Genomic DNA, 143,848 nt, shown 5'->3' on the forward strand with positions numbered 1-143,848 from the left:
CATGAATCTCGGTAATGCGAGCACTGAGCCTCATAACTCAGATTGATTGTGGTTCTATTAGACCTGATGCATATAAATCTAAACAAAACACACGTGGATGGAGCTAATTCGAACGAACCAGTTTAGATACCATTACAGAAATAAGAGAAGGCTCTTTTTCTTCATTAGTATTGAAAAATGCTATAGCCATAGAAATGCTTATGTCTCTTTCTGCCAGGTTCATAGCTCTGCTGCTGCTCTAAAGCATTAGTCTGATTTGAAAATGTCTTTCGTCAATCAGCATTTCCCTCTAGATATTAATAATCTCAACACTATTTTCCATTTTTGCAAGTGGTTCCTTTCATACTCAAAAATAAGAAGTCTTACATCAGTGACTTGAGAACACCCACAAACCTACAGCTTTATTTGTAGGTGAGAGGACTGAAATTTTTATGTATCTAAAACCCCCATAAAGTGTACACAATTTTGAATCTGACCTGTGTAATACTTGGAGCTCTAAATACCACACATATTTATTGTAAAAACATCAGCACAAAAAAATATATCCAAATACCTTCACAACAAACTCAAAATAAAAAATCGACTTCTCCTCACTGGTACACTATGTTCACAAGTTATAAATACACCAGAGTTTGCATTAATTGATACACTCTTAAATGATGAATTACCACATTAAAGCTATTTTCACAGCACTTATAAACTGGGCAAGTATCTTGTATTTTTAGCATCACTGTAACAAGTCGTCCAAAGCCAAAGCCTTTCTGCTACCTTTGATCATCCTTCGAGGCACAGCCAAAGATTTCTGACCAGAGTCCTGACTCAGCTTGGTGTAAATCCCACTCCCAAGGCCCAGCAGCCACTGGGCAGCACTCACCTGTGCAGAGCCAGAGCTCTGGGCTCGTGGGGAGCTCTATCAGCCTTCCAGGTGCTTCCTTCTTTTATCCAGCCATCCTGTCTGTGCCGTGATTATCCATCACGACCCAGCTCCTGCCCCACTGGGGTCTGGCCTGGTGGCTGAAGGTCACTGCTCACAGGTCGGGGCCCATGCAGCTCCTCCGTGGGCATCAGATGAAACTGAGTCTTTGAATGGGGCAAAAAAACCCCAAGCAGCTGTGGTGCAACACCTAAGAGAAGTTCCAAAAATGCCCTCTTTGTAATCCTGCCACAGAGCAGCCCTGGGATCCCCAGGGTGCTGCCCAGCCAGAGGAGCATTGCCAAGTCACACATGAGGGATGGGCTGGGGACAGTGTGGGAATCTGGGAATACAAAGGAAGGGAGGCACAGCCATGGTGGGCTGCTCTGCTGAACACCTCGGCTTGCTTCGGGAAGGAGAAGCCATGCAGAGCCCAGTGAGGAGACGAGCAGCCATGGAGTGCTCCTCTGCCTGTGGTAATTTGTGGTACAGGACTGCTCCTGTCCTGCCCTCTCTGACCTACATGCACGAGACAAGGATTGTCTGTGACCTCCACACACCCATCTGTCACTAATCAAATAATTCAATACTAAATAAACTATTTGTGCTGGCCCTGCAGTAGGATCCAGTGGCTGAAGCTGAGATTGGAGCCTTATCAATGCCTGATATCGACAGAAAGTTAGGAAGCAGCATCCCAAACTAATAGAATATTTCCTCCCAGCTACAGTTTAATTTAAACACTCTGCAAAATTAAACCTCTTCTCCATGTGCTGGAATCTGCAAAGAGCCAAGAACAGCCACAGCTGAAACAGCCCTTTTTACCTGCTCCCTCCCAATAGCTTTGTGGGGCTTTTTTATCTCCAGGTGCAAAGAGCCACCAGGTTGTGACATTTAATTCTTTAACAAGTTCACAGAAACAGCTGTCCTTCGCTTAAGCAGCATGTAAAGAAATTTTCTTCCGTGCCCTTTTGCTAAATCTTATCCATTTTGGTGTCAGGAGGGATAAAAATATCCCTAACACGAGCCACTCTTTTCTGTAACCATCTTTGGCACAGGCAGGAAGGTTCGGGTTGGGAGCTGGCCCTGCCCACAATCAACACCAACACCCCCCTCCTGTGAGCCCGAGCTCGGAGGAGGCTGAGCAGCCCCTCTGCCCCTCTGAGCCCGTGCTCAGGTAGGAGTAAGGTGTCCCCTCCACCGTGACACAGTGCTGAGACCCCAGGCACGCTCCGCAGCCCCTTCCCATCGCCCCAGCCAGGCACCAGTCACACCACGGCCCCGGGAGGCACCACAACATCTCTGGGAGGGGCTGGTCCTGCCCCGGGCGTGTACATCTGCCACAGACTCTTCCAGCTTTTCCTTCTGATTCTGTGTTGATGACGGCTGTCACATTCCCTGGCCAATCCCTCACCGCTGCTGCTGTACAAACAGCCAGAGCCCCGACAGGACCGCAATGGGCACGCAGGGAATCCCTCGCGTGTCCACCTCTCCGCAGCCGTCCCCGTACTCGCTGCCTGCTGGCACAGGCGACACCCAGCAACTTCTCTTTGAGTTGTAGGTCAATAATGACTTGCAGCGTTCCTCCTGCAGTCCGCACACTCGGGCTCCCGGAGGCTGCTCCGGGATGGGTCTGTGGAGCAGAGTGCAGGGCGGCGATCAGAATTTCTCCCAGCACGCCGAGCTTGCTGCTGGGGAAAGCGACGGGCAAGGATAATTAAAAAGATGAGCCGATACAGAGTAATAGTGTGTTTGTAAGAAAATTAAAGATTTGCTCTTCAGCTGTTCCAGGCTGGAGTTAGCAGACAGCTGGCAAATGGGAACGATTGGAAATGATGGAATAGATCAAATTATTTAAATGAGAAAAAAAAGAAATTCGCCCTAGCCAGGCCCAGCACGTTGACACAGCAGCTCCGGGTCCGCGGCATGGGCAGCCCTTTGTCTCTGTCACCGAGGTCATTAAACTCCCGGCTGCGGAGCGCGGGCCGGGCCCCCGCCGCGGTACCGCTGCTGCAGCGGCCCCGGCCCCGGCCCCGGCCCCGGCCCCGCCCGTCCCCGGGGCTCCGGGCTCGACCCCAGCCCAGATCCCCCCGCCCTGCCTCTCCCGGGGACACCGGGGCACCCGGGGGCATAAGGGACCCCCCCAGAGCTTGGGGGACCTCGGGCACCCCTCCATCTGCGGGACAGAGGTCCGTCAGGGGCAGAAGGGACAGAAACACCCCGGGACCCCTGTGCCATCTCCCCCCGTCCCGCGGTGCCCGCCGAGGGTGCCCTTGGCCCCGCGCCCGCCGCCGGCGCTGCCCTCGCCCCGGGGGAGCGGGCGGGTGCCGGTGCGTGCCGGGCCGTGTGTCGGGGTGTCAGCGGCGTGTCAGTGTGTCGGGGTGTGTGTCGGGGGTGTGTGTCAGGGGGTGTGAGTGTGTCGGTGTGTGCACGCTCCACTCCGGGGCTTTGCGCGAGCCGCGCATCAGCGGTAGGAGGGGACAGAGCCGTTCCTGGGGCGCACCGGCAGCCCCGGCTCCGCAGGTGCCGCCCGACCGGCACCGGCACCGCACGGCTCGGCCCGGAGCGGAACGGCCCGGCTCGGCTCGGCACGGCTCGGAAGGGAGCGGCCGGAGCTGTGGCTGCCGCGGGACGGGCCGGCTCGGCCGCTCTAAGATGTGCCATGAGCCGCCCGGCCCCGGCGCCGAGCGGCCGCTCCGCCTGAGCCCCGGGCAGCAGCCGCCCGCGTCCCCGCTGCCCCTGGGGCCGTAGGGCCGCGCCGGCCCGCGCCCTCCCCAACGATGCCCCATCTCTGGCCGGCGCTTCGCCGCGTCCTCTGGGAATACTGGGCAGCGCTCCTGGTCGGCGGCTTCTGGGGACAGAGCTCGCACGGGATGCCGCATGTCATCCGGATCGGTAAGGGCCGGCGGCGGGAGAACTTCGGGGTCGGGGCGGAGAACGCGCTGCCCGGGGCCGCGGCAGGGGATGCGGTACCCGGGGCTGCGGGATGCGCTGTCCGGTGCCGGGACGGAGGTTCCCCCGGCGAAGGGTGCGCTGGCCGGGGCTGGGGACGCGCTGCCTGTGCCGGGGCGGAAGGTGCCGGCGGCGCGGCGAGGCGGGGGCTGTGTCCCAGAACGGAGCGAGCAGCGCTCTGGGTGCGAGCAGCAGCCCCGGGCGAGGTGCGGTGGAGGTGCTCGGCACCTTGCGAAGAGGAGAGGAGAATGCTGTCCTCTGGAGAGCGGGGTGCTGATTCCCCGGAGTACGGGAACGCTTTGCTCTCCGAGAGGACGAACGCTTTGCCTCTGGAGAGGGAGGATGCTGAGCCTCCAAAGACGGGGGATACCGAGCACCCAGAGAGGGGGGATGTTGATTCCCTGGAGAAGGAGGATTTTTGCTCACAGAGATGGGGAATGCCGAGCTCCCGGAGAGAGGGGATGCTGTGCTTGTGACGAGGAGGGCTGCGGTACCCGGTGCGAGGAGAGCTGTTGAGCCTGCGGCAATAGGGTGCTGTGCAGAGGTGCTTTGACCCAGGGCTGGTTTTGCCCAGCACAAGGGACAGACAGCCCGGAGGGGGCCAGCGGCACCGAGTCCCGCTGCCTGGAGGATGCCAGTGGGCTGGCTCCGCTGCAGCTGCTGCTAAGGACCAGGCGGGTTTCATTAAATTGCTGAGGTTCTGGGGAAAATTAATTTTTAATAATGTTACATAAAGTAATTGCACAGATAACATCCTGGGAATGAGTCTGCGATCTTTCTTTTTCTAATTAAACGAGATAGTTGTTTTAATCATGTCATGTAAAGAACGGCGCTGATTTCTGTTACATCCCATGCACTTTGCCATTGGTACACATTCCTAGGGATTTGTTGTCTGTCCACTAAAAATTACAAGGACGGAGTTACCTGCCTTTTGAGGGTTCAAATTTTAATTCAGAGAAACCAATGAAAACTGAATAGATTTGTAAATAATTTTTACTGGGAAAAAAAAGGGATTTTACTTATGCCAGTGCAACTGCACAGCAGCGATGTGAAAGCCAGAAAGAGAAAAATGCTGGTCCTGAGGGACAGGTGCTTTTTGAAGAGAAACACTGTCACCTCCAACACAGCTTGGAGTGGCTGCATGGCTCAGATCGTCTCATGGACAAGGACTTGATTCCTGCAGGGTGAGCATCTGGTCTCCCCCAGACTTCTGTGAATGGAGACGCTCTAGGCAGATGTTATCCCGTGCACATTGTAGTGCCAGAAATATTGGTGGAAAAGGTTAATGAATCTGCCTTCGAGGCCCGGGGCCCTGGCGGCTGCTGAACTTTCACCAGAGCCAAGCTGCTTAGTATGCTCAGCCTCCGCCTGGAACAGCTGGAAATGTTTTGTGCCACACAAACCCACTCGCAGGAAAGGCTCCGCTGCTGCTGACAGGGCGCGCTGGGCATCGCCAGTCCCACTGCAGGAGCGGGGAGGAGGCGTCCTGCTCTCAGGGCCCCCCCCCCGATCTGTCACCAGCCTGTCCCCACCAAGAGCACCGCAGTGCTGTGCCGGAATTCCCTCCCCGACAGGTCCCGGGGCTCAGATCCGCTTTGGGACCGTGAGCCGAGTGCGGGGGAGCTGTCGCAGCTGGGCTGCCGCGCTGCCACCTCCTCCTGCTTTCGGCTTGGCAGCAGCGGGCCCGGTTCTTGGTGACCAGAGCCACCAGAGCCACCAGAGCCACCAGAGCCGGCTGGTGCCAGGCTGTGGCTCCGAGGAGGCGGGCAGGGGCAGCTGCAGATGTGGCAGATGCTCGCAGGGGAACGCTGGGGCTGGCGGGTGCTGAGACTCCAGGGAATACTCGCCTGGCTCATGGGGAATATTCAGGCTCAGGAGTATCCCTGGGGGCTCAGGGGAAATGTTTAGTCTCGACTCTCAGTGCCTCAGTTGTCCTGAAAATAGATTTTCTAGGCTCAAAGCAATTGCACGAAAGGACAGAGGAGATTTCAGTGCAGACACCGCTGCCAGCCCTCCACGAAAGCTCTTGGGTCTGCTGCAGCTCTGCTTCCCTTCAGCGGGCAGGAGGGTGGGCAGCCAGGAAGGCAGGGAGGGAGGCAGGGATGGAGAGATGGAGGGAGGCAGGCAGGAAGGGAGGGATGGAGACAAGCAGGGAGGGAGGGAGGGAGGGAGGGATGGAGGGAGGCAGGCAGGAAGGGAGGAAGGCAGGGAGGCAAGAAGGGATGGAGGGAGGCAGGAAGGGAGGGATGGAGACAGGCAGGGAGGGATGGAGGCAGGGAGGGATGGAGACAGGCAGGGAGGGATGGAGGGAGGCAGGGATGGAGGGAGGCAAGCAGGGAGGGATGGAGGCAGGGAGGGAGGGATGGAGGCAGGAAGGGAGGGATGGAGGGAGGCAGTAGAGCAGGAAGGGAGGAAGATTGCCCGCTGCAGGAGCACAGCTGTGCCACTGCCAGCACTCCAAGGCAGGTCTCGCTTTACCTGCTGAGAAATCCCACAACAGTCAGCCCCTCATCGAGCCACCTTCTTGATCAGTAAAATAAGAAACTTAAAAGATCAGAAAAAGGCTTTAATCGGGGCTGCAGGGAGAGCTGTGTTTACCTTCTCTCTCAGCTAAAACTGGCATCATTTTGTGACCTCTTTTTCAGCCCACTGGAAAACTGCAGCTTCTTGCCCTGCATTAATTTGTGCAAAGCTGCCCTGGCTTTCAAGTAATTATTTTAATTATTAGGTTATGCCAAGAAGTGAAGAACGCTTAAGTAACTATTGGTTTAGCACGGAAAATCAAACCTGAGAGAGAGAGAGCAGGTAACTTCTCAAAGCTCTCTTTTCCCCTGTGAAGCTGACTATTGAAAGAAATACAGGGAGAGATATTTAAGAAAAGGAAGGAAAAGCCAAAAGCGCTCTTTCTCCCATCAGTAAAATATAAATATTTAATCTACACATCTAAACATAATCTATACATGCACCCGTACAAAGAAAATCTGTGCCTTGTTACTGGATGGGCTTTTTTAAGCAGGAGTTTGTATCTGAATCTTATTCAACAGCTGCTCGGTTATTACGCAATCTGTTAAATATTTGAAAATGCCGTATCAGAAAACACCACCCGGAGCTCCAAGTGCTCAATTCAGCTCCGAGTGACTCTGGAATAGAGGCAGGGAAGGGAGGCGGTGTGAGGAGCTGCCCCGTGTTCCCCCCGGTGAGGGATCCTGCGCTGCTGCCAGCTCTCACTGCGGCTGAGCTCCGGGAGATCACACCTGGTGGGAAGGGCTGAGTATTTGCAATATCGCGCCCCTCGTAGCTAAAAGGAGTGAGAGCGAGGTGGTTACGGCACCGCAGAGAGCCCATTTGTCTAACCTTTCACTTGGATTAAAAAGCGGTAGTTTTTAGTAGCACCCTTCAAGGCGACAGACGAGAGCTTGATGCCATTTTGTAGAGCTGATGGCACCATCCCTAACAAAGCAGGGCGGGATGACTGGCATGGGTGGCGCAGGTAGAGCAGGGCTGGTGGCTCCAGCAGACCCATTCCAGCCTCTTGCTTTGCTGAAGCATCATCAGAAATGGCTCTGCGGTTATTTTGAGGGATTTTGAGTGATTCTTTTGAGGGACAGTGAGACACGTGCGGATCAGATACCCATGGGCTGAGATCAGGAAATTGTAAAGAACAGACCCTGGGCAGGCAGCGGGAGCTGGATTTGGGGGTTCCTGGGTGGGTTTGCACTCAGGTGCTGCTGAGAAGGTGACGCTGTAACCACGCTGCCCTGCTGCCATCACTGCCCTTGGCCACCCCTCTCCTGCCAGGAGTGCAGCTGATGTGGCACCTGCCCCCCTCTGTGGGCAAGGGGACAGGCAGGGTCCCAGCCCACCCTGCCCTCGGCTCACCCCAACCCCAGCTGTGTGCCCCTCTGCAGGAGGAGTGTGCTGGGCCAGGGAATTGGGTTCATTTTCCTTGCTACATTTTAAAAGGCATCACCTCCATGTCTGAATCCTCATTTTTGTGCCAGGTTTTTCACTGAGGTTCTATTCCTGCAAATATTTGTGGCAGTAATCCCACCTCAAGCATGTCTGACAGTCCTGCTCCTGTATCTCTGAAGTCGCTGTGAGCAGGATCAGTCTCCAGCAAAGCTTTTAAACAAACAACCCTGCATGAGGAATTTATCGGATTTTATTTCTTGTAGTGTCTTTCTAAGCTGTGTTTGCATAGACAAGGGGTCAGGGCATTGATTGTTTGTATGATTTGCAAGTAACACAGAAAATGCAATCAAAGTGGAGTCTGTGTGAGAAAAATATCATTGATTATTTTATACAAATACATAGAAAACAAATTCTGTGGATAATTATCCTGCTCTGTGTGATTGGCTTTTCTGAGGCTTATTATGCCTGTCAAGAACTTTATTTTGAAACCACCTTCCCACACTCTGCAAATGAAGTTGTATTTTTAAAAATAAAGGCAGAAACAGGCTTTTCCAGGCTGAAAAGGCAGAGCTCAAGGGCTGGGAGCTTCACAGCCATGGGGGACATGAATGCTGGAGTGGGAGTCCTCAGAAAGGCAGCTTGAGGGTTTTTCTGCTCAGCTTGTGCCTGGTGACCAGAGTGGCCAGTGTTCTGCGGGGAGGCTGGCAGGGGATGGCACCAGGGTGTTTTTAAATCCCTACTGTTGCCTTTGTAGCTTCTCCTGCATTCCTTTTGGCATTTCTGTGACCGTGCACCCACTGCTCAAGCATTTAATGGATGATAAAGTTATTTCAGGTCATGAGACGCTTTGTGTGTCAGATAACACATTCTGATAATTTCGGCAGGATAGGAGGGCTGCAGTGTAAATTGTTTGGTGGTAAATTACTTCTGAATACATTTGAATAACAATGTTAACTCTTTATCGAAGAATAGTCTAATTATTTGATCTTGGCATTCTCTTGAGAACTTCATACAGGAAATTAAGATCAAACCACATAGCAGAAAAGAATAGACTCTCATTTATCACGAGGCAGGAGAGACACCAAAGCAGACAGCTCAGTGCTGGGCTGCTGCCTCGGGGCACTTGGCCAGCGCTCGGGCTGGAGGCAGCAGGGGCTGGGCACAGCTTGGGGGTGAAGGAGCCTGGCTGGGCACTGGGAGAGGAGGATGCAAATAACCTGACACGGGGACACAGTGACACAGCTCGGGACACACTGACACACACCGGGACACAGTGACACACACCGGAGGCACTGACAAACACTGGGACACACTGACACATCCCAGGACACACTGACACATCCCGGGACACACTAGGACACTCCGGGAGGTGCTGACACACACTGGGACATACTGACATGCCCCAGCACACATTGACACAACCTGGGACACATTGACACACACACAGGGACACCATGACACACTGGGTGACACCTTGGGACACACACTGGGACGCACTGTCACACGCAGGGACACAATGACACACACCGGGACACACTGACACACACTGACAAGCCCGAGGACACCCTGACACACACGGGGACACACCGACACGCTCCAGGACACACTGACACACACGGGGACACACTGACACACACCAGGACACGCAGACACACCCTGGGACACATTGACACGCCCCGGGACACACTGACACACGCGCCTGTGGCATGGCAGCCGCCTCTCGTGCTGCAGTGTCACACCTGGCTTTATCACCCGCAGGTGCAAATCTGCCTCTGTGAATTTAATCTCTCCGTCTCTGATGTTTTTATTAACGGAACCAAGCAGAGGCTGATTTGTGAACAGGTTCCTGTGAAGCCTGCACGGTAGGAGCAGCGCTCAAGTCACTCTGTCTCCGGCAGAGCCGGGTCCCTTTCTCCCGGGATGTGGGAGCGCTCCTTGGGTCCAGAGCAGCAGCTCCAGTGAATTAGCGCTCCTGAAGGAAATCCAGCCTCCCTGGCTGGCTCCCAGCCGGGCCCCGCATCGGCAGAGGGCACTGCCCCGCCGCGGCTCCCGCACCTCCTCCGGACCAGCCTCCGCACGGATTCCCCAGCTTTGCTCCGAGCCGCTGTGCCGGGAGAGCTGCGATGCTGGAGGCTCTGGTGGAGGAGACGCGGTATCAAAGCCGCCCGGAGCGGTGTTCATAGCCAGCACTAAGCCTCCTAATCCAATGCTGTGTGCCAGAAATGTCCACCGGTTTCGCCATCTCCTTCCTCTGCTCTTGGCTGCAGCTTTAAGGCGGTGCTGCCTGCGCGGCTTTTCCCTTCGCACAGCAGAGGACGGGCGTGGAAGTCTCTGGGAAAGGCAGATAGAGGAGTTGAAAGCACCAAAGCCATGGACGAGGGGGGAATAGAGGCAAATGTTGAAAGGAACCGAGGGCTGAACGAGAGGATAAGAACTGCTCTACAGCAGCGCTGCTGGAGGGAATAGATGTGGAACTCAAGTGCTGTGCCCCTTAGAGAATCCAGCTTGGTTTGCCAGGCAGGGATTGTCGCAGTGTGGGCCGATGCAGAGGGGATTCAAATGGGATGGGGGTTCATGCATTGATACATTGATTTGTGTAATTAACAGTAAAAACAGGGATGATGTGCTGCTATTTCCCACTTGTAATAAAGACTAAAATAGATGCAGGTCCTTAGCACAAGCGAGAGCTCTGGTGGAGGGCTCAACTCATTGTTTTGTCTTTGCTCCTGCACCAGCTTTTCTTTGTGGTTGTATTTGTTAACCCCCTTGCAGTGCTGCCCCAGGGGAACCCACAACTTCCCTGCTCAGGTTTGCACTGTGAAACTCTCACCATGCCAGCATTACCTGTCTCCTTGTGCTTTAAATCTGCAGTGAGACACTGAGCAGGAATATACAAATATGGATGTGACTGCTCTGTTATTTCTGGCAGGGAGGATCATCAGGAAAGCGTGGTTCAGCTGCAAACGGCTGAGGAGAGCGTGGGGTACCCCTGCGTCAGAGGCAACCCCAGTGCTGCTCTGAGCTTCCCCCACACTGCTCAGCTCTGCAGCACTGCCAGGAAGAGAGGGAAGCAGACACCAGCCTTGGCCACCACACAGTGTCTGTATTATTTAATACTTTAGTCCAGTCCTCATTAAACTTCAGCTTTTTTTGCTGTGCCTCAGCCAACAAGCAGCATCCCCCTGTGTGGGGTCAGATTCAGAGAATAAAAATCAGAATTGGGAGCTAGTAAGGGAACAACTGGCACATTCTGTATCAGCTTGTTGTGCCTGGGACATTCAGCACAGCAGTGTGACCTGGAAAGCAGCAGGCAGGACTGGGCTTCCAAAAGCATGGCTGGTACATTTGGAGAAGTTTTTAAGGAGACAGATAAACCAGCTAATATCAAAGGCACAAAACAAAGACTTAAAATTATATAAGTGTTCAGATAAATTCTTGCACTTTGCTCATCACTCTGGAAACTGGGGGTCCCTTCTAAGGAGTTCCCAGCTCCCCTGGGACTGGAGCACTCAGTGCTACACAGGCTTTTGAGACAGATTCCAATTCCATCCTTGCATGAAAGCACCTGCAAGCAGCAGCTTCAGGAGCATCAGTGGTGCCCCTGCAGCAGCCGGGTGGAAATGATGGTTCCTGCCTCCAGTAAGAACTGGGATGAGGAGGCCACTGGCTGCTCTGACAGAGGCCACTGGGCCTCTTTAGCTGGTAGTGACATCTGATGGCTGTGGCACGTCCTTTGCTCACACTGGGGACTTGGAGGTGAACAGAGCTCTGAACTCACCAGCTCCCAGGTGAGTAGGAATGTACAGCATTCCTAAAATAACAGAGCTGGTACTGCAGGTTCCAAAACTCGATTAGAGACGTGGAAGTGTACGGGCAGAGAACCAGCATTGCCGTGGGCGGCTTCCCCCCACTCTAATGAATAGACGGCTGTCAGCTCGCACTTTTCTCCCAGGATGAAGCAGTAAATAAAATCTGGTATAACCCACAAATTTAGCTGAGTTACGGCTGTCTATTGGGACTGAAGTGTTAGACTCGTTGGTTAGTTTTGCAGGGAATTCAAAGCTCTCTGAGGGAAGTCACCGCAGTGATTTTAAATTCCACCCCCTGTGAGACACCGTGCCTGCCCGGGCACACGGGCTGAGGGGGATTTTTCCTGGCTGCAGCAGAAGTTTTGTGTTGGGAACAGGGTGGGTTTTGTTCTGAATGGAACAAACATCCACAGCACCTGCTCAGCAGAGGATACAAGGCTGGATGTCATAGAATCCCAGAATGGTTTGGTTGGAGGGGGCATCAAAGCTCATCTCATTCCAAGGGCACAGACACCTTCCACTACCCCAGGTTTCTCCAAGCCCTGTCCAAGCTGGCCTTGGACACTTCCAGGGCTGGGGCTGATGTCACTCCAGGGCTCTGTCAGATCACCCTGCCCACTGCTGGCACACAGGAACAGCCCCTGAGCCACACAAGGGCCGTTCCCTTCCTAGAGAGCCTTGGGACAGACACCAATCCTTTAGCACTGCAGAACTCCAAAATGATATTTTTTAATCGGGTGTGCAGCAAAAGGTACATCATGATTAACCTTAAAAGCTTAAGCTTTTCCTTTGCCTGTACGAGACAGATTTATAATATTTTCTCTTTCTTTTTTAACACAGGATTCTTAGTGCAGGCAGTGATTTATTGAATAATCAATTTCCTTATCTACATAACACATTCAGGTGATCCATCAATGCCGGATAATCAATCCAGTTCAGGATTTTAAGTGTATATATGTATACTTGTATATATATTTTCCTGCTGTACTGTTGTCAGGCCAAGTAATGTCTCCCTTTCTTTGCTCCTTTCCCAGTGACTTTTGTTTATGATGTGTAAAAGAAACCCCCGACGTTATATTACACCTTGTAAGTTTTACGGTACTTGAGAGGTTTATGTGCTATGAATGTAAAGGGCAATGCAATAACGCAAAGGGCAGTGAGACATTTTTAAGCGCAGAAGGATATACACGGAGCTGAGGAGATAAATCTGGGTGGATAATCGTCCCACTGTGTCTCTCCTATTTATGAGAGGAAAAGACATTCACTGCAAATCATGCTTCAGGTCACTTGTGCCCTGGTCTCTGCTGTGTGCTGCATTATTGGCTGCTTTAACTGCCCTTAATCTGCTTTGGGATCTCTGCCCTGCTTTGGAGCCGTGTCCTGGCCCAGCAGAGGGGGCTCAGCCCAGCTGGGATGTGATTCCCCATCGCTGGAGTGGTACTTTGGTCTTGTGCAGCTCAAGGACTGAGGTATGTGGAAGATGATGTGCCTGTCCTCCTTGAGCTGGGAACGAACCGTAGGAGGAAATAAGAGGAGTCACAGTTGCCAAATCTGGAGCTTATGGGTGGTTTAGCTGGGAAAGAGGAGTCTGGGTTCAGCCTCCCACAGTCTGGGTGTCTGCTGCTGGAGTTTGGGCTGGGTAGGAAACTGTTTGCAGAATAGGTCTGGGAACTTCAGCAAACGCTCTTCCTATGAGGAGAGGAACTCCTCAGGGGCATTCAGATTTCTGAAACAATCATGCCATGAATCTCTCTCAAACGTGGATATTCAGAATTCAGCATTTGCAATTAACACTAAATTGGAGACAAAATGCCATTACTTTCAGAAGTCGAGATAAGTTGTATACAAAGGTCACTGTTCCATGTGCTTCATTCCAAATCCAATTTGTTTTGTGGGCTTACGATGGCAGAAACGCTGATGATTTTGCTATTGCCACACGTTAGGTACTTTCCGTGCAGGAAAATATTTTGACTTTATTACTTTCAGTTTTAACTGTCTGGCACAGAGAAAGGATTTTCCTGATTTGAACCATCTCATGAAAAGTTGAGAACTTAGCTCAGCTTAGCTTTGCTTAGAACTTTTCAGTTGAGAGTGAAAACTTCATGATGTGGCAGAGCTCCGTGGAGTTCCCAGGAATAGGAGCTGATGGGCAATGTCCCACTTCCCATCGTGACAGCAGCTCTCCAGAATGTCCCTGGGATGGGAGGAGGGGAGAAGAAGCTGCAGGAGAATCCTCTGAATCCCTCCCATCCAAAGAGTTCTGCAGAGCCCAGCAGCTCCTGCAGCAACATCACTGGTGATGTTTGTTTCAGCAGTAATGCCATTACCATTTTAAGCTGAACCAGGGACTTGTAAAAAGGAGGTTCTTGGTTTAAATCTCTGGTCTATAAAATCTTAAGGACCTGCTCTTTCTTTATAGGGAAAGAAAACCATTTTCTTCCTCATTTTATGCACTTTTCTTCTTGCGAATTTTTATTTCTGCAAAAGCAGTTTTTGCCATCTTTGCTTAGACAAAATTCAAAATGAGACCCCGGATGTTTTGCTTCAGGGTGGTGTCTTAGCTTGGCTCATAATATTTGAATGGAAATGGGATCTGTAGCTTTCTTTCTTATTCATCTACATCACAGTGAAAGAGGTGTCCAGAATGGGTGTTGCAGGATCTTAGATGAAGCCAATAACGATTTTTTAAATGTAGGGCTTGTCCCTGCACAGTTTAACAAATTACCTTTAGGTTAAAGTTACAAATGAAGTGTTGAATACAAGAAATTCTCAGTTCTTTGAGCAGCTACCTTCTGTCCTGTGGTGTATTCCAATAGCCAGAACTGACTTTGCAACTGACTTTGCCCATCTATTTATAAAGGATCAGTAAATAAAATAGTTAGAGCCGTCTTTATTTTCTTAGACATTAATGCGGTGGTTTCTATTTGAGTGATTTTCTTTTCTGCAGTGTAACTTCATCTATGAAATGTGGCAATTTCAGTTGCTGGATCCATTTCCTCCAGCTGAAGGGAGAGCAATGGCACACAGCACCCAGAATCCAGCCTGAGCTGCAGATCCCCCTCTTTACACTTTGGATTTGCATTTACTTTTAAGATTTTTCACTCCCTTTCTTTCCCTCTCTTAGTCCAGTGATCACACACTTGGTGTGAAGAAACAACTCATCCTTAAGGATGAGCCACCACCAAACCCTGCGATTCTTCCTCAGGACTGAACCTGGCAGGTGTGACCTGCCCTGGGCTCCCACCTGGGCTAACCACCAGCCCTGGGGCACAGCCACTCCCTCTGTGACTTTCATCTCAGCTGCTAAACTCCTCTCCTCATCCCTAGGCCTCCAAAGTGGAGGGAAGAGATGAACACAGTTGAAATCCTGAACAAGCTGTACTTCCTGGTATTTTAAGAAAATGCTGAATTTTAAGAAAATGCAGAGTTTCCTCAGCAGCTGGATGGGATTTTTGCTTATCCCCAGTGCTTGGGAACAGAACCCTCAGAATGTTCTCAGCTTCCTGAAGATCCTGAGAGGTGCCACCAGCCTGGGTGACAGCACTGGTGACACTCTGAGCACCCACACTGACCTCACCACCACATGCACATGAGTTAAATGGAAATTTCCCCCAAGCCTGGTGTCCATCAATATTTAGTGCTGGCCCAGGCACCTGGTCTCTGTATTTTGTGTTATTATGGTCATTCGATGTGGTTACACAACTCTTTGTGCCTTGTGAGGGTTTGTGGGGAAATTCATTTCCATATGAATTATGAAAGTTGATACCAACAGGGCTGTAATTCGTAAATTGTTCTGACAGCAACATTTTGTAACAGAACACAGAGAAACCGGGGTAATAAAAACCTGCCATTAAGGGAGTGGACTTGTGAGTCCTAGAAAGAAATCTTGTCCAAGGATTATTTATGATCATTACACACCAGAATGTGTTTTTGCATTTTTATTGCTGGTAAATTACTTGTAAACCCACGAGGGAGCTAATGATTTTTCCTCTGAGGCCATGCAACTTCGTTTTGGTTTATATATATATCCATTTCTGTGACCAGTTAAGCTGTCACTTTTGATTTATAGTAACAATAATTATTTCAAAATAACCCGGGTGTTAAAGGGTTAACTGTCCTTTGACTCCAGCTGACAAAACCTACAGGACAGTAATTCCAAAGGAGAAAGGTGGTGCCTGGGCAGGTTTTCCCTGGATCACTGTAATGGTGCTAACTACCTCTAATGGGGAGCACGGATTATTTATGTTCTTCTGCAGCTTCTCATTAATTTTTCAGCGCTCTTGCTTTGAAGAGTTCCGACTCCTCGGTTCCTTCATTAGCGTTACCTTTTCACCAGTGCGGAGCAGTGGAGGTGACACTTGAGAAAGGAGCATTTCAGTTCAGGCTGCTTTACAGGGGGAGGACAGGAGCAGGAAGCTGTGGGCAAGAAGGTGGGAGGAGGGGCGAGATTTTAGTCTTTTTTAGTCTTTTTAGATTTTTAATCTCCTCAGAGGGGCTGGCTGGTGCAGGGGCTCAGTGGCCCGAGCCTGCCCCGTGGCTTCCATCACCCAGGGCTGGTTGCCCACCCTGCACACCCTGCAGGGCAGTGCACTGTCCCAGCTCCTGGTGGCTTTTCCAGCATCGCTGAGGGGTCCCTGTGCCCAGAGCCTCTGGTGCTCCTGCTCCCACCCTGTCAGCCGGGCTGAATTCGGCTGTGCCCCCCGTTATGTCCTGTCCCCCTCTGTGCCACCGTACACCACAGCAGCTTTTACCCACTCGCTCCTGGGGATGCTCCAGTCATTCCCAGCAGGGACCCCCGGCAGCAGGGAGCAGCAGGGAGCTCAAGATCAGCCTTACAAAGGTTAAGGGAGCGCTAAATTATTCCCTGTCGTGGATTCCAGGGAGATGACACCTCTTTTTCTTCGTGATGTGCAACCTTGGACAGACTTTCCTGGTGCAACAGATGCAAGAGCTGCCTCCAGGGATGGCTCAGTGGTGCCCATCCACTGCTGTCAGCCCAGCTGGCATTCCCTGGGCACAAGTAGCAAATGGATGGAGATGTTTGTTAGGTTTTGGGGGTCGTGAGACATTTGTACATTCATTAACAAAGCCGGTAATGGCTAATTGCATTTTTGATCGTAACAGAGCATTTTGCTGGAGCCACATTTCCTTCATGGATTTTCAAAGCTTTATTTTTAGAGAAATATTTTTTGATCTGTTGTTGGCTCCTCTTCTGCTCTATTACAGACTCCCTGCATGGCTTTGAACAAATGACTTTGCTCTTCTGTGCCTTAATTCTGTACTTGCAAAATAGGCTGAGCACACTACCAGCTCCTCTGGGCTGTGGAAATGGGAAGAGTTTAAAGCCTGCAGATTCAGTAGCCGAGCTCGCCACACCCAGCAGGATCTTTGAGGCAAAATAAACAGATATGAGCAGGCACAACCCTATTACCAGTGAAATACTGAGATTATAACCCTGGACTCTCTGACTGGAGCAATTCTGGTGAAAAAAGAGTATCCTAAATACGCTCAACTGCTTATTTAATGTGGATTTTAAAAGTTATTTATCAAAATTTAGCAACTGTTTACTCAATCTGAGACTGGAAAGGCTTTAAAACATACTCTTAATAATCCTTTCGTATTTAACTAATGTACAATAGTGTGTGCTATTACATCGCAATTACATCCTATTTGAGACACTTAATTAAAAGGGAGGCTGTAATAAGCTCCCAATTGTTTGGCTCCTCAGCCAGACCCACATGATGGAGGATTCTGCCAGTCAGCAGGTGCCAAGCAAATTCTGGAATGACACAGGGGCAGCGTGGAGCTGCTCCATGTGGGGCTGGTCCATGAGGATCTGGGTCCATGTGGGGCTGGGTCTGTGTTAGGTTGGGTCTGTGAGGGGCTGGTTCATATGGGGCTCCTCCATGTGGGGCTGGGTCTGTGTGGGGCTGGGTCTGTGTTAGGCTGGGTCTGTGTGGGGCTGGGGCTGTGTTAGGCTGGGTCTATGTGGGGCTGGGTCTGTGTTAGGCTGGGTCTGTGTGGGGCTGGGTCTGTGTGGGGCTGGCATGGACCATGGATCCTTTATGCTTTTTTATGGGGCTGGGGCTGTGTGAGGCTGGTTCTGTGTTAGGCTGGGTCTGTATGGGGCTGGTTCTGTGTTAGGCTGGGTCTGTGTGGGGCTGGGTCTCTGTTAGGCTGGGTCTGTGTGGGGCTGAGTCTGTGTTAGGCTGGGTCTACCTGGGGTTGGGTCTGTGTTAAGCTGGGTCCATGTGGGGTTGGTTCTGTGTAGGGCTGGGTCTGTGTTAGGCTGAGTCTGTGTAGGCCTGGATCAGCAGGTGTTGCCCCTGAGTTTTCACCTTCTGATGTTGAGACATTCTTTTATATTTCCTCACACTCTCTTTCTGATAACCAATGGATTGTTTGCATTCCTCTCTGGAGGAAGAAAGGATGGATGGACATTGTGGTGAGCCAATGGAGTCAGAAGGGTTCTTGCATCACTGTCCAATCCATGGTCACTGTTAGATGTCTATAAATAGACATCTCATGTAAATAAAGCTCCCTTTCCCTGTTCATCCAACTTAGAGTCAGGTGTGTGTCTGTTCTCTGTGTGTGTGTGTGTCACAACAGACCACAAGCAGAGTCCCCACAGCACTCTCAGGCCTTGGGGATCATTCCCACTCCATATGGGATGGCTTCAGTCCCGGGATGCTCTGGGAGAGAGGTTGGACCATGGATCCTTCGTGCTTCTGCATTCCAGAGCTCCCCAGGGCTGGAATGTCCCAGGTGAGGGCTGCTCTCCAGCAGCAGCTGCCCATCCGTGCCATGGCAATCAGCACCAGGCCCTTCTCTGCAGGAGCCACCTCCAGCTTTGGGCAGTTCTGTTCCAGTTTTGGGAGTTCTGATGTGGAAGAGCAGCCTTGGCAGGTGCACCAAGGCCAAAATGCTGCATGATGCTCATGGGAGCCTCGTGAAATCTGCTCTGCCCTGGCCTCTCCCACAGCTGGAAATCATAAATCTGGCACCCAGTGCCATGCTGGTGTGGTGATCCTGCCCCGTGCCAGGCAGGCTCTGTGGAAGAGCTCTCACACATCTGTCTGCAGCCAGCTGTTTGTCATCCCACCAAGTGACTGCTCTGCTTCTCTTAAATAAAAAATAATAATCCAAGCCCCCTTTAATTCAAGCCTGCTTGAAATCAGAAGTGACAACAGCTTTGTGCTTGCTCCATGGTGGGATGTGAAGTTAATTTGTATAAGTGATTCTTTTGCTTTTAGTTTATCAGCCTGAGATTCAAATTGAGGAACACAGGGACCCCACGATGCATGCCTGAATCTTTCAGGAGTGGAGCTTGTTTATTCAAGTGCTTAAATATAGCTCTTAATTGTGTGGCTGATCTTACAGTAGAATGCAAGGAAGGCAGCATAAGAGCTCCTTCTGCTCCCTGGGTCACTGTCCAGGCCCTCACCGTGGTGCCTGTGCAGCCCCTCAGGGGTCAAGAATCCCAGGGTGAACCAAACCCTTCTACAGAGAACTGATAAAACAAGTGCAGAGGGATCTGTGTGGCAGCTCTTTGGGTTTTGCAGGGGATTTCAAGGCCAGCCCGGGTTTATGAGCTGCCCATGAACCCAGTGCACAGTGTCTCATAAAAACCCCATTTTCCCCTCTCAGCTCTTCAATTGTATTTTGTTTGCAGTCTAAATCTAATAGGAGATCAACAGAGGTGTTGGCAGGTGACTGTCCCAGTCCTGAGAGTGGTGACTGGTGCAGACCCATCAGAAATTCAGGACAGCAGCCCTTCCCTCCCAGGAATGGCCTAGAGGAGGCTGTTCCCTGGGGTTTTGGTTAGGAAAGGAAAGATGCTTCAAAGTGAAAGGGAAACAGAAACCTCCAGGTGTTTTTTGCTGTTCCAAGTGCTTTAAAATGATGTTTAGTTTTCGTGTATCAGTAATTACATACACTTGGGTGGTATTTAATGCCAGCCACTGATGGATGCTCTATAATCCTATAGAGAGAGAACACGTTTGTTTTCTGAGGCTAACTGCACACAATCTGTTATTGTGTGATGTTGAATACTTTGAGGGTTGGTGCCTTTCAGTGCTGAGCATAAAAGCCAGGCCTCCCTGACAATAACCTCCATTAATCAGGCTTCCCCCATCCCCAAACCTCGGAGACCACGACGTCTTCTTTGTACGCCAGAGCTTGCCAGGATTCCACAGTGAAAAACCTCCCACCGATCTCCTGCTCTTTCATTTTTTCTTTATTTGGTTTAAACGGGAAAATAGCCTCCCAGTACAGTTCCCACTGCTTTAGCTGCATCTCCACACATTTCTTTTAAACCAACCGGCAGCTTATGGTGGGAAGGAGAAGCAGCTGCAACTTGCTGGGAGCGGGGGAACTTCACTTCCAGAGGATTCAGCTCCTTTTGTTTTCCACAAGAGCTGTTGAGTGCTCAGAGCTTTAAAAAATACGGCCACTCATTCAGGCTCCTGAAACACGGATTCAGGGAGAGGTGCTCTGCAGGCTCCCCAGAGAGCTGGCAGCAGGAGTGAAGATCCCTCAGAGCCCCACCGGCTGCTGTGCTTGGCCACACTTCCACAAACTCCCATGGAAAATGAAATTTTGGTGCTTCAGCTCAAGTTTCCATCACTGTTGGAGTCCTCGGATGTGCTGTTTGATATGCCCCAAACTCCCCAGCTCCTCTGGGTGGATGGGAATGACAGAAGGAGAGGACATAGTCTTACAAGGGAACTTTAGGTTAGATGTTGGAAAAAATTCTTCACTGAAAGAGTGATTGGGCAATGGAATTGTCCAATTCCATTTGGACAATTGGAGGGGGTGGTGTCACCATACCTGGAAGTGTTTAAAAAGAGACTAGACATGGCACTCAGTGCCAGGGTTTAGCTGATGAGGAGGTGTTAGGTCATAGGTTGGAGCAGGTGATCCTAAAGGTCTTTTCCTGGTTCATTCTGTGATTCTGTGATTCTGTGATTCTGTGACTCTGTGATGCAGGACCACTCCAAAGTGAGCCTGCTTTTATTAAGGTGCTGAAGTATTCCAGGGCTTTCAGCCCCTGTCCTGTGTGGAATCACTGCAGGGGCAGGGCTGGGCTGGGGCAGCAGGGAAGGGAATGGGAATTCTGGGGCTGGGGAAAGGAGTGTCAGTCACCTGGCTGAGGACGGGGGTTTGAGGAGAGAAGAGAATATTTCAGGGTGGCTCATCCTTTTCCTCCTGGGCAGCTCCAGTGGGGATGATCCAGCTGGCCAGATCCCCTCAGGGCAGGAGAGGCCACGGGTTTGTGCTGCTCCTTGGGGAGAAGGGCCCTCCACAAGGATTTAAAGCACTTTGGAAAAAGCCAAAACGTGCAAGAAAAGCCAACCAGACCTGGAGTGCAGCTGGACACTTCGGACTTGAGCAGTGTGTAACCTTGACCTCACCCAAGCTGTATTTTCCCTCCGAAGTCAGTCCCTGCCTGTCCTTGATGGGCAGTTTATCAGTGGAGAAAAGACTCTTATGAGCTGCCAGCCAAAATAAACCTAATTGTTGCATTGTGTCTGAGCAACTCTGAAAGTTGCCAGTAACAGCTATCTCAGACCATCACAATCAACATAATTTTAGCCTTAATTGCTAAGTATTGCTGTAGAAAGACTGGTTGTCTTTCTGCTCCAAGTCCTTGCAGTTGCTCTCCCAGGTTTCAAGATGCAGCGAAAGTTTTTGGGTTGGTTTTTTTTTTTTTTCACACTACGTTTCAAATGCTTCATTGTCAAACTGGTTAAAAGCCCTTATTTATAAAACGTGTGCGTCTCTTTCAGCTTAACTGAAAAGGCATTAAAATAACTGCAGCTGTGGAAAGAATAATTACAGCGAGATTTTGTCAAGGACTCTCTTGTCTGATGTTGCCATCTGTGACATGGTGAATGCAAAGATCATTTGAAACATAGGCGGTTAATGTAGAGAATAATTTCAGAGCTTTCGATATTTATGGTAAATTATTTAACTTTATTGTTTGGTTTTATGGCCTCATTATTCTGTGTCGTAAGGATCTCTGCTTTTTGTGTTGTTCTGCACTTCGATTTCCACTTTGTGAAGAAAAGAACCCTGCAGTAAAAGTAACACTTCACACATTTCAGAAATGTTTCAAGGAGACATCATACTAATCAGATTACTTTCATGCACCTCAATATCATCCTTGATACCTTTTAAAAAAATCTGCAGAGAAAGATCTTCTATTGACCAGGTGTTAATAGTCAGTCCTTCAGGCATGGGCAGTGACAGGGGCTGGTAAACATTACAGAGTTGCATTAATTTTCTCTTGTCTCTTAGAATATTGTTTCTGAGACTCCCTTTGAGAGGACATTGCTGCATTATTTCCTTCAACAACCCCTGACTGGCCAAATTAGGAACAGACTGTCGCACTGGAAATGAGTAATTGGCTGCCAGAGACACAGAAAAGGGGACTTGGCTTCCCCCAGACTGGCTGCTCTGTACACGGGGCTCACGCTAGAGCCAAGTTCGTGTGCTCGTTAATTAAATGAGGGCATGGCCAGGCTGGGGGGTGGCTCCTGTGTGGGCACTGCTGGGCTCCCCGTGCTCCTCTGGCTCTGGCTGGGTGTGTCCCATGGCTCCTGCATGTCCTGCCCCACAGCAGGATGGGGAAAGCACCCCTGGGAATGTTCCCTTCATACGGCCAGGGTGCAGCTCCTCCACTCGGCTCGGAGAAAGGTGGGAGCAGTTCTCTCCGGGGAGGGTGATTGTGATGGGGTGAGGGTTGATGCCTTTCTGGGACGATCTAAAAACAGAGGCCAGACAAAATTAAGGGAATAAAAAGCAGCTCTATTTATTGAAGTGCCTTCAGGTGCATTTTGGGCAGACAAAGCCCCCACCCCCCCCCCAAAAAAAAAATGGATGACAAATCACAGGTTTTCATGCTTTTATAATTTGTGCCTTTTGCATATTGGGGGTTAATCTTCCAGTTACAGCTTCAGGTAATTAAGTAATTTACCCCAAGTTTGCTCCTCCCAACTCACTTTTGTTTACATTTCCTGGGGCTTGAGGCAGTGAGGTGTCCCAGCCTGGAGAGGAATTGTTGTGTCTGACCAAAATGGGAAAGCAGCAGCTCACACTCACTGGATATTGAGTTTAGAGTTATACACTAAAGAATTACAGGATTACAAATATATGAAAAATATAAAATCTAAAATCCTAAGGCATCAGTGACACCCTGGGTACAGCACACAGTGTGCCTGTTCCTCGCTGTGGCTGCTGACTACAAACCACCCCACACCCTTACAGTGTAGTCCTGGGGATGGTGCTTCTCACAGAGCATGAGCTTTGCTCCTTCTGGGGAATTTAATGTGGCTCCATCTGAAAAGCATCCATCAGCACTTTCCCTGGAGGTGCTGCACAGCACGTCCTCAAGAGCACATCAAGCACCTCCAGCAGCCTTCCCTGCTCCTGCAGTGCTCCCACAAGCCCAGGGAGAGCTGAGACAGCCCAGCAGAAGTATTTTGTCTGATGTGAACTTTTCAGTGGAATTGGGATCGTCTTTGTGACAGCTGAGGGCTGCAGCTCCATGGTGTGGTGGCAATCCTGGGCAGCTGCTTTGGAGAACATGGAACAGAGCTTGGGAAGGATTAGGAGCCACGTGTGTGCCCCTGCAGAAGAGTGTCTTCCCACCAGCCTGCCTTCTGCAGTGGCTGTGCGTGCCCTCTGCAGCTGCTCAACATCTGGATCTCTGTCTGGCTCTGTTCATGCTGAGGAGGCAATGGCACCACAATCTGAACACCCAGAACAGCTCCATCTTCTCCATGGATCCCTGGGAACCTGAACACCCAGAACAGCTCCATCTTCTCCATGGATCACTGGGAACCTGAACACCCAGAACAGCTCCATCTTCTCCATGGATCACTGGGGGTCTGAATACTCAGGACAGCTCCATCTTCTCCATGGATCACTGGGAACCTGAACACCCAGAACAGCTCCATCTTCTCCGTGGATCCCTGGGAAAGGGCAGAGCTGCTCCAGCCAGGAATTCTGTCCTGCAGATACACGTTTGTCTCCAGGAGATGGTTGTGGGCAGATCTGGAAACCATCTGAGGGAGCTGAAATGCTGCAGGAGGTGGGAGGGGAAGGTCAGGAGCCTGCAGTGCACAGATGTGCAGCAGCAAGTGTGCAGAAACCTGGGTTTAGTGCAGCCAGCAGGGCAGAGGTGGCAAATCCAGTTGCTGTGGGCTTACAACGAGGGGATTTAAACTGGGAACGTATGTGTGGGTCAGGGACTAGTGGAGAAGAATCCAGGAAACATTTATTTTCCTCTCTATAATACAGCCCTGGGGCAATTCCCTGTTTGCCCTCAGCCATCCAGGGGCACAGGAATCCCTCAGGAGGTTCTCCTGAGCCTCGCTTCCCACCTCAGGCTGTACAAGAGGCTTTGCCACATTTAGCTCAGTCTTTCACATTTCTGTACCTAAAATTAGACACCGTGCTCCATCCTTGCACTCCTGGAGTTCCCAGCTCTAGGGAGGTCAATGTGCAAATGTCTGCAAGCACATGAAGAAATATTTAAAGAACAACATTTGCAAACCCTTGGATGCCAGATACTGCCAGGTGCTCCTTTATTTAGAGGAAAAGTAAGTTTTATGTACGCAGGTGGTTTATGCTATTTAGTAAATTTTGGTAATTTGTCTATCCCTGGTAACTTACTTTGCAAAACAATGCAGCTCGTTTTGGAAACAAATGAAGCAAATGGATTCAGAACTGTGCAGCTGATGAAACATAGGCAGTAGTCAGGATAAAACAATTCCCTAATAGTGATTTTTCCTCCCCTCTGAGCAGTGATGGTTTCTAAGCAGTAGCATGGCAGAGAGTGAGAGCTCCCTGTCCAGCTCAGCCCTAGGTGGGGAAGGAACCTGGTCCTGCAGGGCTCAGGTCTAACCAGGCTGGGGATAGGAGCCAAAAACACCAGTGGGAGCAGGAAAACACTGGAGCTCCAAGACAGCCTCAGGTATTGACAGCAGGAAAATCATCTTAGGGTTTCCTGATTCCTCAAAGTCTGACTGTTTTAGTGATGGGAATGTAAAGGCCCCAGAAATCTCTCCATGCAGTGACCTCCTTATCCAATTTGTATTTCTCTTGCTCTGCATTGTTCAGGACATGTGAGGTGAAAGCCTTTTCCCTTTGCAAGCAGTTCTTTGGACAGATGGACACAGAAGCCAGGAGCCAGCCATGGTTCCTCACCCTGAAAGGTTCTTTCCTGCAGTTTCCTCCTAGTTTGTGTGTATAAGAAAACCCCTGTGCAGCATTTGCTTCGGCTCTGAGGACGTGGAGCAGGGGGACAATGGTGAATGCAGCAGGTGAAGCTCATGGTCACAAGGGCCGAGCTGGCTCTGTCCAACTCCTGCACAAAGGACACAAGGTCAGAAAGTTTCCTACACCCTCACTTTGCACCCTGAGCTGAGGTTTGTTCACAGCCACTCTCTCAATCCGTGTCTGGTTTTGACACGATGCTGTTGAAAGCTCAGAGAGGCAAAGCATTTCTCCAGGGATCCCGGAGCCTGGCCCGGGGGGCTCTGCCAGCAGCATCGACTCCCTTTGTCCATACCTTTGTTTCCATAAAGGCACAGGTGGCCAAGTCCTGGACACAGGCACAGGTTTGTGGGGGCACACGTGCCCTGGCTGTGTGTGTGAATGCACACTTGTCTGAGCTGCTCCCACTGCAGCAGGAGCTGCCCAGAGTGCCACACCTGGTGCTGACCCACGGGGAGTTTTTCTGCACAGCTCAGCACAGCTGCAGTGGAAATTGTGTGCAGAAATCTCCGTGTTTGTAGCCAATACTTATCTCACTCACAGAGACCCTTGGACCTGAGGGACAGACAGGAGTCCCTGCTCTGCCATTCCTGGCTGTGGCTACACAAGGCCTGCTGACAACACTGCTGAAAGAAGTTAAAAATTTCAGCTACTTCTGCTCTCTCTGGGTGTGATGCTGTAGCTCAACACAATGGGAGCTGGTAGGACAATGGGCTCAGACAGTCAGAAACAGCCCTGAAACACCAGCTGGCTAAAGTGAGCTCGACACCACATCCGTGTGCAGCAGGACAGTGGAACAGGGAGGTGCAGGAGGACATTTGTGCCACTCACGGGCTCATGCCGTGCCCAAGGACATTTACAGCAAGAGCACAGGGGATGAGAGGGGCAGTGCTGCCAAAACATGATATGGACACGGGACTGTCAGAAGCCTGTGCCACCTCTGCCCCCCTGCCCCAGCCGTGGACAGAGTTCCCAATGCTACACCACAGTCAGGGAATCCATGCCAGCAGAAACTGGGGGCTGCTGGCCCAGTTACCACCAAAAACAGGCAGGAAAAGCCCTGCCCTCACTTGTAAGCAAAGAGTCCTCATGCTCTTTGGTTTCTTTTCCTCTGGCTCTCATACTTGTTAAGTCAAATTAACATTCATAATGCAGAAGCCATTGGAACATGCCTTCCAGACTCACAGACATTCCTGTTATGGTCAGGATTAATCACAAGGGATAATTAGAGTATTAAATGAAATAATTATAACATTATGACTCTAATAACCAAATTCATGGATATTAGCTTCTGAGAAAAGACAAATAGAGGAACCAGAGAAGTTTTGATGGATGCCTCTAGCTGCATTTTTTTTTACTTTGCATTTTTTTACTTTGCATTTTTGATTTAAAATTCCCAAACATCTCCTACACTGAGACAACTCCCCATAATCAGAAAGGGCAAGGTAGGGTTGGAATGATGGGGCTGGTGGCAGGAGGGGCTCCTGCAGAATGTCCACAATGCTTGCAGCTGCAGAAAGGGGAGTGCTGAGGACCCTGATTGCCCCTGCACCAAAACCCCCATGGCTGGGGAGACAGAGCTGCTGGAATGGTGCAGCTGGTACCTACAGAGTGATTTGTGTGCCAGTGCCAGTGCTCCTGCTCTGCTCTCTGGATCCACCACCTCCAGATCCACCTACCAGCTGGGAAATGCCTGGCAGGTCCAGCTGGAGGCCAGGTTTGAGCTCAGCCAGCTCAGCTTTGTGGGACACCAGGCTGTGGCAACATCACCTGGCCCCAGGCACTACCTCCTCTGAGAAAATGGAGATTTTCTCTGCCTCGAGGATGTGATTATTGTATCTGACAGACCCCTGAGTGCAGCCAGGCTTAGCTTGTCCTACAGCACAGCTGCTGTTCTCCAGGGATCCAAACCCTGGTGGTCAGGGCTCCTCGTAGCCCAGGAGGTTTCTGTGGCACTAATGTATGCTCAGCCTCTCTCCTGTATTCTGTGCCATGCTACAGAGGAATAAATGAATTCATTAAAGAATTATGCAATTGCAAATGTTCAAAAATACCAAGTACATACATTTCTGGGAGCCTAGACAGCACAGCCCTGTGAGGGGCTGGATGGGGATTGGCACATGTTCTCAGGGAAGGGAATGCAAAGAGTGCTGCTGGGAAGGCAAACTCGGGTGCTCAGTGCTCTGCACACACAGCACAGGCAGGGCACTAAAAATGCAATGAAATCTAAAATACACAGACTAAGCAATTTCATCTTTCCAACAAGCAATATTAATTCTAGATAATAAATTGGGATTTTTATCATATGATCCCTGGATGATTTAGAGTACAGCCAGATTTATATTAATATTGAATAGTTCCTCTCTCAGGCAACAAAAAAGAGACTTCCTTGTGGTAGCTGGAAGCAGCTCCCATGATCTGGGGAAGGAATAATCTCAGTGTGAACTACTAAGATGCCATATATACTCCATATATAACCTGGTATGTGCCCTTGCAGTCTACATGTGCTAGTCAAAGCTTTAGGATCACTCAGTTCCAAAAGGAGACAAGACTTGGGGAGCAGTTACACATCAGAGCATGCTGGGCTCCCATGGGCCACACACCCCATGTCCCTGCACACCCCTGCAGCAGCCTCAGCCTTGCACTGATGTGCCATTCTCCAGTCCCCTGCCTGGAGAATACATTACACCACTTTCATTCCAGAATTTCTTCGTAATATTAAATGATAAGAATTTTTTTGCGGAGTTCTGACAAAGCAGTCAAAATCCAGTTGCAAATGCTCTGCTGTTTATTGATAGCTCCATAATACAGGCGAGGTAGGATGCCAGACAGCTGCATTTCCTGGCATTTAAAAAGAATTCACTGTAATGTATTGTAATGCATTAGCATAATAATTGGTAAGCATTCGCAGATGAATAGTTTACTGACTGATAGATTTTGTACAGAAACTGTGAAGGTTACATGGAGGGTGAAAACATTTCACTGTGTCAATGAACATACTTAATTTTTCTGGAAGTGCTATTTAAATTGTGCGGCGCTGGGACATTAGCATAACAAAGACACAAGGAGCGAGTTTGTGCCGCGATAGGGAACACTGCCCTGCCGGGCTCCGGCAGGTGACCCGTCACAGATGGGGCTCGGAGTCCTCCCAGCCTGGCCACCGACACGGGCAGAGGCGCGCCTGGAACTGCGTCTCCTCCTGTCCCTGCCCTTCTCCCTCCTGTCCCTGCTCTTCTCCTCCTGTCCCTGCCCTTCTCCTCCTATCCCTCCTCTTCTTCCTCCTGTCCCTGCCCTTCTCCTTTTTATCCCTGCCCTTCTCCTCCTGTCCCTGCCCTTCTTCCTCCTGTCCCTGCCCTTCTCCTCCTATCCCTCCTCTTCTTCCTCCTGTCCCTGCCCTTCTCCTTTTTATCCCTGCCCTTCTCCTCCTGTCCCTGCCCTTCTTCCTCCTGTCCCTGCTCTTCTCCTGTCCCTGCCCTTCTCCCTCCTGTCCCTGCCCTTCTTCCTCCTCTCCCTGCCCTTCTCCTCCTGTCCCTGCCCTTCTCCTGTCCCTGCCCTTCTCCTCCTGTCCCTGCTCCTCTTCCTCCTGTCCCTGCCCTTATCCCTCCTGTCTCTGCTCCTCTTCCTCCTGTCCCTTCATTTCTCCCTCCCCTCCCTGCCCTTCTCCTTCCTTCCCTGCTCCTCTCCCTGCTGTCCTTGCACTTCTCTCTCTTCCCTGCCCTTGTCCCTCCTGTCCCAGCCCTTCTCCCGTTTGTCTCTTCCCCTCTGCCTCCTGTCTCTGCCCTTCTCCCTCCTGTCCCTTTCCCTCTCCCTCCTGTCCCTGCTCGGTTCCTCTCCTCGCAGCCCGGGTCAGCTCCCCCTGCTTGCTGTGCTCTCCAGGGTGACAGGGTTTGGATCCTCTGGTTTGCTCCAAGTCTGATGAGCAGCGCCTGAGGGAGCTGGGAGGGCTCAGCCTGGAGAAAAAGAGGTTCAGGGGGGACCTTCTGGCTCTCAAAAACTCCCTGGCAGGAGGGGACAGGCAGGTGGGCATCAGCCTCTTCTCCCTGGGGACAAGGGACAGGCCAAGTGGAAACGGCCTCAAGCTGCTCCAGGGGAGGCTCAGGTTGGACATCAGGAAGAATTTCTTCATGGAAAGGATGATCAAGCATTGAAAGGCACTTCCCAGGGAGGTTTGGAGTCCCCATCCCTGGAGGTGTCCAAGAAATGACAGGACATGGCACTCAGTGCTCTGGGCTGGGTGACAAAGTGGGCATAGGGCACAGGTTGGACTCGAGGCTCTTGGAGAGCTTTTCCAACCTCCGTGATTCTGGAATTCTGTAGTGGCACGTGGCACTGGGCTGGGCAGTGTTCTGTGCTTGGTGGCAACCCCTGGTCCTGAGCCTGTGGGTCACCACAGCTCCTGTCCCGTGTCCCCAGAGCCACCAACACTTTGCAGGGCTGAGCTGTGGAGCCCTAGAGCACACCTGTGGGCAGGTGCAGGACCAAGCTGAGCAGGGCAAGGTGAGCAGCACCAGGAGGGTTTGAGCTCAGGGGAATAGAAAGAAGATTTTAAACACACATGAAGTGCTGTGTGAGTGTGACAGGGCACAGGGACCTGCTAATGGACAAAATGTCATCTCAGACTGGGAGATCTTGAAAAGCTTGCACTAACTCCCAAGTTTTCTCTGGGTCTTCTGAGGTCTTGGGCATGAACAGACATCACCTGGATCCCCTGGAGGAATGCACATTTCTGAATAATTCACAGCCTTTGGCTGCTGCCTCACTCTCCTCCCTGTTGTACCACAGACTATCACAGTGACAACTCTGCAATCAACTCAGAAAAAACCAAAAAGCTAATTGGAAAGGACAGAGTTGGATTTTTTGGACAGAAAGTTTATGGAAAACATTTAAAATCAGATTTTCACTTGCCATTGTATATGTTAATCCCACTGTCATCTAGAATAAATTGGGGAAAACAGATGTGAGGAGGAATGAGATATTCCAGCATGGGAGAAGACAAAGATTTCATCTCCACTGGCACCAGGTGCTGGGATATCAGACACAAGTGCAGACCTTGCCTGCTGGGGGATCCCAAACTCTTTTTGAACATTAACACAGTTAATGTTCATCTCCAGAGCAGGAATATGGGATTTTCTTAAAATCAAAGGCGCTTTTTGTCCAGGTGATAAACCCAAAAAATCTTCTTCATCATAGCCATCTGACCTGTAGTTTCTACCAGAAACAGATTTTTAGTGTTTTAGGATTTCATCTGAAAGCCTCGTGGACAGGTAGAGTTGTACAGGTACCACAGCTCATGCACCACAGTTCAGTTTATTTCTTCCAGAAATGATGGAAGGATGAATCAAAACTTATTTATAGGGATCTTTTATCTTAACATTTGTGGCTTTTATTTTTCATTCCTGGGAAGTTCCTGTGGCATAAGGGAGGAAGCTGCAAACAGGATTTGTACTTAAATTCAACATTTGTCATCAAAAAATGTAGATTTTTTAAAACCACTTTAAAACACGAAACACATGGGATATAAATAATGGATTAAGAAAATCTTCCTAGAGCTAAGAATATATAATTTCTAGAAGACATGCCTTATTTAAGAACAGGGATATTTAGGATTTGGGGGAAAGAAAGCCCCTGATGAGGAGTCTATGGACAGACAGACAGACAGACAGCTGCATCCCAACCAGATCCTTCCATGTCTTCACTTGAAACAGCCATAGTAAACAATTAAACAACTCTTCCTCCTGGTATTTTAACTGTGAATCTTCTTCTTGATGAGCTGTACACAAACATGACCCGTTCAACTACCTGAGTCTAACTGGAAATAAGGAAATGGAAATGCAGTTTATAGTAACAGATTTATTCTGACTTTACAGCTGCAATGTGTTTCATTAACACTTCTGCAGCAATTTGCACTATTAGGGACGCATTTGCTTCCAGGAAGATGAGAGACAATGCACCAGTGTGGAGTGTAAGGATGGAGTCAGCAGGCACTGAGTCCATGGATTGAGGGCTCCTGGCACTCACTGTGGTCCCTCTGATGCTTTGATATTTTCCATCTATTTGTAACCCTGCAATTCTTTAGTGTGTAACTCCAAACTCCACACCCAGTGTGAGCTGCTGCTCTCCCATTTTATTCAGACACAACAATTCCTCTCCAGGCTGGCAATCAAGGACACCTCACTGCCTCAGGCCTGAGAGATGGAAACAAAAGTGAGTTGGGGGAGCAAACCTGGGGTAAATGACTTCATTACCTGGAGCTGGAATTGGAAGATTAACCCCCAATATGCAAATGGACCAAACTTATAAAAGTGTGAAAACCTGTGACCATTGTCCATTTTGGGTGTAACCCCTGGGGGGCTTTGTCTGCCCTAAATGCACCTCAAGGCCCTTCAGTAAATAGAACCCCTTCTTATTCTCTTAATTTTGTCTGGCCTCTGTTTTTAGATAACCCAAATAAAGCATCACCTCAGCATCACCAAACAGGGCAAGAACCCCACAAAACAGGTTTGACACATCCAGGCCTGGTGTGGGATGGAGGTGACAGTGGGACACAGGCACACACCTCAGCACAGAGTTATTTTTGGACAACATTCCTAGAGGCATGTCAAAAATTACTCTGAGGAGAAATAACCCTTTTTTTCCTTCTTTCTTCCACGTTTTCTGCATCTGTAGTATAACATTGTCATCCCTTCATGTTTCTTAATAATTTCACTCCATTTTTGATGTGAGGGAAGGATAGAAAACACCTTCCTCAGAGCATTCCAGAGGAGCATTGCTCTGAATCACATCTCTCACAAGACCCAACTCTGTTGTGCTCTACCTGAGGAATTTCAGGCTCCTTGTGCTCAGTAAAGATTTCCAAGGAGTTCAAAATCCAGTAGGAGCAGGGCCAGGATCTTTTGGGCTGTTTGGTGCTGCTGCCTCGGCCCTGGCCCTGCCTGCACCATTAAGTGATGCAATACAAATAATTATACTTAAAGCTGCAGGTCACATTTTAAAAGAAATAATATTATGAGATGATTTGTAACAGAAACACTCCCTTATTCCTGGATATAGCTTCCAGTGCATGAAATTCACTCACCAGGAAGGGAAATGTTGGAAGCAACTGGAGCCTTTTCCAGTCTGGGTTTGCTCTGGGGGGAACTGGGGCATTCCCAAGGGGCAGGAGATACAGTTTGCTTGAGAATAGCTATAAAATGGCATTTTTTAAACTGAGGAGTGGCTTTGGAAAAGGGTTTGATGGCAAATGGCAAAGGAACAAAAGCACGTGGCCAAAGGGAGTCTCAGTGCTGGGCAGGAGTTCAGGATGGCTCAGGGTGTGTTAAGAGACTGCAGCTCCAGAGGGAGAAACACATCCTGACACCAAACGCTCATTAAATTTTACTTCTGCTTCTTTAAAGGAAATCTATTATTTATTTCTGTTCAGATCTATTTAATAATTAGCTGAAGAGAAAGCTAGCAGCAGATGGAGACATTCCTGGGGACAATTTCAGTGCTGAATGTTTCATGATGTACAAATGTAACTCGCAGCCCTTTGCTTCAGACAGAAGGGGGGTTTGCAGAAAATGTGGGAGGTGGCAATATATATATATTTTTTTTACATGCTGTTTGTTTAGCAAATAAATTGTACTTTATTAAAACCACAAATTTTTAAGTCGTCCTGAGGAGCATGTTAAAATCCATGTTAACATCTTCGTGATTTACACCAGATGAAAGCAGATCATTCCCGGGAATGAAAATGATTCTAATCCCTGGATAATGCAGACAAAATCCTGAGTGCAGCTGTGAGTGGGTTTGCCTATGACAGCAGCACTTCCTTCTCGCAGGAAATCCCTCCAATTTCAGGAGACTTGGCACTTCTTCTAATTTTAAACACAAAGCTCATGATATTTTGCATTCAGATGAAGACCCCTGGTGGGATGGTCTTTGCTCCAGGCTGGGCTCATCTGAACAGAAAATATGATTCCAAGAATTTTTTATTAGAGGAGGGTGGACCTTGCACAATCAAGCCTCAGTAAAGATGTATGGATGGTCCCCAAACCTAGAAAAAACTCAGTTTTCAGTCCATTGCTGAAAGTTACTGGAGAATGGTACGAAGAGGGAGCTCAGCCTACTGCTATCTTCCCTTAGCAGTTTTTCATGAAAATACATGCTTCCTCTCTCAAAATTTAACAGACTTTCCTCCTTTCCCTGTAGCATTAAAAATCCCCTCAGTTTTGAATTTTTAAAGTTTGAATTCTGTCAATGTTGTAGACATAATTTGCCAAAGCCACTGGTGGTCTGTAACTGCAGAGGGTACAAACACTCCAGGATCTCTGAGCCCTCCCAGAAGTGCCACAGCTGGGAGAGGAGAGCAGGTCTGGGGATCCTGGGCATTCCAGTCTGGTGCTGGGAGCAGGGTCTCTGTTCCCTGGCTGCAGAAAGACTCCCTGGGTGGCTCTGGTGCCTTAAGAATTTAGCTTTTATATTTTTCAAGTCCTGTACTGCATTAGTGCATAGCTCTAAACCCATATAATGTGTAGTTAACTGACTTCACATTTTGGTTAGATAAAATAATCCTGAGATCCAAGGACACCCTATACCCTCAGGCCCCAAAAAGTATATAAAAAAAAAAAATGAATTGTGAAGGAGCTGGGGGTATCTGACTTCACTACCTGAAGCTGTAATTGGAGGATTAACTCCTGATAAATAAATCAAAATCAAAACCTATATCTGTCTGAAAAACTCTTGACCACCATCCATCATGGGATTTTTGTCTGCCCTCAAAGTTCCTGAAGGCCCTTCATTAAATATATCTGCTTTTATCTTTAACTTTGACCCCTGTTTGTAGGGAAGCCCCTAAAAGTCATCAGCCCCATCCTTACCCCAGCAGCCTTGGCAGACCTGCCCAGGGCACCCATTGCCACTTGCCACACTGGCTGGGGATGAGTTAGTGCCCTCAGCACTGAGAACATCCTAGAAAAGCAGAGTGTGGACTCTGGGAAGTCGTTTTAACACTTGGCTGCCCCCATATATAGTGGTTAATAAATGCCCCCTTGGTAGGACGAGACGGTATTTCATTGCAAAAGTAAAAAATAATAACGAGGGAAACTGCTATCTCAGCTTGCTGCATAAACAGCTCAAATAAGCAATATGCAGGCGTATCATTTGGAACCCAGATTAATAATTTCTGTTCTGAGTGGTGGTAGCTGGCCTGATTTATTGTGGTGATGGTGTTACGGCCTCAGACTTTATTGTCCTTTAAATTATACTGCAGTCTATACAGGAGGCAGACAGGGACCTAAATCAAGTGTTATTGCCTGTAAATTTGGAAACAAATAGTAGTTTTCCCCCCTTTAAATCACCGAGTTTGTGTGTTTTATAAGGTGAACGTTATGACTTTTTATGGGACCGAAGTTTTTGTTTCCCCACCTCTCTCTCCCAGAGCACAGAGCCCATCCCCAGCCCTGGGGGAATCTCAGCCACTGTGACTCTGCCTCATCTCCACTCCCCTGCACGGCTCTCAGAGGGGCTGAGCTCTGCACTTTGGGGTTTCTGAGAGGGGCTGAGCTCTGCACTTTGGGGTTTCTGCTCAAGGAGGTGCTTTTCCCCCAGCTCAAAGCCACACTCCTACTCTGGGGTGGCCAGTCGGGTGCTCACCGTGGTTCTCCTCCTGAGGGTGGTAGGGAACCAACCTCAGCACCCACATACATTAATATTAACATCGATTTTGCATAAAGCAAACCCACCGTGGGTGCCTGCTGGCAGGATGGGCTCCAGGTGCTTGGGGATGGAGCAGCCCAGTGAGGAGGTAACTGGGAAGCTGGAGGGTGAAGCCGTGTCCCCCCCAAGCCATCCGAGCACAATTCACTCTCAGGCACTGCTGGCTGCCTGTGATTTCACCACCTCACACCTGGCTGGCAGATCAGACTCCGTTTCTGCCATGCCTCTTGGTGCTGCTCAGTGCATTCAGTGTCCCTGTCTGTTTGCTCCCTGGGACAAACTCTGCATGGACCAGAGGCCAGGGGAAAGACAGGGACCACCCGTGGCAGAGCCACCACAGGGACAGTCCCTACTCCAGCACAGGGACACGGATAGAGCCAGGCTCTGACAGCAAAAGCCCTGTCACAGAGGGGCTCTCCAAAGCCAGGCAAAAAGCTCTGAACAGCTTCTGGGGCTGTAAATAGCTGAGAGCAAGAAAGGAGGGACAGGGAAGGAGAGGGAGGGTGGGAGCCTTGTGATGCAGATGGAGGGAAGAGGGGCTGGAGTGTGGTTACCAAGGGACAGCATATGGCACGTTACAAATCCCTCCTTCTCCAGGCTTCCCAAAGCACAGCATTCCAGCTCTCGGTTCAGCACAGAGGGGACTGGGCAGATCCCTCCTCACTCACCCAGGGGCTGAGGGCCCTCTGCTCTGTCCTGCGTGGCAGGAGCCTTGGACAGCTACAGGGAAAAGACAGGGCAGGGACGCTCAGAGTCCCCGGGCTGTGTTTGGAGCCATGGGCAGAGGATTCAGAGCATTTTCACACATCAGTTATGGCTCTGATGCTGCTTGCAGACCTGGGGATGATGTATTGGCCTGCCCTCCTCTCAGGCAAGAAGAAAAATAGGGTAGGCAAAATGTTTCTGTATCTGTAGGCTTGGAACAAATCACTTTTATGTTACCGGAGCAGCTGTAACCATTAGGGAATCCTGGTGGCCTGAAAGAGCTGCTGAAGAAAACCTTCCCGAGCTCCTGTGACACCTGGGTGGAGGTGCTGGGTGTGACCATGGGCCAGCTGGGGTTTTGGGGACCCTGTGACCATCCTGTGAGGTCACTGCCAGGCACTGGCACTGCTGGGGCAGGGAACGAGGGGAGAATTCTCCCTTCCCCAGTGCACTGGTTCCATTAACAAACAGATTTGTAGTGATGCCTCTCCTGTTCAGCACAGCACAAGCCTTAATATAAATAAACATGAGAAAAGACCTTCCTGTCACATCTGCATATTTTAGTTGAGCAAAGGTCTGAGTTACATACAGAATGAAATTGCATTAAACTGCAAAATCCTGCTCAGTGACCCTCCCTGATCTCTTCAGTGCCCTCATGGAAGAGAAACAGCTGTACCTGAACATGTAAAGTTCCTGGGACTTCTCCTGGTGTTCATTGCTCCTGCCATACTTTCAGGCAATTCAGCAGCTTCTCACCCGTGCTGTGCTTTAGCTGAGAAGCAGCTCCAGAGAGCTGAGCCACACGCAGAGGCAGCACAGGCAGCTGGCCTACAGTTGTCTGTGTTCTGAAGTAGAGATCTGTGCTCAAGAGCTGTAAAAAAGGTGTAAGATTCCACCGTTCCAAGGTGTCAGTGTCCTACGATGTCCTTACACGGGTAAAAACAACACTAAGAGGCCCCAGCCTTGGATGTGGCTGCCTGTGCCTCACCTCCCCTCATCTGCCTCTTTGTTCAGGCTCTCAGAACGATGACACAGACATTATCAAGGCTGAACTTGAGATGACAGCCAAGTTTGGAGCCCCTGCTTTTTGAGTGGGCTCATAAATTCAGCATCTCATGATTTACTTTTTTCCTTTTGAGATCTATAAAAAGCAGAGTGCACCGTGCCCCAGCGGGGCACTGGCACCAGAATGGTGCCTTTGTGAGAGCAATGTCCCCTGGCTCCTATTTTTAAACAACCTCCTGGAGTCCCTCTGCCCACGTTCTGGTGAAAGCACTACACAGCTTAACAGGTTTGACATTTTCATTTCTGTTTTCCTTGAAATCCTTAACATCATCTGATTGAGCATTACAGCTTGTTTGCATCCTGTTGCCTGCGAATATCTATCCCAAGCCCTCACACTGGAAGCACGAGGCGTGAGGCAGTGACAGAGATGTCCTGATGAAGTGAATGATGGCAGATGAGCTGCTGCACCCCCCTCTCCTGTCTGTGCTCTCCTCACAGACCATTCTGTAGATCATTTGCTCTCTGGCTAATGGCTCCTGGCAGGTAGCACAAGAGCCTGTTTTTATTTCATGAGCGCTCCGAGGCTGCTGCCAGGGCTCCTGGGCTCTGTTCTGCCAGGAACACAACTTTGCACTTTTCTTCCATCAGCTGCTGCTGCAAGGGCATTACAGAGCCTGTGCTGCTGTGTGTTACCCCTCAGCATCTCCTTCGTGGGTACAAGCAGTCGGGAAGGGAAATGCAGCCCCGGCCGAGTCATCACTGCAGTGTCAGGAGATGGAGCCTGTGCCAGGCTGCTGGGAGCTCCCGACTGCAGAGCTGCTCTTCTGTCATTAATACCCCACACATCTACATATGCAGGCATTAGCAACCTGCTCCTCACTGCTCTTCTCAGGTCTTGTCCCACAGCTCTGAAACACCCTGTTCCACAGGAGTCTGCAGATGTGACAGACCCAGCTGTGGCTTCGTGCCACCAGACACCCACGAGGCAGCCACAGCTCCCCAGCCCAACACCTGCCCACAGGGATTGCCAGGATGGGGCCAACACTGTCCCCAGGTGCCTTCAGAGCTGCACCTCGTACCCCAGTCCTTGTCTCCCCCATAAATCCTATTCTGCTCCCCCTCTGCCCTCGGTTTCAGCAAATCCATCCCAGACAAAGCCAGAGTCCCTGGCAAGCAAGGAGCTTTTCCAAGCCCCATTATGTGTTCAAAGGCGCTGGACATCAGAAGGACTGCGTGTCCCTTCATTGCATAGCAACTAATCCTGACAAAATTATGATGATGATTGCCTCAATTTCAGAGCTGTGGGAGTTTCCCCTGGAACAGCAGCACAGCAGAGGAGCAAACAGACCAGACTGTGTCACCAAGGACAGGTCAGTGCTCCCTTCATGGGATGCCTGGGGTGTGTGCCGACACATCTGAGGGATCCATTCACCTTTGATCTGTGTTTTAACTTCTCATCTTGTGAGCAGAGATTCAGATCTGGGTGCTGTGCCAGCCTTTGCCTCGGTGACAATCTGTGCCCTCAGGGTAGGGGTTTGTACCTGGGCAGCCCCAGCAGGGATGGCACCTCAATGGCTGCACTCCCTTTTTCTTCCATTTACTTGGGGGTCCAAAGCCTGGAGGGTTCAAAGGACCCCCAGTGTCATAGCAGCACGCTATCATCTCTGGAAGCATGATTATAGCCAGGACTGAAAATTGCACAAAATACCTCCCCAATGATGAAGATTGCAGGGAGGCTGGAAAATTACCTTTTTCATTATGTCTTAAAAACACTGCAATCTCAGCCTGTGTCTGAGATTCCAGGAACTGGTGTGTTGTTCAGAACAGCTCTGCCAGAGTTTGCTTGCAGAGAGGAAAGCAAATGGAGCCTCCTCTCAGCCAGCTACATCAGGACCCCTGTGACCACTGGTTTTAAATCCCAATACTCTGAATTTTCCATGGCTGTTGAAAGCTTTCTGCAGCCCCCACTTAACGACAGGAAATGCTGGAGGAGGTCTAAAAGAGGAGAAATTGGACCCCAGCAGATGTTTTTGCAGGCTCTCAGAGGTGCTCCACTGCTCTGGGCTAACCCTGGGGCTGGATAGCAGCCAGGAGAAAGGAATCCATTGGAGAAAGCACAGGGAAGAGTCTCACAGCTGGTGGCTCCTTGCTGGGTCCGTGTCCCCTCCAGGGTGCAGAGCATTGGGAATCATGCAGAGTGGTGGGATCGTGCAGCAGTGCAGATGAAAGGACTCACCCTTCCCTTGGCAAAAACCAAGTGGCAAGAGGACAAACCCCGAGGTGGGAGCACTGTGCTGCCAGCCCAAGGGTTTCGTGCACTGCCCCTGCTCACCTGAGCCAGGATGTGGCAGCAGCTCTGCCAGCTGCCTCCTCTCCAGCCACTGGTTGGTGCCTTAGGATTTTAGCTTTTTCATTTTTCGTATATTTGTAACCCTGCAATTCTTTACTCCGTACACTGTGTTAGCTGCTGCTTTTCCATACAACAATTCCAAGGGGTGATGTCTCTGCTTGTTTTTAGAGTGGGAAGAAAGTGCCAGCACGAACCATGGCTTTGGACACCAGAACAAGAAACTGTATTCTGGCAGAAAAGGCCCTCAAGGGCTGTTTTTCTTCACTTTATGTGATTTAATCATTCTTCCCCCCACCCCAACCGTTCCCATCACTGGGAAGTAACACATCCTAGCCCTCCCTGCACCAAGAACTCCAAACAATGAACAGTCTTTAGTGGACTGTGAACAAAACAGGAGCAGCACATTTGTGAGGCACTTACTGGTGCTGCTATAAAAAGCACTTCCCATGAAGTGTGCTAGTGTGGCACAGCTGCTCGGGTCACCACTGGTGCTCCAGACACACTTCCTCTGCCTGAATCAATTTTTTGTGTCATTTTTAGCATGCAGTGAATCTTATTTCTTGCAAGAGTATAACAGTAGGGCACTAAATAATCACATTAGGGGAGGTGAGAACAGATGCATCTTGTTTTTGAAAACATTATTTCCAATTGAATCAGCCCAGTGAATTCATGTTCAGATATTCTGTGCTGTGGGGACACTTAATAATAAAAGTTCCTTTCACTTGCTTTTCCAGGGCACTAATCTAATACATGACTCTCAAACTCTGGTCACTATTGAATTTACACTGGCTTTTGTCCTGGCTATCAAAAGCAACAAAGTGGCCCAACTTGAGTGATTTGTGGCTGTTCTGAGGAGCTGGAGTTCCCCTCTCAGCCAGGCACAGCCACGCACATCTGCACACAATTTAGAAGGCTTCAATTTGGTTTATAGGAGTCAAACTCTTTCAGGCCAAGGGCAAGAACCCAGGAGATGGATGCTGCCAGACCTCCCGAGGGATGAGGGTCCTGGCTGGGGGCAGGAATGATCAGAGCTGGCTCTGGGCTGGGCAGCACCGAGCAGGACCTGGCTCTGCTCACCAGGCAGCTGCTGCTGACTGGGACCAGTCTCAGTCCCTGCAGGGCAAAGTGGTTTTTCCTTCTGTCAGAATGAAGTAAATACCACCCCCCTGGCTGAAGGCACAAGTGGAAAGTCTCAGACTAACATGCATAAAAAGCTTTTTCTAGCTGGGTTTCTGAAGATGGTGGCATTTGAAGTCGGCGTCTCCGATCAGTCCCGTGGCAGCTGAGCACCTGTGATTGCGTGCTTTCATTAGATTTTTGTGTTAATTGAAAATGATTTTGAAAGGCACGGAGTGTTGTTGTGGCACAGCCTCAGTGACCTCAGCGAGGTCTGAAAAAAGGAGCTTTTTCCTTTGAAGCACTCAGGGAAGAGAAGTCTGGCGCCAAGATGCTCAGAAAATTTGTTCTATTATTATTTTCGAAGCAGAACAAACAGATTTGGCACCAGTAGCAGAGAGCCTGGCCTAGGTCAGTGTTTCTTTTTCCATTCCCACAGGATCCTGCACAGGCATCTCCCAGCACTGCCAAATGCTGAGGGGCTCCAGGTACCCAGAGAGGCACTGCAGCTGCCTCAGTTCAGGACAAGTTCTGACTGGAACTGAAAAGACTTTAGAAAGATTTCCTCCCTCATTTTCCCTGGCTGGAGAGCTGCAGTGAGTCAAGCTTGCTGAGAGTGATTCAAGCCTGGGTTTTACCCTTTCAAACACCTGCATTTCTTACTTATTTAGCAGGATACATCCAAAAAGAACTCAGCAAAGACGTGGGGTTTCATGCAGAAATCAAGTAAAAGCTATCATACAATTTTGCTCTGATGGGAGGCAAATACAGAGTAATTTGAGCTGAATTTTCCTTTAAGTTTCTTCGGAAATGAAACCTGAAATGGCAAGGAGCATGAGGGAAATTGCTCCTCTGTATCCCTGGGAGCTGAAATTGCTGAGCACTGCAGAGCTTCACCAAATCCCCTTATTCAGGACACACTCTTGCAGCATAGATGGGACAGGGCTGAGATTTGAGAATGTCACAAGCAGCACCATGAGCAGACAGGGGCTCTTTTCTATCCACCATGTGCATAACAACCCCGCTAGGCACAACATTTTCAAATATTCTCAATGTAAAACTCTTTTTTTTTTTAAATTAATCTGCTTACCATGTATATGTTGTGCAGATAGATAAGGGATAATGTGTTCAGCAGAAGATAATTCTTCATCATGTGAACTCCTATATCCACAGACAACCTGCAGCTGAGTAAATTAAGTCTATGCAGGCCCCAGAAATACCTATTTGGTCATTGAGTTGAGCAGAGAACATGCACTGGGCAACTTCTGAAGAGTTCAGCCCTCTGTATGCCATGAGATGACACGGTCAGGGGTTGGTGACCATTCCTCCAGCACATTTGCACACTGCTGAGCACAAAACTGACTCTGAGTCAGCACAACAAAGCTCCCCCTCCCTTAAGATGAGCGTGGGAAGGCTGTGGTTGATACCCCCAAGCTTTCTCCAGGTCAAGGCTGGGGTGGGATCTGTGTCTCTGACTGGGCAGAACTCTCCTGGCCTTTGGTCACAGCTGACTGCACTGTCCTGGGGCACAAGGGCACTCAAACACAGCACACACAGTCTGCACCTGCAGGGCGTTTGAAAGAATGCACTTTAAAAATTAAGGCACGAAAGTGCCTGCAAATCTAAGATAACCCACACCACGTACGTGTCAGTGGAGTCTGAGAGCAGGCTCGACAAATAATGGAGCATCTGTTTGCAAAAAGCAGACAAAGGGAATAATCAGGCCTGTGCTTATTTTTATATCATAATTCACTGCTGGAGTGTGAGTGTCTGTGGCTGGACTCCTGATAAGCAGCAGACAGGCAGGACGTGGTGACCAGCTGGTGCTGCTGGCACGGCTGCCTGCACTGCAGCAGGATGGAGCAGGACAGGAGGGGAAAGCACAGTTCTGGGGGAGAACAAAATTCTGTGGGAGAGGAGGGAAAGGCAGGAACCGGGTGACACTGGAACACTGGAACTGGGTGTCACTGTGACACTCCATGGGTGGTGCTGGACCCCACAGTGCTGATCATGATGCCATGACCATTTTTTGCCTTTTCTTTGATGAGATCTCAGTGCCCCTAGCATGCATACTTGTAATTCCTTAAGTCTAATAACTTAACACAGTCTTAATACTCTGTTAGGCCAGAAGACCAAACACCCTAAAGGCCTTGCAGTTGGAGACTGGAAAGCCCTATGCTATCCTGAAAAATCAAGGTCCCCTCTAAAATACAACCTATAAATTAGGCCCATCAAGGGAGGAATACTTCAAAATAGGAGGCTATCACACTATTCATCCAAGCCTCTCATTGGGGCATCTTTGTGAGATATGCAAATTTACAAGCTCCATAAAATTCTATTCACGATCTATCATGTGTGTGCATTTCAGTCTACTCCACCTTGATGAAGTGTTTCACCATAAAGATCCTTATTAAATACCAAGATAAAAACCCTTTATCCTTTAACCACGCCTGGCTTTTAATTTTAGGGCCAAGGAAAAGGCAGCACCCACCCTGCTGTACCCCACACTGAGCCCTGCCAAGGCTCACGGCCCCTCCACACTGAGGGCACACAGGAAACTAAAGAGACAGAAAAGCAAAGTACTGCCAGAGAGAAGAAAAACGACCCAAATGTAAGTGACAAGTGTTGTTTGAATAGGAAACAGTGTCTCACTGAACTCTGCGCATAAAATGAGTGGAGAGAGTGGGAAATGTCTGAAGCAATTTGCAGGAGTTTATTGAATCCCCACAGGGAGCTCCAGATGGTTTGTGCGGCCAGTGTGGCTTTTGTTGCTCATGCAAAAGCTGCCCTGAGTTTTCAGGAGCGTTTGTGATGGCAGCAGTGTTTGCTTTCCTCTCTCCCTCCCTGCTCCTCTTCCCACTGGATCCCTACAGGGTCCCTCTGTCCTCCCCTTGTCCTCCCCAGCATTGACAAGGGGGATGTGTTGTCCCTGTGCAGCACATTGGTGTTCCTCCCCCTTTTCCGTGTTCTTTGGGAGTCCTCAGACCTGCACTTCTGTTTTTTATGATGCTTAAAGATGTTTTTGTGGCTCTGTAATGGGACAATCTGTTGTCATCAGGCTGTTCCAGCAGGTTTGTGGGCTCTGGCACAGCGTTTCCCCGAGGGGGATGAGATCCATAGGGCAGCTCCTGACTCCTGTCACAGCTTCCTGTGACAACACCACTTCAGGCACAAGCCTCTTGTACCCCAGCTGAATCTCCCACCAGTTTAAAAGCACCAGGTTTAAACCTACAAGGTTCCCACTGAGTCCTGCCAGGTACAGTACAGCCATTCCCTGCAAACCCTTCCCTATTTCCACGGTCTCTTGACCTCAGGTTGGAGCACCAGAGCCAGACATTGCTGGTGGAGAGCAAATGGCTTTCAAGGCTGGGGGAGGCAGCAGCTCTGAGGCAGCCTGTGACCCTGCAAACCATCTCTGAGGCAGAGGGAAGTGCTGGATCAATTATACATCCAAGTATTCTTTCCTTCCAGTTTCTGATCAGCTCCCACCATATGCTGTGCTCTCACTGCATTCTACCTAAAGTAGGAAGAAAAGTATTTGAGGTTTGGGGTTTTTTTCAGTCGTGCATTTTTAATTGGGCTATAAATTCCACTTTGTTGTGTTCTAGAATGTTATTTTTATTTTCCAATAGAACTGTCTCTTCTTTGATGAGGGCAGAGATTTATTACCCAATTTCCAGCTTTATGTCTCCCTTTTGGTCTGTTCTTTTAGCTGTTTCCTAGTTAGACAGACAATCCCTTTTCCCCGTCTTTTTATAGTTGAATTTCCTCAAGTCCTTGTTTCTGCACTACTCATTAATACCCACTTCTTTTACTCAATCTCCTCAGGATTCATCCTAGATCCATCCACAGTCCTACATTCCCATTTCATATCTTCTTGAGGATGTCTCCAAGCTTTCCATAATTAGACAAGATACTGTCATTGAGCAGTATGATGTTACAGTGATTTTATGGCTGTGTTTATGCTCTGTCCCCATGCCCAAACCTTGCACAGAATTACTGACAGGCCATTGCATGTGTTTATTTTTATACATCCATGGAGAATGTCACAACACAACCTTCAGCCCAGCCTCTGGTTGTTGGTAGGTGAAGCCACAGCCTCTTGCCCAGGACCCTGTGAGGAGCTGCACCAGTGCCTGGTGTTTTAACTCAGTTTGTGAAACGGAAGGGAAACGGAGCCAAAGTTAATTTAAGCACAAATACCCTGTAACCTGCTAATTAAACCAACTCCCTGGTGCTCTGCCCTAAAATACCTCCTCATTAATAGGCACAGGCAGCACGGCAGCAGGGACACAAGTAGGACACAGCTGTGCCTTGGCAGAGGTGTCTCCTGCCTTGGGCACTCCCAGCCCAGCGTGGGGTGGGCACGGAGACCTTGGGTACCTGCCCTGCACACCTGGAGAGCTGAACTGCCCAGGCACCATGGGCACGGCTCTGCCTGGTCCTGAGAGCCACAGCAAAACCCAAAGAGCAGCAAAACCCAACCAGCAGCAAAACCCAACCAGCACCAAACCCAACCAGCAGCAAAACCCAACCAGGAGCAAAACCCAACCGGCAGCAAAACCCAAACATCAGCAAAGCCCAAACATCAGCAAAGCCCAGCAGATGCTGAGTGTTGACCACACTGCAGCCAAAATACAGCCCAGGGTTGGTCTGCTGTGGTGACTCCAAGGGAAAATTCAGGTTTTAATTCCAGCCCCTGCATTGGCTACAGGGCTCAGTTTCTGACCTTTCAGCACGGGATTGCTGTGTTTATCTAAGCAAAGCCTTTTTTGCTTCTAAACTAAAGAACCAAGCCACATCCTTCACTATTATTTCAGTCTATTTATACAAAGTGTAGCTCTGTGCAGACTTGAAAGGTCACAGGAAAACCCGGGGAGTGAATTGGCCCCATCGGTTCTAATACTGCTTTGACATTGGGAAGATTCCTTGTACTAAGCCAGGAAAAGGCACAGTTATTACTGTCTGATTCCACTTTAAAAATGAAAATTTGCAGAAAGATTCAGAAGAGAGAAAAGTCTCCCACCTTCCTCTGGAAAAGTGTTTCCAGTGGGGGCGGGTGAGCAGCAAGAGGAGGAGGAAGGTTCAGAAAGGCATTTGTGTTTATCCCTTTAGCTCCACAGACAAGCCCCATGTTCCTCTGTGACCTTTCACTTGCACTCATCCTGCAGAGCCAGACCTTTGTGTATCTTTGTTTCAGCATTTCAAAGCAGGGATTATTGGAAGAACACCCAAGGAAAAAATAAGTTTCTAATATTCATGCAACATACCCTGTAAGAATATGTTTCAAAATATACTTAAGCGAGAGGAACAATCCCTGCTTGGATGAGTTCTGAGAGCGAGTGAAAGCTAAAAATAAAATTATTAACAGTAAAATCTGTGAAGGACACAGCAACACCCCAGTACACTCATGGCTGTGTAGAGGAGAGCATCCTCAGCAGCCAAAGCCACGTGTGTGACACAGGAGCTGTGGCACCCTTGGCAGCCAAAGCCACCTGTCCCCAAACCCCCAGGGTGCCAGGATGAGCTGTGGGTGCTGCCAGCCATCCCTTCCCTGAGGGACAAGGGAATGAGGGTGAGGTCATCTCTGACCAACTCCAATATTCACACTGCCAGTGGATTCTGTAGACCAGCTGCAGTTCCAAAGAGATTATTGCCCCTGGGATTTGTGTCTGGATTACTCTACTGCAGGAAATAAAGAGTTGTGGGTTTCCTTAGGTGAGGGGAGAAGACAAAGACAAAACTCAGTCTGAAACCCATCCAGTTGTTTTAGCAGCACATTAATGAATGGAGTTCAGAGCAGCTCCTGTGGGCAAAGGAAGCCCAGTTGGAATAAACTCTTCCACATCCTAATCCAGCCAGGGTTTCTGTCTTCATCTCCAAGGGGACTTCAGGATCATTACTGCATTAAGGCTCAGCTAAACAAAGCTGGAGGAACCTGGGGGGTTTTTGGTTTCATCAAGCTTGCCATCTCTGAGATAACACATCATTTTCATCTCAATTTGAAAGTATTAATAAAAAATTGTAAGTTCAGCATGAACGCTTTGGGAAGAACCTCCCAAATCCACAAAACTGAACAAAGAGCTTGAATGCACTGAAATTAACTCCTGTTTATTGGGATATAAGCATTTTATTACTGCAAGATGGGAAAGGATCACACCTGGAGCTCCAGCCAGCACTGGCTCCCTCATACTGATGCCTTATGTTTTAGCTTTCATATTTTTAGATTCTGCATTGCCTTAATGTGTAACTCTGAACTTCATATAGAGTGTTAGCAAGTTCTCTTCACAGTTTAGTCAGACAAAATAATCCTTTTCCAGCCTGAGAAAGCCAAGGACACCATTGCAGCTTCATGCCCAAAAAGCATAATGGATGGGACTTCATAACCTGGAGCTGTAATTGGACAATTAACCCCAATATATAAATGGATCGAAATTTATAAAAGTGTGAAGACTCATGTCTGGGATCCATCTTGGGTGTAGCCCCAGCCAGGCTCTTCTATTGCCCAAGGTTTATCCTTTAAAGGCCTTTCAGTAAATCCCTACTTTATTCCTTTAGCATTGTCTAGCCCCTGTTCCAGGTCAGCCTCTCCCAGGCATCAAGACCTGCCAGGAGGGAGAGGATCCACACTGAGCCAGGTACCCAAGATCACTGCTGGTCTTGAGCAGAGAATCATCTTCTGGGCCCTAATCCTATTGCCTGCAAGCTCCAAAAGTCACATCCCTTCTCCCCTTGCCTTCCAGCTGGTGTCTGGCTTTTCTCTTTGCTGGAGAAAGCAAAAAAAAAAAAAAAAGAAAAAAAAAGCTGGAGGATTCTCTTTTTACTACAAAGCCAAGTGAAGCACTGAGTGGGTTGGGTTATCCCAGCTCATTGTCTGGTGAGATGTGACCTAGGTCAGGCCTTGAAGTATTTCCATAAACAGTGTTTAAGAAGTTAAATAATTCACACTGCATTTCTTGCAAGTATTTGCCCGAGAGGGACCTGAGCAAAGCCTGGAGATCCACAGTGCTCCCTGCTCTGGGGAAGGCAGGGTCACCTCCACGGCTGGGGCACCCCTGGAGCTGCTGCTCCAAGGGCAAGGGCAGCAGTGAGGGCTGCAAGGACAGACCCCATCTCACTTCATGGTTTAGGTTCAGATCTTTTCTGCATTCTTGCTGCACTTCAGCAGCAAGGGCCACCACAGGAGCAGGAGCACCACCACTGATTCCCAGTGCTGCCTCATATATCCTCGTTATTACTGCTGCAATCTTTGGGCTTAGCTAAAAACAGAGGCAGACAGAATTAAGAGAATAAAAGCAGATATATTTAATTAAGGACCTTCTGGTACATTGAGGGCAGACAAAGCCCTCCCCCGGGGCTACACCCAAAATGGAAAATGGTCATGAGTTTTTCAGACAGTTATAAGTTTGGTCCATTTACATATCAAGGGTTAATCCTCCAATTACAGCTTCAGGTAATTAGGTCATTTACCCTCAGTTTGCTCCTCCCTATTTCACTTTTATTTATACTTTTCCGGACCTGAGGCTGTAGGGTCCTTGGATGTCAGGCCTAGAAGGATTGTTTTGTCTGACCAAAATGTGAAGACAGTAACTAACACTCTTTATGGAGTTTACAGTTACACACTAATGCAGGACAGGATTTGAAAAATAGAAAAGCTAAAATCTTAGAGCATCATTACAGCCCCAAGATCTTACTGGTGGATTTTAGCTGAGGGAATCCCACAAAGCCTTGGCAGAGTATCCAAGGTCAATAGCAGCTGTAGGAGAGCACAGATCAGGGCAAGAGGATGCAACTTGAAAGCCCTGTGCCCCCTGCCCACCCTCCTTGCTGGGATTTTGCTGGGACTCACGTGTTTGCAGCAGCTTAATTCAGGATATTGCAGAGGACAAGTGGCAGTGACCCGACACTTCATCTAATCAGATTCACGTGCTGCTGCCCAGCACAGCCCCACTTATTGCTGGGCCAGAAGATGCCAGGAGCATCTTTTGCAAATAGCCTTTAAATATATTACACGCCTCAAGAAGAAAGTGCTGCATGAACCAGTGGCTTGGCACTGCAGCACGGGGTGTCTGCAGCATCCTCTCCACATTTGCTTTCACATGGACAGCTCTACTTATTAATCTTGGTTTCTGTCACTTAACTCTGAAACTGAAGATATTACTCAAGTTCTACAGCAGTTACCTGAGAGGAAATTCAGGGATGCTGGTCCTGATTCCAATCCATGGTCCAGGCATGGAGCAGTGACCCCCACGGAGATGTTTCCTGGCTGCTCATCCCACACACAGGACGAAGAGGAGGAGGATTGTTTTGTCCAATTTCATACGGTTTCCCCCCAGACAATCTGCTTACTGTACAGTCCTTGTGAGAGGAGGATGCCAGCTCGTGTTCACTGATTTATAAATAGTGTGGGAAATAGGAGCCCTTCACTCCTCAGTTTTCCTGTCAGAAATCTCTCCCTTCAATATGCTTTTTCATTAAAGTCAAATTCAGCTCAACTGCATGCTCAGCTCCTTTTGAGGCTCCCACTCACCAGTATCCCTTTTTCTCAAGCTTCTTCAAACCATTTTCCCATTGAATTCATGCTACTCCCATTTTACAGCTCCCAGTTTAAACCATTACAAAGGAAATACTGACATACCTAAAATGTAAGAAATGGCAGAAAAAACACACTGTTCCAGGAAAAAAAAACCTGTGTTTCATTTCAATCAGTAGATCCATTAACCCTTCCAGAGACCTGCCTGCTCCCTGGAGCAGTTTGCTCATTGGTGCTAACGAGGCATGAGTTATTGCTCATGTTTATTATAGGTAGATGTATCCCATTAATTAGCTCTGCATGAATCAATGGAAGCCACTGAATACATAATCCTCAATAATTTGTAACACTGGAGCAGAAGAAACAGTGTCCTCAGCATTAAGTGAACAGTGATCATGATGATGAATCTTAGAATTCCACAAAACCATCAGGGCCCCGGGGTTGGTGTGAGCAGTCACAGGGTCAGGTCAGTGCTGAGCTGCCAGTGGCACAGTGACATCCACGGTCACAAGTCACAAAGGGCTGTGTGAAGCACTGCACAATGACTAACACTCAGTTTTAGCTGCATTTGGATGCCTTAATAAAGCTTTCCTCTTCCACCTCCTCCAGAATTTGAGTGTTTTTCTAATTCCCCCTTTTCTGATCTACCAACTAATAATTTATCCATTTTAATTTGTGATTCACTGTGTTTAGTCATAATAATGAATATTCAGCTTCATTAGCAGATACTTGGTTCAGCTCCTGCTGAGACATTCAGCTCTGCCAGGGTGGCAGTGGGATCATTGGCAGCAGATCCCGAGCAGTGGGGTCACTGGGAGTGGATCCCTCTGGCAGTGGGGTCACTGGATCCCCTTGGCAGTGGGGTCACTGGGAGTGGATCCCTCTGGCAGTGGGGTCACTGGGAGTGGATCCCTCTGGCAGTGGGGTCACTGGATCCCCTTGGCAGTGGATTCCTTTGGCAGTGGGATCTCTGGCAATGGGGTCACTGGCAGTGGATCCCTCTGGCTGTGGATCCCTCTGGCAGTGGGGTCACTGGATCCCTTTGGCAATGGATCTCTCTGGCAATGGGGTCACTGGCAGTGGATCCCTTTGGCAGTCAATCCCTCTGGAAGTGGATCCTTCTGGCAGTGGGATCACTGGCAGTGGGATTTCTCTGGCAGTGGGGTCACTGGATCCCTTTGGCAGTGGAATCATTGGCAATGGATTTCTCTGGCAGTGGATCTCTCTGGCAGTGGGATCTCCCTTTGGAGCCATGGCCCCAGTCCTGTGCAGGGACACTCTGCCCGTGGCACTGATGTGGTGCCAGTGGCACTTGGTGCCCCTCACCCCTCTGGAGCAGGGTGCCCACACCGGGGTCCTGCCCTCCCCAGAGCTCAGCACGGAGCCCCTGGGGCTGTTTGGGTCCCGTTCCCTCCCATGGCACAATTCAAGTGCCAAGGCCTGACCCTGGGCAGGATAAACCCACGGCCAGGGCAGGCTGGGAGCAGGCAGGGCACCCACCACGGGCACGGGGACCCCTGGGCAGCGATGGCACCAGCACAGCCCCGCGCCAGCCACTCCTCCATGGGCACCTGCTCCTCTGTGAAGAAGAATAGGTTTTTAAAAGCTGGTTTTGATCATTTAGGGAATGTGGAATTCCTTTGGAGCCGAGCTGCCAGGCAGGTCCAGCATGTCCCTTTGCATCCCCTGTTCTGTGCGTGGCTGTTTGTAAACCAAGAGTACAGATGACAGGAAAATAATGAAAGCATTTTTCAGAGCAGATCCTTTTGTCATTTCCTTTTTTTTTTTTCTTTCTTTCATTCCCTGGAATAAAGTGCTGCTTTTAAGCCAGCAAATCTTTCAGCTGTAATTACCCTGGGCATTCAGAATTGAAAATTAAGAAACTGGGGGGGGGGGGGGGGGAGGTGTTTAAAACAAAGTGTGGGAAAATAACCATTCATAAAATATATTGAAGATTGTAGGTTTCAAAAATGCCCTCCCCAGACAGACCTTTCCCACCATAAAAGATTTCATTCAAGGAAGGAATTTGTAAAAAAATGTGAGCTTTTATTCTCACAGGTCCCACTGTGGGCCCCTGTGCTGTCCCCCACCTCCTGTGCCCAGCAAGTGCCACATCCTGGCAAAGCCTGGATTTTCCCTCTGCTTAACAACACTAAAACATTCAAATAGGAGGAGGAAAAGGCAAAATCAGTCTCAGAATCTCCCAATTACACCTTTGGCTTCCCCAAAGGGGCAGGTCAGTCCTGCAGAGCCCCACGCTCCTCTGCCTCCTGCACTTCCTGGAGACCTGTGGAAATCTATTACAGACCTTTGATCTCTTCCTACAAAAAGGATTTTCTGAGGACAGGAGATGGGATTAAGCAGAAAAAAATTTCCCAGGGCACTCTGTGGGTTTTTTTTTTTTTCTTCTCTGCTTTCTTTTAAACAGAAGAAGCCAACAGCAAAGATCTTCACAAGGCTTTGGGACTGTCAGCTCCTGAATGGAATCTTTACCATCAGTCAAATTTAGCATTTATCAGGAGCAAATACTCAGCATGTGGCACAAAAATCTTGTAAAATGGAACTGTTAAATATTTCGGGCAGATGACAAACAATATGTCATAATATTTGCAGAACTGCTTTTGCCATTCAATGCCTCATCTTTGTCAAGGTCCCAATTTTTGGAAGCATCAATGCAAGAGTGAGAAACAAGTTGACTGTCAGTGTTTGACTACACTGGGGATGGAAAACAGGATTTCATGTAGGTTTCTTAAGTCTAGTATATGCTACATGCCAGGTGGGTATTAACATTTATTAGCTGCATCTTAACAATGAATATTGGAGAAGAATTTAATTAATATGCAATAATTGGCATTTTAATTTAGCTTGGCAGGTCTGTGTGTGGCCAATGGGCTCTCCCAGTGCAGAGCACTAAGATTTGCAAAATCCAGTTTACCTGGGAAGACTTTTTTTTTTTTCCATAAAGAAGCAAGTTTGGTTTCCAACACCCTGTATCAAGATTACAGTGAATTTTCACAAATGAACCAGTTGGACCCAGTTTGCACTTGGATAAATGGGAAGAGCAGTCACCTGATGGTGGGAGCTCTGCTGGGGAGTGTGTGCAGGGGACACAGGGCCAGCCCTCAGTCTCCAGCACACACTAAAGAGAAATTCAGAGTATTTTATCACCCTACAGGCTTTGTGTGGTCTGTCCTGGCACCATTTGGGATTTATGTTTCAGTGTGGCCTCACCCCCTGCTCTGTACCCCAATGAACACCCCAGACCCCTCCACAGGGCAGTAAAACACCACAGAAAATACAGAAAATATAGAAAATTCACTTCCAGCTGCCCCACCTCAACCCTGCATTACACATCTGCAATAATTTGAACCTTTCTAACCCTCTTGTTTCCCCCATATATTACAGTGTCACACGTGCTCCCAGCCCAAAGCACTGCCATAAAAGTGACATTTGAGTGTGCCTGATTTACCCAGCCACCAGTGACCCCCAGGACACACCTGCTGAGCTTGGACTGTTTCAGTGAGGTTTTGGGGAGGGGGGTCCATAGCTCGGAGCAGGAGGGCAGGGGGGCACTGGTGGCACAGCCCAGTCCAGCTGCCCCTCCCTGGCAGTGGGGTGGCAGAGAGTGGAGGCTGGAAGTGACACCGTGGTTTAATTCTGGGCAGTTCACACACAAATCTGAACTGGTGAATAATCCCAGATATCTGGTGAGGTGTCCCATAGCAAGAACAAGTAGCCCAAAGCTGCCAGATCTCCCTTTTGCAGAGCAATAAGCCACTGGGAGCCTGTGGGAGCCTTTCCCAGAGGACAGTGATGGGACTGGGTGTCACTGGGACATCAGCCCCTAGGGGATGCAACTCCACAGTCACTTTGGGAGATTTGCATTTGGTCACTGCGGGAGATTTGCATTTCCTGTGAGCTGAATATTGGGTAAATTAAAAGTTTCGTGGCATTTTCCTTGCCTTTATCTTGATGGTAATCTGTCCCTCTGAGATTAAGATGCTGCTTTCTTTTTTTTTAATTAATTGAGCCTGCTTGGGGAAAGAAAAAAGAAAAAAAGCCCATTTTATTTTAATCATGTATTATGCAAATTAGAAATTTAAATATCATTAAGAAATCTGTTGCTAACTTAATTTATTTCTGCTGTAGCACCACGGAAGGCTTTTGATCTCAGATTAGCGCTTTGATCCTCTCCCTTGGTCGGGGTTACGCTCTTCCTCAGATGTCAAACGTGCAACACCACAACAGCTTGTTCAGAGCACGGCAGAGGAAACGCTGCCAATTAGGCCAAACGAGGAGGGTTTGCAATGAGGAGAAGTTTGTTTCCAGGAGGCACAGCCTGTTCTGCCGTGTGCTGGCCCGTGGGGATGAGCAGTGCCAGCGTCCAGCCGAGGATGCAACAGGTCATCCCCAGGAGCAGTGACAAACCTTTCCAGACCTTCCCTATCTGCTGTTCATTAAAAACACAACCTGCCATGTTCCATTAATTCCTCATTTAGTGTGAGTAAAGTGCTGATACATACATTTTAGCTCCAGTGGTTTTAATCAGTTAATTTAACCAGAAGCATTAATAATGTATTGCTTTGCCACTTGACTGCTCATCTGTTAAGCAGCTTATACATAGAAGAATGTCACCCCCTGTGACATGAAGTGCCTAATTCAGAGCAAATGAAATAGGATTTTGCATATTCAATACCAAAATAAGAAAAGAAGGAGACACCGTCTCCTGGGAATGGATCAACCTGCTGTGATGGGATTTCTGTCCTGGCAGGCGGGAAATCCCTCCTTGTGGGACACACTCCTACTTTGTGCATCTGATTTTCTGCTTGAATTCATTTCCTTGGCATTACTCAGCAAGTACCTGGCTCTGCCTCCTGCTGCACCATGTGGTGGAACCACAGGCACTGGGAATGTCTCTCTGTCCATCAGCTCCTCCACCAGCCACCGTGGGGTCCCAGGGACACCCCCAGGGTGACCAGTGTGGGGGGCTGTGGCAGGGAGGTGACAGCAGGACTGTTCCCACTCAGGTTTGGCTCCGTGATGCAGGGTCACAGCAGCTGGAATAGAAACGTTCCTGGTCACTTTTGAGGGTATTTGGGGACAGCGAGCTCCTGGGCATGGGGGATCTTCCACCCCGCTGTGCCTGTCTCTCCTCTGGGCTCACAGGGGATGCAAGCTCCATGTCCTGCCTCTTCCCAAGGATGTCAGGCAGCAAATCCAGTCAGGTGTGCTGGGGAACACCCAAACCCAAGCTCAGAGGGGCTGCGCTCAGCCCCTGCCTGGCTCCATTTCTCTGTAGGGCATCGTGGACACAGGAAAAGCTCCTGGGTGGGCAGGTGTGTCATGGGCTTCACCTGCCCCATGAAACCGGGGTCCTCAGCGAAAGCAGGTGGAAATGCCTTGGACCTGAGAGCCAGGGAAGCTGCCAGGGTGGGAGCAGCTCAGGCACAGGCTGGTGCCTTTTTAATTCGCACAAAAGAAACGCGCAGGGAGCGCAGGCAGCGTGTGAGCGTAAGCGATGCAGACACAGCGGCTCCGAGGTTAATCCTCTCCCCGCGTTCCAGGCAGATCCTGCTCCTGGGCTTTTAGCAATCAGCATCCAGAGCGAGGAGCTCCCGTGGGCAGGGCCAGCTCAGCCCCGAGCCCCCAAGCCCTGCGCTGGGGCTCTCTTGCGCCGTGCGTGTTGATGAAGCCTGAAATTGCTTTGGATCCGTGGCTGTGCTGCATCACATCAGGCAGCGGCACGCTGAAGTGACAGGGCCAGTGCGCGATCAGCAGCACTTGGAGGGGGTCAGGGACAGCCACTCGGATCCTGCCGCTCTGTCAAACCCAAGAACCCTCTGACAGACCGCGGGAATTATTTCCAGCTCCTTCCCAGAAGGTTTGTTTCCATCAGTTCGCCAGTTGCGCTGGCTGCCTTGGCGCGGAGCGGCTCCGCCGCAGGATGGACATCCCGGGATGCTGCCACACAGGGCTGGATGGGGCAGGGGCAGGGACAGGGACAGGGGCAGGGGCAGGGCAGGGACAGGGGCAGGGCAGGGGCATCCACTGCACCTCTCCGGCAGCGAGGGATTCCCGGGAGAAGCAAGGCTGGGAGCCCCCAGCGCTCCCGGCACTGCTCTCCTCACTCATCAGTTCACAGGGTGGGTTTGTTTCTGTTGGGGACCATCAAACAACATCAACACCAGACCTGGGGGCTCTGCTCCATGCCGGGCTGAGCACAGGACCAGCTCCTTGGAGCACACTCGTGGAGAATTTCACGGTAGCAGCTCCTCGGGGGAAGGTGCAAGGAGAGATTTCTTGTGAATAAATCTGTCGTTGCTTTCTCTTTTTGTTTTGCTGATAATTATTACCTTCTGGGTTTCCCTGCTCTCTCTGCAGCCTTATTATTGCACCTGAGACTGCCACGGTCCCCCAGGATGGGCAGGCTCTGGGAGTTGAAGCCCCATTCCCAGCCACAACCTCGTGATCCAGGGAACTTTCTTTCACTTCCCAGCAGTGTTATCTCATTTCTCTATACAATGCTGCTGTATAAACAGCAGCTCTCAGGGGACCTGGGCCACGACACAGAGATTTTCCCCACTGGATTTGTCAGCCAAACAGCAGTGTCAGGTTCTCCAAGCCTTCCCAGGGAGGCAGCTCTGTGAGGAAGACTCTCCACAGACTCTCCATTCTCTGCCTCAGGAACCTGTGGAGCAGCATCCTGCAGGAAAAGGCACTAAATTCTGTTTACCTGTCCTCATCGGCCCATTTGCTAATACTGTCCCCAAAACATTGATTTGTCCTCGGAAGAGGGCAAATCCCATGCCTCAGAAGGCAACAGCAAAAACATTTTATAACCTCAGAGAAAAAAAAAAAAAAAACCACAAAAAACACAGCTCTGGGCACGGAAGGGCTGAGAGGGAACAGGAGCTCCCGTGTCCCTGAGGAGCTCTGCTGGCTCCATCCTCAGTAAGAGCTATCTCAAACCAGGTATTTCTTCCCGGATGTCACATGGAAAGAGGCTGTCAGAGCTGTCTGAATGTGTGAACAACACTGTCAGCGGGGGAGAGAAAAGTGTTATCAGAAATAGTTGTTCTTCAAAGCTAAATAACTCCGTGATTTATAAGGAGTAGAAGATAAGAGATCACACCACACGCTGAGGGCTGCTGGAATTTTCTTTCTGAGAATGAAGCTGTTTGTTTCGGTAAAAAGCAAAAGAGGGGAGAAATGAAAACCTAAAATACTTTGACTTTCTTGACTTAGCTCTTAACAAAGCTAAAAATAACTGCACTGGCACTGAGCCCATGCAGCCATGTCCCAGGATCACTGGAGTAGTGGAGGAAGGTTCCCAGCCCATTGTCCAAGTGTTTTTCCAGCTCCATCCTGGGGCATTCCCAAGCTCTTCCAGCACCATTCCTGAGGACAGAAGAAAGCAGTGCTGTTCTGCTGGATGCAGACAGACCTGGGCCTGTTCTGATTGCCATCAATGGGATTTTAGGTGTTCTGTGGGATCCAGGTTTTACCCTGAAGAGAGGCCTAAGTTCTGCTACTCCAAGTGAAGCCCTCTGTGGTTTTCAGCCAAACTTCCCCTTGTGCCAGGCCAGGCTCCTTCTGCCTGCCCAGCCCCACTATTGCTCTTCTGGTCTAGACTCAAAGGGAGTTTCAGGCATTTTGAAAACTCCTCACCTTTGTAGCAATGTCGAGGTCATAAAATAAAATAACATAAAACAGTCAGACATGAGGTTGATTGTAATTAGTGTGTTTTCTCATACACTGGCTGACATTCTCCAGAGAGCAATTAGTCTGCTTTAAGAGTAAAAGACAACTGAATAATTATTTAACCTGCCTGGGATTGATTTTAAAATCCAAGAAGTCAGATATAATAATGGATGACTTCATAAAAAAATATGTAAAATTAGTGGTAAGGGTTGAAAGCCTTCATCAAGAGTTGATGTAAGGCATCTTCTACAAGGCTGATCCCAGTCCCAGATCCCACTGCACCAAAGGCCCCCCAAACATGGCATAAAAAGAAGGTCCTCAGGGGAAAATATCTATGCAAACAAAGTCAACCTGAAGTGATGAACTTCAGGGTGTGTTGAACAGCACGAGGTGCTGCAGAGGGGACTGCTCGGGCTCTATTGACTGGTCAAGGAGCAGCACACACAAATCAGGCAGCAAATCTTCCCACAAACCTCAGGAGGATGTCACAAAGCACGACAGACCTCGTCATGGCCATCTTTTACCTCTCTGCCAAGCCACGGGAGAGGAAGAAAGAAGGAATGAGAAGCTGAGACCCGCCCAGACAGGAAAGCAGCACAGAGCACCCAGTGATCTCCAAGACATTGGAACTGGCTTTCAAAACAGGGCACAGGTTTGGAGAGGGACAGCAACACCAAGGAAGCTTTAATTGTACTCTCTTGGGTGGGATTTCTCAGTGTGTTGTGGATAAAAGTGGAGACTGATTTGTTGTGGATTTTTCACACTCATTGACTCTCGTTTGTGAGTGAAGCCAGTGGAGGTTTCTGCCCCAGGCCCGTGTGGGATCACTTGCAGGGGAGCTGCCTACAATTGTCCAGCCCTCAGCAGCAGATTGCCCAGCCCTGTCCCTTCGTGTCCCCTGCTGAGGCTCCCGGGGGTCCCCTGGGGTCCCCCAGCCCAGCCATCACCCAGCTGATGTCACCTCCCTCGTGCTCTCAATGCCACGAGCTCAGCGTCCCCATTTGGCTCAAATGGAAGAACTTCAACAATTATTTTCATAATTAGCTGGCTTTGCAAATTAATGCCAGTTATGCTGTGTAATCATGATGAAGATTATGCATTAATCAGCTGTTTCAAGCCAGTTATTAGGCTCTTTAAATAATGATGGGAATGAACATCTCTGAAGGAGCGGCGGAGAGCCAAGAGGGATGTGAGGATCCAACGGGATGTGCTGTGAATCCTGCACCGGTCTGACATCAGGTGCTCCCAGTCTCCCCAGTTTCTAAGCAAAGACCAGGCTGGGGCGTGTGGTGGCTCCTCAGCGACTGTGGGAGATTCCCAATGTCCCAGAGTGTTCCTGGTGTGCTCCCAGCAATGGGAAATACATGGAATCACATCCCTGCTGCCTGCCAGCTCTCTCATTGCCTGACCCTGAACTCGAGGTGGCTGCACTGAAAATTCTTTCCAGTCAAAAAACCTATGATATCCAGTTGGATGTCTTGAATGGGAATTTATTTAGGATCAAACACCAATAATCCACATATCCAGCCCTTCTATATTCTCTTATATCAAGACATGCTCCAAGGCAACCCTGAAAGTGCTGGTCTTGGAGAAAGCCTAATGCCAGCTAGGACAAACAATGTAACATTAACCAATGACCACTGCAGGACCATGCTAGAAAACAAAAAAATCCCTGGCTAAACAGTCTGGACAGTGAAGATTTGAACAGAAAGATGGGGTGAATCTCACACTCACTTTAGTTTTGTTTATTGTGCCTGATGTGATATTGTAGATGAACTTTCTTCTGCCCTAAGAAACTTATATTGAGCTGCCAGCATATGCAAACTTTGATGTGGATGAATAATTTTCTTTGCACCAGTCAAAACGCAAATGTTTTGGCATAATCCAGTGAGAATGAAGCATGTGGACAATTCTGCTACACTCCTGCCTACGCTGCTCAGCATTCTGGATTGCAAACCTGCCCGTGAGTGACTGGCTGAAAATCACGTGAGACTGAAACTATGCTCCAGAATGAGCATTCAGCCTCTTTTTTCTTTATTCTTCTGCCTATTACCAAAATTAGCAATGAGTTCAATGTTCTTTTTCTAGCAGAGACATGCAGGGAACAGCTCAAACTTTTTTCATGTCTGTGAATGTAAATTAATTCCCACACTCACTTCACAACTGGGGACATGGATGCACAAAGACTGCAGAGGAAGAGGAGGAAAGGGACTTGTCACAATCAAGGGGAGAAAAAAGTCAGAGGCCTTTTGAAAATCCTTCTGCTTGCTTGCTGAGAACATCTCCAACCATCACTCCTGTGCTTCACCCAGGCCATGGCTCTGGTCACATTCCCAGGAGGACACAGAGCATGGCCATCAGCCAAGTTGTCAGCTTGGCTCTGGCCAAACTGGAACTCCTGGCTAACACCAAACTGCCACAAAATTATAGAAAATGTGCTCTGGCTGCTGGAGAATTCATGGCATTGCCTGAAAGCCAGGAGGGCTGCGCAGACATCTGTTGTCTACAACAAAATATTTGAGGACTATCTTAAATTGAAGAGGAAGATTTTCCTTCTGCTAATGAACCCCGAGACCATCTGTTACCAATTGTACTTGCTTATTTCGCTCATCCATTAATTATTTTGGTTTTCTTTTGAATAAGATAGAGCAAGGTTTGTGTCTTTCTGTGGTTCTGTGAGGGGTGCAGGGTGGCTCCTGCATCTCGGGGACAAGGACACATGAATGATTACATAAGCCATGCCTGCTCCAAGTCACTCCAATTAGAGTGGCTGTCAGTGGGAACTGAGGACAAGACTCACAGACACGGAGCCAAGGAACGCAGGGATGCTGTGACATGAGCTTGTTGCCCTTGGGGAGGTGTAATGGCATTAACAACTTTTGAACACAGGAAAGCTTCATCCGACATGTGCATTACTGAGCAGAGGAGCTGTAGGGTAGGCAAATCCAGAAGTCTCTGCTGGTCTGAATTAAAAACTTGGAGAACTAAACATGAGGAACAATAAAAAAGGAGAAGGGTACTGAAAATGGCACTGGAAATTGCCAGCAGCAGCACTGCCCTGCCTGTCTCCCATGTGGGGACCAGAAGGGGGTGATGAGGCAGGAGGATTTCAAGAGGAGGGCAGTGCCAGTTTTGTACCCAGTAACTCCTCAGAGCACAGACCTGCAGATGGGCAATAAGCCTGTCCACTTCCCTTGGTCTGGTCCTAAAGTTTTATGGGGAGCCATTTATCTGGCTCGTAAAAATATGCCAAGACTCTAAACCACCTCTTATTGCCCCACAAAGCTGCCACCCTGAACATTCTCATAGACCAGGGTATAAGAAAAACCCAAGTCTTCATGTCTTCATTTCAGTGCAGGACAGGTCCTCAAGCAAGCCCTGCTCCATCTGCAAACATTCCAGGAGTTTTCTCATCCTTGCTGCGTAAGTTTGTGAAAAAAAAAAAACGTGGCTCAAAGGTGGAATTTTTTTGTCTTGCAGGAGGAATTTTTGAGTATGCAGATGGCCCCAACACGCAGGTGATGAGTGCCGAGGAACAAGCCTTCCGATTCTCTGCCAACATCATTAACAGGAACAGAACTTTGCTGCCCAACACAACCCTAACCTATGACATCCAGAGGATACACTTCCACGACAGCTTTGAAGCAACTAAGAAAGGTAAGAGCAGAGCAAACTTCTGAGCAGCTTTGTGGACATTTATTCAGTGTAAGAAAGGTCTGGTTTCAAGACCAGCAGCTTGTTCTGTCCTGCTCTCACCAGTGATCTGGATGAGAACTCCTGCTGGAGCTGACCTTCCTGAGGCATTTTAATACAAGGGGAACAACTACCTTTTTTTCCCTCTGAAAACCTCACAAAAGTCCTTTCAGCGTTTGCTCTAATCCTGAGCTAAGGTCTGGAGGCCATGCCTGTGTTTGTGTCACTGCATCCCTGGCACTGTTCACATCCCTCACATGGATGTTCTGTTCTCTTAATAACAGTCACTTTTGATTACTGGATAACAGCAGCACACTTGAATTGCTGAGGGGAGGGACTGCACAGCAAAGGCTGCGAGCTGGTGACCTGTGGGCTCGTGGAGTTTGATTCTGGTTGGGGACAAAGGAAACCTGCTGATTGAGCTGGCAGCTATTGGAGGGACATCACCAGGAGGGAGATAAGTGCTCCCAGCCAGCCCAGTGACCCCCTGTCCCTTTTCAGGTGGTTTTGTGGTGGAGACTCCCTCAGAGGAGCTGGGGACTCCTCTGTGCCTCTACCCACCAGTGCAGACCCACCTCATCCTCTCTCTGTGCCTCATCACTGCTGTAATTACCCAACATCAGTGCTGGGTCTGGGCTGCCCCTTGCTTAGCCCCCCCAGGCTTTGCTGACATCCCTCCCTTCCCCCTCCAGCCTGTGACCAGCTCGCTCTGGGGGTCGTTGCAATATTTGGACCTTCCCAAGGCTCCTGTACCAACGCTGTCCAGTCCATCTGCAACGCCCTGGAGGTTCCCCACATCCAGCTCCGATGGAAGCATCACCCTTTGGATAACAAGGACACTTTCTATGTCAACCTGTATCCTGACTATGCTTCCCTGAGCCACGCCATCCTGGACCTTGTGCAGTATCTGAAATGGAGGTCAGCCACAGTGGTGTACGACGACAGCACAGGTGGGTAAAGGAGGGGCTCAGGGAAGGAATCCCGCGGATTTTCTGTCCTGGGTTTCTTTGGGAATTTTTCCAGTGAACCCTCCCGAGAGCCAAATGATGCCCTGTGCAGGGAGGGGTTCCCAGGAGTTCTGGACAGCACTGTGGGCAGCCCTGGGAGCTTTCTAAGCATTTCGTTCACAAAGCTCTCAGCAAGTGGGGCAGTGAGCTGGCAAAGGGTCATGGGGGGTTCATTGACATGGGGTGAACGTCTCAACCTGGCTCTTTTGGCACTCTGCAACAGAAAAGCCCCTGTCCACAGCTGCCATGGAGGGAGCAGCTCCCAGCTAAAACCAAAAGCAGTTCTGGAAAGTTTTTTGTTTTCTGGATAATTCTTTAACACAGAGCTGGCAAAGTTCTTCATGTAAGGAAAGCTGTTGATGGTTAAACAAAGCAAAGCGCTACACAGCTCTAGATACAGACACCCCAAAAAACAAAAGCCACATTGGATAGCCTGTCCAACCTAATTTCACTAAACCAAATGGTTTCTTTAGGGGAGGGCTGATGAGAACACAGTTTGACATTCCTGTTTTGCAAATGTGGGTCACAGTATGTTCCCTTCGTGGCATATTCTAATGTGTTTCTTCTATGCAAAGGGACACACTTCTCTCTCCCCCCTTGCAATAGGCATCTGCTGAAATTCTCCTTGCAACACCAGATTCCAATAATTCCTGCTCAGCTGCATCCACCATGGCTCTTTGCCTTGTGCAGGAAACAGAAATGAGTTCTGAGGGTAGCAGGAAGTTACGAGTTGTGATTAAGTAACTGTTACGATCTACACGACTCATAAATCCGAGCACATATTCATTTTTGCCTTTTGCTGCTGTGCGTGGTAAATATGCAGATTTTAATTTGTTGTGTAGCTGATTATCACATCCTGTCCTTTCTCAAGGGCACATCTGCTTAAGAAAAATGTTTGTGATCCCAGAGGTGTCTGAGGTTAGGACCAACCTGCTGTTCTCCCTTTCCTACCCAGTTCAGGGACCCCATCCAGCTCTACTGCCTGCAGTGGTGGCAGAGAACCACCAGGAAAAGCCATTCTGTCCATTCTGTTGACATGGGACACCTTGGTTTTGATACCCTTTAGCAATGGCCATTTGTGGGATGGATGGATGGAGGGATGGATGATGGATGGATGGATGGATGATGGATGATGGATGGATGGATGGATGATGGATGGATGATGGATGATGGATGGATGGATGGATGGATGGATGGATGATGGATGATGGATGGATGGATGGATGGATGGATGGATGGATGATGGATGGATGGATGGATGGATGATGGATGGATGATGGATGGATGATGGATGGATGATGGATGATGGATGGATGATGGATGATGGATGGATGATGGATGATGGATGGATGGATGGATGGGGGATGGATGATGGATGATGGATGATGGATGATGGATGGATGGATGATGGATGGATGATGGATGATGGATGATGGATGATGGATGATGGATGATGGATGATGGATGATGGATGATGGATGGATGGATGGATGATGGATGATGGATGATGGATGATGGATGATGGATGGATGGATGGATGGATGATGGATGATGGATGGATGGATGGATGGATGGATGATGGATGATGGATGGATGATGGATGATGGATGATGGATGGATGGATGATGGATGGATGATGGATGGATGATGGATGATGGATGATGGATGATGGATGGATGGATGATGGATGGATGATGGATGATGGATGGATGGATGATGGATGATGGATGATGGATGGATGGATGATGGATGGATGATGGATGGATGATGGATGATGGATGATGGATGGATGGATGGATGGATGGATGGATGGATGGATGATGGATGATGGATGATGGATGGATGGATGGATGGATGGATGATGGATGGATGGATGGATGGATGGATGATGGATGATGGATGATGGATGATGGATGATGGATGATGGATGGATGATGGATGATGGATGATGGATGGATGGATGGATGGATGGATGGATGATGGATGGATGGATGGATGATGGATGATGGATGATGGATGGATGATGGATGGATGATGGATGATGGATGGATGATGGATGGATGGATGGATGATGGATGATGGATGATGGATGATGGATGGATGGATGGATGGATGGATGGATGGATGATGGATGATGGATGATGGATGGATGGATGATGGATGGATGATGGATGATGGATGATGGATGATGGATGATGGATGGATGATGGATGATGGATGGATGATGGATGATGGATGATGGATGATGGATGGATGGATGGATGGATGGATGGATGATGGATGGATGATGGATGGATGATGGATGATGGATGGATGATGGATGATGGATGATGGATGATGGATGATGGATGGATGATGGATGGATGGATGATGGATGATGGATGGATGGATGGATGGATGATGGATGGATGGATGGATGGATGGATGGATGGATGATGGATGGATGATGGATGGATGGATGGATGGATGGATGGATGGATGGATGGATGGATGTCAGTCCTGATCTCATTGTGTGGCACCTGTAACGCTGTGGGTTTGTCTCTGTGTGACACCCAAAGGCCTCATCAGGCTGCAGGAGCTCATCATGGCCCCATCTCGCTACAACATCCGCCTGAAGATCCGCCAGCTCCCGCTGGACACGGACGACGCGCGGCCGCTGCTGAAGGAGATGAAGAGGGGCAGGGAATTCCGCATCATCTTCGACTGCAGCCACCTGATGGCAGCTCAGATCCTCAAGCAGGTGAGCAGGAAAGCAAAGTGGCTGCTGAGGAGCCCATGGGCGTAGGGTGGCCCTAATGAAAAGTGACCCCACCCTGGGGTGCAGCTTTGCCTTGGGCCACAATCCACAGCCCCTCTAAAAGCTGCAGCATGTCTACCCTTCAAGGACACTGCTGGATTTCTACAGACAATGGCATTGTCACTGACAAACTGGAAGTACCAAAAAAGTGGCTGTAGGTGAGAACAAACAAATGTTACAGGAGGAGAAGGGGCTGTGCCAAATGCAGAGCCCAGGCCCAGGCTGGTGCTGGACAATTCTGCATCTCTCCCTGCAGCTGCACAGCCCCAGCCTTCTTCCCTCTTTCCCCTTGCCCCTCCATCCACACTGGCTCTCCCAGCCAGGCCCAGCCAGGAGGGATGGCATCCTCTGTCCCTTCCCCAGCACTGTCTGCAGTTCTTGGACTTTAAGCCAGATGTCAGTGATTTTCCATTCATTTGGGCTCCCTCCTTTCTTCCTCCACAAATTCCTCCACTGGCATCCTTGCTGCTCACCCGAGCTCCTCCTCATTCCCGAGTGCCTTTGGGTTTCAGGGTCAATATGAGGAGAGGAAAAGGCTCTCACAGAGATGCTAAAAACCAGCCCTGGAAGTGTTGCTCCTATCAGCTCAGCACACCACCACCATCCAGATTAAATAAATCCCCGAAGGGATGAGAAAAGTGAGCACAAGGCAAGAGCCTTCCCCTGCAGCCTGCTTGATGCAAAATGAAGGGAAGTGCTCAGAGAACTTGGAAAGCCTGGGAGGGATGATTATGGGAAGCAATAGAAGGGGCTTATTGTCTCCTGGCAGTTATTTTCCCGTGCTGGTTGTGTTTGGTGCTGTTCACTTATTATGCAGTTTATTATAGTTTATTGTGCCATCTGCTCAGCTCATCACGGCTGGTGCAGAGTGAGGAAGATGGAGGAGAGGGGGGACCAGGGGAGACAAGTCTCTCTAAGTCCTTCTGGCTGGGTTGTCAGGGTTTTGTCAGGACCTGAAGCCATGGATTTCAGCTTAGCAATAAAAGACAGTGTATTTTTACTCAGGAAAATACTGAAGTATTTTCAGAGTCTGGGAAGTTGCACAAACCCAAACCAGAGCCTGACTGGTCTCTGGCCACTCTGGTGCATAACATCAGGCAGGTTTGGAGCAGAGCACCACAACCTGCAGGTCACCCGCATCTGCTGAAGGCTTAGGAACCTCATATTTTCCTCACTTTTCTACCTGTAGCAAGAAATGCATGTCTAGAGGTGCCACCTCCATTTGTGGAATAGCTCTTTTGCACTGAAAGTACTGGAGGAGGGGAGCCTGCTTCCCTTCACAACAGCAGAAGAACAATGCACAGAACAAATAATGGCCTGAAAAAAAAACAAAAAACAAACAGAGAGGAAGGCCCAGCATTCTGTTTATGCCAGAATCAGTAATATTCATATTTTATTGCTATTATATGTCTTTTGTAACATTTTGGTCGCTACACCAGTCAGCTCTGCAGACGTTTGGCTGGATGGAGTCCCTGGAGTCTCTTGGTCCTGCTGCCACCCCCGTGCAGCCTCATGGGTGACAACAAGGTTCTCACAAGACTTGTGCTAACATTTCCACTCCTTGACGCTGATTTTCATTGCACATCTTCAGAAAACACAGAAGGTTTGAGCACCTACAGCCTGTGCTGGCTGAGGCAGGTCTGGCTGAGCAGTGCACACACCATCATGCCAGTCAGGATCTTGCTCCCCAGACATTCAAGGTTCTGTGCTCCCACATCACTGATCATCTGGGCAGGTTCTTTAAACTGAAATAGTAAAAAAACCCCCATGGATTAGTAATCCATGAGTAACACCACGTGAGCCAGCACAACTGTACAGGTGAGACTGTCACCTACTGCTCCAGCCTGGCTCCCTTGGAGTGACCAGACATTATTCTGCCCTCTTGGAAAACAAATAATTGTAGGAACCTATCAGAGAGTGAGTCCTGCTTGTGAGGCTTTCCCATTCTACCCCAGATTCTCTGGCCTTCCTCAGTTTTGGTCCCTTGTTCTCACTCCAGGTCTGTTCCCAGGCTTCCCTGCACTGTCCCAAGCAGCTCCACAGGGCACAGCTGTGCCTGTCAGCTCTGACTGAGCTCCTGCTCTCATCGTGGCCACTGTCTGTGGCTGATCCACCAGGATGATCATTTATTCATCTTCCCACAAACCCAGATGCACCCTGCCCCAGGCTGCCAGTGCTGGGAAGCTGAAGCTTCCTTCTGACAGCGGGTCTGGGCTCCTCAGCTATAGCCAGAATGATCCAGCTGTAGAACATGAGCTGGGATCTCATTATTTGCTCCAGACTGGCTCCCCATCACTAACTGATGTTTCCCATGATGAGCTGCCATTCTCTGCTTCAGCTCTTTGAACCAGGGTGTGCAGGAGGGACAGAGCTGCACTGCAGCCCCCTGGATCCACTGGCCAGGCACGGACTGGGGGACAGCCTCCAGACTTTCTAAGAGCTGCTTCCAGAGCAGGAAACCTGAGGTGAAATCGCACTCTAGAGTCACAATATCTCAGCTTGCAATCCAGATCCTTCCCTTTTCCCTTGCTTTTTGACATCTCACTTCTTTTCAGATTGTCACTTCCTTCCTCGGAGGAAAATTCCGCCCTAGTAATTTTAGCAAAAACCAAGGGAAGCAAACATTTCCTGGGGGGACTTGAAGTCACTTTCCCATCAGTGGGGATTTTAAAGTGCTCTTGCATGTGTTTTCTCCAGAAAACATGCTCACACAGACAGCATCCCAGCCAAACCCACGGGAATCTTCCTGTCACCAGCCACCAGCTTCAAGGTGACCTTTCTCACACACTGAAATGTGCTCCCCTCATGTTGTGGACATGGTCATCCAGCCAAGGCCCCTTCAGCCCATGGGTGTCCTCTGAAAGACCTTCCAGGACAGTCTGTTCTCTCCAGTGCTCAGTTATGCAAATCCCAGCAATCTGCAGGAGCCATCCTCCGTGTAGGAGCTGGCAGGGAATCTCAAGCATTGCTGGCCAAGGGCTCTCAGGACCTTGATCTCCAAAAACTGAGGGACAAGGGATATTCCCACTCTCCATCCTTGTGCCTACACCTTCACTGACCCACTTCTAAACCAGCCCTAAGTCAGGATCTGTTGTGTTCAGCAAGGAGGGACAGAGGCAGGAGCTCCGTGTGCTCACTGCACAGATGGGACTGAAGGTGGGGGTGCAGAGCCCCAGAATTACACTTGTCAGAAATCCAAACCCTTCTTAGCCACTCCACAGACATGGAACTGTAAGAACAGGCTATTTCTGGTCAGTCTGCACAGGTTTGTGTGAGGCTGCTCATTGTTTGCTATGGGAGAAGGGACGTGACCCCCTTTCCCACAGCTGTGCCAACAGAGCCTGGAGGACCCTGCACCCATGAGCAAAGTGCCACAGTGCCCTGGCACACCCGGGGACACCCAGAAATGCCACCAGCCCTCGTGGCAGCTGGACACTGAGGCTTTGCCATGGTTTAGAATGGTTTGAGGACCACAGCTCCACTCAGCTCAGCACTTGAGCATGTGCCTCTTGCTGACTGAGCACAGCTCAGCTGCTCCATGCCCTCAGTCCTGAATCCAGCCCTGGTGTTTCCAGGTCTCTCCTGCCACATTCACCTACGAGCTCTGAGTTTTCTGTTGCATGGCTGTTGTTTTATCCTTGTATCCCTTTACTAACCCCTTTTCCCTCCTCTCCTTAGGCTATGGCAATGGGGATGATGACAGAATATTACCACTTCATCTTCACCACTCTGGTAAAGTATCTGGCTGTGCACACCCCTTGTGCACTCGCTGATGGGGGGTGGGATGGGAGGGGGCAGCTGGAGCAGGGGGGTGGGATGGTGTCTGATCCTGGTGCTCACTGCACTGCAATGGGGTGGGAAACACAAGGAATTGGGAGATCTGGGACCCCAGGAGGAGAGAGCAGGGCTGGACTTGGCTGCAGGTCAGGGTCAGACCCCAGTGACCTGGCTCTAACTCCTCTGGTGCTCAGCCTGAGAGATGTCAGTTCTTCCTTCCCCTGCCCTTGGACAGCTCACTCCTCTGGAGTGAACAGATCTGAGCTCTGGTTTTATTTTCTTTCCCAGTCGTTTTGCTTTCAGTGTAGCTCCCCATGCACTTACAATGAGCACAGGGAAAGTACAAGGCTGCAGCCACCACCCAGGATTTGGTGGGACCTGATTCAGCAAGAGCTGGGGATAAGCACTCAGGGCCCCCTCTGGAGCCAGGAGCAGCCCTGCTGTGGTCCAAGCTTCAGTCCTGCAGGTTTATTTTGCAGGAGAGGAGCTCAGCCTGACATTAACTCCCCTCTGTTAAACACAGGCCAGTTCCTCTCTGACTCTGAGAGGCATTTGGCTTTCCTGGCAGGGTCACTCTTTTCTCCATTTAAGATGCTATTGTCTAGTCTGTTGAATTTTGTGTGATTTTGAAAATCCAATTTATCTTTTTGCCTTTAGGAAAGAAACACACTAAACTAACCCTTAAAAACTACAAAATTTATTTTTCAAATGCAAATGACATTTTAATTACCCCTGCTGCCATTATCTATTCCAGGCAGCTTTAAGCATTTCCCAGATAACCTCCTATTAATCAGCCCCAGCTGAGCCTGGAGTACATTTCATGTGTAGGTACAGCCTGGAGGTGGGAAAAGAGGAATTATAATAAATTAATAGATAAGCAATCACAATTAATGCCACTTTCCTGAAATAACAGTTATATCATGGGAAAGATATTTTAATCTGTCATTCCTTAAGGCAATGTTTTCCTAGCTTGCAATGCCTGTGCTTCAGCTTCCCCAGTACGAGACCCATGGGGTGCTAATGAATTAGTCTATTATGTTATACTGAATGTTTCTAAAAGGTCCCCAGTCAATACTGAGCACAGTGTATCAACACTTGGCATGAAATGCTTCAACATTTTGCTAGGCAGCACGACTACAGTTCACTGACTCCAGCATGAAGAGCCCCATCAGCCTTTTCCACCACAGGAGGAGGAGCAGGAGGAGCAGGAGGAGGGTCCCTGATGAGTGCTGGTCTCTGTCACACGCAGATTTTACACCCAAAGCCCCTGCAGGGAGAACCCCAGAGCTCCACTCCCGTGGGGGTGTCTCAGTCTGTAAAATGGGGCTTTGCAGACATGGCCAAGCCCTGCCAGACCCCAGGGCAGAGCTGGGGGGACTCCTCACCCACGGGCAGCAGAAGACAGGGATGCCCTTCCTGGACATCCTCCACCACCGAGGAGCCCAAGCTGGGCAAACTGGGCAAGGGGGAGAGCATCACAGGAGCACTGAGAGCAAAATTAAGGGTGGAGGGGAGAATTAATCTGCAGTACAGAAAATCTACAGAAAATAATGAGTGAAAGGGAATGTAGATGAGGTGGAAAATAGAACCAGATGTTTCAATTTGTGGCTGTGCAGGAGCAGAAAATCCAGAAGAAACTGATCTGATGATTCCCATCCACACCTCCCTGCGTGCTGACACTCAGCTGGTATTCTGAATTATCCTCTGATTCCAGGAGGTGATAAATCAGGCTGCAGCTGAGATTTAAACTGCAGCCAAGGAGGGGGCCTGATGGGAGGTTGGTTTCTATAGGAACTTGGTGAAAGGAAGGGTCAGAGGGGAGCAGCAGGGTAGGGGCAGCACCCAAAATGCCAATGGGATCTGAGAGGTGGCCAGGGCTGGTGGTTTGACAAATGGGCAACAGAGACCACGGGGTCTGGAACTCAGGGATCTGATTTGTCACATACAGTCACATTCTGAGGGGGAAATCATCAGCTTTTTCAACAGAAATTATTTCCTCCCAACAATTTTCATCCGATTAGAAATGAATCTTGGAAAAACAGACCCATTCCAGCAGGTCAGGCACAGAATTGCTGTCCCCTCTCCCAGCCAGAGACATGAGCACTTGTCTGAGGTCAAACCACTGTATTTGCCCTCAGCTCCCTGAAGTCATTTAAAAGTCAACATTGTGGCCTGGTTTTCACAGTGCACTTTAACAGAATGTGCAGGTTTGCACTTGCAATTTTTCAGGGTTAAAAAACAACCCAAAAACCCCAAGTCCCATTTGCCATTGTAGGGTGATTAATGATTTGGTCCCTGCTGCACCTGCAGATTTGAGCACTGCATCCATCAGCAGTGAGCCCTGGGGCTGCAGAGGCTGGGGCAAGGCTTACAGAAAAGATCAAACCCCCAAAGCTTATTAAAGCAAAACAGCCACAGGAACCCTCACTCCCCCGTGGAGAAGGATGTCTCAGTTGCTGGCAAGTGCTGCTGCTGTTGTGCTTTGCTTGGGGCAGCACGTGTGGGACTTCAGCAGCCCCCTGTGGGCAGATGGGTGCTGTGTCCCACCAGCACAGCCCCATCACACAGCACAGAACAGCCCCAGCACAGCCCCAGCACCCATCCCATACTGAAGCTCCTTTTGATGAGCCCTTGTGAGAGCAGTGAATGTCACAGATTCACCCCCACGCTCCATTGCAGACGATTTTGTGGTGCTGCCTTTCCACCTCCCCACATTTATGCTGCCACGAAACACTTGCAGAAATTGCTCAGGATAAACTCTGATGAAATATATCCCATCCAACAAATGGTTCCCATTAACCAAGCCACCCCTGGCTGTCATCTCCCCACATTCCCCCATTCGCCCCTTGGGTGGGTTTGGGGAGCAGATCAGCTGCCACGTGCTCCTGACGTGCTGTCTAACCCCAAACTCATCCCTGAGCACTGAAGCTGATATCCAGACATGTGGAGAGCCAAGAACTGCACCACAGCAGCTCTCCCAGTGCCCCCAGTGCCCCCAGTGCCCCTCGCTGAGTGATGCTCTCAGGCCAGCAGCCAGCAGAGCTGAGCACTGCCTGGCTCTGGTTCTCACATCGTATAAAGGGCACCCTCATTCATCTGCAGACTGTGTGGGCTGGTTGGAATGTCAAGAAATGCGTCTTAGTTCCTCTTTGATAGTCTGCAAATTGGTGTTTTGCATTCAGAGTGACTCTGTCACCCACAGCACTGCCAGCAAATCCTCCGTGGAAAGGCCCATGGGAGCTTCAGGCACAGAAACTCTGCCTTGTCCCCCCTCCCTGGGTCACAAGTCTCTTTTTTCAGAGTCACAGGCAGTGATTCTGGTTTTCTCCCCGCAATCCTCTCGCCTCTTTCCTGCTGACAGCAAGTCCTTTGGTAGGAGCTCCCTTCTGCTGCTGCCTGTGGGGGAACCTGCACATACGGCACCCAAATTCCAGCAACACCTCCAGGCCTCGGCAAGCAGAGCCTGATGGCAGCAGACAGCACAATCCTTCAATTCCTGAGGGATCTGCACTCCCTCCCACCTTCTGTGCGCTCTGCTGCGTCTCACTCCAAACACAGACACGAACCGACGCAGAAAACTCAAACAAAACAAAGCTAAGCAAAATGTTTAAACCAGTTTCTCTCTTTTAAGGATCTTTATGCATTAGACCTAGAACCATATCGCTACTCTGGGGTGAACCTGACCGGATTCCGGATCCTCAACGTGGAGAACCCGCACGTGTCCTCCATCATTGAGAAGTGGTCCATGGAGAGGCTGCAGTCGGCACCCAAGGCAGAGCTGGGGCTCCTGGATGGTGTGATGATGGTACGGGCAGCTCAAACAGGGCACAGGGGGCTGGGCAGCCTGGGAAGGGAGGCAGGAACAGTCATTAAGGCCTAAATGTTACTTTTGTTGTTGTTGTTGTTGTTGTACCAAACAACTCATCGCAGGTATCTGCCCTGAGGTACTTTCTTGCATTCTTTAATAACTGTCCCTCAAAGTGTGGGGTGAAGCCCACACCCCACTGCTGTGATAACGCTCCTGCTCAGCCCAGTTGCCAACAGATTTCCCAGCAGACAAGGCAGGTGGTCAGGACGTGTCCCAAAGGGCTCCAGCTGTCCCTGAGAACAGCAGGACAGCGGCTCCCAGGGCTGGGAGCACAGGGCTGGGGCTGGGCCAGGCACTTTGCCAAGATAGAGGCAGGGAAAAAGTGCCAAAGCAAGGCCCAGAGATGGGCTGTGCTGCAGCTTTGATGACTCCTTTCAGGGTCTGATGGCAGCTCTGCTCTGCTGAGTTTCTGCTGGGAAGGTGCAGCACCTGCTGGCCCATCTGTCTTCCCTGCCAGGCTGTCTCCGACCCCCAGAATTGCTGACTGGCTCTCTCCTTCCCTCTCCTTTAGATCTGCCAGAACCAGCCCTGCAAAGTGGCAAAGCCTCCCAGACTTTCACCTTGAAATGGCTCCTTAGGTCCCTCCTCTTGTTTTTTGTTAGGGGAGAGACTCCCACTGTCCTGCAGGCTCCTGCCTGTCCCCACAGCTGAGCCCTCCTGTGCCTGCTCAGTCCCCAGCTCTGCCTCCCCTCCCAGCCCTTCTTTGCCTTTGATTCCTGTTTGTCAGGTGTCCATCCAGTGGGGCCCTGGACTCAGCTGGGCATTACAGTCTGTAATTCACCATGAAATTGCATGGACATAGCCTTGCCCCCCTCCTTCCTCCAGCCCCAAACTCACAAACCTGTCCCTGCTGTGGTCCATACCCGCCCACGGATGCAGGTGGGGCTCCTGCTCTTCATGCTTGGCTGCTGAGGGAAGGGAAGGTCACAGGGATGGATGCCAAGGCTGCAGGATTTTCTCCATGGCTACGTCCTGTTAGATGTTTGCTCAGTTATTTGCTGTATTATTTTGTTTTATTGTGGTTTATTATGCTGCTGCTACACTCACATCTGTTTTGTGGCTCTGTGAAGCCAGCAAATAATGTATTTTCACTAGGAGGTCGTACCACATCAGAGCAAAAAATAAATCCAATTCTCCTGATCAGTGTTTGGATGTGAGATAGGGCATCTCGAATTTAATCTAAAATCATCACATTATATGGGGGGAAAAAAGTTCTCCCTAGTTCAGATCACTGAAATGCTAGAATATGTTACAAAGCCATGAGGTCCTGATTTTGGTGACAGCTTGTGTCATTTTTGGAAAACTGTGTGCCCACAAACATCTCTGTTTCTTATTTTCCCATGTATAAAATAGTGTGGAAAATATGTTCTCGTATAATTTTTTTTACACTCAGACAAAACAGACTCAATAAGAAAACCCTGTTACTACTTTCTACATTTAGAAGTCGTTGCCTCCTTCTTTGACACCACAGCAGGAAACAACCCGAGTAGTCACTCACAGGCAAACAACACTCCCAGAATCGCTGATTTTAGACAGAAACCATCAACCAGAGAACAGAAAAAAGAAACCCGGGGTGGGGGGGATGGCGGGGAGTGACTCAGTGTAGGAATCTCTGCCTTGGGACGGTCGGGACAAACTCAGGCGCTCTCTTTATTCTGGTCTTAAAGTTTGCAGTTTATTTCGTAGGGTGTGGGTTTATATAAGGCCCTGCTGGGAACTGCAGCCACAGCTCAGAGCAGGGCAGAGAGAGGGACAGAGTGAGAGTAAGAGAAGAAAGCTTAAAAGAGCTTAAGAAAGTAAGAACGAAGAGAGTAAGAGCATAAGAGAGCAATTTTCCCGTTTACAATACATTAAATCTTCTTCTATTTTGAATATTCTAATTTCCACTAACCAATCTAATACAAGATATAAATTCTCTAACATTTGCATGCAACCTATAGGAATCACTATATTACCATGTTTTACTGCTTTTTTTATCTCTAAATTTTATCTGGGACCCTTCCTGCCATGTGGGACACATATAGAGAAAGTAAGAAAATTACAGCCTGAAAAATATTCCAGGCTGGAGCTTTTCAGCTCTGTTCCCAGCCAATGAGCTGGTCCAGCTCAAGGCTAGGGAGAATTTCTCCCAGGGTGATAATTTGGTCAAAATAAAAAGGAATTAATAACAAAATCAAACACCTGTTGTGGTGTGTGCCCAGGCCCTGGCAATGGGGTGTCTTCTCTCTGAACCAATCACCTTTTCTCTACTCTTGGAGTTGCAGTCCTGCTATAAAACCAAGTGTGTTTCTGAATAAACTTGGCTCTTTCTTCCTGTCATGAAAGATGACCATGTAGCTGTGCATCTTATTTCTGCTGCACTTAAAGGGTTAAAACCCCTTTCCACGGCTACATTGCCATGCCTAGGGAGGATGTCTGTTTGCTTCTTGGTATTGGCAGCATCTAACATTATCTAAACCAAGGGGCCTTCAGGCATTCAGTTGCTTTCAGCCCCACAGCCGAAAATCGCTACCATTTCTATTCCGCTTATATTTCCCACACTCTCAAAGCCTTTGGCCCTCGTATTTGTAAGGTTTCCCAAATTCATCAGAGCCGGTTCTGCCTTCCCCTAGGGCTCCCCCAGGGGCCACCAACGCTGTCCCCGTTCCCTTTAGACAGACGCTGCCCTGCTGTACGACGCCGTGCACGTGGTGTCCGTGTGCTACCAGCGCGCGCCGCAGATGACCGTCAACTCGCTGCAGTGCCACCGCCACAAGGCCTGGAGGTTCGGCGGCCGCTTCATGAACTTCATCAAAGAGGTACCCAACTCATCTTGATTTCCACCATGAACTCTCACCAGGAAGGGCTTTGTCAGTCCTGAAGACCCTTCAACAAATATAACCTCTTTTTCTTTCCTTCATTTTCTTTTTGACCATAAACACTCACCACAAAGGGCTTTGTCTATCCTGAAGACCTTTCAACAAATATAACCCCTTTTTATTTCCTTAATTGTGTTTTGACCATAAACTCTCACCAGGAAGGGCTTCATCAGTCCTGAAGACCCTTCAACAAATATAACCCTTTTTTATCTCCTTCATCTTTTTTTTACCATAAACACTCACCATGAAGGGCTTTGTCTACCGTGAAGACCCTTCAACAAATCTTCAACAAATATAACTTCTTTGTATTTCCTTTTTTTTTTTACCATAAACTCTCACCAGGAAGCGCTTCATCTGTCTTGAAGACCCTTCCACAAATATAACTCCTTTTTACTAGCTTAATTTTTTTTTTCACCATAAACACTCACCAGGAAGGGCTTCGTCTACCCTGAAGACCCTTCAACAAATATAACCCCTTTTTATTTCCTTCTTTTTTTTTTTTACCATAATCACTCACCATGAAGGGCTTTGTCTACCGTGAAGACCCTTCAACAAATATAGCCTCTTTTTATTTCCTTAATATTTTTTTTCACCAGGAAGGGCTTCATCTACCCTGAAGACCCTTCCACAAATATAACCCCTTTTTATTTCCTTCATTTTTTTTACCATAAACACTCACCAGGAAGGGCTCTGTCTACCCTGAAGACCCTTCAACAAATATAACCCCTTTTTATTTCCTTCATTTTTTTTTTTCCACCATAAACACTCACCAGGAAGGGCTTCATCTGTCCTGAAGACCCTTCAGTAAATATGTGGAGGTGTATCTTGGGTTTTGCACTATTTATTATTAGTGGTTTGTCATCAGTTTCATCTGTTTTTTCTTAGGCCTAGGATTAATGGAAACACGACTGAGGTGATTCTCGTGTTGGGGCTTGGATGTTTATTAGATCTTATCAGAAATTACAGAAAGTACAACAGCACCTCCAGCTCCTTGCTAGAAGTGGGAAAAATGGTCCCAGCTGAGCCTGCTCCAAGGCCTTTTAAAGCTAAACACACCAATAGAAGTTTAACACCTACATTATTTATCCTTTTGACCCAATAATAGATTCCCACAACCCTTAGAGTGACATTTGACCAACCAAAGGTCACTGCCTGAGTTCTGTGAAGAAGACAGAAGAAGATGAACAAAGAAAAAGACACCACCTAAAATTTTTCATCTTGTCCCATATCCACCACTATACTATAAAATTCTAAAATTTAAAACCCATCACCCAGTGAAAATACACATCTAACCCACTACACATTTATGATTTTTAACTCATTATTCATATTTACAAGCCTTCTCCAAGGTTTCAGCTCCAGAGCAGTGTTTTCCAGGGGTTCTGTGCCTGGAAGCACAGTAAGCTCAAAAACTCCACATTCCTGAGATCCAACACAAATACAACCCCTTTTTATTTCCTTAATTTTGCCCGGCCTCTGTTTTTAGGTAGCCCAAAAAGACATCACGGCTGCAGCCCCACGGGAGCTGCAGGGCTCAGCACGCAGCTGTGTTTGCTCCAGCTGGCCAAGATCAGACATTCCGTGTTTCCCCAGCTCCCAGGGGGCTCCATGTCCCATAGGCAAAGCACCTGCACGCCCAAATGAGCAAACACGAGCCTCCCCAGGACTCCAGGGTGGCGAGGCTGGGAGCAGGCTGTCACTGCTCCTCAGGAATTAATGAGCCAGAGCCAGAGGAGCGTATTTACCGGGAGAAATGCCAGTTCCTCCCCCCTGGGAATACATTATGCCACCTTGATCACACTGGAATGCTTCAAGCTCCCCCACCCATAAAGGAAACACGTTTCCCAGTGAGCAGCCTGCATGGAGATGCTCAGGGGAGAGAGCCCAAGGCTCAGCTCCTCACTGCTGGGATCCCATTGCTGAGCAGCAAACTGCAGCAGCAGCCTGGCATTCCTAGGGGAACATCCCTATGGGATTCCTATGGCATTCCTAGGGGAGCATTCCTAGGGGAATATTCCTAGGGGAGCATTCCTAGGGGAACATTCCTATGGAATTCCTAGGGGAACATTCCTCTGGGATTCCTATGGCATTCCTAGGGCAGCATCCTCCTCAGGACAGGGCTGCAGCACAGCCAGCACTGTCCCCAGGCATCAGGCACCTCGATGTCCCCCAGCTCCTGCCCTGCTGGCACACAGCTCCTGGCACTGGGGGTTTGATCACCTCCTCAATCAGAGAGATTCATTCTAGGGGTGCTGCAAAGTGAACAGTGGGAAAGAAATCAAATTACAGGGGTTTTTTTTGTGGAACTGAAGAAAGAAATCGAATTACAGGGTTTGGTTTTTTTTATGGAACTGATTTGAGGCATCTTTACCCCAAGCTCCTGTTCCTGGTCCCAGTCAGACCAGGCTGTTCAGGACCTCAGTCAGCCAAGCACTGAAAAATCTCTGTGAATGATGGGATGTCCCCAGTCCCCCAGTGAGCACCTGCCCCATCCTTGCACTGACAAAAACTGAAGCAGCCAGCAGCCCTTGCCCCCAGACTCCTGTGCCTGTTTCCAAACCTCAGATCTTGCTTGCATGGACACATTCTTGGCCTCTTCTGCCCCACTTTCCCTCTGGAAGCACAGAGGGAAGCATTCCCGACATTTAAGCTTCCACACACCTTGGAAGCACCAGCAAGTTCGTGCACAAAGGGATTTCTTCTGGCTGGAGCAGTCCCAGAGCCAGCTCCCTGCAGCCAGCGTTTATCAGCACTACAAGGATAAACGCAGCACACAAGGATGCTGTGATAAATGCAAGCCGCTTTCTACTGAGTCATCACGTCCTGCAACAGCTGGTGAGCACAAAAGGTGCGAACAGAAATTGTAGCGAGGACTGCAAGAGAGTTAAGGAAATCTCCAGCTCCGTCTGCAGTCTGAGCAGTGACGGAGGGATTATTAATTAATCAGGCTCTTTAGGGAGAAAGAACCAGCATAAGGACTAATTAAAAGAACATATAGTGGAGGGCAAAAGATTATTTATGATACTAAGTAACAGCCCTGCTACTTTTTCTCCCTTGCACAGGCCCAATGGGAAGGATTAACAGGACGCATTGTCTTTAATAAAACCAGTGGTTTACGGACAGATTTTGATTTGGATATCATCAGTCTCAAAGAAGACGGCCTTGAGAAGGTAGGCAGGGTTTGTTTTATCTGCATGTGGCTGAGGATAAGGCTGGTGATCAGCAACAGAGAAATGGTTGGTGTTGTATCGATTCCAGGTTTCTGGGGTTTATATAAAAGGATATTCACTTTGTGGGATTTCTCAGATCCTTTTCCATGCTCAGCCATGAGTCACTCGCCCTGAAGCCAGTGCGTGGGATTACAGATTGCAGAAGTGCTTGTGGCACTTTCCTGGGATAGTGGAGGAAAAAGAAACTTTCTGAGCATCCATTAACCCCTCTCTGCCCAAAGCAGGCAGGAATGGCTCCTGTCCCACGCCCTCTTGCTGGCCTGGCTCACAAACCCTCAGTTGTTGTCCGAGAAGACCAGAGCTCTGGAGATCATCATCTGGAGTCATTTCCCACTATGAAATTGCCCAAGGCTGGGAACGGCCCCACTTTATTACAGCCTGGAATTGGCAGGAGGATACACTGGGTATTTTGTTTATTATCTAAAGGACAATAAGGAAAAAAGCGAAATGTGGCCTTGCCTGCCTGGCTGGGGGTGTCATGAGGGCATGAAAGCTGCAGCCTTGTGTCCTCCAAATTAGTGCAGATCTTCTCTGGGCACAGTAAAACCATGCTGATGTGCAAATCTGATCCCAGGTGTGCCTGGGGATTTAATTTCCTTCTCTTCAACTACTTAAAAAAAAAAAAAAAAAACCAACTAAAAATAAAAAGGCAAGATGCACAGCCTTAAAGCCCTTAGAATGCAGGTTTTAAGGTGAGATCAGTTGGTGACAAACAGAGCAGAGAGGGCTCAGGGAGCTGTTATTTCCAAGAAATTCTGTAATTCTGCCTACTCTGTGAGCAGCCCTGTGTCCCTGCTCTGCTACAGGTGTCTATCACCTGTACAGGTGGAATCTGGCAGGGCAGCAAGGCGCTTTCTAGAGCAGAGTCTGCTTTGAGACAGGTACCAGGTGCCCGTGGCAGCCGGGCACGGTGCTGGCCCTGTCCCTCTGGGCAGGTGACAGATTCTGAGCCCACGGGACACCTGGCTGGCAGCAGGGAGGGATTTCAATTACCTGAAATTGCAATCCCGTGCATGGCCCCGGAGCACGGGGGACTCGTCCAGGGAATTAATCACTCGGCACAGGGAGGCAGCCCCAGGGCTGGAGGCAGCCCTGGATCAATTCTCTGTTTGGAGGGGATGGATCCTGCACCGTGAGGCTCCCGGGACCCAGCCCCCTTTCCTCAGCGTTTGTTTTTCCTGGGCTTTGTAATGAGTGGCTGCCACAGTTCCCCACCACAGCAGCAGCTCCGTGCCTCAGGTAACACAGCTCAAGGTCACCACAGCCCTCTCCTGCTCGGGAGGTTTTGGTGTCAAATACAGAATAAAGAAAACATTTCAAATCAACCCAGTGACCTTCAGTCTCGCTGTGGTTGAGAAAGGCAGGACAGAGCTCAAAGTGCCTCGCAAGAACTGAGCAGCAGCTGACCTCTGTAGCCTTATTTTTTTACAAAATATTTTGTTTATAGAGCCTAACCCAAAAATAACAACACATCTTTTTGAAGTCCAGCAGCACCAACAGGCTGCTGGAGAGATGCATTGGGCAGGTAATAGAGAACGTGCCAGCCTTTGATACCACATGAATCCAAATGTTTAAGGACAGCCACAGTATCACCTGTCAAAGCAACACCCCTCAGGTGTGCTGAGCAGAGCTGGCACCAGCTGGAGTTATTGCAGTTCTCTGTCACATCAAACCCACTGGAAGCTGCCAAACCTCGACGCGTCCCCTGCACACCCCATCAACTTTTGTCTCCAATAATTCAGAGATTTCACAGCTCCCACCATTATTTTTCTGAAAGCTTCGTGTCAGCTCCAGAAGGGTTTTAAAGTATCGATGTCAAATCTCTGTTGAAGCCGGAATTCTGTCAATAGTTAATCTGAACTAACAAAATGCCAAACCACAAACAAATCCCAGCTGGATTGTGCATTATGTATCACAGCTTATGTTTGTTGAGCTTTAGGATTGAAGCCCTTATCCTCATACCTCCTGGATGTTCCAGGGATTACAGGAGTATTACCAAATCCTAATTACATATGGTTTGACTATCTGACTCACACAGTTCTCTTAAAGCACTTTTCCCTTTTTCTTCTTTTTTTAATATTTTAAACTGATTAATTGAGTCTTAAGTGCCATGCATTTAATTTTCTTAAAGAAAACATCACAAAGCAGAAGTGATGGGGGCTGCAGTGCAGTAAACTGGGGCCTCTTGACTTGCTTTTTTTCCTATCCACAATAATAATAATAATAATAATTTTTGACATTGCAGCTGTTGTGTGATCCAAGGCAGAGATGGGGGATCGCTTCGGTTTTACCTGAAATATTTAAAACCCTTCACAAAGTTCATGGAAACTCTTCTAGAATTTATGACAATTTTTTTGCCAGGCAGCATTGCTCATTACAAAGTCTCTTTTTGGGGATGCAGTAAAACCAAGTTCTCCCCTTGGACTGCTGAAGAGGCTGAAGAATCTTAAAAACAGCAATAAATAAAAGATGGGAAGCTGCTGGCTCCCCAGTGGATTGAGCTGGCTGCCTTTGGCTTCTCTCCGAGTCCCACCTTGCAGTTTGACCCTACAGATGGATCGTTCTGTTCCCATTTCCAGGTGGGATTTGGTTTTTTCTCACTGTCAGGCTGGCTCTGTGGCCACCCTGCTCCATTTGCTGGCAGCACTCCCACATTCCTTCAGCTTTCCTGACGTTTTATCTCACTGTCACAGTCCTTTAGCCACTCCTGCCTTCAAAGTTTGTCCCAAAGCCTCCCCTGCTCCGTGGAGATCAGGTTAACAGGCTTAGCCTCGCTCAGATGACTTCCTTAAATAGAGACATGTTTTGCCATTTCTGGATCAATAGACTTCATTAAAGTCTAATAATTCATTAAATTGACAGCTTGAGAAAACAGAGCACCTGAAATAGAGCTGATATACCTGGGCACGGCTGCTGCCACCCCCTCCTCCAGGTGTGCAGCCAGGACAGAGACCCCCCCATTGCAGGGATTTCCCAAAGGGGGCCCAGGGTCCTGCCAAGAGATGTGTTAGAAACCTCCAGCTGATTTGCCACGGCACAGAGAGCAGGAATGGTCCCTATCAGGGATCTTCAGAGCTGGTCGAGCCATTTTTAATTCCTCCACCAAAGCAAATTGGTGGGGAAATGGAAAAGAAAGAAAATGGACTCCGATTTGTGGTTATTTTTCTTTTGCTATGCTTTATCCTTGCCCAGATTTGACTCTTTAGTGTGGTTTGATTGTTGCTCTATGCAGTGCCTTTGCAAATTGTTCATTCCTTCAGCCCCGAAATCCCAGTCCCCACAGTCTTCATCCACTGCAGCAGGGACTGTGGAACAGGTGCCACTGGACTGCCCTGCAGCTGAAGGGTTAATACATGGTAATTCCAGTTTTTCTGCTGTTTGCTGCAGAGAAAGATGTTCCCTTTTCCAGGCCAGTAGGATGCTGGGAGCACGTGAGGAATGCAAGGTAGGGGTTAAGGAATGCAGGTAGGGATTGAGGAATTCGGGATGGGGGTTCACTATGTTGGTTTGCTTCCTTTCAGGTTGGAGCATGGAGCCCTTCAGATGGTTTGAACATCACAGAAATCTCCAAAGGACGAGGGCCCAATGTCACGGACTCGCTGAGCAACAGATCTCTGATTGTCACCACGGTGCTGGTAGGACACTGCAAGCCCGTCCTTGTCCTTCCCCAGGGATATCCCAGGGATATCTCTGACAGCTCACAGCACCCCAGTGCAGATCTGGAGGAGGCCCTGCACGTGGTCAGGGCTCACGGGGCACCCAATGCCCGTGTCCTTGCAGGGTGACACCAACACCCCCAGTGCCACCGCCCCTGAGCAGGCTGCCAGCCCCCACGTGGTGGCCAGCGAGGCTGGCACAGGCCAGTGGGAACCACAGGTGCTGGTCCTCATTGAGCTCCTCCACTTCAGCTGCCCAGCCCTGTGTCCCCTGGGTGCTTCTCCTGCCCAGGAAGCTGCTGCTCGTCCTGGCTGAGCTCTTCTGCTTCCTCTGCCCAGCCAGGTCCTGTCCCTTGTCACCCCCTGCATGCTGGAGAGTCTCCTCTGCCCATCCCTGGATGCCAGAGGGCCCATCCCCTGCTGATCCCTGCGTGCTGGAGGGATGGGCAGAGAACTCTCCCTGTTGATCCCTGCATGCCAAAGGGCACAGGGGGTTTGCATGTGCTGAGCCCCAGGCCAGCCCCGTGTCCCTGTGTTCCCTGTGCCCTGGCAGGCAGAGCACAGCACTGCCCACCTCAGCTAGGGCTGTTCCTGGTACTGAAGAGAATACCAAGAGCAACCAGAGCCCCCTGGCTCAGCTGGGACACTGTCTGTCTGTCTGTCTGTCTGTCTGTCCCCCTCCTGAGCACACACTGCTGAAGTGGGCAGGACTGATGCTGTTACCAGCTCTGCTCCCAAGTGTCATGCTGCATTTTGTTCTCCTGCTCACTCTTGGATCTGACAGCAGGTGTTGGATGTCGATGAGTTTTCATTGTCTGGTTCATGAATCTGGTGGCATTGTTTCCAGCATGGCTGTTACACAGCATGGGCTCATGGCGTGGCACTGGCAAGCAACAAAACACATCAGCCCTTGGCCAACCTGCCCAAAACTGAGTTATGGGTTTGCCTAGGGAAAATTCCCAGCCCTTTTGTGTTTTCATGGAATGTAAAGGTGCAGATGGAGCAGAGCCATCTGAGGATACATTCCCCAGTCTGGAGCAGTGGGAACCCTTGTGATGTCCTTCCCTTCCCAAAAGGATGTGACTTGATATAGTGTGTATTTGTATGATAAAAGGAATGGGACCAAGGTGTCCAGAGCAGAATAGAGAAAGGGGACACTTGGTCTAGAGCAGAAGAGGGGCTGGAACCAAAGGTCTTATATCCCTCAGCAAGGGCTTAGCAGGGTGGAAACAGAACACAAGCCAAAGACAGATGCTGTGGCAGCTTTCCTTGCAAAGCAGCCCCTCCTCCTAATGGACTTCCCATCCACCACATGACATTTTTCCCATGAAACATTTCCATGGAGTCAGGGTCCAGGCTATGGTACCCACCACACCTCAAAGGCCATGGCATAATGCAGAAGGATGGAGCCAGGAGGGGGCTGTCAGCCATCTGCCTTTGACAGGCTTTTAAAGGCAACATTTCCATCTCACGCTCTGTGAGCACGTACGAATTACATAAGGCATGGGGTGATAGCAGCTCCCATTAATTGTGCCACTCCAAGGGCCTGCACACATGCCATGGAACCACGGCTGTCCTGGATCCCTGTGCCCAGGGGAGGAGGGAATGTGCTCAGACCTGAGTTCTGCAGTAATTGTACTGCATATGCTGGAGTCCAAAACATAAAATACAACCCTAGATGTTATTTGCATTTGCAACACCCCTTTGTAGTTCTGCACTGCTGTAAATGACGAGAGAAGAGCCAAAGGAGGAGCCTTTAAAAGAAAAAGCATGAAAGGTTGTTTTTCCCCCTTTTGCTCATATTGCAGCGACTTGTTGGAAGAGAAATATTACCCCAGCAGCCAGTGCCACTCTCCCCAAGCAATATGGGAACTGTGAAGTTATGAAATTGAGGGCACCTTCACTGAGAAATCGATTAGCAAACTGAGAGAGCTTGTGAATTGGATGTCTGGCTATTTTCAGTAATAAATTGTGAAATAGTCCGTGAATAAGTGGTTCACAGAGTTCAGAATTACCCCCTAGGAAATGTTTGAGACCTGGAGATACATTACTGAAGCGAGTGGCGTCCTAATGTTCAGTGCTTCGGCTGTTAAATATGTATGTAATCCCTACAGCGCTTCCCAAAATTAATAGTGCTTTATGGCTGCTCTGGAGCCGGCGTATTTATATCCAGATCCATGGATTCAGCTGATTCACAAACAAAGCACTAATTCCAGAGCAGAAAGCCGAGGAGGCGGCGGGGGAGCTCAGGACTGAGCCGAGCTGTGCGTGCCAAGTTAAACTCCATGGGCGTGATGTGATCAGTCGGGTTTAGAGCTCTGCAAATGGGGCTTCGTGTGCTGCCACCTCCCCTCCTGACCCTGCTGCTGGGCCAAAGGGGCACCCCCTGCCCCCTCAGTGGGGGCACAGAGTCCCAGGGCAGGGCTGGCAGGTGGGCAGAGACAAGCACCACCAGCCTCCAGGCTGGCACAGCCCCACCTGAGCCTCCTCCTCAGGGCACCCCCAGGCAGGGCACCCATGCCCCACCAAACCTGGCGCTGTGACAGGGCTCTAATGTGAGCTCCAGACCTGCCCTCCCACCTCTTCAAGCCCCGTGTGCCTGAGCAAAATCATAGAGGGCGTTTGCCAACACAAAGTGTAGCCCTCCCTCACCCTCCCTTGCTGGCCACCCCACAGCAAGGACAGGAGCCCTGCAGACACCCCCAGTCTGGGCTAGGACCTGGCTGCGGGTACCTCACCCTCCTCTTGCCTTCCAGCTCCTGCCTGCTGCCCACCACCTTTTCCCATTTCCATCTGTCCTCCACACGTTTTCCCCTCAGGCTCCCCAGTGTTCCTTGTCCTTGGTGGCTGCCCAAAGGATGCAGGGCTTCACTGTGTGACTTCACTGTGTGACTTCACCTGCCAGCCCCTGCTCGAGGGGAGGGATGCACAGGTCACTGCATTGGTTCCTGTCCCCTGTGCTCAGCTCTGCTGTGGTTCAGACACCCCCATGTCTCCCAGGCAGCCAGAAGTGAAGCACACAGCACAAAGTTTCCCTGGGCAATAGCAGGGGCCCATGTCCATCACGTAGTGACAGCACAGAGGAGTGACAGTGAGCTGAGTGGGGAGGTTTTGGGGTGGCCCCACAGTTCCCTCACCCTGAATTTCACCCAGCAGCCTCCAGCTCGTTGTGGTGAATGGCAGGTACTGGGTGCAGGGCTTGGGGGTGAGTTTGTCCTCCCCCTCTTTTGCTGTTTCTAACACTTCATTTTCAGAGCATGAAATGGTAATTTTTCTCCCTGAAACCCTACCAAATGGAAAACAGTTGGCTGCTCAGAAAAGACAAAATTAAATTTTGTGGGGTAAACAAGGTTGCTAATTAGCTGATGTGCTGTGCAAAGTTAATTTATTCTCGACATGTCACAGTGCCAGCCCTGCCTGGAGAGCCTGTGCCTGGTGGCTCGGGCTGACCTGCAGAGGTGGCCCTGCCTCCAGCTGGCCCTGAGTGAGGACTTTTTGCTTTCCCTGTGCAGGAGGAGCCCTTTGTCATGTTCCGTAAGTCTGACACCGCCCTGTTCGGGAATGACCGCTTCGAGGGCTACTGCATCGACCTCCTGAAGGAGCTGGCCATCATCCTGGGCTTCTCCTACGAGATCCGCCTGGTGGAGGACGGCAAATACGGGGCACAGGATGAGAAGGGGCAGTGGAATGGCATGATCAAAGAGCTCATCGACCATGTGAGTGAGCCCACGGGGGGCTGCTGAGGGTTGGCTGTGCCAGGCTGTGCCAGACTGTGCCAGGCTGTGCCCAGGTTGTGCCAGGATGTACCCAGGCTGTTCCAGGCTGTGCCAGGCTGTGCCAGGATGTGCCAGGATGTGCCAGGCTGTGCCAGACTGTGCCCAGGCTGTGCCCAGGCTGTGCCAGGTTGTGCCAGGCTGTGCCAGACTGTGCCAGGCTGTGCCCAGGCTGTGCCAGGATGTGCCCAGGCTGTGCCAGACTGTGCCAGGCTGTGCCCAGGCTGTGCCAGGCTGTGCCAGGATGTGCCAGACTGTGCCAGGCTGTGCCCAGGCTGTGCCAGACTGTGCCAGGCTGTGCCAGGCTGTGCCAGGATGTGCCAGGCTGTGCCAGGTTGTGCCAGGCTGTGCCAGACTGTGCCAGGCTGTGCCAGGCTGTGCCAGGCTGTGCCAGGCTGTGCCCAGGATGTGCCAGGCTGTGCCCAGACTGTGCCCAGGCTGTCCCTGGAGCTGGCCCTGGGTGGGGCAGGTGCCATTTTTCACTAGCTCAGATACCCACAGCGAGCTCCTGACCCTGCCTGGCTCCTTGTCACACGGGCTGCCAGAAGAATATCCCTGTGTCTGGCTCTTCCAAGGATTCATTTGAAATTCCTGAAAACAGCCGTTCTCCCAGCCCAGAAATGGGCTCTGAGGCTCCAGGCCCAGCCTCTGCCACAGTGGGGCCCAGGCTGGGCATGTGATGAGGGAAGAGGCTTCCCCTGGGGGTGTCCTGGGCTGGCAGGTGAGCTGCTCACACCCCCAAGGAGAAACATGGGCAAGGGCACAGCACCAATGCAGCTTGGGGACCTCAGGCATGTCCCAGACACTGCCCAGTCCAGAGGAGGGATCCAGGCTGGGGGAGCAGGTGTGAGCTGGGCAGTTTAATTTTTTATTTTCTATAAGAGCAACTTATTTTCTTAAATCTGCTGGGACACGGAGCTCCCTCTGCCACACAGCAGCTGAGTTCTCCTTCCACAGCCCCTTCCAAAAGCCCATTAAACCCCAGGGAATCTCTTGCAGCAGCGTTGCTGCCACAGCCCCCAAAGCGTCACCGAGTCAGAAACTGCCGCTCACGGCGGCCAGAGGTTGCTCAGTTTCCTAATTAGATATCTCGCCTCCAGCACATCCTGTGATCCCAAGGGCCCACTTATAGAGGTGAGGAAAGCTGGTGTTTTTATGAATATCTGATTCCCAGAGAAGGCCTCTGGAAGAAAAGCTAAGGACAAAAAGAATCCCTGCTCTCTGCAGCACAGGCCACAGTGCAGGCAATGCACAGCGCTCTCCTCTTGAGTGTCCTGCTCAAATGGGGCAGCCCTTGACCACCTCCAGGTCCTTGCCAGGTTCTGAATCCACAGCAAAGACACAAAAATAATCCCCTGTAGAGCTGTGATGCTCTTACCATTCATGGGAGAAGAATGAGTTTGCTGGGTGAGTCACTGTGGTGTGTGGAGAGTCAAGCAGAGGCTGGGACTGATGAATGGCTCAGGAGCTGGGCTGGGCTTCCAGATCTGCCTTCTCTGCCCTAAATGACATTGGACAAGTAGCTTCTGTGCACTGCTTCCTCCATCTGTAAAATGCAGATTATAACGATTATGTCCCTTATAGGGACAAAGTGATGCTTAATCAGTTTGTGACGAGCGCTGCAGCCCTCGGCTGGCTTGGCCCAGGGAGCAGGAGAGCAGCAGGGGCAGCCACGGGGGGAATATTCCACCAGCTCCACAAACCTGCCTTGGTGCTTTTCCTTCTGGAAAACTCGGTGCAGCTCAAAGCACAGATTTTGGAGGCTGTTACACAACAGCCCTGCCGAGTCACAGGAGGGGCAGGGTCCCAGCGGAAGGCAGCGGTGCTTTGCTGCTCCGAGTGATGTGTGTGACACAGATCAGAGCTGACACTGAGCAGTGGCTGTGGCCCTCAGCAGAGCCCCTGGGACACGGCTCTTCTGTCCAGCCCTGCTGCTGGGAGCGAGCTCTGGAACTCTCACACTGCTGGGAGTGAGCTCTGGAGCTCTCACACTGCTGGGAGCGAGCTCTGGAGCTCTCACACTGCTGGGAGAGAGCTCTGGAGCTCTCACACTGCTGGGAGTGAGCTCTGGAGCTCTCACACTGCTGGGAGAGAGCTCTGGAGCTCTCATTGATGCTGGGAGAGAGCTCTGGAGCTCTCATTGATGCTGGGAGTGAGTTCTGGAGCTCTCACACTGCTGGGAGAGAGCTCTGGAGCTCTGACACTGCTGGGAGTGAGCTCTGGAACTCTCACACTGCTGGGAGTGAGTTCTGGAGCTCTGACACTGCTGGGAGTGAGTTCTGGAGCACTCACACTGCTGGGAGTGAGCTCTGGAGCTCTCACACTGCTGGGAGTGAGTTCTGGAGCACTCACACTGCTGGGAGTGAGCTCTGGAGCTCTCACTGCACTTTAGGGCGTGCAAGGAGCAGATCCCTCCAAAGGGAATAGGAGTCAGATGGTCATTTAGCCCAAACCATGTCACTTCCAGTGTTTTGCAAGACCCCACAGGGCTCTCAGATGGCTTCAGCCATTCCCAAAGCTGTGGTCAACCAACTGAGATAAAGAAAGAGGTTTGGAGAGCAACCTCATTAAATAACACAAAATTCCTGGTCAAACCTGCATTGTATTATTTCTTGAATAACTATTTAAAAAGCAAATCAACACACAGCAGTAGGAAAGGGACAAACCTCCTCATCTTGCAAGTTGTGCTCTTAACACTGAGATGCAGTTCTGTGCTCTGTCCTGCATGGCTCAGCATGTGCCTGCAGGGACACTGCCCAGGCCCCACATGAAGCCATTAGTTCCTTTATCTGCATGTCATTGCTTTTTATAGCAGTGTTTATGTAAAGCCTTAGAAAGTGAAATTGCCAACCAGATGGGCCCTTCCCCAGCAGCATCTTCCCATGGTGTGGGGAAAGGCACAACCCATGGACACTGCACCAGGAGAGATCAAGCTTATTTCCCACCCAGGAGGAAAAGTGTTCAAGACAGCATTCAAATAAGTTGGAGTGATGAAAACAGGGCTGCCCACATCCAGAATTTGATATCTGTGCTGGCTTTCCTCTGTGTTCAGCATCTCCTTCTCATAAACAAATTGAAATCATTCACGTGGGAGCATAAAGCAGGCAGAATTTTGTGAGGTCCAAATAGCCAGGGCAGGATTAATTCAGTGCAGAAAGTCATTGCATTGCTGAAGACTCACTTAGGTCAGGAGATGGAGCCCCCAGAGTGCTGTGACACGGGTGGGCTGAGCTGGTGTGGGCTCCCTGAATGACCTGTGCAGAGCAGGGAGTGCTCCTGGGGTGAAGTGAGGGGCTAAAATGATGATTATTGCTGCCCACAGGGTCTGGGAGCTGTGGAAGTGGCCGATTCTGCATACCTGGGATCGGCCAACTCAGCCTGAGCTGAGGCTGAAATTTGGAGAGGAGGAGATGGGCAAAGCAAGGGGCACCTGTCCCTTGGGATGGCCTTCAGTGGGCTGGAGATGCCACTCAGAGGAGCTGGGTGAGGGTGGGCCTGGGCAGCTGCATGACAGCAGTGTCTTGGGGACAAAGATGCTGTCACCAAGTGGGTGAATCCCCAAAAGTTGGCACCCCAGAGGTAAATCACATGCTGGGACAGGTGTTTACACACTGAGCACTCCGGGTTTGATGCAGCCACGAATCCTCCCCCTCTGCTCTCTCTGATGCAGACGTGCCTGGCCACAGGCAGGGATGCCTCGGGCTATGATCCTTTGTAAAATCCCTGTGTTTCTAGTCTGGCCTTAAGCATAAACAGGAAAAGCAACAGCAATCAGAGCAGCCACAGCACGACCCTGTCCGACAGGTCCCCAGTAGCAGATGCAGAGGCAGCAGCATCCTGCAGCTCAATGCAACAGCCCTGCCCTGCTGCCTTTCATCTGCTGCTCCTCCTCAGCACTAAAAGGGCCTGTTTGGAGGAGTTCAGTTCATTCCCGGGAGAAGCAGCCTCTCTCCTCACCACAATCTACTGGTTATTGTCACCCCTCTGGCCATTCCCGCAGAGGAGCCTTGATCAGAAGGGCCATGAGAGCTGAACTCAGGTATTCAGGGAGGTCTGGGGAACCCAGGAGATGCAGAGAAGCTCCTGAGCCCTTTATTCATAACAAACAGAGAACGTGACAACTGCCAAACCTCCTCCTTTCAGCAACAGTGAACTGCTATTGATGTTTATTCATAGAAATTATTACTGATACAAGCAAAGCTCCACTGCACACCGTGGCCCATCCGTTCTGATTTATAAATTCCAGTTGTCTGGCAAAGCAACGCCTGCAAATCTTCCCTATTGTTTGTGGGCAGAATCCCATAAAACCAGCAGAATGAGTTGTTCTGGACATTTTGCACAAACTTGTTCACAAATAAAACTTGTCTTCTGCTGCCACAGTGCACATCACATTGCCATTCAATCTGAAACTTCAGGTGGGAATAACAGAGATGTGGCAAATACTGGGGTTTCTAATGGAAATCCCTGCCAATGGTAACTGTAGAGGAGTTGTAATAGCCATCCTTAGGGACGATTCCTGACAGCTGATTTAACAATTCCATAGTAAGTGGGCATTTACTGACAGTAAATTCTGGCAGAAGTACATATTGTACCACACTGCCAGCTCTCCATTAATGCTCCTGCACTGGTGGATGTTTTCTTTCAAGTGTCATGAACTGGGGCTTCATTTGGCTGTCACTGGGCCAGGAGGGATAAAGAACAAACAATTTCATTGGATGAAGTGTCCTCGACCTTTTGTTTAGACACTGCAGGACCTCAGTGTTAGGATGGAAATAAGCCAGATCAGGTTTTCCTTTTGTGCTTAGATCATTATTGGGTGGACTCATAATTGGGACATACTCAGGGGTCCAGCTGAAGGATCTGTATATTGGAAGCTCTGAGTTCTCTGTGTGCCTCAGCAGGTGTCCCTGCCCCTTGCTGGCTTTTTCACCTGCCAGGAATCCATAGGATAGGGCTTGTCTCTCACAGCAGTGGCATTCTCACCAGAATCCTCCAGCCTTCCCTCAGGTACAATTAATGGCAGTTCCAGCCTTGAAGATCTCCCTTAAAGTGAAGATTATAAAAGCCCCAACAGGACCTCGTGGCCCTCATTCCTCCCCTTCAGCTCACAGCTAGGTTTTTCCTGCTGACATCTGTTCTTAATTCACCTCTGATATTGAATAAATCCATTGACAAAAGTTATGCCTAGATTAGGACTGAGGTTGCAAGAGCAGCCGTCAAGAGCTGGAGTCAGACGATTAACACTGACCCTGCTCTCCTTGAGCATCCCTGCTCCCAGAGAGGGCTTCCCTGTGCTGGGCAGGCACAGGGCTCTCACAGAGCCCTCCCACCCCTGCCCCAGCAGCAGCCCCTCCTCTCTGAGCCAGGAGCTGCAGAAAAACCCGGCTGCCTCAGCTGTGCCTGTGCCTCCATCCCCCAGGACAGCCAGGGCTGCTGTGCTGCAGGGAAAGGTGCAGGAGATGCAGGTGTGAACCCAGCAGGCCACGGGGACAGGGAGCAGCAGCAGGGCACAGCAGCCAAGCAGGGACTGTAGGAAGCAGAGATGGGACCCAAGGCAGAAGCCACAGCCCTGGCAGTGGCAAGAGAGACTCAGGGATGACAGAGTTGATGTTGCCAGACCTGGATAACAATTAAATCAGTAAAACACACACACACACACTATTTATGTCTCTCAGGCAACACACACATGATTAGTTTATGTAAATACCTAACGCAGATTGGCAAAATAAGCACAGAGGCAGCTTATTTTCCTGAATAAATATTTGTGCTTATGTTGTTGGTGGGCTCTGCCATGACCACGGGTTGGCTCTGGCCAAATTCAGGCACTGCAGGATTCCCACAGTGACTGTGGCTCCACGAGAGCTGTCCTGACCCACAGCCCACATCTCCCTGACAAGTGAGAACTTGGAGATAACACTTGGCATTTTCTCATGAAAGCCAAATGTCTCTGCAGCAAATACGATCATCCCTGTGCTGAACACCCGGTGAACTCACAGCTGTTCCAGCCAAGTGAAATGCTGTTACTGGGTGAATGAGGAGATCCAGACCCTTGGAGGTGTGTTGGAGAAGTGTCTGCATTTGATGTGTAGCTGCCTTGGCACAATTCATGTTTTTGGCCTCAATTCAGCAGAACACTTAAGAACAGGCACAAGATTTGGAAGATGTGTGAGCTCCAGTAAAACAGGAGGTGTAGGCTTAAGTGGTTTTGCTGGACAAGGGTCTCTAAGCCACAGGCACTTGCTCTAATTCCTCATCTTTAATAAAACCCACCTGACTCTGTAACAGCACAAGAGTCAGGGCTGAGTGAAGGAAGCAGCCAGAGTCTGGTAATTGACTACCCAGTTTGGAATGTCAGAGCACGACAAATCAAAGCTTCACCCTTGGTGGGTTTGATTTAGATCCTCTCTGTCAGCAAAGCCTTAATTAGAGGCCACCTTCAGAAAAATCTGCATTGATAAAAAGGATATGGAAGTGCAGCCCTGCACTGCCTCTAATTGCTCAGGACACACCCCAGCCCAGGCTCCTGAATCCGTGCTCTGTCCTGCCTGAATGTGACATTCCCTGCAAGGACACAGGGCTGGGAGCACATCACAGGAGCTGCTGGAGTGACACAGTAAAATTTTATTTCTCCACAAAAAGCAGTTGGATCCCTGGGCATCCATGCAGATTTCTCTCTCTTCATTTTCTGCGGCAAAGCACAAACTCCAGGCCATTCTTTAGCTCACTCTGTCATTCTGACAAATTTGGCTGAGGATGCCTCAGCCTGGCCATTGCCAGCGAGCTCTGACCACAGAACATTTGCTCCCTCCTTCAGAAAAACCCGCAGCCAAATCCTTCAACATCTTCACTTTTCCCTGGTGAGTCAGGACACCCACACAGAAGTGGTGGGGGGAGGAAAATGCTGCATTTCTTCTGCCATTTCTGCCTTGTGACTGTGGGGAGCACTAAGCCAAAATTTCCAGGTATGCTGTGTGCCAGGATGGTCCCAAGGATGCTGAACATCTCCACCTGAGGTTGGGCAGCCACCAGTGCCTTCCAACCCCCTTCAGCTTCTGTCCATGTCACCACAACCACAGCTGGCACAATGGGCTCCCTGGGAAAACATTGTTCCCATTTTCCACTAGTTTTGGCAAATGCCAGCGACTGAAATGGGCTCTTCCTGTACCAGGCTGATGCAAAAATGTATTTCCATTTGGAAAGTGAGAAGGAAAGGAAACCAGCCAGGACGCAGCTGGAGAAGCACATTAGAACAAAAATACATCGTTTTTACTCATCGTTTTTACATGATTCCTGAAGCCTCTGTTCAGGAGCTCTAAAGCTGCACTCATTGGAGGAGGGTCCCTTACACACACACACACACACAAATGGACAAAATCTCATGTAGAGACTCTTCCTAGAGTACAAGACCCAGATTCCTCTATTTATAAATATTGCACTGACTTTCATCACAGATTGGTGGCAAGGTCAAATGAAACCATCAGTACAACCTTTACCTCCAGCACAAGCCTGGGATCTGCTCTGGTTCCTACAGTGAACCCCCAGTTCTTACTGAAGCAAAGTATGTTCCAGCCAGTATTGATTTAAAGTTCATGAATAATGACAAATCTACTGTATCTCTAGATAATTATCACTCATGGGTAATTTAGAATTTTAATTTTCAGAACCAGATGTTAAATAAATCTCGCCCGGGCTCCTGGCATGGGGGGAGGTTCTGCTAAGCTTCAGAGCTGTGATTTATGTGTCTGTGTTTCCTCAGAAGTTCACAGTCCCAAAGAATGATTTGCAAAGCTCAAGCAAGGAGGGTGATATTGAGGAAACCTTGGATGTATTTACCTGTGGCTTTTAAGAACCTGGATGAATGTTTAGTGAGAGGAATGAACTCAGCTCTTAACCAACAGAAAGAGGGTGTATGTGGTTGCTCACTGAATTAGCACAGAAATTAGTAAATAACAGAAATAATAGAAACAAACAAAATTCATACGAGCTGTCAAGATAAAGAATATGCTCAGCTGAAATTCCTCATGGAGCTCAGACCACTCCAGCAGGATGGGCTGAGGGGTCCATCATTAAATGGTGTTTCCTCAGAGGGTCTCACCTCCACACCTCCCACCCAGCAGGCACCAAGCACTCCTGCCCGAGACTGAGCCTCTCAAGTGGTACCATGAAACCACCGAGGGAAAAGGAATTGAGCTTTTTACCTCACACTGCCCCTGTATGGCTCCCTGCAGCCCCATCCAGAGGAGCCTTCCTCCACACCCTCCTCTCCTCTTGCATCAGCGTGAAAGGCAGGACAGCAATAAATGAACAACAACAACAACAGCAGGGTCTGCACACAGCCTGGTCGTTGCTGTAGAGTCTTGTGGCCAGGAGCAAGCATGGCAAGGGCCACTGACACTTTAGAACTCTGTAAAATCTGTTTTTTCTGACCATTTCAGAAGAGCTCATGGCATTGGGGCAGGAGCTGCAGGGGCTGTAACGTCTCCATTTGGTTGTGCTGTATTTTACAGTGAACATCACACCCCCAACATCTGTATTTCACAGCAAATGTGCACCACATGTGCAACAGGATGCAACAGGGGGTTTTGGCCTGTTTCTGTCTTATGAGAGCTGTGGTGTCTGCAAGGGGATGGAAACACCTTGGTTTGTAACTCCTGCTCTCTCCCTGCCTGTGTCCCCTCCCTCTGTGCTGTTTGCAGAAAGCTGACCTGGCCGTGGCTCCTCTGACCATCACTCATGTCCGGGAGAAAGCCATCGACTTCTCCAAGCCCTTCATGACCCTGGGGGTCAGCATCTTGTACAGGAAGCCCAACGGGACCAACCCCAGCGTGTTCTCCTTCCTCAACCCTCTCTCTCCTGACATCTGGATGTACATCCTGCTCGCCTACCTGGGGGTCAGCTGTGTGCTCTTTGTCATAGCCAGGTAAGGGCTGGTCCCTGCTGGGAGCTGCAGCATCAAACCCTTGTTTGATCCCCTGAGATTCCCCCCTGATCCATCACCGTGGGCTGGCTGCTTACTTTCACACACTCACAGTATGAAAGAATTTTAAAATGGGCTTTCTTTCACGGTTTCAGCAATTTTTCAGCTTTTCCATCTTGTCAGCACCTCCTGGTGCATGAAGAGTAGTTCTGCTCTGTATCACTGTCCATTCATGCTCCTGTTTGCTCACTGCTCACACCTTCCCAGCCTCTCCTGGGTCCTGAGCTCCCATCTCCCACACCGTTTTCCATTTCTGTCTCTGATCCCTCCACCAGTAAAGCTCAAACCCTTCCCTATATCAAAAGAACGGAGAAGCCATTGCTAGGGATCAGACATTGTGTCTGTTTACAAAATTAATATGCATCTAATTATCATGTTTAAATCCTCTATGTTTAAAGGCAGAATTTGCATACATTTGCATGTGTTGTTAATTCCACAGGGTCTTTGATGAGACACAGTCCAGGCTTGCTCTCAATCCATGATCCCACCTTTTCAAATCAAAACAAAGCACTTGCCCCCTCCTGCAGGCAGCTGCCCTCCATGACAGCCCTCCATGGAATATTTTGCATAAGCACCATGTCCAGGAAAGATTCCTCAGCCCACTCTGCAGTCTGATGTTCATTTCTCATTATTTCCAGTTGAATTTATACCAGTGGGGATTCCAGAGCCCTCCCTGCTGCCTGGGTCTGGGGGTCCATGTAGACCCTCTTCCCCAAGGTCTGCTGTGCTGCACCTTGCTGGGAGCATCCATCAGAAACCTTCCCCCCCTCATCCACTGACATCAGAGAGCCAAAGAAAAGATCAGACACAGAACTGGAGCAAGCACATTCCATTAACCCTGATGGTACAACAAATCTACAATTTCCAGCATCCCTCGGGCCCAGTGGGGGCATTCAGAGCAGATTTCCTGCGTTCACTCTGTCATATCCTAATTACACAGAGCAGCAGAGTGAGCTGGGCGTGAGTGCTGTGAGCACCTGCAGAGCTCACATTAGGAGCTTGCTTTTTTCAGCTCATAATGGCCAGATCCAGCCTAAATTGTCCAGACCTCACTTTCAAAGCATGTTAAACGTGCATGGTAAGGCAAATACATCCTCTGGTCCCTCCTCTGCTCAGGGTCAGAGCTGGACATTGTGTTTTCCTCTCAGAGGACAGGGAGGGCCCTCCCTGATCCAGAATGCACCCCCTGATCCAAACTGTACCCCATGATCCAGACTGCACCCCCTAATCCAGATTCCACCCCCTGATCCAGATTGTACCCCCTAATCCAGGCTGCACCCCCTGATCCGGACTGCACCCCCTGATCCAGAATGCACCCCCTGATCCAAACTGCACCCCCTAATCCAGACTGCACCCCCTGATCCAAACTGTACCCCATGATCCAGACTGCACCCCCTGATCTGGACTGCACCCCCTGATCCAGATTGTACCCCCTAATCCAGGCTGCACCCCCTGATCCAGGCTGCACCCCCTGATCCAGATTGCAGCTGCAATTGCCCTCCTCCCTTGTGTGTGCCATGCTCCTCACCCAAGGGTGCCAGAGATGATCAGGTGCTCTCAGCAGCACAGGACTCTCCTGTGGGAAAATGGACCCAGGGTTATAATGAGAAGGAAAATCCTCCAGTGATGGCTGATAGGAAGCCCTTGGCTGTCTGTCCCTGCCATCCAGGCAGGGCTCAGCTGAGTGGGCTCTGCTCCCACAGCACTGCTGGCTTCGATGGCACCAGGCACCAGGCTGCTCCTGTGCCCTGCAGTGACAATTCAAACACAGTTTTACATTTATGAGCTTATTTTTCCCAGCTCATAATGGCCAGATCCAGCCCAAATCGTCCAGATCCCACTTTCAAAGCACGTGAAATGTGCAGATTGTATCTGCAGATGAAACACTGCAGAAAGGCTGCAGGAAATGCTGGGACAGGCCCTGATGTGAAATCCCTCAGTCACCACCTTGCACAAACAGGGATGTCTGTCTGAGCACAGCCTTGGCTTTTGGCTCATGGTGAGGGATGAAAATCTGAAGAACTGTGGCTTTGTCTCAGGTTTTATTTTGAAATGAGCCTCAGCATCTCCCTACATCACATCAGTTATGACATAATAGAACAATTTTTCCCAATCAGGCTATTTTTTTTTTTACTAAATCCAGCACATAAAATACTGCAATTACAGTTTCTTTTTCATGTTTTGCTCCTGACATTTCTTCTGTCATCCTATTCTTTCAAAGAATACCAAGTATTCAGAGTAATTAAAATTCTGCAGGACTGGTCTTTTAACAAATAGAGATGGAAAGCAAGAGATTTCACAGGGAAAATATTTATTGCATTCAGAAGTAATGGAAACAATATCTGCTTTTGACCCCAGTAAGGCCTCTGAAATCCAATTCTCAGAAGAAAACCACAATCATAATAGAAAAGCCTTAATTCAGAAACATGAGTCTTCTGAACTAGGCACCAGAGCCCTCTGCTCATGCCATAACCATAGGTCAATGCCACTTAAAACAGACTCAGGAACTATTTAGAGGCAGGCAAAGGATGGATTTGGTCCATCTGTCATTTTAATCAGTCTTCCTTTGCTGTCGATGGAACCCTTGCTCCCAGCCCCCAGGGAGCCTCAGCACTGGCTGTCCCCACAGCTCTGTGGATGAGGTGGTGCAGCCTGGCCTGAGCTGCCTCCAAATGACACCAAACCCTTTGGCTGCCTGGCACGGTGGGTGGGTTTCATCTTCATCCTAATTGCAGTGAGGACTGGGTCGTCCATTGAAAATTTCTCTGGAGACTCATAAGTATTTCGTGTTAGATCTTTTAAACTTCTTCGAAATGCTTCAATTTCCCTGCCAAAAAAAAAAAAAAAAAAAAAAAAGCCAGAAGAAACAGGAGAATTATCCTAGTTTTTGATGAAATATTTCTCAGAGCCCAGTGTGCATGTGAGGATGAGGGAAGCCAGCCACACAGAATCCTGAGCTCCCCCACTGATCTGAGCTCTGCCTGTACGGGGTCAATGAGCTCCTCTCTCCCTCCTTCCTTCATTTCCTCTTGCTTCCACTAATGGTTTCTCTGCTCAAGCACTGGAGGCTGTTGCTGCTTTGCAGATTTCTGAATATTTCTCTGTCATTTGAGCTGCACCACTCGGTTTTTGCTCAGACCTTGAAGTTCTCCAGCATGTCATCTTGCCAGGCTCATTGATCTTACCCATTCCTTTCTTTTTCCATAGTCTTTCATTGGCAGCCCAAGAAAGTTTTAATCTAATTCCTGAACCCTGGCTTTATCTGACAGAAAGGACCAAGACACCATCCTTTATCCACCTCTGGTATGAATCTATAGCAAGTTCCAAGGAACAAGCAGCAAGTAAAGCCAGGTCTGAGTTCAGCCTGGTTCTTGTTTCCTTGCTGATTTCCTCTGATTTAGTGAGCAGAGGAGGGTGAGCAGCAAGAACAGCCCAACCATTACCTGGATGGACAAGCAGCAATGTCAGGGTGCAGCCTGAGCAAGACCTGTGGTTCCACACCCCAAACCCAGCCCAGGGAATGGTCCCAGCTGCAGGAAGGTGAGATAAACCAGGGAGGAAAGGAGAGCTCCTTGGACTGTCCTTTGAAGGTGGAAAACAGAAGCAAAAAGTGGGACAGCTGTGCCCAGGGTAATCTTTTCTAAAGCCTCCAGAGCCGTGGGCTGTGCCTTGTCCATCCTGGTTTTCCCCATGGACCCCTCCCAGGCTTGGAGCTGCTCCAGTCAGAGCTCTGACATGTGCCCAGGGCAGGTTTCAGTGCCAGGAGGTTCCTGGCAGAGAGCTGGAGCCCTTCTCCAAACACATCCAGCTGTCTGAGCAAGGGGAATTGAGCCATGAACCATCTCCTTGGGTGGTGGCACATCTGGTGGAGAATTTCAGAGGGAAACATCTCCTGGTACAGGCTGTGGGCTGGGCTTTGAGAAGGGGCTGTTGTGAATCTCCAGGGATTCCAGAAGGAAGCACAGATGATAATTAATGCCTGGTTCAAAAGCAATTATACCAATCATGTTTTTAATTTAATCTCTGCAAAATTTGGGACTCTCAGAAAATGTAAATAAACAGCTCTAAAAATATTAACATCTCTCCTGTTGAGCACCCTCCCCAGATCCTGCCTAAACGAGCTCATTCCCAGCAGTGCTTGCCTGCCAGTCTTGGGCAGAATTTGCAGATATTCCTGGGAAATTCCCTCAGTCTTGCTCAGGAACTGCAGGGCTATCCATGGATATCCCCACAGGGAATAAGTTTCTCCCACTGCCCACCACACAGCAATCCACAGCAAACTGTCACCACATCCCAGTGATCTGCCAGTGCCCCAACTGGGCCAAATTCCTGTTTGTTATGATGGTGGAAGATTCTACTTCTCAGTGACCTAAATCCCACCCTGATTCCCATGTGCATTGGTGGGAGAATCTCCTGAAATACCAGTTTGTCCGTGCTCTTGCTGCAGAATCACTGAGGCTTCTCCCGTCAGTCAATCAAAAATGCCATTTTCCCCCATGTTTTTGAACTGTTACATACAAAAGGTTATATATATATATATATCTGGACTCCATTCCATCCCATCCCATCCCATCCCATCCCATCCCATCCCACCCCACTCTCCAGGTGCTGTTGTAGGTCACAGTATTGAAGAGATGATCCAAAGGCTCTGGAGAAGCCACCTGAGACACCTTAGGAGGACTTGGCTTCCCAGGTCTCTGCTTTCCAGAATGCAGGACACAGAGTTGTGTGGGTGACTTGGGCTGAATTTGCCTTTTTCTCTATAAAGCTGTGCTCCAGAGGATCTGAGACCCCTGCACAGCAGCACCAGAGGCACTGAGACTCCTTTTTTCCAGTTCCTTTAGGGTCATGTCCTGCCACATCCCAATTAACTGATGCCTTGAGATTTTAGCTTTTGTATTTTTCAAATCCTGTACTGCATCAGTGCATGACTCTAAACTCCATATAAAGTGTAGTTAACTGTCTTCACATTTTGGTCAGACAAAACAATCCTCCAAGAGATCCAAGGACACCCTACAGCCTCAAGTCCTGAAAAGTATAAACAAAAGTGAGCTGGGGGGAGCAAACTGGGGGTATCTGACTTCATTGAAACTGAAACTGTAATTGGAGGATTACAGGATTAATAACCTTGGATAATTAACCCCTGATATGCAAACTTTTATCTGTCTGAAAAACCTGTGACTATCATGCATCTTGAGTGTAGCCTCTGACTTTTGACTGCCCAAGGTGTATCTGTCGAAGGCCTTTAACAAATACCCATTTTATTCCCTTAATCTTGTCCAGCCTCTGGTCCAGGTAGCCCCCAAGGCGTCCTAACAAGCTCCTGTTTCCCTGCAGGTTCAGCCCATACGAGTGGTACGATGCCCACCCCTGCAACCCGGGCTCTGACATCGTGGAGAACAATTTCACCCTCCTGAACAGCTTCTGGTTCGGGATGGGAGCGCTGATGCAGCAAGGTAGGGTGGTTCTCATCTGCTTTTAGGGCTTTTTAAGTTTGGGATTTGTGTTGGTTGCAACCTCCTGACCCCTGTGGCTGTGAGCACCACTCAGGGTGCTCCAAGGAGGAGCAGTGCCTTCATCTCCCTCAGCTGCTTCATCCACCCACACCCCACAGACCCTGCGAATTCCTCTTTCTGTTAACTCAAACCACTTGCTCCGTTTCAGGATCTGTGACCTGGCTCTCTCTCTGCTCTAAATCAACTTTTCCAGCACACAGGGTGTCTTGCCCTCTGCTCCATCCCCATTTTTCCCCTCCCCTGGTCGTTCTGAGCAGTGTGAGATGCTCTGAACTGCCCCAGCCCAGTGCAAAGCTGAGGAGCTGCCCTGGGAGCCTCTGCCCAGCCCCTCAGCAGAGCTGTCAGTGTGAGCCACCACGGTCACAGGGACCTCAGCAATGGGATATGGATGGGATTACATTCCTGTGTGTGAATGGAATAGAGAGATGGAATGAATAGAATAAATCTGTTCAGAAGGCAGCAGGGGGGGAGCTTGGGAGCAGCTCTGAGTAAGGAACGAAATTCAGCTGTGATCTAATTGCAGAAAATCCAGGAATAGAAATAAGTGGAAAATGTCAAACATTTGTCACACTTTAATTTACCGTGTATCAGTGGTTATACCCAGACAGCAAAGGAAGCACAGCCTGGGCCCCGTGGCAGGCACAGAGCTCCTGCTCCGAGCTCCACTGCTGCCTGTAATAGAGATTCCTCCAGGATCTCAGCTGCCCTCATGGACAGTGACAGCTCCCAGCAAGAGGGTTTAGCAGGATGAATCATCCCTCTTATCAGATGCTGATAAATGAAAAGAGCTATATTCTTTTTAACTCAATTCTGCATCTGAGAAGAAAAATATTTCAAAGCCAGACTGATGTCACAGCATCCAATGCATCAAAGGGCCGGAGATGGAAGAGGGAAGAAGCAGGATCTTGAGGAGAACCAAAGCACCCTCGATATCCAGGACTCCTCCTCTCCTGGTGTCTCCTTGCTGCACTCCGAAGGGAGGAAAACTACACCCCATGCTCTGCTTTGATGCCACGCTGCCTAAAATTGCTTTGCAAAGCCCAATCTTTGTTGCACATTCCAGGCTGATAAATCCTCTGAGCACAGCTGTTTCAGACCCAAAGCTCTTGCCTGGCTTTAAAAGGTGTTTTGGGTGATTACAAAAATAGCACAACCCATTTAGCCCTTCATGTCTGCTCAATAAAAGTCATTTCAGACCCACTACACCTTTTATGCTGTAACATCTCCTGCTTCCCCACTTCTGACTGGCATTCAAAGCCCTGGACCCTGATAGTTCCTTTCTCTCGGTGTTTGATTTTTTTTAAACCTTGTGTATTTGAACACGCTCCCCAGAGTGAGTCTTTTGAAAATAATCTGTATAAAAGCAAAGCCCTTTTTAAATGGCAGAACAAAACACTCATAAAAGTTCATAAATAACTTGCTATTTAAATCTCATAAAAGCAGCCCAGTTAATTACTTCAGTTTGGATGTTTCCTGTAAATTGGGCACTGTACCAGAGGTCAGTAATCAAGGAAGAGGGTTTTTCTGCAAATGCTACAAAAACCCCACTGATGTCCTCGCATGCAAGATGTCTGGATAATTTGCCTCAAAACCAGTTGGCTCTAATTGCATAGCTGTAACAGTTTTGACAGTGAAAACTGATCATACATATATATATGTATATAAAATGTACATATGGATACATAAAATGGGTTCTTTCCCTCTCTTTTCTCTCCCTTCCTTCCCCTCTCCCACCCCAGGCTCGGAGCTGATGCCCAAAGCCCTGTCTACACGGATCATTGGTGGCATATGGTGGTTCTTCACCCTCATTATCATCTCGTCCTACACAGCCAACCTTGCAGCCTTCCTGACAGTGGAGAGGATGGAATCCCCCATCGACTCTGCAGATGACTTGGCAAAGCAGACAAAAATAGAGTATGGAGCAGTGAAGGATGGAGCTACCATGACCTTCTTCAAGGTGAGACCAGGCAGAGGCTTTCTACCTTCCAGGCAGAGATGCCAGTGGGAGCCAGGACAAAGCTCCAAAGGCAGAAGGACTCCCAAGCCACCCCTGCTGCTCCTTTCAGTCTCACATCTTGCCCAGACTGAGATTGTTGCTCACCTGAGTCCCACCAAGGCTAAATCCCCCTCCCTGTTGTTAACTGAAGTCACAGTTTCAAAATTTAACTGATTTTACAGTTTTGCAGGCTCTACCTAATCTTGGCTCAGACACCCGAAAACGTAGCATGTGCCAAAGTGCAGCTTGTATTAAAGCCCTGCAGAAAAATCTTACATTCCCTAAAGCACCTTCCAAATTCCCACACCTGACCCATCCTGCTTCTTCCTTGCCTCTGCCAGCACAGCCCCATGGAGCCCCCAGGCTGATCCAGCCAGCCTTCAGGGACAGAGGAGAGCCCAAATGAAACCCACAGCTGGACAGATGTTGCAAAGTGCCCTCCCTGACCAGTATTTTTTACAGCTGAAATACCTTTCTTGTCCTTCAGGTATTCATATCAATGTAATCCAGTTTTATTAACCTCTGAGATCCAGGGCAAGGTAACACTACCAGTGCATCACAATCCAATTGCATTAATTTCTTCTATTTAAAGTATAATTAAATTCAGAAGTCAGTCAGATTCCACCGTGGCTTCAAAAATAGAAAGAAACTGAGAGATGTAAAATGACCTTTAAAACCACTGCTGGCCTGTAAAAACCCAGTTTAAAAAGAGAGAGAATAAAGGGATAGAAATGAGGGGTGATTAAGGAATTATCCTCCTGGCAAGGAAAGGGGCCCAAAAGAAGATCCCAGGCTTTGGCTCAGGAATGGGAGCTGGCTCCCCCCCACCTCTGGCTCCTTCCCCCTCCAGCACCCGAATGCAGAAGGAAATGCATGTGACTGACACAGTTCAGGCTTGGCCATCAGCTTGTGCCTGGTGCTGCAAGATTGGAGCAGGCACAGGGTGGTGGCAGCTTGACAAGGCCTCAGTGGTTTAATTGGCAAGACTCATTAAAGGATTTTAATAATAGAGAGAGCATCGTTCCTGTGGAACTTCTCTTGGCTCTGATCTGGCTGAGGAGCCACTGTCCTCCCTGAATCTGTGTCCTGACTCTGACAGGCAGCAGCAGAGGTTGATAAAGAACCACAGAGGGCTTGGTTTGGTCTTTAATGATTCTGGGAATGCCCAGTTTGCCTCCTGCCATGGAGCTGGTCCATGGCACAGGCAGATGCATTAAAGCATGGTGGTGACTTCCAAAGCCATATAAACCTGGAACAGCCAGCAGGGAAAGGCAGGCTGTAACTGTGTGCTTTAACTGCTCTTCCCAATACAAGTTTTATATGGGAATAAAAGGAAACTGTCTCTTTTAACAATCATCAGGACACAGTATATTTATTGCTTCATATCATTATCCATCAGAATCGTACTTCAGGCTTCTAACGGCCCTGGCATGGTTTATTGATGCAGCGTATTTTCCTTTTCCTTTTTATTATCACTGTTGTATGGAGATGAATTCTCAGGAATGTCCCTTCTGACAAGCATTTCCATTACTGGAGCAGTGGGAGTGCCCACGTGGGATGCTCTGCTCACTTGTCCTTCGTGTACAGAGGGACGTGGGAGAGGCTGCCAGCTCCCAGCAAGGTCCTTGCAGGGCAATACCTGTGGTGGTTTTTGGTTCAGCTGCTCTGTCAATGCCACCTAGAACAGCACAGAGCTCCAGGTGTCAGCTGGATGTCCCTCAGATGGGTGGCACTGGAAGAGCAGCACATGGCTCCCCTCCCCTTCCTCTGCTCTGTTCTGGGGGGCACCAGCAGAGACAGCCCACGCCAGCCTGGCTCTGGAAACATTCCTGCAGATCTGAACACACTGTCACTGCTGGCACAAAAGGCTGATGGCAGCACACAGTCAGGATCTCACCTGCTCCCTGCATTACCTGCTACACTTGGCCCAAATTGCTGCCTGGCTCTTTGTTTGGCTGTTCATAGCAGAGTCTCACTCCTTCCTTCCTCCCTGTTAAATCAGCTGCAAGCTGCACACACCAAACAACCCTGAACACACCCTGCAGCCCCTCTGCCAGTGCCCATCCTGGTCCATGCTGGATCCCCCCAGGAATGCAGGAGGAGAGCAGCACCCTGGGGCTGATCTTGGGGAGCAATGGACAATGGGAGGAAGAGGAAGAGGAAGAGGAAGGCAGACGCCTTGCACGCAGTTCCATGGGATTGTTCCCGAAGCACTGAGCAGTTCTGTGTTCAGTGCAGAGCTCACCTGGGACACTGCAAAAGGTCACAATGGAACCAAGACCCCTCTGGGACAGCCCCACAGCGATGGATGCTGCTCCCACAAATTTTGGCCCCATGCAGCAGAGCAAACCAGCTACAGCAAATGAGAAGAAGAGAGAGTTTTACCAATCAAAATATTGGCAGATTTTGACTTCATGAAAAGAACTTTTGAGAAGTTGTTTACTCCCTGGCAATGCAGATTGAAACACAGATCAATTAATTTAGGAACAGCATGTAGAGTTCATTATAACTCATAAATCCTTCCCATCCTGCAGAGGATGCTGCCTCTCTGAATGCAAGGCCAGGTCTCACGTGCAGTTTGGAGTCTGGGTGTGAGTGTGTGTATGTGTGTACACAGACACTCACTCACACAGAAATGTTAAATCCTCAAGACTAAGTATCTTCAGTTGGTGGAAATCAATTTATTTTTTTCATAGAGGCTGGAATTGAAAATCTTAAGCCTGAAAGTTCCTTTCTTGCCAATTTGGCTGATAAAAAAGCGTATATGTCTTGGCAAGATGCCTGGTAGGGGCTCCTCTAAACGATTCCATTAATTGATTTGGGTGGCTGGCCCTGCAGAACTGCTTATTAAAGGTGGCTTCTGAGCTGTGACTCTGAAGAATGAACTCGGAGGCGTTCTCGGTGTCGCTGCGTTTGGAGGGGCTGGCGCTCAGCTTTCACACACACATCTCATTTAGCACTAACACAGGGTGATTAAGATGCAGAGCACAGCAGACCAGATTCTGGTGCTGTTTATCCTGAACAAATCAAGGAGAAGCTCCACTCTCGTGAGTTGAAGGGAGAGATGTGGGCAGGAGTGAGACTCGACCCCACTGTGTGAGCCATGGCTGCTGCACCAGCCCCTGATAATTAGCAATATCTCCATCATTCCTAATGTCTCCTGACATGGGAAATTCTCTGCCAGGAAGAAGCCAGTGTCAGACCATTTATCTTCATGCTTCAGAGCACCCAAGCAGCTCCTCTTCATCTACCTTTGGCAGCAAAGTTGTCACTGAGGGGGACATGGGGACCCTCTGGGGGATGTGGGGGCACAGGAGGGTCCCTTTACCCACAACCAACCGAGATATGCTTCTTCTAAGAAGCCCATAAAAGTAGATGATGAATCTCTTGAGAAGAAATTTGCACTCAGCCACAGCACAGCAAATCCCAGATCAGACCAGTAACTAACCTCAGCAAGGATTTTTTAAGGTAAACAATGGTAAAATCAGGGGTCCAGCAAAACAAAGTGTACACACAAATAGAGAACAAAAAAAAAATCAGCAAAATAAACACAATTTAAGGCATTCTTTATTACTAAATTACTACTAAGATGGTTTTGCTTATTTCTATGGCTTGGTTCTTACTGACAACATCCACATTCCCATCAATAAGCAATGCCTTTGCAGTGTCCCAAGTATCTGAGAGGAGGAAGGGGAGAAATGAACTTTTCCTTCAACTACAAAACATGTTCTGTGCTTAACTGGGTGTGAGCTGGAGCAGGGACTCTCCTGCCCTCGCTGCTGCTGCGATTTGGGACCATGACTGACATCCCTCTCACTGCTGCTTCCAGGATTTTAGCAAACAATCAGCCTGTGAGGGCTGTGCTGGCAATTACAGCTGGGGAATTTCCCCTTGGAAAAGTAGTGTTCTTATTCGGTTTTAGAGCCTGAGACTGCCTTGAGCAGGGCTGTGAGCTGGTCCTCCTGGAGGGATCCCAGCTCATGTTCCCTGCCAGGTCTCAGACCTGTGCCCTGTTCTCTGTCCCTGCTCTCTGTCCCTGCTCTCTGTCCCTGTTCTCTGTCCCTGTTCTCTGTCCCTGCTCTCTGTCCCTGCTCTCTGTCCCTGCTCTCTGTCCCTGCTGCTCATTAGGCACAAGGAGCAGTGAGCAGCAGCTCCATCCTCCTGGCCAGCCCTTGCCCAGGGGTGCCCCAGCTGGAGCAGTGCTGGACCCCTGGCAGGGCCAGAGCTGGGCTCACAGCAGCACAGCCAGCACTGACAAATCTGGGCTCTTCCTGGAATCACAATTAAGTGCTTTCAAGCTGGTCAGGAGCAGTGATTTAAGAGAAGAAGAGAAATGTGGTTTTTCTCTTCCAGGGAGCCCTGTCTCTTGTAATTTCAGTTGCCTGAAGAGGTCCAGTGCCTCATGCAAGTCCCATTTGCTTCACTAAATGCAGCCTATTGATTTTTTGCCAGTTTATTTTGCTCTGTGCTCTAAACTGGGAGAACACTGATGTTAAAAACTCTGTGTCAACACCCAAAGAGCATTAAATGCATAAAGAGAAGAAGAGAGAAGGAGAGCCAAGGAACCCAGAGGCCTCTGATGTGAACTATATAAATGTTAAACAAGTCCTTATCAGCCAGCTGAGCACACGATTCATTTCAATTACACATTGTAATGTACAGATATTTAATAATCCTTTTGGAGGCTACATCTCTTGCTGCTCTTTGAGGTTTGATAGATGCCACAAATCTACCTTACAGGCACTAGTCCAGATTTTCAAGCGAGGGAGATAATCCTGCCTCTTGAATGAAGTTTGCTCCAGCACATCCACTGCTGAGCATTCATCAAGTGGATTATAACGAGCACGAGGTTTAATGGAGAAGAAATGAATCCTTGGGTATTTCAGTGAGGAGAAGGGTTAAAGGCAGAGGAATAGCCTTTGTTTGAGCAGCACTGCATTACCCAGCTTTGGAGTGATGAGCTTTTGTTTAACTTTTGCTAAACACGCTGGAATAAAGGAGGTGGATGGGCAAAGCATTTGGAATACGAAGCATTACAAGGGACTTTCAGCTACCTCACCATAATTTATGATGGTTTTACCAGAAGAACCTGTGCTGGCACATTTTGGGTGATGCTGAATAAATGAGGGGGAGCTGTGGCAGCAGCAGTTGGGCTGGGCTGGGGCTCCATCTCCTGCTTCCTCCTGGAAGGACAGAGACCTGTGGAGACATAAACGGCAGCTGAAGCCACAGCTCTGCTGCAGCGACTCCTGCAGCAGCAGCTGCTGAGAGGCCACCCTTGTTCCAGGCACAGCACAGGGACTTTCCTGCCCTCTGACCCACCAGCCAGCTCCAGGCTCGCCCAGGAGCACAGTGGAGGAAGAGGTTTGGCTGGCTGAGCTGCCTCTTACGAAATAAGAAGGCAAAAACAGATCTAGGAAAAACAAGAAATTGGGCAGAAAAGAAGAATGGTGCATAAAGGAGCTGGCAGCAGTGGGAGCACAAGGCTCGATACCAAAGTGCTGTTCCAGGGCTGGTCTGAGGGAGAAGCTCAGAGCCACAGGAGCACTGGGGAGCACAGGGGCAAGAGGACACAGCTCTGCCTGTCTGGGAAATCTTCCTGAACTAAAGCCAGCTCTGACCAGCAGTCCAGTCTAGTGGAAGTCCCTTCCCATGGCAGGGGGAGGAACAGGATGAACTTCAAGGTCTTTCCTAGCCCAAACCATTCTGGGATTCTGTGATTCTGTGACTTCTGTAATGACTGACAGAGACAACTCAGAAGGTGCTCGTAGATAAATGGTATTTTTCAAATGTTATGGCAAGATGTAAAATAACCATATTTCTTCTCACTCAACACATTTTCTAGAAGAAAAAAAAAGCATTCACATGAATAGCAAGCTAGAAAACATATTCCTTCCTTTGCAACAGAATGTCTGCTGATAGTGAAAGAATATCCATGTTTATTTTTAGCCCTAAGACAATCTTCTTGAATATCTCTGTGTGTCTGTTTACGTGGGTACGTTAAATCTGTTTGGCAATTGCACATATCTCAGAGGAGACATGTTTCCTTGCCATGCTTGAGGAAAGACAGAAATATCATAAGAGTGCGTGTAGAGAAAACCACATCCTCCAAAAGTCCCTTTGTTCTCTCTGCACGCAGAAACATTACAGGGTAAACAAATCCTGCTTAGGAAGTGAACACATTTAAGCAGATCTGCCAAAGGCCTGGGAGATGAGGGGGCCTGCAGGGCTTTGGGCAGGGTCTCAGCTCCACCTCAGGACCTGAAGCATGTGCACAGTGGGATGTTTGCTGCAACCCTTGTCTGTGAGGTTTTGGGGAACCTCCGGGTGCCTCCTGGGCACCCACACTGTCGGGCTTATTCTCTTTTTGTGTAAAAAGCGAGGCAGCTAATAGTTGCTATAAAGTTATTTATTGCAGAAGCACATCAGTCTCAAAAGTAAAAACAAAGTAAAGTAATGGCATAAAAGCAATGGCATAAAGCAATGGCAAAACTGCAGTGGCAAAATGCAATGGCAAAATGCACGTGGCATAAAGCCATGGCATAGAGCCCCAGCTCTCCCTGATGCATGTTCTTTTATAGAAACTTTCCAGCTAGCTAAGACACAAACTCTGACCACTTCTTCTTAACCTATTAGAATTCTGGGTTTTTAGCACACTAGACTACGTATAGACTACATTCATGGCCTATCTTGTTCTAACTGAAAAATGTAAGCAATATTCTTAACTCTATTATGTCTGAAGCCAGGTTCTTGGAGCCTTTAAGGAAACACTAGTATGTTTTTCAACTTTCACTAGGACATGTACTACTTCTCAGGCATCAAAGGCTTTTTGCTTACTAAAAGCACTTAAAACTTATTCTATTTACTTACTTATTTACTTCATCTATTCACTTATTCATTCTATTTAAAGACTTTAATTTAATCCCTGCACTCTGATTTCTCTCTGAAGAAATCAGAGAGACTTTTGACTTACTGACTCCAACACTTGTCTCTCCTTAAGGCAACATAAATCCAAACAATGTTGGGCAGGGAAGGCATTTATGACATAGTCAAATTCATGGTCGCTCCATTGTGTGATCTGTTCTCAACTACTGTTATTATTATTAACTAAAAAGATACCAGCTTTCAGCAAATGGAGAATTCATTCTTATTTTGGGGCTGGGGGTGGGGGGGTGTCGTTCTTCCAGAAATCCAAAATTTCCACGTTTGAAAAAATGTGGGCTTTCATGAGCAGCAAACCCACGGCTCTGGTTAAAAACAACGAGGAGGGGATCCAGCGAACGCTGACGGCCGATTACGCGCTGCTGATGGAGTCCACCACCATCGAGTACATCACCCAGAGGAACTGCAACCTCACCCAGATCGGGGGGCTCATCGACACCAAGGGCTACGGCATTGGCACACCCATGGGTAAGTGCCTGGGGGAAGAATGGTTTGTGAGGTCAGGGCAGGAGGATCTTTCCCAGTGAATTACGGCTCCACTGATGGCTGAGCAGGGGAAACGGCCTTGCCTGCCCAAAGAGGATGGGGTTATAAAAGAGGGGGGCAGCTAGATGGGAGTAAGTTGTAGTTGGAGCTTGAGACCCAGAGCCTGCTGCAGTTTGGGATGGGGACTGCTGCAGTTTGGGATGGGGACTGCTGCAGTTTGGGATGGAGTCTGCTGCAGTTTGGGATGGAGTCTCCTGCAGTTTGGGATGGGGACTGCTGTGTTTTGGGATGGGGACTGCTGTGGTTTGGGATGGAGCCTGCTGTGGTTTGGGATGGAGTCTGCTGTGGTTTGGGATGGGGACTGCTGCAGTTTGGGATGGAGCCTGCTGCAGTTTGGGATGGAGTCTGCTGCAGTTTGGGATGGAGTCTCCTGCAGTTTGGGATGGAGTCTCCTGCGGTTTGGGATGGGCACTGCTGGGTGTGCTGTGAGGAGGAAGGGACCTGCAGTCATGCAAGGGACAGATAAGGTCAGAAGATGCTGTGTGAGGGACAGACAGGGTTAGGGGGTCGCATAAGGGACAGATTGGGGTTAGCCAGTCATGCAGAAGGAAGAAGGAAACTTGCAGAAAGGAGAGGAGAGGAGTCAGTGCTGTGTGAAGCAGCTAATGAGGGAAGGAGTCAGAGTTGCCTGGAAGAAGGCATGTAAATTTTTAAATAAAAGACTGGTGTTGATGCCAGTTGTGTCCATCTTGACATATTTGCTACAAGTGGCAGTTCTGGAGGTACCCAAGTGGGGCTGGTTACCACAAACACAACAGAGGTTATTAAGATAATCCACTCCCAGCAGCAAATTTCCAAATACCAAGCTTTACACAGTCTGCCTGCTGAAGAGAGGATCTGAACTGCTCTGCTCAATACAGGCACCTCCCCTGCTTGCTGGGATTTTTATCCCTCTGTGTATAACGATGTTCCCATCCCCAGGGTCACCGTACAGGGACAAGATCACCATCGCCATCCTGCAGCTGCAGGAGGAGGACAAGCTCCACGTCATGAAGGAGAAGTGGTGGCGGGGGAATGGCTGCCCTGAGGATGAGAACAAGGAGGCCAGTGCTCTGGGCATCCAGAACATCGGAGGGATCTTCATTGTGCTGGCAGCAGGCCTGGTGCTGTCTGTCTTCGTGGCCATGGTGGAGTTCATCTACAAGCTGCGCAAGACGGCAGAGCGAGAGCAGGTACTGAGAGATTGCCCCTGACTGCCTGCACTCCCCTTAGCCCAGCCAGGGAGGGCTTTGCACACTGACCCTAGAGACGGGCAGGGAGGGGGCAGAGGGATCCAGCCTAAAGCACCATCCCCAGAGGCTCACTGGTCTGTCCCTCTGACGGGCTCCACTCGGGGGAAAGGCACGTCTGCTCTGATCAGGGTCATCTGCTGCTGCAGCAGCCACACCAGGACACATTGCTAGGGTAGTTTACTGACAAATAAAACATTAAATATAGACAGAGGTCCCTAAGAGGGCTCTTTCCCAACTGTTACATCCACTTGAAATCACCTTGCACGTTCCAGGTGTGGCTATCCATGCCTTCTCCCCAGTCTCATTCAAAGAGGAACAGGGGCTCTCCAGGAAGCCTCACACTGCCTTGTCAGCTCTGCCACACTCACAAACGCTGCCCATCAGTGGCTGATCAGTGTTCAGGAAACAACAGATCTGCTTTTATGTTCTTCCTCTTCCCTGGGTGTCCCAGTGCAGTAAGTGGAACATGCACTTTTGTGCATGACCAGAAATCAAAGCGAGCTGCCCTCGTGATGGAGCAGACAGAGAAAGGAAAGCTGCCCAGTTACAGGAGGGTCTGACCCATCCCAGCCCCCTGCAGGGATCACAGCACCAGCACTGCCTCCAGCTCTGCCTTTGTGCAGGATTTAGCATGTCCCAGGGAGAGGGGTCAGCCAGGTGCTCACACAGCCCTGCAGAGCACAGCCAATGCCTGAAACAGCCCCAGACCTCATGGTCACCCTCTGCTGAGCCCTTCCAGCCCAGAACACTGCAGCAGTAACAGAGCATTTTGTCCCTGATGCCTTGGAGTTACCTAAAACAGAGGCTAGACAAGATTAAGAGAATAAAAGCAGGTATTTGTTAAGGGCCTTCAACAGATACATCTTGGGCAGTCAAAAGCCTCTGAGGGGTTACACCCAAGTTGGAAGATAGTCACGAGTTTTTCAGACAGATATAAGTCTGGTCCATTTATGTATCAGGGGTTAATCCCCCAATTACAGCTTCAGTTAATGAAGTAATATCTCTCCAGTTTTCTCCCCCCACCCAACTCACTTTTGTTTATACTTTTTGGGGCCTGAGACAGTGAGGTGTCCTTGAGTCCCAGGCCTGGAGAGGAATTATTTTGTCTGAATAAAAATGGGAGAACAGCAGCAGACAGGCTACGGAGCTTTACAGTTACACGCCAAAGAATTGCAGGATTACAAATAGATGAAAAATATAAAAGCTGGAATCCTAAGGCATCATCCCCTGTGTCCCCAGCGCTCCTTCTGCAGTGCCATGGCTGATGAGATCCGGCTGTCCCTCACCTGCCAGCGCCGGGTCAAGCACAAGCCCCAGCCCCCTGTGATGGTGAAGACGGATGCTGTGATCAACATGCACACCTTCAACGACCGACGGCTGCCCGGCAAGGACAACATGACCTGCAGCACTGGATTGGCACCCGTGTTCCCCTAGGGAATGGCACTGGGAGGGGTGGGAGGGAAGGAATTGCGGCAGACAAGGCTGGATGCACCCTTAACTAGGGAAGAATAGATTAAAAAAGAAACAAGAAAAAGAAAAAAAAAAAAAAAAGAAAAAAAAAGCCTGGTTTGTTCATTTCAAGAACAAGGCCTTTGCAATGCAGCTGCATCCATCACCGCAGAGGAGCCAGAACTTCCAAGCACGGACTTGTGGGTCTTGGGGCTTTTTGCGTTTGTTTTGTTACTTTTCATTCCTTTCTTTTTTTTTTTTTTTTTTTTTTTTTAATAATGCTTCGACCCTCCAGGCCTCATGGAGCCCAACCACCATCCAGGAGTCTGATGTTTACACACTGCAAACACTCGGAGGTGAAGCAGGATGGAGCCAACCCTGAGCGGGTGAGGAGGAGCCCCGAGTGCGGCTCCATCAGCACGGCAATAAACAGGAACACTCAGCCAGGTGTGTCACCTGCCCCTCACCGACACACACAGCACATTTTGGATACGTTTGGGAAAGGGGAGAGGCACTGGGATGGTTGAGGCTGTGCCTGTCCCCAGAGCAGCTCGCGGTGGCCCTCGCCTCGCGGCTGTGCTGGCCGCAGCCATCCGGAGCGGGACATCCACGGGGGAGCCTGGTGCCAGAAGGTGACACACATCCCTCAGCACATCCAGGACAGCCAGCTGGGATGGTGAGCCTGAGATGGACCCAAGCTCCAGGCCAGGGAGGGCACAGCGTGGCAAGCACAGGAGCTTCTGCACCTCCGAGTGACAGCACCCACCGAGCTCCAGCCCACGGCCAGGGTGACACCGTGATCTCCACTCCTCAGCTCTGCCTCTGCTCTTCCTGCAAAGCTCAGTCTGTCCTGCAGAGAAGCTTGGGAAGCAACCGTGTCCACAGGCTCCAGTAGCAGCAGGAGCAGAGCTGCTTCCAAGAGCCAAAAGTTCTGATTTCCATGAAATTCAGCAGTGCTGAACTCCACACTGGGAGGGGACTGTGGGCCTGGTTTAGGACTAAGTGCTCTCCATGGCATCAAGGACCTGAAAGATGAATCTCAGCCAGGGCTGACCTGGGAGGAGCAGAGCCAAGCCTGGGATCCCTCCTGCTCTGAGCACGGACTGCCACCCCTCAGGCAGCCTCTCCATGGGATTTAAGCAAATACACACTAAAAAGTTTTTAGGAAATCTTCCATGGATTGTCCTCTTATTTTCAGGTTGCTTAACGTAGAAGGTTGGTCCTGCAGATGAATTTAGGCAGAATTACCAAAGACCCCTCTGCTGACCTAAGGTAACAGTTGAGTAACATCCTGCAGGCAGCCAGTGGGACGCTGTGGATTCATTCACAAAATTAAACAAATGGAAACTCCTCTGCCCATTGTAACCCAGAATGTCACACACGTGATTGCAAAGGTGCTTAAAAATCTCTGACTTAAACACTGGTGGTGTAGAAAACAACAACACCCCTCCCCTGCAGGGATAAGAGGGGGAGTGACCTGCTGCAGGACCCCACCTGTGTGGGGCAGGGATGGAGCTCTGCACCCAGAGCCTCTCTCTGTGCCATGGGTGCAGAGGGTGCTGAGGCCACCACAGGAACTGAACTGACCCCATTCACCCTCCCGAGCTGCACGGCCACTCTGGGAAGTTTATCCTCACCCGAAGGAACAAACCTGCCTGTAGCTGATTTTGGATTTTCCCCACCTGTTCCTCTCTGTGCTCAGCTGGGAAGGTTTTGCTCGGGCTGAGCAGAATTAGCAGATTAGCTCAAGGGGGAAGAGCTGCTCCCCCACCCCGTCATGGAACACAGTTTGTCTGTATTTTGCTTTTTTCCATGATGTAAAGAAACAAGAGAGTGACCCCAAACGAAACCAGGTGATTTGTCGTACTTTGACTCGAGTAAAGATATGCAAAGAATTTATCATTCATTTTCACTTTTTCACAAAAAAGGTGAAAAATTAGGGATGAAAGCTGCCAATGCAATGGGCACCAAATTCTTAATAGTTTGCTGCTCAAATACCTTGGGCAGAGGACAGACTCAAGTGTGGGGCAGCTTCCCAAAGCTAATGACATGCTTTCTGTATTCCTTTGCAAATCCTTAGGCTTGTCAGAGTGGCAGATTTTATGTTTCCCTTGCAGATTTCTAAGCTCTAAAAAAAACCATCAGAGATGAAAACAAAGCCTGAAACTGGTTTTAAATGTCCAGAGAGTAAAATAACACAGAAATCAGCATTCGTTTTGCTTCTTGGCAGAGTTTTAAAAAATAAATAAATATTGCCAGCACCACAAACCCAACTAATTTATTGACACCAGCCTGATTTGATTTTACTCACAAATGTGACAGGTGAGCATCTGGAACTACTGGTGTACTGCCAGCCAGATCAAACCCTGCAGATGAATCTTTTCCTTCTGTCCCTACACCCCCAAACCAGCCACGAACTGCAGCCAGATTCCTGCATCTACTTGATGGCATTGTGTGGAAGTTTTTGATCATTGGAACGCTTGGCATCCAATAAGGGAATGTTCTGCAGTGCCCAAAACAAGGCAGAGGAGCTGCTGGGACCCAGCCTGGTGCAGAGCCTTCCCCCTGGCCCTGCTCACTGTGACCTGAGGGGACGTGGATGATCTCAGCCCTTCCTGGGGACCTGGGCCAGCTCACCCAGGAGAGATCCCAGAGCCTCTCCCGTGCCTCCCTGTGTGCTCCTGGAGCCCAAAGCCATGTGTGGTCATGCCAGAGGAGGAGCAGCCAGCCCAATGGCTCACAGCCCCGTGTTGGGAGATTGGGAAGGCACAGACCAAGCCTCAAAGCCTTCTGTGAGATCCTGACCTGGTTGGGACAAGCAACAACTCACGTGTGAAATCATCTGACTTCCAGCGCTGCTTAACTCGGTTCCTTTCTTCACTTGGGCAGAGAGACTGGAAAACTGAGGAGGAAATACAGAAAAAGCAGGTTTGGGTTATTAAACTGTTAAATCGAAACTGTTGTCACCTTGGCTCACCATCCACTTATCACTTGCTTTTTCACTCCAACTCTCCCGTGAGACAGAGCAGGGACAGCCAGCAGCTCCCTGGGCAGGAATTTGTGTTTGGAGTCACCCAACAGCACTTGCCAGGTGTGACGTGGAGGGGACACAGCACAGACAGATGGAATATGCAAAGGGAGCCAGCTCTGGGCACCCCCTGCTCCACTGGGTGCTGGCACAGAGGCTCTCGGGGCAGGTCACAGCAAAGGGACATCGTGGATCTCGGTGGCTTCACCCAGTGTTCACCCCAGCACCAAGAGACTGTGGGGTACAACAGACCCCAGAGTGCTCGGGGCTGGCAGGGCAGGGGCATTCCCAGGCATTGGCATCACGAGCCCTCTGCTCTGTACCTTACTTTGACATGTTTCTCAAAAAAAAGAAAAAAAAAAAAAAAGGAAAAAAAAGAAAAAAAAAACAAAACAGAAAAGAGTGGGAAAAAGGAAAAAATAGTCTCCGTGACATTCAGGGGATTTTCCTTTGTGGACATGCAGAATTTCTATGAATATAGTTTTTTGTAAACATTTTGTAACAATTTTGGTTTCATAGTAACTGTGTTACTTGCTGATCATTCTAGGCCGATGTAAATACAATTTCCAAAAAATAAAAAAAAAAAATAAAAATAAAAAATTCTGATTATTTTCCTTTTTAAGACACTGTGATATATCAAAGTGCACAGTTTGCTGTATGAAGTAATATGGTTTTAAATTTTAAATAAATAATTTCTAGAAAATATGAAGTTTATGCCTGTTTATACTCAACACCTCCCTTCCTCCTTGCTCAGATTCTGTCCAAAACTCACATTGTTTAACAACATCCCAACTTTATCAGCCATACAGCTGGTGATGATAAAAGCAGTGATGATAAACTGAACCCAAACACCTGGGAAAAGCTGCAGGTGCTGCTCGTTTGGGGCAGGTGATGATCTCAAGAACAACACATGGAAAAGAAGGCAAAGCTCCAATTTTGGCCAGAGGGAGGGAAGCTACAATGAGGCTCAGACAGTGCAGCTCTCCCTGCCCTCCCACAGCTTGATATCAGGCAGGTAATTAAGGCTGGATATTCCATGAAGAGCCATCCCCAGGAGCTCTCTCCCATCGTGGTTTGCCTGGGGCTCCCTGAGTTTTTCATCACAGAGAGGAGCTGGAGCACGGAGCCCCGACGAGGCCGCCAGGTTCATAAAGCTCTGCTTGCCTCTTCCCTTCCGTGTGACTCAAAAATCTTATTAGCCCGATAAAAGCTGAGAGCACCCTAAAGGCCAGTGTTTATTAGTCTAAATCTTTATGACTCTGCTTTATTATATCGAGGCAGGGAGGGAAAGCTCTGCGGGTTGCTGGGGTGGGAGCAGCGAGCGTGGCTGGAGCTGAGCCCTTCCTGCAGCCATCAAACAAACCCCAAAAGTGGAGGCACAGCCCTGGGAGTGGCTCTGGGCTTCAGTGGCACAGCCCACCCTGCACACTGAGAAATAAAGACAATTCTTTCCCATTTTAATTCTTTTTAAGGGTCACCCTCAAAAATTTTTCTCATCTCCATTTGCTTGAGCCCCCAGAAAATCAAAGCTTTGACGCTGGCGCCGAGGGGGGATCAGCACAACCGAGCCCAGCCTCACTTTTATGCTCTGAACCCTGATCAATATGCAGAGAACACAGCAAAAAAAAGAAGAAGGAAAAAAGGTAAAAAGCAACGGATGCCTTTGCAAAGCTGCTTCTGCATCACTTAGCATGAGAGACCTTCCCTGGGAACAAAATCCCTCCCCACGTGCCGCTCCCACCGCCGGGGACAGCGGGGACAGGACAGGGCAGCACCGGCTGACCCTGCGTGACAAACCCCCGGCTGAGCCAGGAACACCAGGAATTGTCAACAGAAATCGTTATCAGCAATAACGCCAGGCAGCAATTAACCTTGTCAGTCACAGCTCACCCTTTCCTGACTGTGACCCACCGCCTCGAAGCTGCCAATCACCTCCCAATGAATAATGAATGAGACAACAGATTTCACTCATAAAGCAGCAGTTCAGTTCCCTTTAAGCACCAATTAATCCCTCTGAGCAAAATATGGAGAAAATTGGGAAATGGTGAGAGGTGTCTGCCCACCCTCCCACCTCCTGGTCCCAGCCAGGCACCTTCAGACATTTTAGGTTTTCAGCTCAGCAGAGAACAAATTTTAACCTGGATTTCTTCCAGCAAAATCCCATTTCAAAGCAGTAATTGTACATCTGCAAGCAGGTGTTTTGCTGACCCTGGGTGTCAGTGCTCTGATACATCCCTGTGCCCTCTCACAGGGACAGGCAGCCAACATGGACCACCACGACCCCTCCGTGCACTCCTGCTCTCCATGAGCACCAACTCCTTCCTTCTCCCCAAACCAAACCATCTCTGCCACTCGGGGAGGACTCAGGCAAGCTTGGACCTGAATGTTTTCACAGGTAAAATACACTTCATTTCCTTAATGGAAATTTGGGGGTGGAACAGAGGGAGCAGGAAATCCATTGTCTCCTCTAGTGCCTGCCAGAGTGGGTTGGGCAGGACAGTCCCTGCACAAGAACCGTGTTTGCATCACCATTAAGAGGCCCAAACAACCATGGAAATGGGGAGCAGCACCTGCATACAATAACTTTACATTTAATAACACTCTTGTCTGTCCAGCATCAGGAGCCTTTCAGGATCTTCCTGAGATTCTCACAAGTGGCATTATCTCATCCCAGCCCAGCTTACTGAGCGTGACAGGTTGATCCCAGCTCATGTCACCTCCATCTCTGGATCCACAGAATAGAAATTGAAGTGACTTACAGCACAACCAGGAGCTGTGGAGCCTCCTCCAGAGACCCCTCCATTATTCCCCCTTCCAGGAGGAACAGAATGGGAACAGGGTCAGCTGGGCCCTGCAGAACCAGGGCTGATGCCAGGGGTGAGCAGCACAAAAAGAAACCTGCCCTGAGCCTCCAGACACACAGCCTGGATCCAAACTGGATTGTGACATTTGGAAGAATTTGGTGACATTTGCCTTCAAGAATTTCTGTGCAACTTCTGCATCTGATATTTCCCACCAGAAACAGAAATATCTGACCAACCATGGGACTGGAGTTGTGCCCTAATTTTATGTTTTTAACTGGAAAAAACAGAACCTCTGGCTTAGACAGCTGTGCTCAGGTAAACAGGGAAAGAAACAAAACAGAAAACACCAAAAAGCTTTAAAGATGTTGAAATGAAATGAAATGTTGTCCTACACAGAGGGGAAAGGAAAGGAAGGAGAGCAGGAGCCTGGTCCATCAGCAGAAGGGTCCTGTGAGCTCAGAACTGTGCTGGAACATCCTGGGGATGTCACCCAGCTGCACTGGGTGACAGGGACAGGCTCTCTGTGGGCTCTGCACACCCCAGCAGCTGGCCCTGGCTTCCCTTGGGAACCCCAGACATTAAAAACGCTAAAAGTGTGCCATCCTGCCCCAAACCTTCCTGTCACAGCCCCAAGAAGCGCTGGTGGGGAGCTGGGGCACAGGAGAGCTGCAGGGATGGGTCAGGAGCAGAGCAGCACCAGGAGGAGCAGGAGCAGCTCAGCCAGAGATGTGGTGCTCAGGGACATTTCAGAGCTGAGAGCCTGAGCAATCTGCAGGGGCAGACAAGGTGCTGACACCTTTTATTTTAAGTAGTATCGATGGTGCTATTTAGCACACTCTGAGCACGCTGAAAGCATCAGCTTAGTAAACAAGAACTCTTTTGGCAGCGGTGAGGTGACATATGGGCTCTGGATATAATGTGCCTTGAAATGGTTGTCGTAAATTAGCAAAGTGACTGTGACACAGGTAACACCTCGGAGCCCAGACACTGCACGGGCAGAGGGGAGGAGCGGGTCTGAAGAGGTTTCTTTTCATGGGCTTGAAAGGGAGGCAGGAGGAACCAGAGCACGGTCCCCAGCAGAAGGGAAAAGGGCACCATTAGAGGAGGGAAGGGGGCACTCAGCAGAGCAGAGGGTTGGAAAATCACTGCAGAAAACACAAAAACATGCTGCAGAAAGATTTCAGGCACAGACCATTCCAATCTCTCAGGCCTTTTACCCTTCAGCACTAGTTGTCTTATTTTCATCCTCCCCTGCTGCCCAGAATCTCTCTCCCTGTTCTCCATGCACGCTGTGTGCTCACATAATGGCTTTTTTTCCATTAATGTGTTTATCTTGCTCCCTGTGCTTTGTTGGATGCACCATTTGCTGCTCCTTTATAGCAAAGTGTCTGCAGCACCTCAGGAGCCAGTTTTGCCCAGGGAAGCTGAGGCTGGTGCTGACACTGTGTCACTGAGGGCTTCTGAACTGTGGAGATTGGCACCATTTTTACAATTCCCATAGGACAGCACAAGGAAAGGCAGCTCCCAGCACCCCAAGGCACACAGCCCACACCACCCCACCTCAGAAAGGGTGACCTGCCCGGGAGCACTCACCTGTCCCCTCTCAGGACCTGAAACAGGCAAGCCCTGAGCCAGGAAAAATCCAAATGCTTTCGTCTGAACAAAGGGGAAAAGTTTTTGCTCGGAGATGTTGTGGAAAGGGAATGAGTTTTATTCCAGGTATTTCAGGAACACTGCTCTCTCTTTCTGTGGCCTTGCTAAAAGAGCTCTGAGAGATATAATTGAAGTGTTTAAGAAGCATCTGTCATTATTAAAACAAAGTTGCTTTGCAATTTTACTATTTCACTGCAGTTTCATTATCTCATGCAAATGAGCTGCTCTTCCCCTCTGTGGCTGGGCTGGAGGGAGAGGAGCCCCAGTGAGGGAATTTATTACCAGTTCTCACTCTTGAGATTATCAATTGCAAATGAAGGAGCATAAATACATCTTCTTTAGCTGCTTATGCCACATTAAGGAATGTGCTCCAAGCTAATGGCTTTGCCACTCTTGTCTCCTCAGACAGGAGCAGAGCATGGGGACACACAGGGCTCCTTTGGCTCACAGCAGCATAAGGAGGAGCCAGGGATTGCTCAGAGGTTGTTACTACAACACTAATCCAAATCCATGCAGATCATGCAGCTACAATGGGCAATACAACTGGGGTGGTTCATCTTTTAGCAGGAATTCTGGTGCCCTGATGATCAGCAACATAACCTCCCCTCCAGCCCTGCTCACACTTCAGCCTTCATAGTCTGTCCATGCACACACGGCTAATTTCCAGTTTCCCTTGTTGTACCATGGCACAGAACTCTACCCCCAAACCTCCCTGAAGCTGTTCCTGGATGGGCAGAGACTCACAAGCCCATGGAGCAAGCCCTGCTCCCCTCCTGGCTGGAAATCCAGGGGAAGGCAGAGTCCAGCAGCTCTGACTGGGATTCCTGGGACACCTGAGCCCCAGGGATCATCACCCAGCTGCTGCTGGGCTGAGCAGCCCTGGGGGAGCAGGAACAGAGAGATGTGGCTGCTGCAGCCTTTGCCCCACACCAGAGCAGCAATCACCCAATTTATGGATCCTTCACCAGCACCGGGCTCAGGGACGTGGCTGAGCCACCCCCTGCACTCACACCTGCAAACCACAGCCACTGCTTGTCCTTCCCCAGCCTCCCCCCGGGGAACCAGGTGGGGAGCAGCCTCTGAGGTGCTCCACAAGCCACTGCAGGAGCTCCTGTTCCTGTCACCACAGCTCTGGCAGGGCCTGGCTCCAGCAATCCCCACGGAGCACCAGCAAAGAGGCAATTACTGGCACAGATGTGCAGTGGAACACTGACACCAGTGGTGGGTGTTTGGCCAGGCTGCCACTGCCCAGGGCCACGGGCACTCAGGGACTGCCAGGCTGTCCCTGTCCCCAGCATTGCTGTGGGGCCCCTCCACGTGCACGGCTCTCCACCAGTGCTGGAATTGCATTTTCTTCAGAGCATTTCCATCAGAGAGGAACAGCGGCCGATCCTGTGCAATCCCAAGCTGGCAGCCTGCACTCAGCCATCCATCAGGAGTGGGTAATTGATGCTATCAAGGGCCAGTTTATTCCAGAACATGCAGCACTCGAACATCGGCATTCACCGCAGCCCACTCCCCTGCCAGAGGGTGAGAAAACCTCATTATCTACACAAACCCCTAATTCCAACAAAATTCGATTACCCAGGCAAATGGAAATAACACAAACAAAACCGTCTGAGGTTCTGAGGGCTGAATCACCGGTTTGTGGGCTCAGTTATTTATTTTCAACAGGATTTACAGCACCAGGTTAGGGGCAGTTTGGACAGAGCAGCCTTTGGCACCTGCTCATGCAAATACAAACCCTAATTATCCTAAAGCCTGAGCTCCAAATGCTCCTCAGAGGACCTGTCCCTTCCAGACTGGCTGCATGAGGTTTTTCCTCTCACTCTCATCTCCCCCAGCTCAGCTGCAAAGACAGGGTTGTTGTGCAGGTCTGAGTGCACCAGCTGAGACCTTCAGAACTATTAAAATGGTCATGAATGTTAAATACGAGATTTGGAAACCTTCTGAGTTTATTCTTACTCCTTGGAGGCTTTTTTCCCAGGAGATGCTGATCACTAGAAAGGCCCTGTAAACAAGTGCAATCCTGAATGTTTTCTATCACAGTGTGATTGAGGTGGATGCTGCAGAACACTCTCAGAAAATAAAACTGGAATTTTTATTCCCCTGAAAGCTGAGGTCTGATGAGACAGTCTGGACCAGCTCATCGATGGACACAGGCCAGGTGACTTCTGTAGACCAGGACAAGAACTGAAATTTCAATTTTCACACCCAAGCAAGCAGTCAGAGCACTCCTATGAATTGAGCTCCCGAGCAAGGATGATGGATGAAGTAAACAACAGAGCTGTGTGGAAAGGGCAATGTTCTTGCTTGGGGGGGAATCACTTTCATTACAAACACTCCAAAGAAAATTTAAAAACAATCTCAAATTGTTTAGATTTTCTCCAAATGTAGTAGTGAGAGAAGTGCCACTTTCCCTGGCAGGGCTGCAGGGACCCACAGATCCACAGCTCGACCTCTCAATGCAATCTCCTACCCCAAAAAGCCACAGATCCCACAGGAAACCGTGGAGCAGCATTCCTGCCAGCCAGCTGGGGCTCAGCACACTGCCTCTGCCCTCTGGCTTTCCCTGCACTCCCAGTTCCATCTCCCCAGGCTCCCAGTCTGAGCTCCTGCAATCCCAGCTGTCAATCCCAGCCACCAGGGCTCCCAGCCTCTAAGCAGGATCATCTGGAAATGCCCAGTTTATGTTCCACACTGGGAGTTGTACAAAGTCCCTCCTGGGCCAGTGGCAGTGCTCTAATGAGCCCATCAATAAACCAGAGCAGCTGCTCTGAAAGAATTCAGCTGTTCCAAGATGGAAAAGTCCATTAAGTTTATTACATGAAATGCTGGACAGGGTTTAGACAGAGAATCACTGCCAGATTATATAAACTCCCAAAGACCTGCCAAATTAAGGAAGTGGAGGCAGGAGAGGGAGTTTCAAATCATTATTACCCCTGGAGGGAAGGGAACATCCATTTACCTCCATTGCTACCAAGAAGCAACAAGCTGGATGATATTTGGGGAGCCAGTGCTGCTGTTCTTTGGCTGGGTTAGAAGAATGGAGCTTTGAGAGGAGAAGGGCTGGAGTAAAGACTTCTTAAAAGGTCACTCATGTGGGCAAAGGGATCTCAGAGAGCAGCCTCACAGGACCGTGGCTCTGAAAGTGTTCAGAGAAAAATACAGAAATTGGAGTTAATTTACCATATGACATGAAAATACATGAAGTAAAGCAGGGCTAGAACACCAACATCCAGTTACCTCGTACCACAGGGAGATCAATTAATTACTGACTGCTTTGGTAACTGGGAAGTTTGAAATGTGATGATTTAACAAGCCACACAAAAGGCTTAAATGTTCTCAAGGCATCCATGAGGGAAAGTTCTACTTCATCTGCTCATAAACATGAGAAACCATACAGAGGAATAATTAGCAGCAATTAGGAATTAATGAGTTCCTCTGTTAATGCTTCAGGAAAGGAACATGTGCATTTAAAGGATCTCAGCCCATAGCTGGGTTGGAGTGGAACAGCCCAAACCACTGTCCCAAGAATAATTCCCACAATCTGCATCACTGCCTCATTCCTTCAGGAGAGCAGTGAGCAGGAGACACGCTGAGAGATGCTTGATTAAATAAAAAAAAACAGGTGGAAAACTCAGTGGGGAAAGCTGATTCACATTCCAAGCTTGAAGACAGAGCTCAGAATGGAGCTGACCCAGCAGTGGAGCACCCAGACACCCCCAGAATGGATTTGTTCTGGAGCAGGAGCCCAGCATGCCCTGGGCAATGTCTGCTCACACCTCCAGCCTCACCCAGGCATGGGTGGCAATTCCTAGAAACCACCTGCTCCCTGAAATCTGGCATCACAGGGAATAGGAAGCAGTGAGCCAAGAGAGCACTTGAGGCGAGGAAGAGGAGGAGGAGAAGGAGGAGGAAGAGGGTAAAAAGGAGGAGTGTGGAAAGGAGATTGTTCAGCCACTGAGGCACATCATCCATCTGCAGGAACAGAGGAGCAGGAGGTGCTGCAGGGATCCAAGGCAAGGCAGGTACAGGGAGGTACCCGAGCACACGACTCAGGGATGGAATAAAGGCAGGAAAAAAAAGAAAAAAAAAACTTAAAACACCTCAAAGAAGTCCTATTTTTAGGAAAAGCTGAGCACTCACCGTCTGGTGATGCTGGTGGCTGGGCACTCAGACCACCGGGTGTTTGTGCTCCAGAACAGCCTTTCCTGTGCTGGGAATTCCTGCCCTGGCAGCTCCAGCTCCAGCACCACTGCAGGAAGGAGCCAGGCATTTTCAGCAATTAGTTTTTATAACTAGCAAGATTCATCCATGGGGTAAAGATTCCCATCAAAACTAATAAATAAAAATCAAGTCTACATCTTATCAAAAAATCCTTTTCTTTCCACTCTGGGCCTGTAAATTCCCACAAAGCCAAGAAAAGAGAGAGCAATTTTTAAATGGTGCTCTGGCAATAAAATCCTGATCTCCTGCAAATGGAATTCGGAACACACAACACGGGGCTATACATTATCCTGCCCGAAAACTCCCTCAGGGGAAATGAGGTTATCAAAATTTGGAGAACCTAATGCAAACGCTGATCCTTCTCCAGTGCAAATGAACACCACGGCAGGTATTGGAATGGTATTTTCCTCTGCTGAAAGGAGGTTGGTTGGAATTTGAACTTGCTGAAATAGCCCCATCGCCTCTGATTTTTCATTCCTGCTGCAGGTGCTCCCCAGCACTCAGCATTTATTTATGGAAAGGTTCTTTCCATGCTGTGCTGCCCTTCCCATTACAATACAAATTACTGCAGAGTTCACGGGCAAGGTTCACAGAAACACTCGAGTTAAATTTGAAAATAATTCATAATACTGCAGGGGATTGGGAAGGATAATCCAAAAGCTGGAGACTTGCAAATGAAATTCCCTCTCAAGGGGGATGTGTTTTCAGGAGCGTGGCAGGGAGGGCAGGAGGCAGCATGGGGAGCCCTGGCACTGCATGGGCAGGATGCTCTCAAGAGCCACAGCCAGTCCAGGCAACACTGCAAAGTGACAACTTCATAAATTTTAGGATGGGAATTTAGAATTATGCTTCTTCGGCAGGTTTTTATGTGGTTTCCCACTGGAGGCTGACCTTGGTCTGGCCAGAATCTCTCCAGAGGACACCCAAGCCCTGTCCTGCACCATCACTGCTGCCTCTGCCCAGGCAGATTTCACATTTCCACGTCTCCAGTGGCTGCCAGGACCACATCAGGACTGCCCTTACCCGGCTGTATTTTCAATTAGGGTCTGTTTTGCTTCTCCCTGCTCAGATGTCTGCTGGAAATGCCATGCCTCACTCCGGGGTGCCACAGCAGACTGACACAGCGCTGCAGTGTTTATTTTCATCACGATTTACCACGTTCGGCAAAAGGAAACTCGGAGAAACGCGACTGAATGAGCAGAACTCGAGCTGTAATTCGAGGAGGAGGTTTCACCTCACTGTCCCAGCCGGGTGCACCCAGGGTTTCACTGACAGGGGCTGCTGGATTTGCACTAAATCACCCAGAACCTCCCTGAGCTCTGCTTTGTGCAAAGGGAAAGACCCAGCAATCAGAAGTGCTTATTCTCAGATAATTATCATGGAAAACATCACTTATAAGACACTCAAATGATTTTTCTTTTTTCACAAGCGCTGAGGAGAAAATTGGAGAATGCTGGGAACACTAGAAAAATGAGAAAGAATGAAAAATACTTATCAAAGGAAATTATTCAATCCTTGTGTTCTGCAGCAAAAGGAGACCCAAGAATTGTCTGATATGACATTTTTAGACTGAAACATTATCAGGATGTTTCCCAGGCTCAAAGACTCATTTCAGCATTAAACCTGTCTGGATTTAATCAGGGAAAACTGAGAACCCCCCATAAATGAGTTCCCATAAGCAAAGGAGTTCAGAAACTCCTCCACCCCCAGGAATGACTTATTTTGTAGATTTACTCAACCAAAAACCTGGAGAGTATTTACCTTCCATTCCCCAGAACCTCATGAAAAAGATTTTATAGACATACTAAATATCTCCTTTAAATTATTATGAAGTGCAGTAAAGCACCATAAAACCATCAGTCACCAGTGGGAAATGAACTGAATTAAAGCTGGTTAGATTTACACTCCAAGTTCCTGTCCAGCTGTTTAGGGTTTGTTTTATCCCAAAATTAACTGTGCAGGAAAGCCAAATTTCAGGTGTAAGAGAAAGAACACCAGCAGCACCGATTTCTTGAGCAACATAAACAGCACAAGGGAGTCCCCATGGTAGTACCAGGGGGTAAAAAAAAAAGCAGATGAGGGAGGCTTTTAAGGATCCTGGTTAATCCAGTTAATTCCTAAACCTTTCTTGAATTTATTTTAGCCAGGAAACATACACAGATTTTTTTAGGAGCCTCATGAAAATCTGCTTTTCAGAGGAAATTAATAACAAATTACATTTGTCAGGCTTTACTTCTTCTTCTTCTTGTTCACAATTAATGAGGCTTCATGTTAGCCCTAAAATATGGAATGATTTTTTCTGAAATCTCATGAGACACGTGAGACTTTTGGAATATCAATCCAATTCCTGCCTTCCTGAGACTTTAAATTAATCACACTGATTACAGCTTTATTTACTCACCAAGGCCTGCTTAGTCCCTCCTTTGTTGCTGTAAAAAGCTGGTTACTCTCTTTAATTGAGCTGCTTTAGTAAACCACAAGCATTCACACTAATTATTTTCCTTGATGAGAGTGGAGTTCCTAATTACTAAAGCTCCCTGAAATCTGTCATCTGACAAGGAACATTACAGTGGCACATGGGACAGTTCTGGGGTAGGAGACACGGAGCAGATGGTGGAGAAGGGAATGAGGAGCCAACCCAGAGCTACATGGAACCAGGAACAAGAATTCCACCAAACCCTGCGTTTCCAGAACACACAAATGTGAATGTCACCATTTTTATAGTCTTTAAAAAAAAGATTAATTTGATAAAATGTCTCACGTACATTGAAATTATTAAATCGCTCACGTTGCTTTGTTGAAGACATTTGCCTTTCAAATTTAAATTTAGAGTAAAATCTTTTTCAATTAACATTTTTTATTTCAATGAGATACTTTTGGGCTAATTTGTCTCGATCCAATTCTAATGCAGCATTTAAAGAAAAAAAAACAGAAACATTTGTTTTAACTAAAGGAAAGTAGAGTGCCATTTGGTCAAAAAGTCTGGGTTTCCATTTGGGCTAAAAATAAGTGGTTTCAGTGGAACATTCCAAGTGGATACACATAGTTTTAAAGTTCAACCAGCAAAATAGAAACACTTATTTGCATGAAAATAATTGTATTAAAACCAGAATAAACAGAAATGTGTTTCCTGTTGGACATCCCACAGCCCAAGAATGAGGTAGGGGACAGATGGGACATCAGGAAGAAGCCTGGGCAGGGGACTCCAATCAATCTAGAGGCACCAAAAAAAACCTCCCCCGATTGTTTGCAAATCAAACCGGCAACAACTAAACCCAGGGGGCAGAGGGAAGGTGCCCTGGGGTCTGAAATGACAGCGAAACAGGCAGGGCAAGAGTCAGGAGTTCCAGGAGCTCCTGGATTTCTCATCCAGGTACAGACTGAGCCCAGCCTTGTTTAACTCAGGAGAAGAGGCAAGTTCCGAGGTTGCAGCGACTCCGAGGCACTGTCAGGAGCTGGAAATACGTTGTACTTGCTTGTTCACATTAATTGTGTATTTATTCTTCTTCCTGGCAGTTACACGGGTTTTGGGTCAGTCAGAGTGCTGTAAGTGCTTGGTGAATGGGATAAAACAGCCTCTGTCGCTGGTCACATGCCTAAAATACCAGTGTCTCATCTGTAGCTGAACACATTAGCCAGGTCTCTTGTAGAATGGATCTGCTAACCAGATTAGATGCCATTTGAAATCTCTGGAGAGCACTCCTAAATACATTACGGGATTTGCATAACAACAGCCAGCTTAAGTAGCACACAGAAGGAACAGATGATGATCCACAAAACAAATCTGCATGTCTGAAAACTCCCTGCTCGCTGGTATTCATCCTGCACAGCATCACCCTCTGGTGTGTGTTCTGCACGACGCCACCCCACATCCCAGCAAGCCAACGGCATCCTCCGACTTCATCTCCGTGGTGCGACAATAATCTTAAATAATGTCTCTTCCGGATTAATCAGCAGGGATGGGAGCCCACAGCTCCTCTGCACAGCCCAGGCTGACACCACAAGCATGTGCAGTGTTAAGGGGGGGACAAGGGGCTGGGATCCATCAGCATGACACACCGCCCTGTGTTGATGGGGAGGGCAGGGGTGCAGCAAACAGCACAGCCGGTGGGTCATTGTGAATGTGATGCCTTTGGAGGATCCCAGGACAGTTGACACGACCAGGCTGTGACAGACTGGAGACTCGGGGGGAACTCATCATGCCCTGTGCATGGACCTGATGCATCTCTGCACCTCCTCTCGGTGTTGAATGTTTTTAAGAGCCTTACGGAAGGCTCATTGTGTTGGTTCAGAGAACGCCGTGATTCCCTGGCAGTCCCTTAAATAAACCTTATGTTGGTTCTGGAGGCACACCCTGAGCGTTGTGCCACGGACAAGTGCCAAGGTGCAGAGGGTCCCGAGCCAGCAGCAGGTCCCAGCACAGCTGGGCACAGGCACAGCTGGAAAACAGCTGGGGAAACAGGGGTCAGGCATGAGACAGTGCCAAGGCAGCCCAGAGCAGCTGCACGGGTGTGCCAGGCTGAGAATGAGCAGAATTTGAATAGAGCTGGGGAAAGTGCCCCAGATTTTATCTGACTGTCGCTCAGTTCCACAAACACTGCAATTATCTCCTCATCCTAAGGTACAGCCTTCTTTTCAAGGATAATCCTACTAGAAAAGACAGCTTCACTGTGACAAATGACCATTTACATGCAATTACACATCTGCCCCTTTCCAGATGTGGCTGGGAAATTACACACTCAGCTCAAGGGCACAGCGGGGTGGCATCTCCAGCCCCACGTCCTCCAGGACTAACGAGGAGCGAGGCTTTGATAGCTCAGCACATCCCACGAAGAGCTCAGGTCATGCCTGCAGCCGGGAACATTTAAATGAGACGGTTCCCGTTTCAGCACACGGCTGCCTAAGTGCGGAGCTGCTATTTTTGGGTAGACCCAGAGGAGTCCCTGGTGTATGGAGAGCTTGAAGAGGGCTGTGGTGACGGGCAGTTCTAACGAAGCCTCGGCTGCAGGGCTCTTTACACAGATGTTTCACCAGCACACAGAGCTGCAGGCTCCACATCAGGACCTTCTGATGGAGCCAGGCCCAATTATCTGCCGAATGTTCTTCAGCTTTCCTCCGACCAGCGCTAATGGACCCACTTAACAGCTACACATAAAAATTGGTCAGCGTTAAATTGGAAAAAATACTTCTCGCTGCATTCGTGGGTGGGGGCAGGGCTGGGCTGGAAGAGCAGAGGGACAAAAGGAGCAGCAGGACTCGGCTGGATTGGCAGAGCATAAAGGAATGAAATGTGAGAACACTGCAAAAGCCACACTTGAAGTGACTATCAAACCGTGTTTACCAGGAAAACTGTGCGAGGGCTCCGGAACGCCCTTCCCCAACAAGCACCCACGCAGCGCTGCAGGCGAACAAAGCAGAGACAGAAAACAGATGGAGAAATCAGCAATGAAAGGGAACCTTTCCATCTCCCCTCCCAGTCTGAATAAGCACGTACAGGGGACACGGCTCTCTGTGCCAAACAGCCCAAACCGAGGCTCACGCCTGCTAGTGCTCTCTGTGGTGATTCTGACACTGCCTGGGGCTAGAGCAGCGAGCGGAGTTGTTGGATGACGTGGGATGCATTCACAGCGCTCTGCGGGAAGGTTCCTGCTGGCACCTTGGATCTCACTGCTCACAGGTATTTGCATTCGTGTCCAGGGCTGGCGTGGAGAGCTCCTCATCCTCCCACACACCACGGCCCAGAGCGCAAGCCCCCGACTGAATCGTCATTTTTCTATCTCTGGATTTTCTTTGGGATCTTCTTCGTGAATATTTTGTTCAGATCTGATTTTACATAAGCCGGTTCGTTGTTTCCTTTTCCTCACCTCACCTGGGCACGGGGGCTCTGCCCTTCCCTTTCTGGTGCTGCACCTCTTTGCATCCAACCCTTTGCTCTAGCACGATGCTCTGAAGTTTCAGATTTCCCTGCTTGCCTCCTCATTCACATGACTGGAACTCTTCCACGACAGCATGTCAAACTCTACAAAATCATCAGGATTTTGTGCACGTTGTTCCTCTAGTGCCGGGCCCAAAGGGGCCGAGTCTGTACCAGCCCCTGCAGGAGCTGTAATGGTGAGGAAAGAGGCTGCTAAAGAGAAAGTGCTTGTTCTGACAGTGCTTTAGACAACTGCCTCCTGCCAAATAATCCCACGTTGTTTTCCTGAAGTGCTTTTAAAACTGAAATAGCATTGAGTTAGAAAGCTCACAAATGGTATTTGAGACGTAAAGGGATGGAAATTAGCAGCTGATATGAATTTCCTGTGAGCAGTTCGCGGAATCAGGTTTGACAGAACTTCCAATTCGTAAGATAAGTGTGTTCATGAACATTTCAGCTGCCAGGTCATGTCACAGCAGAGAAATGGGAGCCAACTTTTGTTCAGGAGTCGGGGCAAGTGCAATAGGCAGACAGAGCTGAGTGAATAATGAATCCTTTACTCGGGAACTGTCAGTTCACTTTCTTCTCCAAATTGTCCTGGCTTCCTCCAGTTTATTCCTTACCAGAATAATGTGTGTGATGAAATATCAGCTGTAATTCACTGGAGAGCAGTCCCCTGACATCACAAACAGCTGCAGCTGGGTCCAGAGGCCATGAGATCCATCGTGTCTCTGGCTGGATGAACACAACCTCGTGGCCCTTGGTCTCAAACCCAGGAGCCATCCTCTGCTCTGGGTGGGAGGAGAGTCTCACTCACTGGACCCCTCATCACATCTGGAGCCCAAAGCCCAGGGGACAGGGGAGCCCAACCTCCTCAAAAAGCCAATTCACCACCACCCTCCTGTTCATGGAATCACAGAATCCCAGGACCACTGAGGTTGGAGGAGACCTCCAGGATCATCCAGTCCAACCTGTGCCCGATGCCCACCTTGTCACTCTGACCTCAGCCATGTCCAGTCATTCCTTGGTCACCTCCAGGGATGGGGACTCCAAACCTCCCTGGACAGTCCATCCCAATGCCTGACCACCCTTTCTGTGAAGAGATGCTGCTGGGACAGGGATCCTCCCAGGGCAGGTGATCTCCCAGTAAAAGTCCAGTGCTCAGCCACAGCTTGGAGCCCAGAGGAGCTGACCCATGGCCTGCCATTAACAGCAAAAGCTTTCTGTGCTGTACCCGAGGTGCTCACTGATCTGATCACTTTATTATCATCTCCGGGTGCCCTGTGAGTGCAGTGTAGAATTCCACCCCACGTATTTATAGTTGGCTAATCACAGCTTAATTACCAAGGCTCAGCAGGCTCTTGTATGAACACCGAGGCTGAGGCAGTTCCACCAGGAAACTTTTTATGAGATAAGCAGAAGCATCGAATTATTCAAGATGTGTGAGAAAAGCCTATTTAGTGTTAATTAGGACAATTACCTTTTTCCCTAATTTGCATGTGTCATGAATATTAAAACCATGATAAAAAGAAACCCCTGGCACTGGCTAACTGCTGCCCAAAGAGGCTGTGGGGAGGAGGGGATGGTGCCAGGCTGAGGGGAGGGCAGAGGGGCAGTAATGGCCTTACTGCAGCTGCCAGCAGCCTGCACCAGCCTCGGGGCATCACTGCTGGGCAGCTAAAGGGAAAAACCCATGAGAATAAAAAAAACAGGGAAAACCAGCAGCACTCACAACGTGTTGGGGGTGTTGATGGGACCAGAGGGTCTCTACTGGAGCAACTGGTCTAGTGGAAGGCCCTTAGAACAAGATGGCCTTTAGGTGTCTTCCAACCCAAGCCATTCTGTGATTCTATCCCGTGCATCTTCTGTGCCAGATGGAGCTCCAGGAACCCCAGCAGCTCACACAGAAAGGGACAGATGCCTTGAGAAGCTGCTGCTCCTCGAGCTGCAGCCCTGCCTGGTGACTGTCCCGTGCACCAGTGACAGGCTCATCCCCCAAAATTCAGCTCCCTGTTCCCTGCACAGCCCCAGTAAGCCATTCTGGGCTAGCAGCCCTGGCTGTTGGGGTGGAGGAGAGGAGCAGGAGCCCCTCACAGCCCTCAGCTGTGAGCAGAGCTGGGGTGCTTCCCCACCCCTCTGGCTCCTCAGCCAGGAACCCCTTCCCCACAGAACCAGGCAGCTCCTGCACTTGCAAGAACTTGGCTGACATTCTGCAGATATTAAGTTCTGTTAAGCCAAACATCAAACTGTATTGACCCAGAGTTAAATATTGACAGAGGTGATGCTGGCACGATCCCACTGGCTGCAGCAGGACTTCAGGGAAAACTCTTTATCAGCTTCTGTGAGCCCTCAGATGCTGGAGTTTGCACATGTGATTGGACTGAGCAATGCCTGCCTGACCTTCAAGGAGCGATGCAGAGCAGGATTTCCTAATTCCTTCTGACTTCCAAGCAAAGAACCCTGCAATATTATTTTCTTCTCACTGGTAATGATTACTGTTGCTGCTGGAAACACAGCTGGGTTACTCCAGTAACCCCAGGCCAGACCTCAGGACTTTCCAGAAAGGAGGGAAAATACCAGGGTTTTCCAAATTACCTGAATACAGGCTAGAAATAACTTCTCCTGCAGATAATTGCATTCAGTGACATGGAAATAAACCATAAGTATGACAGGTATTTAAATGGTTTTAAAAGCCTCATTTATAAGCCTCAGTGATGTTTCTAAAAACATGTCTTACAAAAGGAGAAGGGGAGAAGACACATGTGAGGCACTGCCACAGGTTGTCCACAAAAGTTATGGATGCCACAGCCCTTGGGCATCTCTGTTCCCATCCCTGTTCCAGCCCAGGTTGGATGGGGCTTGGAACAGCCTGGTCCAGTGGAAAGTGTCCCTGCATGTGGCATCTGTGATTGTACTAAACTCATTCCCATGAACCCATGAACTAAGATATCACAGAATCATAGAATGGCTTGGGTTGGAAGACACCTTAGGGCCCATCCCATCCCCTGCCATGGGCAGGGACACCTTCCACTGTCCCAGGCTGCTCCAACCTGGCCTTGGGCATCCAGGGGCAGCCACAGCTTCTCAGGGCCGCCTGTGCCAGGGCCTTACACCCTCACAGGAAAGAATTCCTTCCCAATATCCCACCTAGGCCTGCCCTCTGGCAGTGGGAAGCCATTCATCCTTTCTGTCACAGCCTCCTGGCAGCTCCCCCAGGTGCAGGTGGGGCTCGTGGTGCTCTGGGCTGCAGGTGAGCTCACCCCACTTGCCCCCCCACCCCAGGCCATAATTCACTGCTACTAAAGAATCATAACAGAGCTATTTACAGCAGCCATTAAGTAAGACAATATTTCAGCATTGATTTTGTGTCCTTCCCACTAGTGCACACAGCTTTTGATAACTCAAACCTTATGGATTTTTCTATAAACAAAAAATTATCCCCTGCAGCAGGGGGGGAGCGTTGGGCTGGTTACAGCAGGGACAGGGGGCTCGATGGGGCAGCACAGACACAACTCCTGCACTTGTGGCTTTTCTGGCTGGGGATTATCAAGAAGCCAGAAAAGGCTGTTTGAGAATTAGCAATGATGCAGTGTGGCCTCTGTCGACCTTTCAGCTGCCCATGAAACACCCTTTGTTTACTTTATTTAGTTATATTAATTTTTTTTTTTACAAGAGAATGCAGTGACAGGTTAAGGGAGAATGTCTTCACACTGGCAGAGGGCAGGGTTAGATGGGATATTAGGAAGAAATTGTTCCCTTTGAGGGTGGGGAATCCCTGGCACAAGTTACCCAGAGAAGCTGTGGTTACCTCATCCCTGGAAATGTTCCAGGCCAGGTTCATGGGGCTTGGAGCAACCTGGGATAGTGGAAGGTGTCCCTGCCATGCACAAAATGAGCTTTAAGGTCTTTCCGACCCAAGCCATTTCATGATTCTGTGGTTCTAATGAAATTCTAACTCTACACAGGAGACAGCAGCTCAGCATCCAAGGGCCCAGGAATTCCAAGGGGCTTTGTTTGCTTCCCTCTTCATCCAGGGGCTGCTCCTGCACAAAGATCCTCCTTTAATGGGAAATGTCCTCCCTCCCTCCATCCCTCCCCTGCTGTGAGCCACAATGTGCCAACACCTATTTTCAGTGTGCAAGGGTTGCAGGAGCCTTGTTCTGACTTCCTACACAAAACACCCTGGGAGCTCCCACAAATACACATTCAGAGCATGAAAAAAAGGGGCTGCAAAATCAAAAACTCAAGTACAGCCAAGAGGGGGGGAGGCTGTGGTTTGTAGGGGGGTGGTCTCCAGGGCTCAGCTATGCCATGGCTCCGTGTGGTGACAGAACAAAAGAGTGGTGGCACCTGAAGTCACCTTCCATCCCTCTGCATCAACCCACAGTGCCTCAGCTTTTTGCTGCATTACACCAAGAGCACACATGAGAAAATGCCCTTTTCTGTGCCTAGCTGGAGTTTTAATCACCTGAGCTCCTGAACAGCATCATTCACTTCAGGGGGGCAGAAACCAACTCCCAGTCCATGGGCACTGGTGCAGGAAATTAAGACGAATTCAGTGGCTGCACACAGGGAGTGGGAAGAAAATTATATAGCTTGGTCTCATCTCATGTGTCTGTGGAACATTAAATAAATAAAGAAATCTGAACACACACACCCTCCAGCCATAAAATGTTAGAGAAACCCTCGATGCACAGAGCGAGGGGAGGGTTGGCAGGAGGGGCAGCAATTTTGTTATGCTGGCAGTGGGTTCCTTCCCTCTCTTCCCAAAGGCAGCATTCCCTAACTTCATGGGACCCTTTGTGTCTCACTCACAGGAAATCAGAGGCTCTGAGGGGTAACTGAACCATGTCCAGCCCTGCAGGACCCTCAGCATCCAAGGATTTTCCCCCACCATGGGGCTGGCAGCAGTGCTGAGACACCAACAGTGCACGTACAGCACTGAGCTCTGTTAATGTTCCTGTTTGGGTGTTTGCAAACTGGTTTGGGTTTTTGGCTGGCTGGCTTGGATCACAAATCCCTGACTGTGACAGGAATGATTGCTGAAAGAACAGTGAGATAAAATTAATAAAACAATAGTAAATTATAAAGCAGCCTTGCTGGGTGATTTTATAAAGACAAAGGGGTCAGGGAAGTGATTGTGCTGGTCACAGTAAATATTTTTCTGGGTGATTACACTTGTGTACTGAATTTATTCCAAATCAAAAATTATGGGGATTTTTAGCAAAGAAACCAGCTCATGAATCAGTTAGTGAACAAACAAACCTTTAAACCTGCTCAGACTTCCTGTTCCTTAACAAGGCCCAGTATGGGCAACCCAGGCTTCTACAGCCCCCTAAATTCAGTGTCAGTTTGTCTGATTCTTTGTCATTTTGAGTTAGTCCAATTCCATTAGAAGGAGTTCCAGGAGGAGCAGGACTCAGCTGCTTGTTTCAGCCCCCTGTTTCAGGCAGCTCAGAAGGAAACTTTCACACCAGCTCACGCCCAGGAAACCTCTCCAGAAAAGCAAAAGTCACCCCCAATTTCAGCTGCACTCTTGATCCAAATAATACAAATTTCCTTTTCAACATGGAGAGGAATCTGGGAAACTGCTCAGAGATCTGCAAGACCTGTGCAGCACTTGGATTAGTAGTTCATGCCTTTGTGAAAGGATTAGCAGGATTGCACTGAGCTGAGGGTTAATATGAAAATAAATTTGCATTTCTAAGAATGTGAAGTCCATGATGCACATCCAGCAGCTTCCCGGCTCCCTCCATCAGATGTGTGCTTCAAGCACTGCAAAACATCCGGGATTACCTCCACCAGGGCCTTGTTCCAACAATACAGAGCTCTCAAAATTACAGATTTCAATCTCCTCAGCACTGTGGGCTTCAGGAAACAAAGGGATCCAGCCCAGACAGCATCAGCTGGAAAAGCTCTTCTCTGATCTCTCTCTGTGGAGTCCAGTCCTTGCCTGCTGTGACCATACACAGTGAAAAACACCCAAAATTTGCCCTGAGCAAAGCCCTTTGCAGCAGCAGTGGCACATGTGACAGGATGCTGTTCCCCCTGCTCACACCCATATGCAAACCCAGCAAAGTGTATAAATAAATAGCCGGTGTCACACGATTTATCTCCATTTGTCAGGAGTGACAGGATAACTCACTCGTGACTCCCCTGCTCCATCCTCTCCTCATTCACCAAGATTGATGCTCCTACAGATATTCCCCATCATGGATTTTATAGCCTGCAGGATGCAGGAGTTCCGTGTTTGCTGGGGACTCAGGGCAGCCACAGGAGAAGCACCCACAGGGTCCCACCTGCACCTCTCAGGGCTTGGTTTATTTCCCCCCTGCATTACAGTGATTTTGTCCTACACACCAGCACGTCTTCTCCACCCTGCTGTCCTGTCTGCTCCTGATCAGGGGGCTGGGACAGAACTGCCTGGGGTGCTGAGGGCAGGACAGAACTCCCAAGGATGCCAAAAGTAGGGCAGAACTGCCAGGGATTGCTCAGGCCAGGGCAGGCAGGTTCCACCCAGAGCTCCCTGATTCCTGTCCCAGCCAGGGGCACAAACCCTGTCCCAGTCTCCCCACTGAGCACACACGACGTCACTGGAGCAAGAACCAGCATTCCTGTCCTAGGCTGCAATACAGGACATGCCCAAAAGTTTGTATTGTGTCCCCAGCTGTTCACCCAGCTGTGGCAGTGATCCTGATCTCTGTGGGGATCTCTGCTGTTCCTGTTCCAGCTGTTCACCCAGCTGTTGCAGTGTTCTTTATCTTGCCCACAGCCCATCCTCCCTCCAGGAGATCTCTCCTGTTCATGGCCATGCAGTCCCAGGGCAGGGCTGATCAAATTCCATCATCCCACTGGGAGATGCTCCAGCCAGGGCAGGAGCCGAGCATTTCCTACCCAGATCAAAGGGGAGATTTGGAACAGCAGAGCAGCCTTTTCCCACTGGATCCCAGAGGAAAACCAGAGCCTTGCACATCATCCCTGCAGCTTTGGAGGAAAACTGCACCTTGTGCAGGAGCCCTGCTCCAGCAGAACCACATCTGTCACTGCAGGAGGATGCAGCCACCATGGAATGGGACTGCACCAACCCTGACTGACTGACGGGGGCACCTTGGATTCTCCCTCTGCCCCTGCTCTGGGTTTGTTCTCTGGAATTCTGGATTTCTATTCTAATTTTCCCAGTAAAGAACTGTTATTCCTATTCCCATATCTTTGCCTGAGAGCCTCTTGATTTCAAAATTATAATAATTTGGAGGGAGGGGGTTTACATTCTCCATTTTTAAAAAAGAGGCTCCTGCCTTTCTTGGCAGACACCTGTCCTTCAAACCAAGACAATTCCCAGTGAGTTCCCCCAGCTGTCCTGGCTCTGCAGGGGTCTCACCCTGCATCTGCTTGGTCCAGTGGGTTTGGAAATTACTCACAAAAACTCCTTATTTCAAACACAAGTGGCAAGGAAGCACATTTATGGCCTGACCATATCCCCAAGGCTTTCTGTGCCCCAAACCGTGATTGTCAGGGACACAAGGGAATTAACAACCAGTCTGATCTAACCCCCACCTGTGGAAGAGCAGCAGCAGCTGCTGGGTGGCACAAGGGGCACAGAACCTTCCCCTTCCTCTCAGGGGCTCCGTGGGCTCTGAATTCCCCCTGGTTTCCCCCAGGGCTCTGTGCCAGTCGGGAACACAGAGTTCCAGCACTGCTACCTGACAAGAAACACTTGAAACTCCCTGGAGAACAGAATGATCTTAAGGCTGGCATAAAGGATAATGACAAGATTACAACTCACATAGTGAAAATAATAATGAATTAAGGTGATGGTATTTCCCAATCTTATTTCCAGCCTGAATAAATTGAGTTGGTGCCGATTTCTCTCCCTGCTGCTGGGCTGGTAGATGGGATTCTGCTGCAGGTGGAGAGTGATGCCTGCAGCTCTGGAATGGGACAAGGTGGCAATATTTCTAATATTTCTAATATACTAAGTTGGACACAGGATCTTTGGAATTATAAATAAACCACGAGTTCATATGTCACTGTTGTAAATACCACCAGAAAACTCACCTAAATATTGATTTATTCATTACATTAAAAAAACTAACAGAACTTTCTCTGCCTTGAAAATTTTCTCCAGGCTTCAAAACATGCCATCATCTCTTATTGTGTTTTTTTGTTTCCTTGGCTTTTTTAAGGAGATAAATATTTTTAATATCACATAAATATGGATTGGCACAGTCATCTGGATTTTTTCAGGCCTGTTTCATATGCTGCTCCCACTGCTCAATCTGGAATTATACCCATTCTCTGTTTCACCTTTACCCTCCTCCTCAATATTTTAGATTCAGATTTTCTCTACTGCTAGATCTGTACATACAGCACTCTCACTCTTTTTTTGGAGATGATGGATTTGGATAACAATGATGGGTACAAAGTCAGGACAACCCCCTCCAAGGGAAAACCAGGATTGGGAAAATTATCATTTCCAACAAGATTGCTGGAACCTAGGTAATAAATATCCCAACTGCAAATGCTGGGTGGTAATTTGGCAGTGAGGATTGAGGGACATTAACCCAGAAGAAATGCTGTGAGCAGCTGGAGCTGCTACCCTGAGCTGCCTCACCCAGGCCTGGCTCCACACTCCTGCTCACAGCAAAATGTTTTACAGCTAGTTCTATTTAAAGACCACTGTGGACTAATTCACAATCAATCCTAAACCCATGTAACAAAACAGATGATAAAACTTGGAGACAAACTTGGAGACAACCCAAAAAATAACATCCCAGTGATGCCTTTTTTGGGCTTACCTAAAACAGAGGCCAGACAAAATTAAGAGAATAAGAAGGGGTTCTATTTATTGAAGGGCCTTCAGGTACATTTAGGGCAGACAAAACCCCTCAGGGGTTACACCCAAAATGGACAATGGTCACAGGTTTTCACACTTTTATAATTTTGGTCCATTTGTATATTGGGGGTTAATCTTCCAATTCCAGCTCCAGGTAATGAAGTCATTTACCCCAAGTTTGCTCCCCCAACTCACTTTTGTTTCCATCTCTCAGGCCTGAGGCAGTGAGGTGTCCTTGATTGCCAGCCTGGAGAGGAATTGTTGTGTCTGCCCAAAATGGGAGAGCAGCAGCTCACACTGGATCTGGAGTTTGGAGTCAGACACTAAAGAATTGCAGGGTTACAAATATATGAAAAATATAAAAGCTAAAATCCTAAGGCATCACCAGGACACAGGATCATGTGTGGTTAAATTTCAGCATGAACCCTCAGTACCTCTGGGCATGATGAGCTATCAGATCTCTCCTCAGTGCCACTGCCTGGAATTATGTGAGAATTTCCCAGCTCCTGGGCAGGGATTCAATCCAAGCCTCCACGATGTCAAGGAGGACTCGCTGCTCTCCTGAGCCCCCACACAGCCTCCCCTCACACGGTCTGCAAATGACATAATTCTCTGAACAGCCATATAATAACATTGTTCTTTATTGCCAACAGCCACCCACAAATGGAAAAGACCTTGAGCTGCGAGAGGTGGGAGGCAGCCAGAGCTCCCTCCTAAAGAAAATAAGGCATTTAGCTTATAAATATAAAATGATCAAATAAAGCAATTAGTGCAGAATTGCACATATAGAGAGTGATTCACCTCTAATTGGGTTGTTCTCAAAGCAAATTAACTTTGAAATGAGGAATGTTAAAAAGATTAAAAAAAAAAAAATATGGAATTCTAATTACTGCAGAGGAAGGAGCTGGGGGAAGTTTTGCCCAACAAAAGAGCAAGGAAACGGTGAAAGCCCACACCTTCACTGCTTTATGGTTAAAAACAAGGTGATCAGAGGGCTGGAGCATCTGTGCCATGAGGAAAGGCTGAGAGGGGTGGGATTGGTCAGCCTGGAGAAGAGAAGCTTTGGAGTGACCTAATTGTGGCTGAAGGGAGCTGCAGGAAAGAAGGAGAGGGAATGTTTCCAAGAGCCTGGAGTGACAGGACAAGAGGCAATGGCTCCACACTGCCAGAGGGCAGGGCTGGATGGGATACTGGGGTGAAATTCTTGGCTCTGAGGGTGGGGAGACCCTGGCACAGGGTGCCCAGAGCAGCTGTGACTGCCCCTGGATCCCTGGCAGTGCCCAAGGCCAGGCTGGGCAGGGCTGGGAGCAGCCTGGGACAGTGGAAATGTCCCTGCCATGGCAGGGGATGGAACTGGACGATCTTTAAGGTGCCTTTCAACCCAAACCATTCCATGGTTCTGCAGTTCTCTGGATGACTCAAAACCAGCAGCTGCTTCTTCCTGCATGTGCCTCATTCCCAGCCCTGGTCTAAAGCAATCTCTGGTGCACAGTTTGAAGTTCTAAGCTGGACACCCCTTGTGCCCTGTGGGGTCCCTGTCAACCCCAGCAGTGCCACAGCAGCCCCCAGGTGACCCAGGACAGCCCCTGAGAGGGCACAGGAGGAGGACACAGCTGAGATACACCACAGAGCAGGGCTGGAGGCTCCAAACCCCCAGTGCCACATCCATTCACCTTCCCCAGCACCAGTGCCAGGTATTGGATTTGATGCAATCCATACCTGCAGCGATTCTGCTCCTTGACTGTTCCCATTGCAGTTTATACCTCTGCTCGCCGCTGAAATTACGTTGCCTACGGCCCTTTATTGATGGACTGGAGAGGTAATTAAAAAGGAGGCTTTTCAGAAAAATCCTGTCTAAACACTGGGAGAAAAATCCATATGAATACTCTTTCAACTCGGAGAAGGACAGAGGAGAACATCCTCACAGTTACAATGATGTTCTAAAAAAAATCTATTAAACCAGGTAGTGCCACATATCTGATGTATTATGAATGTATTAATATGGAATTGGTTTTTTATAAATATTAATAAGAGCTAACATCTAAAGAAGGAGCCTGGGACTTACATTCTTAATTAATCCAAAATTCACATCACCTCTAAAAATACACATGCATTTCATTATGTTAGCCCAATGCCTAGGAGCAGACAGTTGTAAAAACACCAGAAATGAAGGCACAGAAAGTCCCCCCTAATTCCTTCAGTCCCTGCCTTAACCTTTGCCATCATTGCTCCAAGGAGGGAGACAGGCAGGTTTGGCTCTGGGAAAACGATTCTCAGGTGTGAAAAGGACAATTATTCTGCTTTTGTTTTAATCATTGTCCCAATTCCTGTTTCATTCCTTCCACTGGAGTTTTCTTCAGGTATCTCATCCCCTAATGAAGTTTGGGGAAGGTTCAAATCTCTCTTTTCAAATATTTTCCAGACATAAAACATTTTCCTGCCAGCTGAATGCTGGCCATTGTCTAGAATTTGTGCTCATTTCTCAAGGATGCTTTTAAAAACCTCGTGAGGATGAGTTGCTCTGGATAATGCACAGAAGCCCAAGCACAATGGCAAAAATTCCACCTTTAGTCACCAGCTACAATTTAGAATTCTGCAGCTCAGAAGAGCTATTCTCATTAAATCGGGGCACGGTTTCATGTGGATATTTTATACTCTCTTTAAAATGGGATGATGTGGGCTTAACTCGGCTCAGTTGGGACCAAAAAATAAAAAGGCACTTGGTGTGTGACCAAAAGTGGAGCATCCTGCCTCCAGTGCACACTGGTTTGGAGCAGCTTCCCCTGACAAAGGGCTCTGGGCACTCCCCAACCTTCCCTTCCCCAGCCCAGGGCTGCTCCAGACTCTCTGCTAACCAGCAAATACAGCTGGTAAAATTAAAAATAACACTGTCGAGAAAATTTTGCTCTACAGAAAATTTATGGGCATGAAACAGGATATTTTTTTCCACTAACATAAAAGTGTAGCAGATAAAAGAAGACAGAAAGGCTAAATATTATAAATTAGTGGTTTATCAGCATTTATTAAACTCTCTGAGCCTGGGCTGCACACAGCTCAGCTGCTCGGGTCTGGGATTCCAAAACTGCAGCCTGTGACCACACTGATCCACCAGGAATTTCCCTCTCGTTAACATAAATCCAGTGTGGACACCCGAGAAGAAATAATAACTTCTTTGTGTCATTATTAAAGGGATTACAGAGACACTATTATTGCACAGTGTTTTACTGCTAAATGATTTTAAGACTGGCCTTATAGATCTTTCTCCATTAGTCAATAAGATAAAATACTAATTACAGCAGGAAGGGGTTGGAGTGAATGTGGAGCTGCTCTTGGAGGAACAGCAATGTGTTAAATTATGGGCTGCTCATGGGAGAGCCTTGATCTGAATTCTGTCACTTTATTCACACTTTATACACGCCTGGATTTACGTAAAGGATACACCAACAGCAGCTGCTTTCCCAAAGGTTTGGTATCTCATACCCACACACACATTTTTATATTATTTCTGTGAACAGACAGTGCACAAAGAACTTGAATTTATCAACTTCCCATGGCATAAGTGCAAGTAATGCTCAACTTTATCCCTGCACCACCCCAAGCACCACCAGCTCCTGGTTCATGGGAGTCTTGAGCTGCAGGAACAGCAGCAACACAAAGGAGTCACATCTCATCAAGACCTAAATGTTAAAAATTATTAAATCACCATATAAGCAAATTTAATAAAAAACCGAACACAGCAGAATGAAACATAATTTATTTTTTTTTTCCCTTCTTATTTGGCCAGCCGCTAAATTCCTAGATACGTTTTATTTCAGGCAAATGCAGGGTTTGGTGTTTAAAAATTAAATTCTCCCTCTGCGTGAGGCAGTGCCTCGTTAACGGGTGACCTACTTCGCCGGCAGCCCCGCATTGTTTCGCTCCCCGCTCCCCATTGATCACATTTTTGCTGCAAGCACAATCTTCAAGACCTTCCTCCTGGGTTCACATTTAACTCATCTCCTGCATTTTTCACGGGTTATTCTAAAAGGCACTTTCACACTCTCACCCCACACAGAAGCTGATGCCTTTTAGATGCCAATTGAAACGTTCCCCCCGTGCTGTCCCTGTCCTATTATGCCTAATCCAGTCCCTTGTTAGAAGTGCATTCAAAGCCATTTACGAGGCAGGAATACATAAAGATCAGTTCATCAAACCGGATGCTTGGAATTTACAGACACTTAAACATTGTACTTTCTATCAAAACCTGTCACATAATTAAACATCACATCAGAGGTGGAACGAGCTCCATGGCAGCGTTTTAATTCATTATCTCCGTAGATCCTGGCACTTCCTGAGCACTTGAAGGTGCATTTGCCTTCATATCAGATTGCCCACATCAAACAAGGCAACGAGGAGAGCTGGAGGAACCGGGGGGAAAATCCTCTTAACAAGCTTTCCTCCCAGCCAGTCAGAACATCAGCACCAGGGAATAATCCCCCCTGGACAGAGAGCCTGGACTCGGTATGGGGTGGAGGGTATTCATGCTAAAATACTAATTTAAAAAAAAAAAGAAAATAAAAACTGAAAACATAAACAAAAATCAGACAAAAAAACTCAGCTAAATTCCTTTTAATACCTGTTTGGATTCTTTACCAAAAAGTTAAACAGTGAGATTATTCTGAAAGCAAATAAACAAAACCCAGGAACCCCCAAATCTCCATTCCTCCAGGAATCCCCAGGATCACTCAAGGCCAGGTTGGAGGAGCTGTCAGAAACCTGTCCCTGGAAGGTGTTTCTGCCCACATCGGGGAGATGGAATTGATCTTTAATTTCCCTTCCAACCCAGGCCATTCCACAATGCAGGCAATGTCCAGCTTCTCACTCTTTCAGGAGGTCAGGAACAGGAACAGGGACTCCACATCCCCTCTGGGACTGCCCAAAAATGAGCTGGGACTTACAACTTGTGTTTGCAATTCCTGCTGTAACTTCAAGGAGGTCTCTTACTCCAGCCCATCCTGCAGGGAAGAGGGATGTGCTGCTTTCTGTTCTGCTCCACCAGCAGTCCCTCAGTAAAGTCTATTGACAAACCAAGCTGGGAATATTTCTCTGGGGTTCCTCTGAAAACCCTTCCTGGTTATTTTTCTGAGTCACAATTAGTGTGAAGGCTGGCACTGCAGCCACTGCTAAATGCCACTTTCTTAAATTTTTCTAACGACCTTTTTATGCCTTTCTACCTTTCTCTCCTTGGTATTTCAACAAGGTGCCCAGAGTCTCAGGAGAAAAGAGAACTGAATACTTATTCTGTAGCACTTCAGAGAAGTGGTCTCCAGAACCCCTCACCTCGACACCTCTGGAGGCAGAACTAAATGTCACCAAGGAATCTCTCATTTCTTGAGGCAAATTAAACAGAGGTTGGCCTCAGTTGCACATTTGACAGCTGCCATTCAAACTTCCAAGGGATCTTTTATCCCCAGCTTCATCTGACAGATCTCACTCTGCCCACAGGTCAGTGCCACCCACTGCTGTGGCACCAACAGCACAGGAGAGGAAAGGTCCCAAATCCTAAAGGAATGTCACAGTCATGCCAGGGCCAGACTCTGCATGGGCAGGACTGAGGGAAGGACAGGACCTGCTGTCCCTGGACCTGCTGCTGCCCAGTTCATCACGTCACAGGTGCTGATTCTTTTCTGTTTCCATTACCACACAATAAGTTTAGCTTCTTTTAAACGTTCATTTCCAAAAAAAAAAAAAAAAATCACCTTCCAAAGCCACTGTAAAACCCATCCTTTTAAAGTTATAATTGCTATTTTCAATTTTCTAACTTTGCATGTGTTAAAACCGTTGTTTTAACTCTTTTTCCTTCTTCTTTTGCACGGAGTGATTGCAAGGCAGAACAAGAGACTCCGTCTCCCCCACCGAATGTGTCCTGTTCACTCTGTACTGTGCCTGCTCTTACCAAAGGACGTTACCTCACACTGAAGGCCCTTGAAATTCAGGAAGCTCAGCCCTAGGGGTGTCACGATGGGCTTTTTCCTGCTCGACTTTTGCACAAGACAGCACTGAAAATATACAGATCCTCCAACAGCTCCTCCAGCAAAAGGAAAGAGGCAGCTTCATCTC

General features: G+C 49.1%; 1 protein-coding gene across 1 annotated transcript; it reads left to right on the top strand.

Annotated features, from left to right (window-relative positions):
- Positions 1–3,654: 3,654 nt before the first annotated feature.
- Positions 3,655–111,384, top strand: GRIK3 (glutamate ionotropic receptor kainate type subunit 3). The gene is made up of 16 exons (XM_088178528.1): positions 3,655–3,805; positions 59,451–59,627; positions 60,356–60,613; positions 63,229–63,410; positions 67,146–67,199; positions 70,876–71,049; positions 73,767–73,910; positions 77,033–77,140; positions 80,722–80,835; positions 84,369–84,572; positions 93,326–93,549; positions 98,944–99,062; positions 100,862–101,079; positions 108,306–108,528; positions 109,528–109,778; positions 111,078–111,384. Exons 1-16 carry the CDS (start codon positions 3,691–3,693, stop codon positions 111,270–111,272), a joined length of 2,760 nt encoding a protein of 919 aa, XP_088034654.1. The 5' UTR covers positions 3,655–3,690; the 3' UTR covers positions 111,273–111,384.
- The last annotated feature ends 32,464 nt before the right edge of the window (positions 111,385–143,848 follow it).

The sequence above is a fragment of the Sturnus vulgaris genome, chromosome 24 (assembly GCF_052056855.1).
Source record: "Sturnus vulgaris isolate bStuVul1 chromosome 24, bStuVul1.hap1, whole genome shotgun sequence".
In the NCBI taxonomy this organism is placed as follows: Eukaryota; Metazoa; Chordata; class Aves; order Passeriformes; family Sturnidae; genus Sturnus; species Sturnus vulgaris.

What these genes read in the sequence shown, in the direction of transcription:
- GRIK3 (XM_088178528.1), top strand. Translation starts at nt 3,691, where the DNA reads ATGCCCCATCTCTGGCCGGCGCTTCGCCGCGTCCTCTGGGAATACTGG. An exon ending in TCAAAGAGCTCATCGACCAT is followed by an intron (nt 84,573 to 93,325) that starts GTGAGTGAGCCC and finishes TGCTGTTTGCAG; the next exon opens with AAAGCTGACCTGGCCGTGGC. An exon ending in GTGCTCTTTGTCATAGCCAG is followed by an intron (nt 93,550 to 98,943) that starts GTAAGGGCTGGT and finishes GTTTCCCTGCAG; the next exon opens with GTTCAGCCCATACGAGTGGT.